At 46.4% G+C, this 141,742-nt stretch overlaps 5 protein-coding genes, 2 long non-coding RNA genes and 1 other non-coding gene across 10 annotated transcripts; 5 read left to right on the forward strand and 3 right to left on the reverse strand.

The window, feature by feature from the left end:
- The first annotated feature begins 3,220 nt into the window (after positions 1 to 3,220).
- LOC121133387 lies at positions 3,221 to 4,507 on the forward strand. The gene is made up of 3 exons (XR_005870218.1): positions 3,221 to 3,384; positions 3,521 to 3,795; positions 3,954 to 4,507. It is a non-coding gene; the product is annotated as an uncharacterized LOC121133387 (long non-coding RNA).
- Positions 4,508 to 28,368: 23,861 nt separating this feature from the next.
- Positions 28,369 to 28,440, reverse strand: Trnae-uuc. Its single transcript has one exon. It is a non-coding gene; the product is annotated as a tRNA-Glu (tRNA).
- Positions 28,441 to 29,543: 1,103 nt separating this feature from the next.
- Positions 29,544 to 33,080, reverse strand: Ccdc115 (coiled-coil domain containing 115). The gene is made up of 5 exons (XM_005075415.4): positions 32,829 to 33,080; positions 32,643 to 32,746; positions 32,482 to 32,564; positions 31,700 to 31,831; positions 29,544 to 30,642 (listed from the first exon to the last, which is right to left on the reverse strand). Exons 1-5 carry the CDS (start codon positions 32,937 to 32,939, stop codon positions 30,530 to 30,532), a joined length of 543 nt encoding a protein of 180 aa, XP_005075472.1. The 5' UTR covers positions 32,940 to 33,080; the 3' UTR covers positions 29,544 to 30,529.
- A 302-nt stretch (positions 33,081 to 33,382) lies between these two features.
- On the forward strand, positions 33,383 to 39,523 carry Imp4 (IMP U3 small nucleolar ribonucleoprotein 4). The gene is made up of 9 exons (XM_040729296.1): positions 33,383 to 33,541; positions 33,664 to 33,772; positions 36,632 to 36,715; positions 37,241 to 37,350; positions 37,426 to 37,558; positions 37,632 to 37,786; positions 37,872 to 37,966; positions 38,070 to 38,143; positions 38,231 to 39,523. Exons 1-9 carry the CDS (start codon positions 33,539 to 33,541, stop codon positions 38,341 to 38,343), a joined length of 876 nt encoding a protein of 291 aa, XP_040585230.1. The 5' UTR covers positions 33,383 to 33,538; the 3' UTR covers positions 38,344 to 39,523.
- A 9,245-nt stretch (positions 39,524 to 48,768) lies between these two features.
- On the forward strand, positions 48,769 to 75,539 carry Ptpn18 (protein tyrosine phosphatase non-receptor type 18). Of its 3 annotated transcripts, none has more exons than XM_040729403.1 (16): positions 48,769 to 48,892; positions 52,031 to 52,139; positions 52,356 to 52,432; positions 52,521 to 52,616; positions 52,716 to 52,754; positions 58,493 to 58,561; positions 60,156 to 60,218; positions 60,501 to 60,643; positions 61,492 to 61,558; positions 61,643 to 61,720; positions 61,818 to 61,907; positions 62,077 to 62,165; positions 63,021 to 63,226; positions 63,604 to 63,678; positions 63,843 to 63,922; positions 75,166 to 75,539. In XM_040729403.1, exons 1-15 carry the CDS (start codon positions 48,800 to 48,802, stop codon positions 63,908 to 63,910), a joined length of 1,362 nt encoding a protein of 453 aa, XP_040585337.1. In that variant the 5' UTR covers positions 48,769 to 48,799; the 3' UTR covers positions 63,911 to 63,922; positions 75,166 to 75,539. The 3 variants fall into 3 exon arrangements, with proteins under 3 accessions (XP_040585337.1, XP_040585336.1, XP_040585338.1); XM_040729402.1 differs by lacking the exon at positions 75,166 to 75,539 and adding an exon at positions 66,426 to 66,677; XM_040729404.1 differs by lacking the exons at positions 52,716 to 52,754; positions 75,166 to 75,539 and having other exon boundaries at positions 63,843 to 64,041.
- A 17,638-nt stretch (positions 75,540 to 93,177) lies between these two features.
- On the forward strand, positions 93,178 to 97,718 carry LOC121133350 (serine protease 40-like). Its single transcript, XM_040729626.1, is given in 6 exon segments — positions 93,178 to 93,461; positions 93,992 to 94,154; positions 94,768 to 95,042; positions 96,677 to 96,846; positions 97,267 to 97,417; positions 97,420 to 97,718. Coding segments are annotated over 6 exon segments (1,110 nt in total). The 5' UTR covers positions 93,178 to 93,280; the 3' UTR covers positions 97,590 to 97,718.
- Positions 97,719 to 105,218: 7,500 nt separating this feature from the next.
- LOC121133359 lies at positions 105,219 to 105,513 on the reverse strand. The gene is made up of 2 exons (XR_005870208.1): positions 105,454 to 105,513; positions 105,219 to 105,378 (listed from the first exon to the last, which is right to left on the reverse strand). It is a non-coding gene; the product is annotated as an uncharacterized LOC121133359 (long non-coding RNA).
- Positions 105,514 to 133,850: 28,337 nt separating this feature from the next.
- Positions 133,851 to 140,088, forward strand: LOC101827682 (cryptic protein). Its single transcript, XM_040729560.1, has 6 exons — positions 133,851 to 133,921; positions 134,147 to 134,196; positions 134,287 to 134,454; positions 135,036 to 135,150; positions 135,242 to 135,351; positions 139,792 to 140,088. The coding sequence occupies exons 1-6, from the start codon at positions 133,866 to 133,868 to the stop codon at positions 139,902 to 139,904; spliced, it is 612 nt and encodes a 203-aa protein (XP_040585494.1). The 5' UTR covers positions 133,851 to 133,865; the 3' UTR covers positions 139,905 to 140,088.
- Positions 140,089 to 141,742: the final 1,654 nt, after the last annotated feature.

The following is a 141,742-nucleotide window of genomic DNA, read 5'->3' on the forward strand; positions in this document are numbered from 1 at the left end:
GGCATGGCCAGCCAGATCCTAGCTTTTCTGTATGTGTGTCTTTCATTTCTTCATTCCCTGTTGCTCCATAGGTCAGTCCCTAAGCCATGTAAATCAAGGCACCTTATCCCTGTTGAAATCATAACACATGTGTGTTCTGATATCTCCACTTCCTGTCAAGCTTCTTCTATCTGCCATTGCTCCTGCCTTACTTTTGAGTCTCTGCAGATATTCCAAGTTAAATAATCAAAGTTGTAAGTGGGACGCTATGATCCTCATTTGAGAAGGAATATACGGTGTTTGACTTAGTGAAGCTGGTGTCTTACCCAGTATAGTATTTTCCTGTTCATGCAAACTTCATTTTCTCTAGCTGAACAAAATTCCATTGTGTAAATATAGCACACTTTTATTATCCTTTCTTCAATCAATGTGCACCTAGGCTGATTGCATTTCCTAGCTTTGTGGACAGAGCAGCAGTGAACATGGGTGTGCAAGTATCCCTGTCACAGGACACATGGTTTTCTGAATATTTGCCCATGAGTGACATAGCTGAACCATACAATACATGTATTTCTAGTTTTTCTGAGAAACTTCTAAACTGATTCTCACAGTGGCTGTACTAGTTTACACCCCACCAACAGTCTATAAGGGATCCCTTTTTTCATATCTATTTATTGACATTTGTGTGCTTGATGGCGGCCATTGAAACTGGGTAAGATGAAATCTCAATGAAATTTTAACCTGTGTTTCCCTGATGGCTAAGGATGTTGAACAGTTATTTAAGTGTTTACTAGCCATTTATATTTCTTCTTGTGAGAACTCTCTGTTCATGACCCACTTTTTAATTGGGGTGTTTATTTTCTTGATATTTACTTTTTACGTTCTTACATTTTTGGTTGTGAGCCTAGCCTTTAGTAGTGTTCTTTATATATTCTAGACATGAATCCTCTGTTAGATGTACTGCAAAGATTTTTCTCCCATTCTGTGTACTGTCTCTATCAGGTTGGCAGTTCCTCTGCTTCATAGAAGTCTTGTAGTTTCATGAGACTCTGTTAGACAAGGGGATTTGTAAAAATAGAAGTTACACATAATGAGTATTTGTTGTATATAATTTGTAAACGCAGTACAAAAGGCCAATAGAAAAATAGAAAGGTGCTGGGTGGTGGTGGCGCACGCCTTTAGTCCCAGCACTCGAGAGGCAGAGGCAGGCAGATCTCTGTGAGTTCGAGACCAGTCTGGTATACAAGAGCTAGTTCCACGACAATCTCCAAAGCCACAGAGAAACCCTGTCTTGAAAAAAAAAGAAAGAAAGAAGAAGAAAAATAGAAAGGCAAATAATAGATAGATTTCAAAACAGGGAGAAAAATATCTCCTAAGAGGAGATGTTCAGACTCTCTCATTAGAACAACACATTTAAATTTAAAATTACTGCAGTGACATTTAAAAGCTACCAGAGAAATTTTCATGGTACTGAACCATGCCCTCTGAATGTGAAAATTATGTGACTTGATATGTTGTGGGAGCCCCTGGCAGTGGGACCAGGACTTATCCTGGGTGCATGAATTGGCTTTTTAGAGCCCATTCCCTATTGTGGGATCCAATGCTAAGCCTTGATGCAGGGGAGAGAGGCTTGATCCTGCCTCGACTTGGTATGCCAGGCGTTGTTGACTTTCCAAGGGAGGTTTTACCCCCTCTGAGGAGTGGATGTGGGGGGGGGGGGGGAGTAGGTGGGAAGTGGGAAGGTGGGGAAGGGGAAGGAGGGAGAACTAGAGTTGGTATATAAAATGAAAAAAATAAATAAAAGCCACCAGATAAGCAAAGGTAAAGTTTCCAAAATTATAGTGGTGGGAAGGAAAATTGTAGGTGTCAACAGTAAACCATGTTCACTTTCTGCCCAACCACTCCGAGTACAGGTGTTGCAGCTATAGATCTAGTCCCAGCCATGTAAAGTGGCATGTGTACAACACTTCTCACTTCATCAGGGAACAGACAAGAGTCTTTGAAAAGAACCTAAATGGTTATCTCTTTTGTTCAGTTGGGGTTTTTTTTCTTTGAGGCAAGGCCTTGTTTTGTAGACCAGATAGGTTGTAACTATCTCCTCAAATGTTATAGCCAAATGACTGAATTTCAGTCTTTATCTTAAGAGACCTGTTTTTGGTTCATGCCCATAACCAGGAAGTGCATTTGTTCTTTCTTTCCTCCTTTCTTTCTCTCTTTTTTTCTTTTGGTGGTGGCAGAAGTTTGGGAGTAAAATGAAGTTACCCTATGTAGCGCAGGCTAGCCTCAGACTTGCGATTCTCTTTTTTCTGCATTCAGTGCTAGAGTGACTTTGTGACTCTCGGTGTGTGATCCTAACCCCCATCTCTACAGATGAGCCTTGCTCCCTAGTCATACACTCAGCATCTTCCTGTGGGAGCCGCATGGGGCACATTTGAGCAGAGAAAGGTACGTGTCTGTCCTCACTTCATTCTACCGTCTTTCTTCCTGCCTTTGAAGCCACCATTTGTTTCTTTCTGTGTCTACCCCAAGTCACGTGTGATCATTCAGGACAGTATTCAGAGAATGTTGTGATTCTGCATGTGTCATGGTCCCAGCAGGAACTTGATGGCATGCTCACATGATATGAATAAGAAATATGAAAACCACAGTGTATGGGCTGGAGAGGCAGCTCAGCAGTTAAGAAAAGAGTACTTGTTGCTTTTTTTTTTTGAGACAGGGTTTGTCTGTGCAGCTTTGTAGACCAGGCTGGGCTCAAGCCTCCCTAGTGCTGGAATTAAAAGTGTGTGCCACCACTGCCCTGCTGCACTTGTTGCTTTTACAGAGGACCTTGGTCCCCACATGGTCCAACCATCCATAACTATAGTTCCAGACCTGACAAATGCACATGGTACTCTTATGTGCATGCAGGCAGAACATTCATATACATTCATAAAATTTTAAAATAAAAATTAAAAACCCCACCCCAATGTAAGGGACTAGTTATAATGTGTGGGTGGGGGTTAGAAACCAGAGAGCAATGAAAACATTGCCTCTTGGAGAGCAGAGAGCCTAAAGAATGTGCCCGGAGAGAGAAGACGGCTTGATAGCAGACTGTAGCCAGCTGTTGGTGGTTACTCTGTTATGGGGCTACAACACTTCACAACCATCGGAGGGAAGGGCTAAGGATGTAAATGAAGACAAAGACAGTGACTCATCCTTACAAGGAGAATGGTGTTTAATTTTACAAGAGTGGAGCCTTAAATACCGGTCAGACATGGTGGAAAACCACCAAGGTCCAAAGCCTACTTTCCCTGGGCCCTCCGGCAAAGGATGGGCCAATAACAGGAATTAGCATTTAGACAATAAGGATGGACAGAAAACAGGAACTTGCAGTAAGCAGGCCTTACTGGCAGGAGGGGACAAGAGGTATTTTGCTAGAAACTCCTAGTCACAAGCTGGTCAGCAGACCCCCATGGGGGAAGGGTGGAACAGCAGACATCTTCTGGCTGGGAGGGAGGCAGGGGAGGTAAATCTCAGACTCATTTCCCTCCCACCCTTTTAGCATCCACCGTTTCCTTTGCTTGGCTGAACTCCACTGGACGCAAGAAGACAGGGTGCTGACTGATGCTGTTCATGCCCTTGGAGAGCTGGCCGCAGAAGGATGGGGAGAGGACCTGGGAGACCACATGGAAGCTCTCCATGTGTGACGGCTGTTCTCGTTGTCAACATCTGGAATTAACTCAAACCCACACAGCTGAGCTCACCTGTGAGGGATTTTTTTTTCCTTAATTAAATCATTTGAAATAGGAAGAACTACTTCTAATCCGGTGCTCTGAGGTGAGAAGACACACCTGCAGCCTGGGACACCTTTCCAAAAAGGGCATGGAAGAAGGAAGTTTGCTCTCTGTCTGTCTGTCTGTCTGTCTGTCTGTCTGTCTGTCTGTCTGTCTGTCTCTCTCTCTCTCTCTGACTGCTTGCTCTCACTCTTATTCCAGTGCCATTCCTTACATTAGAGCCCATTTCTTGGGATTCCAGAGTACACTGAAGACCTGTGGAGACATCCATACTCATGGACTGAACAACTATTGGATTCTTGGAACTTTCATTGGTAAACAGCCATTATTGGAGAAGCTGGACCACAGTTTTGTAAGCCATCCTAATAAATCCCCTTTATCTATCACACCTATCTATCTGTCTGTCTGTCTGTCTGTCCATCTATCATTTGTTTTTTGGTTTTTTTCCCCTTTGGTCAGTTTAGTGGCTACACCTGAATCTGCTGCTATTTTAACTACTGTCTGTGGCTCCATGATCAGCATCCCACTGCTCAGGCCACAGCCTGGTCAAATTTCAGGTCCTGTTGGCCCCAGCTCTGCCATTGCCACCAAATGTAATTTTTAACTAAGTCTCTATTGTTGTATTTATCAAAAAAGACGCAGGAGTCAGATGTTGGGTTGAAAACTTGCTAGCTCAGAAAAGTTGAGAAGCAACTAGCTGACTTTCCTTTTTGGTTGATCACCCAGCAAGACAGTGTCCCTTTAGCTATCCCACACGAAAAATACCACAGAAAAACTCCAAGTCCCTCCCTACTCCTTCCTGTGTGTCTCTCTGTCTCCCTGGCTACTCCATACTCTCTATGGCTAATTCCTGTTGCTGGCTCCCCCTCTGATCCAAGGTTGATTTTATTAACACAGTCTCAGGTTTCACAGTGCAATTAAATATCCCACAATAATAATAATAGTAATAATAATAATGATAGATAGATAGACAGATTAATTCTATAAATGTGTTCCTTTAGAGAACCCACACTAATACACCATGACAGATTCCTTCTGCTAGCACTACACATACAGCTGAGGTTGTCTGCCCTTGACATAAGTTTATATGTGTTCCAGCTCTTGACCCCTAGTGTTCTTTCTGTCTCCCTCCCTTTGAAGCTGGCTTTATCTTCCTTTCTAACTGTCTTTCTGCTTCTGGTTAAGCTTGTAGGTACCCACGTTTTTGGCATCATGAAGGACTATGGGGCATTTAGTGGGCTTCCTCCTGTCTGGGGCCAAGCAACACTAAGCAGTAGAAACTGGTTTCTTGGCAAATTTCCAACAGGAGACTCAGCTCCCAATAGGATTTAGATGCCTCAGTAGGCCTGGAAATGGGACACTCATTGGAAGAAAGAGAGAGGCTTCTTTTACCTAGAAGCAAAGGTTTAATAATATCTGAGTTTTATTGAAAATCTTTTCTATGAACTTTCCAAAACGTAGAGACAAGAAAACAATATCTTTTTATTTTGCTTTCAGAGTGAGATCCCTTCTATTCATCACATGTCATTGTCTCCTTGCTCTAAGATCTCTTGTTTTGTTTGGGACAGGCAGTTACCACTTATTCTTTGAAGCTTTTGTAGTTTGGTATCCATGGGTTTCAAAGGAACTGGTGACTAAACAGGGACATTTTTATACGGAATGAAAGTGGTTGTCAGGTGTCCCTCTCCTTATTTTGGGATGCTCTGCCCCTTCTTTTCCATAAGAGGGTCTCTGGAATTGTCTTACATGAGCTCCACTCTCTTTAGTCACAGAAAGGGACATTTCACACAGGTTAGACTGAAAAGAGAGCCTCACTCCTTGAATGTCAAATCTGGGATGGAAGAGGCCATACACTCCGCCCCCAGGTGACCCTCAAAACATCAGCAAGAATCGTTGACCGAAGCAAGGAACAAGGGAGCATAATTCCTGCTAACCAAGAGGCTGAGGTGAAACAGTGTTGACATCAATGCCAGCTGAGGCAACAGAGCAAGACCCTCCTCTCAAAACAAACAAGTAACAACAATAAAAGGAATTAGAGCCAACCCCAAGCCATCCCTGCTTGGATTCTGGATCGGCCGGCACATCGGAAAATGAAGCTTCTAGTCGAACGGGGTTGCTGAATGGGAGTCATGTGAATCTAAGCAGCTGCTTGCACTTCACTAGAAAGTAAACTCATGAAAGGGGGATTTAGCAGCATATGGAATCCCTAAGGTAACTGCCATTGCCACCCGAGGAATGTGAGCTCACCAGGGCAGGATCGGAGTGTCTGCTTTTGTGTTTGTCCTGAGTCTGCTTGGTATCTCAGGCAGCTGATGTGCAGCCTCTGTCCTGGGAGGGCAAGTGTTCCAGAAACTTTGGAGGTGACATTTTTCTTAAGTGCAGAGAGGAGTTCCAGATGCCACAGAACAAAAAAAATGACCAAAGCCCTTATGACAGCCAATGCCTTGGTGTCTGGGAGAACTGGCCTGCAGAAGCAAGCCTACAGAGAAAAAAAAAGCCAAAATGTAGCCCAAGTCATATTATAGGACCTCTGAATCAGCATGTCCCTGGGCCTTGGTTTGAACCCTAGCCTGTTTATAGAAGCTGATCTGGGTTTTTTTTAATTTTTTTACTTTTTTGGCACACAGTCCACACTCCCCTTTGAGCTGACTGCCTGTCACTTGTCAACAAGAGAGTCCTGCCTTGTTTGGAGCTGCAACACTCCTATGGAGACCTTCTTGCTACTTGTGTGGGGAATTTTTCCAAAATTTTCTCTGCCAGGGCCTTCTGAGTACTCTTGATGCACCGGTACATAGACAAGCCTGGGTGAGCGCGAGAAGGAGGGAACCACTGTGTCCATCAGCCAGCCTTGCTGGTCAGCAGCTTCTGCCTTGGCCTGTGTAGATCCCCAGATTGTCTCCACCGTTGGCCATTTGGCAGGCATTTCAAAGGACATCGCTGTCAACCGACACAGCGCATACACAGGACATCCTCCATGCCAACTGCAATGCCAAGATAGCCACTTTGTCTCTAAAATGTACAGAGATCCACTGGTCAGCATGTGGTTTAGGGAGCTGGTATGTGAGGTCAGATTAACCCATTAGTTTTCTGCTATAAGATGCATCTGGATAGTTTATTATTTTCAGGAATAAACATTTTTGGAGCTGTCCTGTCATTAAAACTTGCCAGCCTCCACCCAGACACTGATGTCCTCCCCATTTCTTAGGTCATCCAGTTCTGTGGAGTAGGAGCTAGGCATGGGTGCTATGTATTTCTGCCCATCTGCCTCTCATTCTATGATGACCCAGGGAACTGCACCCTTTGGGAAAATAAATGAGACCAGGGGACCTAAGCAAGGGATGAATGGGAAATCAAATTTCTTAGAATCTAAAACTTACTTGTTTCTCAAGAGTGGCTACGGACCTCCTAGAGACAATGTTCTCTCATTTGATGTCACTGGTTGAGAAACATAGTCTGGAAGTCTCTGGTACTTCTTGGGTTTGGGAAAATGGCCCCTTAGCCTATACTCCCCTTTCCTAGGGAACTCCAAGATATTCCCGGTTTCCTAGAGCTGGCAAAGGGCAAAAAGGGCAAGACCTGGGGCAGCCACGTGAATGAAGAACCAAGTTTGGAGGTTGACCTTGGCTCACCTGGCAGCCCCCGAAGGGGGTGGATACTAACTTACCTGCAATACACTGGTCATCACACCATTGGGGTACAAGAATGTGCTGCGCCATGATCGCTGGTCTTCAGATGAATTGAGGCTCAACAACTTATGTACTAGTTGTGTTGTCTACTTGACACAAGTTAGAGTCATCAGAGAGGAAGGAGCCTCCGTTGAGGAAATGCCTCCATGAGATCCAGCTGTAAGGTGTTTTCTTAGTTAGTGGTGGGTGGTGCTGCTGTCCCTGGGCTGGTGGTCCTGGGATCTATCAGAAAGCAGGCTGAGGGGAACTGGGAAGAAGGCTCAGTGGTTGAGAGTGCTGGCTGCTCTTCCGGAGGACCCAGTTCAATTCCCAGCACCCATGTGGCAGTTCATAGTTCCAGTTCCAGGGGATCTGACGCTTTCATAGACATACAAGGAGGCAAAACATGAATGCATATGAAATAAAAATAAAATGAATTATTTAAAAAAAAAAAGTAGGCTGAGCAAGTCATAGAGAACAAGCCAGTAAGCAGCACCCCTCCATGGCCTCTGCATCAGCTCCTGCCTCCAGGTTCCTGCTCTGCTTGAGTTGCTGTCCTGACTTCCTTTGGTGGTGAACGGCAATGTTGAAGTATAAGCCAAATAAACCCTTTCCTCCCCAACTTACATTTTGGTTAAGGTGTTTCATCGCAGCCATAGAAACCCTAAACAACTCACAAGCCATCTGGTATAAGTACACATTTAGACTGACTCTAGTCATTTTGCGTTAGGATTTGGAGAGGAGCGACTGAGTAAATAGTAGGGACAATAGCGCTTTAACTTTTCAAATGATGTGGATGGCATTTAATTTCTCCTGGAGCTTCTGGACTCTGGGTTTTATTACACTCACTGATGGGATTTCCCTCTGAGCCTAGAGACACAAGAGGCTGTAGGTCAGTGCTGATGAGCTCTCGGTACAGGATGTGAAAGCAAGCTTTAGAATGACCGTGCATTTAAAGGCCTTTTCTTTCCCATAAACAGATTATGCGTTAGCTGGATAGGAATATGTAAATAAGTTGTTTCCTTCCTCTTATTTCCAACTCTTGCTCTGCAAAATCCATTTTTTTCCCCCTCTGACGGTGGAAGGAACTGATGTAATTGTTCTGTGTGGAAGACAATGAAGGGGTTTGGGTCCTTGCCAAGTGCATTTCTTGCCAGGGCCCATTCCCTCTACTCAGTTTAATTATGAGTAATTGTTTGGGTTGTGATGTGGAAGAAATATTAGAGAATGGAAAGAAAGAACAGAGTTCAGACTATTATGCTGCAACTGATTCATGCTTTGGCAAGAGCCCTTAACTAGATTTTATGCTTCGGCCTTGCGACAGTAAACAGGGGAGCTTTGCCATATAAGCATATAAAGCTCAACTCAACAGCCTATTTTGAAAAAATAGAAGGATTTGAAAAATGCGGCACTAGCACTAGCTGTTGGGTAAATTCCATGTCAATCATGCGCAGAGGCCTCCACCGAGAACCAGAGTTATTTTAAACTGGATGCTAGCTAGCACCACTTATATTTAGCTGGTGTGTCCATTTTTTATGGCTTGGTTTTCATAAGTTAGATAACTCTTGCATTTTATAGAAAAGCTCTGATAAGTTGTTTGTTTAGTTTTTTTTTTCTATATTATGTTCAGAGGAGGACGCAAAGCCAAAAGCTGTGAATCATTGAGAAAGCTGGGGAAACATGTAGTTTTCAGATAGAGGCCTGAGCTGTGTAGACCAGGAGGCTGAATGTCCTCAAGTGACCGCTACTAAAAGAGTGAACACAGGCAGGCGAGTCAGAAAGCCGGCTCCCCATGCAGTGTTGACTTGGGGACTTGCTTTTAGTTATTTTAATTTACTTAGTTACTTACTTATTTGGCCAAAGAATTAAGCCTAGGGCCTTGTAAATGTTAAAAGTGAGCACTCTACCCTTGAACTATGTCTTCAGCCCTTCTGATTTGTTTCTCAGAGTGGCTTCCCTGAACCACCACAGCTGGCCTTGGACTTGCTCTCTCAGGATCTCAGGTAGGGCTTGCATTCAAAACCCTCCTTTCTCAGCCTCTGGAGAAGCTGGGCTTAGAGGCCTGTACCATAGAGCCTGACTCTGTTTTTATTTTCTAGTTAATAAAGTAAAAGACACATACAACCTTAACGGGGCTGGAGAGATGACTCAGCAGTTAAGAGCACTGATGCTCTTCCAGAGAACCGAGGTTCAATTTCCAGGACCAATGAAGCATCTTACATTTGTCTGTAAACTCCAGTTCCAGAGGATCCAGCACCCTCTTCTGGCCTCTGTGAGCACCAGACATGTAAGTGGTACCTAGACATACGTGTAAGCAAAACACTCATACACATAAAAGTTTAAAATTTTTAAACCCTAAAATGACCTACTATGTCACTATCTGGATAATTCCTGTAAGCTTTTAAGTTTTCCTAAATTTTTACACATAAGGCATTTATTTCTGTATTATAAACACTACAAATTGCTTTGCAATGTACTCTTGCAATTAAAAATAAATCCCAACTATTTCCATTGCTTTTAACTCCAGTGGAAGAGGTGTTAGTGGCTGACATGATTACATTTAACAGTTGTATGTTTATGTAAATGTATATAATGGTTAATTTGTGTTTGTTTGGGTATCATTAAAGTAGACCATCTTTTTTCATCATTGGCAAACCACCTGGTGGGGAAACTCTCTGGTAGGGATGGGTAGGGTTAGGGACTTCAAATTTGAATGGCATCTCTGTATTGTAAATATACCAACTCCATCTATCATACCTTGGGAAAGGCTTTAGGGTTGTTTGTATTCATATTCGGTTGAGGATCTTTTTTATTTTATTCTGTTTGCAGGTACTGACAAAGCACAGGCTGACCTAGAACTTGATGTATAGCCAAGGATGACTTTGAACCTCTGGTACTCCTACCTCCACCTCCCAAGTGCTGGGATTTCAGACATCTATCACACCTGGTGTAGGTGGTACTGGGGATTGAACCTATGACTTGGTGCACTCTAAGAAAGTACTCTATCAACTAAGCTACATTCCCAGCTTAGTATTTTTTAATAGAAAAATTTGTAATCATATGCAATCACATACATTGTTTTTTTCTTTATATTTTTATAAGCTTTGGGCCCTGTTTTAGTTAGTATTTCTGTGAAGAGACACCATGACCATGGCAAACTCTTATAAAGAAAACATTTAATTGGGGTGGTTTACAGTTTCAGAGGTTCAATCCATTATCATCATGATGAGGATCATGGCAGCGTGCAGGCAGATGTGGTGTTGGCTACATCTTGACCAGAAGGCAGCAGAAAGTAGACTGAGACACTGGACTGTGTCCTGAGCATAGGAAACCTCAAAGCCCGCCCCCACAGAGACACACTTCCTCCAACAAGGCCACACCCACTCCAACAAAGTCACACCTCCTAATAGTGCCACTCCCTATGAGATTATGGGAGAGGGGGTAATTACACTCAAACTACCACAGGCCTCAACATCAGACACTGATTTCCCATGTTTCCTTCTTATTTGTCTTTGGACATGACATTAGATTTAACACCCTGCTATGGCTTGGTTTCTTTGTCTGTGGAATGTGTAGGTGGCTTTTGACTGCTTCTGAATTGTACCTAGTACTTGCTTATGTTTTAAATCGTTTTAACTTCCCCCATCGTCAGATTGTTTGAACTAAGACAGACAACATCATACCACACTGCAGTTATCTGATAGGGTAGATCTGTTTTCTTGTTCATTATCATTTCAGAACGTGCTTGGCTGTTTGTCCAAGTTTAGTTTTTCTGATTAATTTAAGATTCATTTGATCAAATATAGTTTGGAGAATTTTCTTCTCAGAAGTATCCTGTTTATCTCCATTCTTCTAAATAGCTCTTAAAATATTTACATTTGTAGTTTTCCTAATAGAAATCTTCAAGTAGATATACTATGGAAATAGACTGACAATGTTGTTAAGAAATTATCAATGATTCCAGGTGCTGGCACACATTTTTAATCCCAGCACTCGGGAGGCAAAGGCAGATGGATCTCTGAGTTCAAGGCCAGCTTGGTCTACAGAGAGAATTGCAGGACACCCAGGAGGGCTACACAGAAAAACACTGTCTCAAAAAAAACCAAAAGGCAAACAAACAAACAAAAATCAGCTATAATGAAATAAAACACAATAACTAATAGTAGTTTGTGATCTCTTGAGGTAGTCTAAACGTTTATTGAAAAGAATGGAATTATTTTTATTAAGCAATATCAAAGTAAAAACATAAAAATTTCTTTTTCAGGGGATACAAAGGAGGTGGGGGAGATGGAGGAGAGGAGGGAAGAGAAACTGTGGTATGTAAAATAAATAAAAACAAAACAAAAAAGAAATCTGACAAACATAAATTTTTAAAAAATTAAATAAAAAAATAAAATTGGTATATGAAAAAATTCTTTTTCTCAGCTGTATTACCCATAATTGACACTTTAAGCTTTCCATAATTTATGTTTGAAATTTTTCAATTACATTATCAGTTTTGATCTTGACAAATCCAGTCAGAAATTGAAAATAATCATTCTGTTATTACATTTCTTCTTTATAAGACCACCAACGATTAAGCATTGTTTAATTGAATCAAAGCACCTACTGGCTTCCACTCATAGAGAGGGCAACACAGTTGTTTCTTGATATCCTGCTATGGTAGACAGTACTTAGTTATATTGATAACCGAGCAGTTCTTACTGAGACAGTGTCATTGGAAATCACATTGGATTTATTCTGGGGAAACCCGCAGTGAGCCATCTCTATCAAAGTGCCACATATGAAAACCATTCTGGAGAATCAAACATCAGCACCCTTCCAAAACCTCACACTCAGCACTGCTGAGACTAGGAACAGGACATGTCCTCAAACACTTGCTAACAGGAAATTAACAGCAGGAAGTGACCTTGGAGCTTAGCCCCCAAAAAACACAAACAACTTTTCCTTGCAGCTGAAGATAGATAATTCTGAAACAAAGGAAGTCTAAATGAATTTTAATGGGGTCAGGAAGAGAAAATGTGTGTGTCTTTTGGGAGGAGTTGGGGAGAGACTTGGTTTCCAGTCATACCAGTTGGAATTTTAATCAAATAGCAGTGTTTACTGCTCTGCATATCCAGAACTCCTGTCTTAACCAGTTCTCTTGTGGCTATAGGTTAGTCTAGCTAGTTAGCACTTACGTTTTTTCCTCCAGCAGTGAATGGCTCCGTATATTTCATCATCCATTAAAAAACATTGTACAAACACATCATTTAAGCCGGCCGTTGGTGGCGCACGCCTTTAACCCCAGCACTGAGGAGGCAGAGGCATGCAGATTTCTCTGAGTTCGAAACCAGTCTGGTCTACAAGAGCTAGTTCCAGGACAGCATCCAAAGCCACAGAGAAACCCTGTCTCGAAAAAACAAAAACAAAACAAAAAACCCACACCATTTTAATCATTCATTCCTCCACATTCAATTTTGATGTGTAAATATATGGAGATACTTAAAATTTGTCTAACCCATGAAGCATATGCTATAAGTCAACAAATGAAGGAATGATTCAAAAGGAAGTTTCTTCTAGAATAATTTATCTTAAATTTTAGAATCATTTATAAAATACAAACACCACCTCTCTCTCTCCCTCTCTCTGAAGCAAAGGAGAGATTGTTGAGTAATTTCTGATTAAAGTGTTGAGACTAACATGAATTAGAAATTTTGGCTTCATTGCATAGTTATTTAATAAAAGCAGTGATACCCAAAATATCTGTGGGCATTTGTGATAAGCCCTTAAACCTCACTTCTTCTTCTTCTTCTTCTTCTTCTTCTTCTTCTTCTTCTTCTTCTTCTTCTTCTTCTTCTTCTTCTTCTTCTTCTTTTGGTTTTTCAAGACAGGGTTTCTCTGTATTGTTTTGGAGGCTGTACTGGAACTCGCTCTGTAGACCAGGCTGGCCTTGAACTCACAGAGATCCACCTGCCTCTGCCTCCCCAGTGTTGGGATTAAAGGTGTACGCCACCAAGCCACCAACGCCCGGGCAAACCTTACTTCTAAGTCATGGTAAACTGTGGATATTTACTGTCCTTGTTGTTTGTCATATGGCTCAGAGGTGATCCACAGCATATTAATTCGTTGACTAGATCAGTGAGCTCCTCAGGGTCGTGCTCTCAGAATCTTGGAAAAGTCTCGTCATAGTCATCTAATGTCACTGTCTCAAAGAATCCTTGGGAGACACCATAGTATAAGGTAGGTTAAGGAAATGTCTCTTTATAAACTGCGGACATGGCCACTCCATGGTGTGTGAAGGTTTAATTGTGGATATGAGAGAACAACTAGAGGCATCTGAAAGAGTCCAGAGCAGAGAGAGAAAGAAGTAAATGGAACATGGCCAGAAGACTGGACATGGCCCGGGCTGTCTGTGAGAGAGGGGAGAATAGCAGGGGACAGAGAGAGACAGCACACTGAGAATAGCAAAGCCAGAGCAGTGAATAATGAGAATATCTGGGTTATAAGAAGGGCGAGTAGCTGTGGGGAGGGAACCCCAATGAGCTGGAGGGACTTTTGGGTGGAAGAGGAAGTCAGAAGGGCTAGGATGCTAATTGGAGAGTCATATGTTCCTTTTGCTGGAGATAAGGAAAATGACTTCTTTTGGTAGACAGGAACCAGCTTCCCAAGTCCCTGGGAATGATGGCTTTTATCTGACCGCTGGCTTATATCTAATCCTCCTACAGTCCAGGTTGAGCTCATTTCTGGACATTTGGACTGCCTTTTGGAGTTTGGGGAATTGGAGTTTCCTGACAATCTCTCCCATTTGAGAGGAAGCAAGAACACCCATAGACTCCCTCTCGTGCCTCACTGACCCGATCTGGACCATGAGTCCTAAACTAATGCTCCAGCAAGATAATAACAACTGTGGACACTTCAACTAATCGGGGCTCACTTTTGGAGCCACATGGGGAAAGTGTAAGCATGCAAAACATATGGGAGTTCTACCAGCAATGAAGAAAGGGTTGTAATGGTGCAAGCCTGCGCCTCAGACTCCGTAGTGCTAGAGAAGGATGAAGCGAGGAGGGGCTCAAGACTGGCTTGGAAAGTAGGAGACCCCAACTTGGCCTCAAAGGGAGAAAAAAATACACCAGGCATGGTAAAACATGACTTTAATCCTAGCGCTTGGAAGTCAGAGGCAGGCAGATTTCTGTGAATTTGAGGCCAGCCTGGTCTACATACAGAATTCCAGGGCTTCATAGTGAGGCTCTGATAAAGAAAAAAAAGTGTGGAGCCAATACATGCTTAATTTGAAAAGATTGTATTTCTTTAGCTGGGCAGTGGCGCTGGTGGTGGTGATGCACGCCTTTAATCCTGGCAGAGGCAGGCAGATCTCAATGAGTTTGAGGTCCCCTGGTCTACAGGACAAGAGCTACACAAGAAACTGTCTCAAACAACCCCCCTTCCAAAAAAATTAGTATTTCTTTGTTAAAGAAATTAATTATATACATGTTTTTTTACTGTCACAAAGAACAACTAAAATAGAATTTTTCTTTTACAGCTGACCTGTTCTCCAAATATGTATGCTGGTCTACTGGGACTGAGTTCAACTTAGAAGCTATTTCTTCCAATGGTGTTGGAAGTGTTTCACTGTTTTCTCACCATGGAACAATTTTCCACTCACAGAATGGTGGAAACCACTGTCTGGGAAGAAAACAAAAAATAAAAATAAAAAACCCACCTCTGTCCTTTTAAGAGGTGTTAGCACTGAGTTCTGAACAAATGCCATCACTGGGATTGCTCCTGCCACATGCTCAAAAGCGGAGAACTGTCCCTTTGTTTTCATTCTGAGACAGGAGTGGGGGTGGGTTCCCCAAGGGAAGAGAACTATGACTTTACATGACATCTTCCTTCTGTCTGCTTGCCCCCTCTTGGTTGTACCCAGGGATGTTTCTGTAATCTCATTCCTTGTTCTCAGATTCTGAGAACTGACATGAGCTCAGACAGACACTGGTCAGATTTTCCTGATGTAGGATTTGGCCTTCAAAGCTGACAGTCAGCTATATGTAGGTCCCACGGTCTCTGCAGCTGACAGGGCTGGGAGTCACATGAAGAATGTGAACACCACACAGGCTCTGCCTTGGCAATCCAAGGGTTTGTGTGTTGAGTCAGATTATCTCACCGTCTGGTCTTTTGCATTTGCACCCCCCCTACTGCTGTGTTTTTCCTTTCTGCCCCCTCCCTTCGATCAAAGGTAGGCTTAGAAGAGGAACGTAACAAACTCACCAACATGCTGTGTGTGTATGTGTTGTGTGGGTGCACACACATAAGCACATGGGACTGCATGCTTGGTCTATTAGTCCTTCCTTTGAAGTCTAAATTTAACAAATCTAATTCAAACGGTATGCATTTAACTGTGATGTTTCAGTTACCAATAGACGCCAATAAATTTTGCTGTTGTTGAATTTAAAGTTTGGTTTGTTTGTTGTTTGTTTGTTTTGCAGGGGATTAGAATTCATCCTGAGAGTATTAACATTCTTCTTTCTGGCTTTCTACTCTGTGATAGGGAACTACTGAAAAATGAAAAATGAGGCTAGAAGAAGTGACTGTTAATCCCAAAGATGGGAGAAGAGAGACCACTGACCTAAGCAATCAACACCAAATTAATGAAAGCAAGCAATTAATTAAAGCAAACTTTTTTTTATTTGTGTACATAGGCTGCTTCTTCCTGAGGCAGGGTTTGAGAGGTCAGCAATGGACATGGGCAAGATATAGCTCAGGGACAGGGGTTTCCAGATGTGAGATTTGGTGGACAAATAGGTGGGGTTATAGAAGTGTCATGGTCTGGTCTATATTAATTAGCCCCACGTTTCAGGGGCCATTTACCACCGACTGATGTCTTTGGGGCTGCGACTGGGACCAGCCGAACAACACTGGGTCCGACCCTGAGTGGGGAAATGTGGATGAGGGAAGGCCTAGCTATCCAATGGCGATAAGGACAAGACAGAGACACCTACCTGGTCATAAAAGGATGACTCCCAGTAACTTCGAAAGCAGCTTCGAGTAGCCCTGTTCACCAGGGTCTGTGTTCTGCAGATGGCTGTCTAAGGATGGAGATAAGTAGGATTTATGAGAGGGGAATCTCCCCAAAGGGTCCGGCACACAGTCCTCTTTCTCCTCTCTCTAGGCAAACAGAAAAGCATTTATCTGTTAGCAGCATCCAGGAGAAAATGGTCCTTGAAGGCGCTATCTGTGGAAAGCCATTGTGTGCTGTAACAGAAGCTGTTTGTTTCTATGGAGGTGAAGGAGCCGTTGTGACTTTGAATTCTCAGCCTTTGCTGAAAAGTTGCTGCCTAGGAGTTCTCACTTACAGCACCTGACACTGCTGTGCCTGCCAGGGCCCATTAGTTCCGTCTGGGTGGCTGCCTCTGCCAATTAGAAAGAATTTGGCATTAATGAGGGTCTGGACAACCAAATTGCTCCCCTTCGCTAGCTGGAGGGACAACTGGGAGAGAAACACACTCCCTCAAAGATGTAGACATTTGTTTTTCCATTGTAGCATAAGCACGGCACGTTCATTATGCTCATAATGCATTTACCTTGGCAGCCAACCTATTTACTGTTACGGATTACGTCAGTGCTCAGATCTGCTGCCTGGTTCAAACCTTGAGTCAGTCCCGGACAGTCCAGTCCAAATTATCACCCCTGCCCCAATAATTGCCTTCCAATTGATCTAGTTGTCCTTCTGAGTTGTCACCCATTAGTGACATAAGCATTTTTGTGTTCAAAACAGAGGTTCTCAGGGTCCTGAAGTCACTGTTCCAGGATGGGCGGGAGACATTTATGAGAGAGAATGTTGGATTGTCTTAATTGGATGTTCAGTAGGCAAGAATCAGGCTTTCTAAGCTTCTAGAAACACATTAGGATTGCTCTGTTCCATAAAACATTGCTCCACCCAAAATGTCCCAAGGGAGTCCAAGCCTGGAAACGTTTCCAAATCTCTAACTCGCAGGCCTGATTGGCCCCTCCTAAGAGTTCCACATATTCCCGTCTGACAGCACACCTCCTGAGGCAGTCACACATTCAGTGTGACCATGCCACAAAGCAGCAGACATCAAGGCGGGTCCCACAGCAAATTATCGTACAAGTTAGAGATACCTGTCTGAGAGGGGGAACAGTAAAGAAACCACCAAAATGGCTGCCCCATCAGAGAGAACTTTACAGTGAATGGGGGAGAGGGGGCAGCCAGAGGCAGCTGCCAGAGTCTGGAGCAGACTGAGAGAGAAACAGACTGGACATGGCCAGGGCCGGCAAAGCAGAGAAGAGAGAAATCACAAGAGAGAGGAGGGTGGAGAATAGCAGGTTTCAGGGAGGGAAACCCATGAGCTGGAGCAGGCCTGGGAGTTTGAGGTAGAGGCAGGGGGTGAGAAGGGCCAGGATGCTAGTGTGGGGACTTTGAAATATGTAACACATACTTGCAAGTAGGGACTGAGGGAGCCTGGAAGTCGGCATGAGCTGTGGTATGCAACCACAGGTATAAGTCAGTGGACAGTCATATGTCCCTTCTGCCAGAGGCAAGGGAAACGACTCCTTTCGGCAAATGGAAATTCCTGCAGCATCCTGGCTTTTACCTAACCAGACAGATATCTTTCTACAGTCCAGCTTGAATTGGGCCAAGACCGTCATTTCTGGATCTACGCACTACCCTTTGGGGTTTGGGGAACTGGAGTTTCATTTGGACCTGACATCGCCTGCCTGAGTTAAAAAGCCTGGATTTAAGAGTCATTCTCCTGTTTCCTAGTGGTGTGGCCTTTGCTGATGGTTTAAGCTTAGTCATCCCAGTTTCCACGTCAGCAAAAGGAAGCTGGCATCTTAGCCGATGTTCCATTGCTGTGGAGAGACACCATGACCGACAGCTCTTACAACATTTAATTGGGCTGGCTTACAGTTTCAGAGGGTTAGTTCATTATCAGCACAGCGGGGAGCATGGCAGCGTGCAGACAGACATGGTGTTGGAGTGATAGCTGAGAGTTCTACAGCCATATCCACAGCAGCAGGAAGAGAGAGAGACCTACTGGGCCCCGTTTGGGTTTCTGAAACCCCAAAGCCCACTCCTAGTGACACCCTTCTTCCAGTAAGTCCACACCTACTCCAACAAGGACACACCCCCTAGTAATGCCATTCTCTGATGACCAAGCATTCAAACCTGTGTGCCTATGGGGGACATTCTTATTCAGAAAGCCTAGCTCATTCTGACTGCAGTGGTATACATTTGTCATTGACATACAGGATGCAAGATATCTTCCTACCAGTGCAAGGCCAGCCTGTGCTGCATAGCCAGACCCTGCCTCAAGAAACTAAAGCCAAACCAGCCTACCTCTAACAGAGGGGGCATCCGGTGAGCTGTGTGCCAGATCACTTCGCAAATAAGAAAGCCCTGCACACACAATGCCTGTCAGGTCAACATGGGGGCACACAACACCTGTCAAGCAACATGGCCTTCTGCTCCTACTGTTGGGGACACTAGGGAAGTGGAGGGGGGGTACCCAAAAACCAGTCTCCAGAGAGTGAAGGAGCTAAGCTTTGGTCTTCAAGTCACGCTCATGGAGTTGATTTGGAGATGGTACTTGTCTCTCATGTCATGGCTGTGGAATGGTGGCAGGAAGACAGGGACTGGAGAGTGAAACATTGAGATTCACGAATGAGGCGCTGGAGAGATGGCTCAGAGGTGAAGAGCACTGACTGCTTTCCAGAGGTCCTGAGTTTGATTCCCAGCAACCACATGGCGGCTCACAACCATCTGTGATGAGACCTGTGCCCTCTTCTGGCCCGTGGGCATACATGCAGACAGAACACTGTATGCGTAAAGAATAAATAAATCTAAAAAAAAAAAAGATTCCCATATGAAAGTAGCCACTTTTCAGAGGAAGACTGGATGCCATCTGGGCTTCACCTAAGGAACAGAGCATTCATGAAAACAAGCCCAAGAAACGTACAAAGGAGGAAGAGTAGACCATGAAAATCTAGGGAACCCACATGGCCCAATTTTATTGGGTCTTTTCCCCGTTCATTAGCGCACTCTCATTCTCAAGGATTTTCTTTCTTCCTTTCTTCCTTTTTTTTTTTTTTTTTTTTTTTTTGAGACAGGGTTTCTCTGTGGCTTTGGAGGCTGTCCTGGAACTAGCTCTTGTATACCAGGTTGGTCTCGAACTCACAGAGATCCGCCTGCCTCTGCCTCCCTAGTGCTGGGATTAAAGGCATGCGCCCAGCAGAAGTTAGCAATCTTTAAGTCTTTTTTTTTTTTTTCTTTTGGCTTTTTGTTGTGCTGGGTTCTGGGCAGAGAACTTTCCCAGAAGTTGGGAGAAAGATCCAACTGTATTGGCCCTGGGAACAGCAGGACGCTTCTCTGTGGCACTCTGTCACGTGGGCCAATCACAAAGCCCGTGAATGTGTCTGACCTGTGATCTTTGCCCAACCTTACAGATAACCAGGGATGCATACAGCAAGCTAAGATACTGAGCTGCTTTGCTGTGGGGAGGGGTGCTTGGGGAACGGGGAGGTGAGGAGGCCTAACCCCTGCAAGTTAAGCATAAAACTCAGCAGGAATGGGAGAGGCTGTGTCCGACATGGAAGGCAGAGAAAGGTGATTCCTGGGTAGGAGGACTGGAGAAGCTACACAAATCCCAGATGACATGGTGTGGGTACACTGGTTTCCACTAAACATCAGAGTACTATTGAGTAAATGTATTTAAACAAGTACGGTGAAGTCTAGGTAATGTAATTCATTCAGTTTTGTTTGTTTGCTTTCTGAGACAGGGTTTCTCTGTGTAGCCCTGGCTATCCTGGAACTCACTTTATAGACCAGGCTGGCCTTGAACTCACAAAGATCTGACAAGTGCTGGGACTAACGGTGTGCACCACCACACCTAGCTCTCATTCAGACTTTTAGCTATAGTAGTACGCTTAATACTAAATGCACTAAATTCACAAATGAACTTATTTTATTTCAAATTATGAGAGCAAAGTTAGCTGGGCGTTGGTGACGCACACCTTTAATCCCAGCACTCAGGAGGCAGAGGCAGGTGGATCTCTGTGAGTTTGAGACCAGCCTGGTCTACAAGAGCTAGTTCCAGGACAGCCTCCAAAGCCACAGAGAAACCCTGCCTTGAAAAAACAAAGAGAGAGAGAGAGAGAGAGTGAGTGAGAGAGAGTGTGTGTAAAGTTATTGTAGAAAATTTAGAAGACAGATAAGCAAAAATAAGCAAACTTTATAGTTCTATCACACAGAGAAAAAAATCATGATTAACCCTTCCAGGAATATCCTTCATACATTACTACTATTTTGTTATTATACATTTAAGAAATATGAAACAGAGCTGGAGAGATGGCTCAGCAGTTAAGATCACTGATGTTCTTCCAGAGGTCCAGAGTTCAATTCCCCACAACCACATGGTGGCTCACAACCACCTTGAATGAGATCTGGTGCCCTCTTCTGACATGCAGGTAGAAGATTGTATACCTAATAAATAAATAAAATATTTTTTTTAAAAAGAAAGAGATATGAAATAACCAAGTTGTGTTGGTGCATGTCTTTGATCTCAACACTTAGGAGGCAGAAGCAGTTGTATTATCTCTGTAAGTTCTCAAGGTCAGCTCGTCTATAGAGAGAGTTCCAGGAAAGCCATGGCTACACAGAGAAACCCTGTCTCAAAAACAAAACACCAAACACAAACACAAAAACAAACAAAATAGAAATACTGAATGAGAGTTGGGAATTGTAATTTATTTCTGTAATCTCAATATTCTTCATTTGTCTATAGAAGCATATCACCTTCATATAGCAGTTATACTATTGGGGCCTCTCAAGCTTGGCTGGGTTTCCATCCGGTCGTTCACCAGGGACTCCAGAAGAGGTGATGGTCAGAGCTCCAGGAGTAAGAGCCCTTTGTGTTTTACTGACCCGGAGACCTGATTCATATCCACTTAGGGACCAGGAAGGTGGGGTGGGCTCTTGGTGGGAGGACAAACAGCCAGAGAGACAAAGAAAAAGCTTACATCTGTTAGAAAACAATGCTCGGTTCGCTCGCTCGCTCGCTCATGGGTGGAAACGGAGCTCTGCTTCCTAGCAGGCTTCAGTAACCTCAGGGCAAAACACGGCTCTCACCTCAGAAGGGTGGTTCTGGAGCCAAATATGAGTGACTGCAGCCCAGGAACACACTTGTAGGCTACCCAAATTCCATGTTCCAATGTGGTAACAGTCTGATGGGAGTTTGGCTTTGTTTTTATGAGGTGGGATAATATTTCTAATTAAAAAGATATTAACGTCATTTCCCCGCTCCGTGACCATTCCTTGACCTTCCTCCAACACCACCCAATCGCTTCCCCCTCACTCACTTTCAAATGCATGGTCCCTTTTTTTATTATATGAGCATGAGTGCACACGCCCATTTAGTGTGGCTTGTGTGTATATGATTTCAGGGCTGACCACTTTCTATTAAATGATCAATTAGGGGGTTCATCCCTGGAATGATTAGTATGACAAGATATCCCTAAAAGGGCAATAATGACACTCTTATCACAGCTACCTACTTAGACTTAAAGCTTACCCTTAAGAGGGAAATTCATGCCTGATACTAGAGACCTAGCCAGCTATCCAGGCAGGACTGCGGAGGTCATGGATCTCAGAAGAGAACCTACTACCACCACTTTAAATGTATCCTTGTACCCACAGATAAGTGTAGGTCTCACCGGTGCATTAGAGAAGCCTGTCTCTACAGCAAATGGAGACCATCGCAGAAAACCACTACTAGATATAATGCAGAGACCAGCTGATTGTGGGGATCCCAGCCCCAATGGATACATCTACAACACAAGTCCTGCACCTAAGTTTCAGAAAACACCTTGGAAGAGGGAGCAGGTAAACTACAAGAGACAGAGGACCAGAAAGTGAGATTGCATCTCCTAGAAATGACAAGGAAGCGACATCCACGGTACCTCAACAGTATGGCTGCCTAAACAAGACCTGAACAGCCTCAGAAGTGACCTGAGCATTCTTAGCCCTTTGCTCGGTTATGAACGAGTGTTCTGGACATTCTAAAGGATTTGCCTAATGTTGGCAAAGACGTTAGATAAGGTATAGAAGAGGGCAATGAATGACTATTAAAGGGGATAAAGGTGTCCCAAGGCAATGTAGCTGGACACTTGCAAAATCCAAACTCTCCTGTTATTTTAATTTTTGTGAACTCTTGCTGTCATTTATTGATATGAATTCTTGGGTTTGCAAGTCTTATTGTGGCATAGCTTATGTTTGTATTTAATAAGAGGCTTGCTCATGTTTGTTGACAGGATGGAAGTTGTCTTAGTATGATGAACCCTCTGGATCTATAGCATCGCTTCTGTTTGCTGGTTCAGCCCTGATGCCCATGATTGTAACCTTGAAACTGGTCCAGATCACACCGGCATCAAATTAAAACAGATGCTGTGATACCAGTCAACAAGTTTTTCCAAGTTTTGAGTTTTTTTCCCTTTGTGTGTGTGCGCTCAAACTACTATTATATAAGCATAACATATTCTTCTATCCTTCTGTTGGTACTTTTATTAGCTTCTGCTTTATGTATTCTCATTATCAATAAGGACTTTCAATCCTAGGAAAAAGTTTAAATCCCATGAAAAAAGAATCAGAGCTGCTATAACATCATGTCCACCACCACTCTTTTGGGCAGTCAGCATACATTCTCTCCTATATGAAGCTATTGGCTATGCAAATAAAATGATCATTTAGTGATGCCAGCAGTCTCATCCTCTCTGTGCAATGACGTCACGCTGGAAGACTTCATAAATCAAGCGAAGGAGTGTCTCCCGCTTCCTCTCATTAGGATTTCAGAGGCCGCTTCCCGGGCTCCAAGAACGAAACATCAGTCTTGCAAAACCATCCAGGTTAATTTAATAGGCAACTTGGTTAATTTGGAAGTCTTTTATCGTCCACTCTTGATGTTAATATATTAATCCTAAACGTGACTAACAAATGAGATCGTTATTTTGTAGGCATCTGGGATGTGCTCACAGATACCTCCTTCAGAAAAGCCAGAAACCAACACTGTGTGTCTGGGGCCTTAAATGACACCACCCCGTCATGCAATCACACAAAATATAAACACAAAACCAAACCCATGACACTATCATTTTAGAGAATGGTACTGGAGAAAAGTGTTGTGTGGCTTTGCTGCCCTCTAGTGGTTAAATTCCTCAACAACAGTAGAAGCGTCTTAAAACCCAACTGTTCCAGGGTTTGACTGGAGTACAAGGGAAATGTAACATTCAGAGGGCTGATTTGGTTTTTCGAGACAGGGTTTCTCTGTATTGTTTTGGAGGCTGTCCTGGAACTCACTCTGTAGACCAGGCTGGCCTCGAACTCACAGAGATCCGCCTGCCTCTGCCTCCGGAGTGCTGGGATTAAAGGCGTGCACCACCAACGCCCGGCTGATTTTAAGCATTCTTGATAAGGCTACTTGGCAAGTATATATTCATATATTTGAAGTCATTTTGTCAAAATACTATGAGAATTCTCCCATAGAGTAGTTTTGATGTAAAATAATTGATGTGCTCTACAATAACCTTTAGACCAAATGTTACATTTTAGAGATGAGTTAATATTAAAGATTATCTCTGGGACCCTCTTGAAGGACAGAGCTGACTCCTGTGCCATCCACACATGCACTGTGGCCCATGTACCTTCATGCACACACACATATGCACATAATAAATGTAAATTAAAGAATTTAACCGTTAGCCAAGCAAGGCGGTCACACTCACCCCTCTATTGTCTTCTTCTGGCCCCCATGGAACCCCCTCCTCCTCCCACTAAGCCCTCCGCCCCCTTCCAGGTCTTACTGTTTGTTTTGTCCTAACTGTGTACCACTGACTCCCTATGTGCCCCTGGTGCCCCTACCCTGTCTCTCTCCATCTTCATGTCCCTTTCTGTTTTTCATTGTTATTAGTAACCCTAAGACCGATTAATGCTTCCCATACGCACATGGGTATGGGCCCAGACACTGGGGCACGGGCAAGGGTGACCTACCACTGGCCATGTGCCAAGGGAGAGTGACTCTCCCTCCCTCAATAGCTAATAGCTCCTCCATGAGGATGGGACCTTGGGGACCCCACCCTCATCCACACAGTCACTCATTTTTAATCACCTAGCTTGTTTTCCTAATGTTTATTCTTTTTTGGGGGGGGTTTGGTTTGGTTGGTTTTTTTGAGACAGGGTGTCTCTGGCTTTGGAGGATGTACTGAAACTAGTTCTTGTAGACCAGGCTGTTCTCGAACTCACAGAGATCCGTCTGCCTCTGCCTCCTGAGTGCTGGGATTAAAGGCGTGCACCACCACCACCCGGCCTGATGTTTAGGTTTTGTTTGTTTGTTTTAGAGTTTTGTTTTAGTTTTTTTATCTTATATCACTAAATCCCTGTCAAATGGATACTTCACAAAAATAAAAATTATCTCATTTTGTGGACTGCCTCTGCATTCATTTAACAGTTTCCTTTGTTGTATAGAAGTGTTTTGGTCTCCTGGAGTCCCATTTGTTGATTCTTGGGTCTTATTTCCCGGGCTCCTGGAATCCTATTAGGAAATCTGTACCAATCTTTACATGGAAATGCACTCTCTACTTTCCTACATGGCTTCTTATTATTTAGAGTAGAGTTTTGATATTTAGAGTAGAGTTTTGAGCCGGGTGAGAAATAAAGATCTAGTCTCATTCTTTGTGTTGAATTTCAGTTTTCCCAGCACCATTTGTTAAAGATGCTGTCTTTTCTCCAATGTGTATTCTTAGCATCTTTGTTAAAAATCAAGTGACTGTAGAATTATATGGACTTAGGCTTGGGCCCTCAATCCTAGTCCCTCTAATTCTGTGCCAGCGCCAGGCTGGTTTTATGACGATGGCTCGGTGATATAATCTGAAATCAGGTATGATGATACCCCCTGCAGTATTCTTTTTGTTCAGGGTTGTTTTGGATATTCTGGGTCTTTTGTTCTAGAGGCAGAGGCAGGAGGATATCTCTGAGTTCAAAGCCAGCCTGGTTTATGAATCAAGTCTGTGGCTAACCAAAGTTACACAGGTAAACTGTCTTAAAACAAAAAACAAAAAACAAAATTAGAATTGATTGAAATGCCTTGTGTCTCTCCCCCACTCTCTGGCGCCAAAAAAAAAAAAAAAGTAAACCAGGCTAGCCTGAACTCATAGACATTCACCTGCCTCTGCCTCCTCAGTGCTGGGATTAAAGGTATGAGTCACCATCTGGCTAAAAATGGCTAAAGGGCTTTATTGTATGTTCAAGAGTTAGAAACTGACCTCATCACCCAATGGAGCCACAGGCACAGGCTCTCCATGAATTTCATCATGAAGAGATGTTGAATTTTGTAAAAGGCCTTTTCTGTGTCTATAAAAGTGGTTATGTGATTTCTGTCTTTGAATATATATATCTTATTGACTTAAGATGCTAATCATTGGGCATGTTTGCAATGAAGCCAGATCAGGATAAAGAATCTTTTGATGTTGTTTGAATTCCAAGTATCTTGGGGGTGAGATTTTATATCTCTAGTCATCAGGAAAGATGGGATGTAATTTTATTTATATTTGTCCTTATCTGGTTTTGGTATCAGGGCAATGCTGGCTCCATACAGAAGACTGGGAGAGATCCTTCCTTTTCTGTTTTATAGACTAAAATTAGGCACTATTGGTGTTGGTTCTTCTTTGAAGGTCAGTGAATCTCTCTGACCCCCTTTGTGTGTGGGACGGAGGCATATTTTTAAAAATTATTGCTTTAAATACATTGTTCTATATTTGTTTAAAGTGTTTATTTAATCTTGGTTTAATTGTCAAAGGTCATATGCATGTAGAAATTCATCCAGACTTAAAAGCAGTAGATAAGGCAAAATAATTCATTCAGGGAAAGCATTAATGAGGTGGGAATGAAACAAGAAAACCACAAGACACAAATAATCAATGGAACAAACAGTTCTTTGCCAAAATAACCATAAGAAAGAGGAAGACTCAAATCAACAAAATTGGAAATGAAAAGGGAGACATTACAACACTTGTCAAGAAAACTCAGAAAATCGTAGGTGTGTAAACATCTATATTCCACTAAATTGGAAAATCTAAAATAATAGATCAATTTCTATATGCATATCACAAAACAGAAAAGAGCACATTAGTTGGGAGGGAAATACGTTGGGGAAGACCCTGGGGGCAGTAGAGGGATGAGGGGGCGGTTATTATTAAGATGTATTTTATACATGTATGAAAATTTCAGAGAACGATAAATAAATAGGGAAATAAAAGATTTTTTAAAAGATTTATTATGTATAGTGTTATGTTTGCATATATGTCTGCAGACCAGAAGAGGGCGCCAGATATCACTACAGATGGTTGTGAGCCACCATGTGGTTGATGGGACATGAACTCAGGAAGAACAGAAAGTGCTCCTAACCACCGAGCCATCTCTTCAGTCCCAGAAACAAAAGACTTTTTAAGGAAAGAGAATATGTTCATTTTGGAAATAAGGGTAATCTACAGCAAGTAACTTCAGTGGATTCGACAAGAAAACACTAATCTGGCTCCAAACAAGCCTATCATCCAGTAGATACTGCAGTAGGAATTGCTATGCAGGGTTGGGTGGTGGTGCCTTTAATCCCAGCTCTCGTGAGACAGAGGCAGGCGGATCTCTGTGAGTTCCAGGACAGCCTGCTCTACAGAGTGAGTTCCAGGCCAGCCCGCTCTACAGAGTGAGTTCCAGGCCAGCCCACTCTACAGAGTGAGTTCCAGGACAGCCTCCAAAGCCATGCAGAGAAACCCTGTCTCGAAAAACAACAACAACAACAAAAAAGAATTGCTATGCAGGGATGCCCAGATGCTCAGTGGTTAGGAGCATGTTCGAGCATGTACTGACCTTCCAGAGGACCTTCATTCACACCAGTACCCTCCTCAGATGGATTATTACTCCTGCCCCAGGGGATCTGCACACACACACACACACACACACACACACACACACACACACACGCACGCACGCACGCACGCACGCACGCACGCACGCACACACGCACGCACGCACGCACACACGCACACACGATGTAAATATCCATAATTAGAGAAGGATTGTCTGTGAGGGGCGGACTGGGGAGATGATGTCAGAGGGGATAGTGGGAACCCAAGAAGAAGGAACACAGTGACAGCCCTGGTGGTTGCGGTGGAAAGAGGCAGAACTCACAGACCACCTCAAGCCCACATTAAACTTTCTTGGATTAACAAAGGAAAACGGGAGGAACTTGAGGTTTGGAGGTTTGGCCCTCCGTGTGTGCCTGCGTAGACCCAGAGCAAGACAGAAGGACATACAGGGAACCTGTCTCGGAGGACAGTTCCACACTGGAGGCAGGAAGCAATGAAGCCGGGCAAACCCCGGTGAGGAGGCAGGAACCCTGGCGGACACATGGGTCAGACGCTAGCTTGCAGTGGCCGCTCACAGCCCGGCGCACTTCTTGCTACAGGATGTGGCATCGCCACCCCCCCACCCCACCCCGTCCCCTCTCTCCTCAGTCCCCAGATCTCCGCATTACTCTTTCTACACCGCATTTTCCTTCTACTCAAGGCCAGGAAATCCGGGAAGGGGCCAGCAAAAGGATCCTCGATACCCATAATCCGCAACGTTATTTTGAAAAAGTAAAGATTACTTTTTACTCCAATATCTATAGTTTTGCACCTGGAACTGATAGTAGCTGGATGCAAGCAGTTACCGCTGGGCAAAATAACTGGTTAGTGCTATGATGAAGGCTGAATTCTGTTCGCAGACTGATGATCCCACGACGAAAAGTTTTCTGAGCCTTCGGGACGCAATTGGAGTCCATTGCTTTGTGTGAGGCGTTAGGAGTAGCAAGGAGACAAGTATAGCATCGAATTACTTCTCAAAGTAAAGAAAAAAAAGAGATATGCTGTTCCCATACCGGGAGTCGAACCCGGGCCGCCTGGGTGAAAACCAGGAATCCTAACCGCTAGACCATATGGGAGCTGCCGGTAGGTGTCTCTGCTCTGTATACTATGTCACCTACGTCAGCAGAGATGCTTGCCCAAACCCAACCCCTTAGATCTTCCAGCATCTTCACTTTCTGGGGTTCCTGCGGCTGCCTCAGTCGGGGGAGCGGAAGGATGGAACCTCCTCGGTGAGTGGAAATGGGGCGAAGTCAGCAGACAACAGCGCTTTGCACTGTCCTCACCCAAGCCCAGCAGCAGTGTCGCGCTTACCGGAGCCCGGCACACCGGAAGCGCAGTCGCGCAGTAAACGCCTTTGTGGGCTCCACTTAGACTCAATCCCGTGGACAGTGGCTTGATCGGCGTTCCACCAGAGGTCCTCCCGCAGTTAGAACTTGCGGTCATTACGACTGCGTTCCGTCCTCTCTGCACGCAGAGATGCCGCTTTAGTGACACTAGGATGTTAAGACACTGCCGCCTGGCGTGGTGGTGAATGCCTTTAACGTTTCCAAAACTCAGAAGGCAAAAACTGGTGAGTTCCTGTACGATCACGCTACTCAAGGTTTACACACTGTGGCCTTCTCAAACTAAAAACAAAACGAAGGCCATTTTCTCTTTGGTCACCATAGCCCCAAGCATACGGGCACCAGAGAATCTAGAAGGGGAGGAAGTGCTCCCTATCCCACACAGGCTTGTAATCTGATGTTAACCTTTTTTTGTTATTTATCATTTAAAAATTTACAGCCTGAACTTTGATAGAAGAGCCGGGCTCACGACTCACTGAGCAACCCAACTGAAACCACAGTAAATTAAGTTTATTATTATTGCATTAATACAATCCCAAATCTGAGAAAGAAAATTAAGAAATTCAACTTTCTTTAGAAAAAAAAATGACTTAAGAGTCTGGAGTGATTGATGGCTCAGTGGTAAAGAGAACTCCCTGGCTGCTCTTCAAGAGGACCCAGGGATTCCCAGCCCCCATGTGGCCGCCCACGACCATCTGTAACTCAAGTTTCCGGAGCTCCATCACCCTTTGCTGGCCTCCGAGGGCTTTCGGCCACCACATGGTGCACGGACCTGCATGCTGGCAAGACACACATACACACAGCAAAATAGATTTAAGAAATGAAAGCTTGGCGAGTTACTGTAACCTTTACTTTATTCAGTTTTTCTGTACAAGTTTTACATATCTTTACAGTTAAGAACTAGAAAAGCCAATATAAGCAAAATTAACAAACTTGGAAGAAATATTTACACCCACAAACGGTTAATTTCTCTCCCCAAACACAAGTCTCCAGACAAAAGTCAGCTCAGTAGAAAAGTTCAGCATGGTACAGTTCCCAGACACAGGATGGCAAGTTCAGCAGGCAAAGAGGCTGACTGCTAAAAATTAAGTGGGAGGTCCCTTCCATTCCATTGAAAGAACGTCAGGTGCCCCCCCCCCCCCGTTTTAATACTCCCTCCTACCCGACAGTCTACTCTGGTGTTTGCCTGTGTGTTGTCTTATGTAATTTTAAAGAAAAGGTCTGTTGCCCAGGGTAGTCTGTAACTCCAGGGCTTAAGCAATCCTCCTGCCTCAGCCTCTAGAGTTGCTGGGACTATAGGCATGCAGTACCATGCCCTGCCAGAGGTATTTTTATTGACTGGAATTGTCCCGAGCTGGCCTAAGTTTCCAGACTCCTTTTCTTCCAGGTCACCATGCACGCAGGGTCTCATCATCCCAAGCTGGCTGACTGGAGGTTATCCGATTGTTGTCTAACTCACCCAAAGGGAGGGAGGCCCCGTGAGAACATGGACCTAGAAGAGCTTTCACACAAGCTGCTTTCAACACTGCTCAGCTTGCCTCATCAAACTTGCTAACTCACCAAGCTGGAAACAATGCAGACTAAGGACATTTCTACGAGGAGCACTGGCTGAGACAATGCAGACTAAGGACATTTCTACGAGGGGCACTGGCTGAGACAATGCAGACTAAGGACATTTCTACGAGGGGCACTGGCTGAGACAATGCAGACTAAGGACATTTCTACGAGGGGCACTGGCTGAGACAGGGACTATTATGAAGACGGTCTGAGTAGGGCAGTGGCATCAAGATGGCTGTTCAGTGCCTTCTGAGGCAGCTTCAGGTCAGGCAGGCCCGGGATCCAACTCCTTCAGCTTTTTCTGGAGGCCCCGGAGCTGACTCCGACCCCAGTTGATTCGAGTCTGGAGGCTGGCTATATCCGCAGCCAGCTGAAGGCCTGGGGAGAGAAGAAGAAATCACTTAACCCACACCCTCACCTTCCCAGCACCTCACCTGTGCTAAACCATCATCCCCTCAAGCAAAAAAGCCTCCCTGACTCACTGTGCTCGCCACAATGAGTTCCAGTCCAGTCACAGGTGTCAAACCACAAGAACCCACACACAGTCGCCATTCAACTTTCCCTCAGCTGCTGCCTGCTGCCTGCTGCCACCACAGGTGAAACAGCTCCAGCCTCCCAGAGTTCCGGGCTCTTCTTTTTCCTTTACTCCTGCATCTAAAGCTGTTAGCAAACATGGGGGCGTCTGCTCTCAAAACAAGTGCAAGCTGCCACTTTTTACCTCACTTCCAATGCCTCTACCTACATACCATGGCTGGCCAATCCTGGCACCTGCTTCCTCTCTCCGTTCTCCAGTCTGACCCCACCCAACATCCCAAGGATTCTTGCTACTCTGTTGGTCCTACTGATTCCTCCTGATTCTGGACCAGCCCATGGACGCACTAGGGCCTGGCTCCTGGCTCTGCTGTGCTGGACCCCAGCCCTCTGGCCTCTTTGCTTTTCCCCCAGTTCCCATACCCCCTTATCCAGGGCTTCTACCCTGGAAACTAGACCAGCTGGGGTCTAGTTGATCTCCTGAGCTAGAACCCAGTTCCTCCATCCAGACCACTCACAAAGCTTCATCTTCTCGGGGAGGCCTTTCCTGTCCCATCTTCATAAACCAGCCCCCAGCCCACTCCCCCCCCCCCATGTTACTTTTTTCGTGGCTTCCAGAGCCTGGAACTACAACAAAAGCCTATTTGTTTGCCTATCTATTATACATTGTCTTTCTCCTATACAGAACAAACCTTCCATTGTATCCCTGCTACTATTATACCCTTAGCAGTTACCAAACATGAACCTAAAATGCTGGGAACAGCCTGCGAACACTTTGGGAAAAACCCCAGCAGACTTCAACACAGTCTGCTGATGTCAACCTGCAGAGTCCTCACATGCTCCCTATGGATAGCAGGCTGGAATTCGGTCCATGGCTACAAAGTCAACAACAGGGTCCACTCACCATCCCGGAAGCTGGCCTGAGCCTGCCGCAGACTGTGAGGGACCAGGATTCCAAACCAGTTCAAGGGATCTTGAGGGACCACAGGGGACCCTGACTCTTGGGTCTTGGTAGGGCCCTTGCGCCTTCGTAGAGCTGGAGAAAGAAAGGTTAAAGGCCATGCAGTCCTTGTGCCCACAACGATCTTATTAATCTAAGTTTGTGATCCTGTAAAACACCTAAGGTTAGAAATTTCCCCCAACAAGCCGAGTGTGGTGGCGCATGCCTTTAACCCCAGTATTCAGGGGGCAGAGGCTAGCCGATCTCTGTGAGTTCGAGGCCAGCCTGGTCTTCAGAGGGAATTCCAGGACAGAGAAACTCTATCTTGAAAAAAACAAAAAAAGAAAGAAATTTTCCCCAAACTCTTTTGGGTGTCTGGAAATAGTACTACTCTTCCCTTTGTAATCCAGACGACTCTGTGCCTATTGACTTCCAGAACATCTGATTCTGTCTGCCGGCAACAAGATCAGACTGACTTGTCCGTTTTCCCCGAAGTTCCCCATTAGGAATGACTAACTAGGATTAGAGGTTTATTTCCAGGAAGCGCCCAGATACAGAGATGCATATTTTCTGTTCGGCTGATGAGACTTCCTTTGACTGCAAAACCTATCCCACTATAAACGGCCCACCTCTAGCTTCCTATCAAAGTATAAGGGAAAGCCGCCCTCCTAGGACATTCCCATCTCCAGTGTAGACGCGCTCCATTAACCAGTGAGTTTGAGCTGACAGGAGGAAAGGGGACTTACATGCCTCGCGGGGCCCCACTTCCTCGGGGGTCTGGGCATCAGCTTTGATCACCCTGAAGGTCTGGGGTCCATCCTGGGCGTCGCTGAAGGAAAGGGGACGATGGATCTCTGGCCACGCCGGCCGACGTTCTCCCACCCACTCTACATCGAGGGCCTCTCACCTGGCGCGCACGCAGACCTGAGGCTCCATACGCGAGGCATACTGCAGGGGCCCTACCGACTTGGCACCCATGGCATAGCGAGCCTTGGCAAGCGAGAGCCATCCCTGGGGAGACAGGAGACCCTTCAGGCTCGCCTTCCCTCCCTGGGCTCGCCATCTGCCCCTCCCTCCATTCCCCGTGGTCCACCTCCTCCACCCGGGCGTTCAACGCCGCCCGCTTCGCCTCTAGTTCCTCCAGGTCGCTGAGTAGCTGCAGGAACCTCGAGTCTAACTCCTCCCGCAGGGCCGAGACCGCCATGGCCCAGCCGCTGTTAGGACGCGGATGAGCTAAGCCCCTCCTTCCAAGCCGCTTAATCACCGCCCATTTGCACGACAGCCAATCGGCGCCTGAGACCCGCCCCTAGGGAGCGTTTCTAGTCGTGGCCCGGAAGTCAAAGGCTACGACCTCCGGGTGACCCGTATCAACTGCCAGGGCGCTCCGGGAACCAGGACTCGGGCTAGCGCCCGAAGTGGAGCAGTTCCCGAATCAGATGGCTATGAAAAGTCCGGCCTTAAACTTAATTCCAGGGAGCCACCCATCCAGTTTCCCGCTTCCGCTCTTCGCAAGCCGGCGGCGTGGACAACTCAGGTCTCAGTGAAGCCGTGGGCAAGCTCGTTTATCCGGGGGCTGTCGTAAAGCACGTGACATTCCGAGTCCAGGTATTTGATTGGCTGCCCGACTGACCAATAACCTTGCGACGCCCGCCCTCTCCGCCATCTTAACATGGGGCACTCTGGACGGCCGTCGACTCGAGTGAAGCCTTTTTTGAGGCCTTCTTGGTTGAGGGCGGAAGGGAGCGCTGCGTGGTGCGGGCGGGCGCTTGAAGAGCACACGCTCGTGTCGGAGCGGCGCTCAACATGGTAGGATGTTTGAGTTCGTGTTTTGGCTTGATGGGGGCGGGGGAGGGGGACTAATGGAAGGCCGGGTTGCGGTCCTCGGAGGTCGGGACCCTGTCCGTTCTGTGACCCTGACTATTCGCTAGCTCCGTCGGGAGGCTCGCCTGCGCCGCGAGTACCTGTACCGCAAGGCCCGGGAGGATGCGCAGCGATCCATTCAGGAGAAGAAGGAGCGAGTCAAGCGTGCCCTAGAAGGTAAGGCCTCCCTATCCTGGTGGGGTACTTGTCCTTTCTAGAGCATACTTAGGCAGTCATTCATTGCCTGTTAGGTAGGACCGCTCAGCTGCATTGGAAATGCCATATTTAGCCGTGGTTGGTTGGTTCTGTATCCAGTGAGCTTTATGTCTCTTATCTGATTGTATATCACCCCTGGTACCTCTGACTAAATCTTCATTTTGCTCTTCCTAGGTTTTAGGACTGTAAATGTGTTGTGTAAAGTTTGTCTGAGTTAAGAAGCATAGTGTTGCCGGGCGTTGGTGGCGCACACCTTTAATCCCAGCACTCGGGAGGCAGAGAGGGGCAGGTGGATCCCTGTGTATCCGAGGCCAGCCTGGTCTACAGAGCGAGTTCCAGGACAGCCTCCAAAACAATACAGAGAAACCCTGTGTCTAAAAACCAAAAAAAAAAAAAAAAAAAAAGAAGCATAGTGTTAGGAATAGGATTGTACCTCAGTTGTTAAACTGCTTGCCTAGCACGAAGGAGGCTCTGGATTCTGACTCCAGCATGATTAAACTGGGCCTAGTAGCCTGTGCCTGTAATCCTGAGCTGGGGAGATAGAGGCAGGAGGACCAAGGCTTGCTCCGGCTGCATCAGTTTGGGCTATATAAGCATAGTGTTAAGCATCTGTGACCCGTCTTCATAGCTAAAAAAAAAAAAAGAGCCCATCAGTGGTGGTACACGCCTTTAATCCCAGCATTCGGGAAACTGTGAATTCAAGGCCAGCCTGGTGTACAGAGCTACACAAAGAACCCCTGTTTTGAGAAGAAAAAAAAATCCCAAGTGCTGGGATTAAAGACCAATATTGCCCGGCTGCACTTACTGAGAATCCAAATTCATTTCCCAGTACCTACATGGAGTGGCTCACAACCCCACTTCCAGGGTGTCCAGTGTCCCCTGGCCTCAGCAGCCACCCTCATACGTGTGCATGTAAACTCAGGCCAGCACACACATACACAGAAATAGCAAAGAAAAAATGATCAATATATTAGCATTTATAATGATCACTATATTAAATATTGCATTAAAAGGAACCCATTTTTTTGTTGTTTTGTTTTTACTGGGCATTGGTGGTACATGCCTTTAATTCCAGCACTAGGAAGGCAGAAGCAGGTGGAGTTCAAGGCCAGCCTGGTCTACAGAGCAAGTTCAGGGACAGTCAGGGCTACACAAAGAAACCTTGACTCGGAAGGAAGGAAGAAGCCGGGCATTGGTGGTGCACGCCTTTAATCCCAGCTCTTGTGAGACAGAGGCAGGCGGATCTCTGAGCTTGAGGCCAGCCTGGTCTACCAAGCAAGTTCCAGGACAGCCTCCAAAACAATACAGAGAAACCCTGTCTCAAAAAACCAAAAAAAAAGAAAAAAAAAAAAAGAAAAAAAATTTATTTATTTATTTATTTATTTATTTATTTGTGTATGCAGTGTTCTGCCTGCAAGTATGCTTGCAGGCTAGAAGAGGGCACCAGATCTCATTACAGATGGTTGTGAGCCACCATGTGGTTGCTGGGAATTGAACTCAGGACATCTAGAAGACCAGCCAGTGCTCTTAACCGCTGAGCTATCTCTCCAACCCCAGACAGAAAGAAGCCATTTTTAAGCTATTATTTTTGCTTATATTATACCTATTTAGAGTTTTTTGTTTTTGTTTTTTGGTATTTACGAGACAGGGTTTCCGAGGCTGTTAGTCCAGCCTGGCCTCGAACTCACAGAGATCCGCCTGCCTCTGCCTCACGAGTGCTGGGATTAAAGGCGTGAGCCACCACCACCCCACTCCTATTTAGAATTTTAAGTCTAAAGATATTAGAGTATATGTGTTTGACTGCTGTATTTGTTTGGGTGTGGATACTCTATTTCTAATTGTTTCTAAAATCCCAGGTATGGCTAGACATTCCTTTTTGTGAGTATCCCTGGGGATAATCCTTTTCTATGGCACATAGGAAATTATTCTCAATTGGTAACTAGATGGAATGCTGCTGCCATGACCCTCCCCTCTATCCCTACATGCTGGAGAGCAGAACTGGGCCTATGGATGGGGTATGAAATGTGCTTTATTTTCCAGAGTGGACACACTACAGCTTAGCCACTGACTGCCCACATTAGTCCACAGAAGTTGGACCCACAACCAGCTGAGGCTACGCACCTTGAAGTGTTCTATGCATCAAGACTAGCAATGTTCTTTTTATATAGTTTTGCTTTGTTGTTTTTGAGTCAGGGTTTTACTTGGTAGCCTTGACTGGCCTGGAATTCACTATGTAGACCAGGCCAGCCTCAAATTCATAGAGATCCATCTGCCTCTACCTCTGAAGCCCAGGCATGGACCACCACATCTGGCTTAGGTTCCTGGTGAGAAGACTTCGGGGTTACTGGTCTGCCTTCCTATATGAGGAGCAGTCTGTTTCTTTTAAAAAAGCAACTTTTGTTTTTGTAGCGTGCCTTAGCACCAGGGTCTTAGACTTGCAAGCAAACTGCCCACCATTGAGTTACCAAAACTTAAAGTTTTGTCTGGTTATAAAAATAATACATACTGATAATGATAAAGTGCTTTGGAAAATGAGCTCCCCTGGGTGCCATAAGTTGACAGTTAGGTGAAAGAGATTGGTAACTGGGTGTCATGCCATACCCTGTAATCGCAGCAGTTAGAAGCTAAGGCCATGCACATCTCAAGACCATGTCTCCACAACGAAATAAGTAGCTACTTCTCTGTCTCCTGGATTTCTGTACTGGCTGTTAAGGAGTACAGTGCTTTCCCGTCAAATCTGTGCAGACTAGTAAACCACAGTGTCATAAATTGATGGGACCCTGCTTGTGTCACACTCAGCCCCCTGTCTTTTCCTTACAGAAAACCAACTGATTCCCACTGAGCTACGCCGGGAGGCTCTAGCCTTACAGGGGTCCCTGGAGTTTGATGATGCTGGCGGGGAAGGTAAAACTGTTGTGCAGCCCTCTCCCACACTGAACCAACTTCTCTGCTCACTGGGCTTCCTGTCCTCTTCAGCCACCCTGGGCAGTTTCCCACCTGATGGAAGTGTCCAGGTGAGCTGTTTCTGTGCCCGCCCCAGCTTCCCTCCTGTTTGCCTGTGTGGCGTCTCAGGGCTTCTCCCTCAATGAATGCTTTCAGTTCCTTTTACACAATGATGAACACAGGAGCTTTCCCCCTTTGCTCACTAGAATATCTGCAGGAGCAGAACACTGTCCTTAGCACTGGTACCCAAATGTCTCCTTCATTGCATTGTGTAATAAACAGGAAAGGAACCCGAGACTATAGATACTGTTGTGAGGAAAGGGAGCCGCCCGCTTGTTTTAGCAGTTCAGAGTTTTGCCCAGTTCGTGTTCTCAGTTGTGCTTGGTAACCAATGGTGGCCGCCCCCCTGGCCACTAGAGGTGCATTCCATCAGTGAGGGTTCTCTTGAGCAGACTCAGCATTTTTCTTGTCTCGTTCTCTCGACAGGTGTGACCAGCCATGTAGATGATGAGTACCGATGGGCTGGGGTTGAGGATCCTAAGATCATGATCACTACCTCTCGAGACCCCAGTTCTCGTCTGAAGATGTTTGCAAAGGTACTAGGGGACGGGGAGTAGGGGATGCCCATGGCCGGTGGCACCAGTTCTAATGTGACATTGGTCCATGGGCAGGAATTGAAGCTGGTGTTCCCGGGTGCCCAGCGCATGAACCGAGGTCGGCATGAGGTTGGAGCACTGGTGCGAGCATGCAAAGCCAATGGGGTCACTGACCTTTTGGTTGTTCATGAGCATCGAGGCACACCTGGTAAGGCCTGCTGGAGGGGAAGGGAGCTAGGGCTGTTGTCATGGCAGAATGTCTGACAGCCTGTACCCTACAGTGGGGCTCATTGTCAGCCATCTGCCCTTCGGTCCCACCGCCTACTTCACACTGTGCAATGTGGTCATGCGGCACGACATCCCTGACCTGGGCACCATGTCAGAGGCTAAGCCTCACCTCATCACTCACGGCTTTACCTCCCGGCTGGGCAAGCGGGTAGGTAAGGGAGCCTTGGGGGGGAGTCGGAGTGGGGAGCAGGGAGCAGGCCCGCCACTTGCCACTCTCCTTTCCTGTGCCCCAGGTGTCTGACATCCTTCGTTACCTGTTCCCTGTGCCAAAAGACGACAGCCACCGGGTCATCACCTTTGCAAACCAGGACGACTACATTTCATTCCGGTGGGCCTATAGCGCTGAATATGGGGCATCGTGACCTTTGTGGACTTTTGACTGACCCAAAGCCCTACTGACTTACATACCTATCTCTGCTCCTTTCTTCCAGGCACCATGTCTACAAGAAGACAGACCACCGCAATGTTGAGCTGACTGAGGTTGGGCCTCGATTTGAGCTGAAGTGTGAGTTTGGCTTTGTTTATGGTAGGGGACGGGGTAAAATGAGGGGCTTGTTGCACATGGGATGACGCGTCTTTCTCCCGACCCCAGTGTACATGATTCGCCTGGGCACACTGGAGCAGGAGGCCACAGCGGACGTGGAATGGCGCTGGCACCCCTATACCAACACTGCCCGCAAGAGGGTCTTCCTGAGCACCGAGTGAGCTGCCCGCCCGCCCACCAGTCAGGCAGGAATTGCTCACAGACGTTTTTTTTTGTTTTTTTGGGGTTTTTTTTTTTTTTTGGTTTTTCGAGACAGGGTTTCTCTGTGGCTTTGGAGGCTGTCCTGGAACTAGCTCTTGTACACCAGGCTGGCCTCGAACTCACAGAGATCCGCCTGCCTCTACCTCCCAAGTGCTGGGATTAAAGGCGTGGGCCACCAACGCCCAGCTCTCACAGACATTTATAATCCCAAGTGGGGACTGGAAAGATCTAAATAAATCCTCTGTCATCATGCTACCCAACTGCCTCTAACTGGTCACAGTGGACCTACTCTCTGTCAGGCCAAACGTGAAAGATGAAGCCCATGGAGTGTCCATGGGTTGAAGACCTTCTGACTGTGGAGTGTCCTCAGGCCTAGTTTTATGTGGAGTATAAACAGTCCCTCTCAGGCTGGGGATGGTGGTACAGACTCCCCACTGGAAAATGCGTGGTGTCTCTGAGAGTTGGGCCCTGTGAGCACTTATTTAGATGGTTTAAGGGTGAGTCTTTTTCACCAGCAGCAAGTTGACCCCATTCAAGTGCCGGCCTAACTTAGCAGTTCAGTGGGGTCCCTGTGCCAAGTAGATGCATCCTCCCTCTTTTATAGGAGGCATGGTGACACTTGTGCATGGGCCTATCCAACAGCGCACAGGGAGGTGCCTCAAGGTTCTAAGTCTGTGCCCCAGCCCCTCCCAACCCCTTCCCTGTACCCACAACCTGTGCATCTCCAGGGATCCTGGGTTTGTGTAGAGTGGTTGTCAAGACCCTGCATTGCCCGAGAGTTTACAGAGAGAATTGGCGATGAGATCCATCGTGCAGGTAGAAGGAGGCCTCTGAGGAAGCATGTCATGACAGGATAAGGCAGATGTCTGCATGGAATCATGAAAGCCCAGTGATGGTGTGAGATAGCAGAAGCCATCTGGATGGCTTGTGCAAGGGCCTTGAGGCCCACTAAGAAGAGCTGAAAGGGAGACGTAGGACCCACGGAGGCCAGTGTTCTGGAAAGTCTGGGATGAGGTGACCATTACAACTCATGAATCCTGTTCCTCTGCAAGGCCTCTGGGATCCTACATGGCTTTGCTCCATCCTTGAAGAATGGACCTATGTGTGTGTGTTTGTTAAATTTTAAAACAAGTAAAACCATGTCATGTTCTGTGTTGTTTTCTTATAGCTGCCATAAGAAATTACTGTGGACCAGGTAATTCAACAGAAATTTGTTAGTTTTAGAGGTCATGGTACAAGGTCAGGGTTCACTCCCTCCTAAGGCTGAGTGTTGGGGTGGGGATCTGTTTGCTCTTTGGCATGCGATGGTTGCCAGCAACCCTTGACATTCCTTATTGTTGACAATAGCACCCTAGTGCCAGCCTTTGTCTTCCACGCTTCTGTCTACCAAACGTCTTGAATGCTTCTCTTACGAGGACCTGTGTCATTGTGTTTACGGCCTGTGGTCTGGGAGGGTCTCCTTATTTACACAGTTCTGAACTTCATTATATCTGCAGAGAGCCTTCTTTCAAATGCATTTGTAGTTAGTCTAAGAATAGGATGTCTCTATGTCTGTACTTTTACTTTATGTGTAAGAGTGTTTGCCTGCACATGCGCCCGTGTACCACTTGAATGCCTGGTGCCCGAGGAGAGCAGAAGAGGGTGAAGGATCCCTTGGTCTGGAGTTAGACAGTTGTGAGTCACCATGTGAATGCTGAACCTCAGTTTTCTGAAAGAGAATCTAAGTTGTTTTGTTTTTCAAGACATGGTTTCTCTGTGTAGCCCTGACTGACATGGAACTAACTCTGTAGACCAAGGCTGGTCCTGCCTCTGCCTCCTGAGTGCTGGGATTAAAGGTGTGCGCCACCACTGGGAAGATGTCATTTTCAAAGCTGGGAACGGCATTAATCTCATGGTCCTGGTATCTCCAGTATCCTGAGGTCTCCGTTGCAGTTTAGGCTTTACCATCACAGCTTCATGCAGTAACCTCTTGTACCAACCCTGCCACATTGCCCGGCTTTGTCTGCTCTTTGAAACCTGCAATACAACTCCTTGAACCCTTCAGTCTTGCATCTTTCATGGCTGAAAAACCAGGACCCACATAGATATGGTGCTGCCAAGTTCTGCTGCTAAGATGTGATGTAGCCTGGTATCCTTGGACCACAGCTGTATTAACTTTGGTGCTCACCTGGGAGGTGGGCTGACGACACTTTACTAAGCAGTTCCTTTCCAGGAACAGGGAACCCTCTGAACTGTTGGTTCAGGCTCTTTATAATACATTTGCACTTTCACAAGTTGGAGCTTTAGGTGGGTGGGTGGGATTTTCCCTGCAGGCATTCTGTAATTCAAGTGCCTTGACAAATGCTTTCCCTCAGTGGTACTGATTGCTTTAACGGTTATAGTTGCATCCTCATCACTAGCCTGGCTGCTCCCTGTCTTTGTCCATTAACTTTAAATTCAGTTTCACTCCAGCTCTCAGGACATGGCAGAATGAAGCCATACTCTTCGAGTGTGACACAGTTTTAAGCCCTTTACGCTCTGCTGGCAGTTCTCAGTTGCTTTTCCAGCCCAAAGTTCTAAACTCTCATTCCTCCAATCAGACAGGCTCCCCTGAGTCTACAAAGCACACGGTGAGGCAACCCCACTTCTCAGCTGCAACTTCTGTCAAAACACCCTGAGAAGTCACTTACGGAAAGACTGGTTTTGGCTCGAAGTTCCAAGACAGTTCCTTGGGACAGGGAAGTCATGGCAGTAAGAGTTTGAAGTAACATAGGAAACAGAGTAGGGCACACTGCTACTCAGCTAGCTTCTGTTCAGTCCAGGATTTAAGCCCAGGGAATGGTGCCACCAATTTTTAAGGTGGTTTTAGACTCAGCCTAACACAGTATCTCACATGTTTGTCTAGAGCAGTGCTTTTCAACCTTCCTAAGGCTGATTGACCCTTTAATACAGTTGTAGTGACCCCCTCAACCATAAAATTAGTTAGTTAGTTTTGTTTTTCGAGACAGGGTTTCTCTGTGGCTTTGGAGGCTGTCCTAGAACTAGCTCTTGTAGACCAGGTTGGCCTTGAACTCACAAGAGATCTGCCTGCCTCTGCCTCCTGAGTGCTGGGATTAAAGGCATGTGCCACCACGGCCCGGCCATGAAATTATTGTCATTGCTACTTTATGTATATTGATATATGGCTGTAATTTTTCTACTTTTTGAACATAGTGTAAATATTGTTGGAGACAAGAAGTTTGATGGGGTTGCCACCCACAGGTTGAATCACTGGCCTAGAGGCTAAGTAATCTCTTACAGGTGTGCCTCCTAGGTAATAGTAGATCCTGTTGACAGTCACACTATCACCATTCAGCCTCCAGAGGGCACTGAAGTGCAGGGTGGCTTTCTCCTTGGCTGTGTGTGTACCTGTAGCCCTGAGAGACTGATCTTGTTCCAAGGAAGGAATCATCGATTCAGAATACCGAAATCCGAGGAGACTGGGGAGCCCCAGAGGAGCTCTGCGGGAAACTGAGCTCCTGGGCACTGCTGAGCTCAAACTCCCGGTTTGCACATGGGGAGGGGTGTGCCTTCTGTTTGTGAAATGTCAAGCTTGTAGATGGCCAGGGGGACAGCTTTCAAAGACTGAGTGTTTCTTAACAGCGAAGCAGTGAAATGTATGTGTCGGGGAGGGTGTTTGACGTCTTCTTTCTCCACACCATTCGTTGAACTTTTTTGGTCCAATGGAAAAGGAAGCCAGAGAGCAATTGTGTATTAGGGGCTATCGGTAGCATCAAAGAATCTCCCCACTGCCCCTAGTTAAAGCACTGTCTCCCAGGTTTTCCCCCTTTGAAACAGCCGTTCAGACTGGGTCCTCACAGCACTCAGTCTTCAGTCTTGAGTGGCCTGTGGGGCAAACCCTGAGCATTGTTTTCTCTGTAGTGCCTCAGAGTCAAACATTCCTGCCCTCTCTTTTGCCAGCAGTCAGTCTGACCGGTTTTACCTGGACCCATTTCTGCTCCAGTTTGCTTTTGGTTGCTGTGATCAGCAAGCACCCTGACCAAAAGCCTGAGGAGGAAAGGGTTTCTTTGACTTACAAGTTACTGTGGTTATAATGGAGAGTGCCTGCTGCAAACTTCCTTATTCCACGAGGGATCAACCCCGGAACAGTTATAGTCAGATCAAAGCAAAACCCAAGTCCAGCGGTGCTGCACAATGTTTGCAGCTCAGTGTTTGACATCAGGTGCTCACTCCTCTGAGCCCCAAAGGATGGGCATCTGTGGTAGTTTGGAGGAGAATGGCACCCATGGCCTCAGATATGTTTGATTCCCAGCTGGTGGACTGCTTAAGAAGTGTTAGGTGTGGCCTTGGAGGAGGCGTGTCACAGGGTGGGCTTTGAGGTTTAGAAAGCCCAGTCTTCCCGTCTGTTTGCTGCGCGGGGATGTGTGAGCTCTCAGCTACTGCTCCGGCACCATGCCTGCTGCCACGCTCCCCACCACGGTGGTCGTGGATTCATTCCCCGAAACGGTAAGCAATCCCTGAATTAAATACTGAATTTTATAAGCTGCCTCGGGCACGGTGTCTCTTCACAGCAATAGAACAGTAAGACAGTCCCATTTCTCTGCCTCTGCTATCTGCAGCACACACAGATTGTCTAGGAAGCGCCGGCTGGCTCCTCTCTGTTAACTGTCCTTGGCTGACATCCCATAGTCTCCAATATGCTGGGGTCTCCACTGCAGCTAGGAAGCCACCTTCACCAATGGCTTCTCTTGGCCTCCTCCTGGACCCTGAGCCTTTCATGGTGCCAAATTTCAGCTTCGTGACCCCTTCAGTGCTGGCTTCCACTGAACCTGAGACTGCACCTCTACCAATAGCGTCTCTGCGGAGAGACTGCCCCCTGACTAGTCTTCCTTGCTCTTGATGATGCCCCTTTATGCCTACAGACCAATTCCCTGTGGGAGGCTTTTACGCATGACCAAGTTCAGCTACCAGCTTGAGATGCAGCCTTGCCCCCAGCCCAGACGACCCCTTCTATATATTGACCCAGGGGAAATAGTTTCCAGATTTCACCTCAATCATTCTGGCCTCTTTCTAACTGCAACTCCTTTTCCAGCATCCATTGTCCCAGTAGAGCAAAGAAGGTTTTGCTTCCAGGTTCTGGATTCAGATCTACCACACAAATGGAACTGAGAAAGATTCTCTGACGTCCCTCAGAAACACTGTAAGCCGGTCCCCCTCATCTTCTCTTCCAAGGTCCTACAGAACAGTTCATTAATACTCGATGACTTTTCCAGTCCAAAGAGCCAAAATCCTCTACAGTCCTCCCACAAATCAACACTGTCAGGTTCAGCACAGCAAAAACCCACGCCTAGTACCAATTTCTGATCAAGTTGTTTTGAGTAGCAGTTACAAACATCGTGACCAAAGACAACTTGGAGAGTGTCCTGGCAAGTTGTATATCAGCCTGACACAAACCATAGTATTTGGGAAAAGGAAATCTCAACTGATAACATGCCCCCAGCAGACTTGCCTGCGGTCTATTTTCTTGACTGATGGTTGATGTAAGAGGACCCAAGCTCACTATGGGCAGTCCCACCCTTGGGCTGCTGTTCCTAAGAAAGCAGTTGAGCAAGCCAGTAAGAACACTCCGTGGTGTCTGGCTCAGTTCCTGCCTACCAGGCTCCTGTCTTGAGTTCCTGCTTTGACTTCATTTGAAGATAGACTGTGATTTGGAAGTGTAAGTGAATACATCCTTTCCTCCCCTAGTTGTTTTTGGTCATAGTGATCACAGTAATAGAAACCCTATCTAAGGGAAGAAAAAGTTTATTTGACTTACAGGTCATGGTCCATCACTGAGAGAAGCCACGGAAGGAACTCCTCAGAACCGGGAGGCGGGACTGAAGCAGAGCCCTCTGAGGAATGCTGCCGTACTGGCTCACTTCCTCCTATTTGGGCCCAGTCACCTTTCTTCAAATTACACTTTTTTTCCCCTGCCAGCTTTCTTATACAGCCAAGGGCCACCTACCTGCCTGGGGTAGTACTACCCACCATGGGCTGGACCCACCACATCCAGTAGCAGTTTAGAAACATACACCCCCATTCATGTCTACAAGCCAAGCTGATGGAACAGAGACAGTTCTCCAACTGAGGTCCCCTCTCCTCAGATGTGTCAAGTTGACAATCAAGATTAACCCTTAAGAGAGACAGAATCCCAAGAAAACAGACTCCCATCTGGGTGGCCAGACAGACTTTTAGACAGATGAGAAGGTAGACATTTATACAGATCAGTGGTCCCAGAGAAATAGAGCCGCTCTTTCCTTGCCGACTAAGATTAATCCCAGCCGAGCAGAAGACAAAATATCTCCATAGAGCAATACCCCAGTGGAGACCTACCTCATCTTCCCAGTCAGCATTCAGATGGGCAGACCTACTTACTAGCCAAACTTGAGCCTATGGGAAAAAGATACCCCTTTTCTCCAGAAAGGATACCTCCTTCTGGAGAAATAGACTGCACTGGGCCTCCAGGTTGGATTCTCAGGATCTCCAGCTAGCAAAGCAGAGATTCCCCAGGCACTGGTCAGCTTTCCCGCCCCCTGCTTATTACCATAGCTGCTCCACTGACCTCTCAGTAGCCACTGCTCCTGGGTACCACCAGTATCCAATGACCACAGCCCGCCAGTCATATCTACTGCTGCTCCATAGAGACCTTCCACAATACCGCAGTGACACGCCTCCATTTGTTCTGGAATGACCAGGCTTAGAATGACTGTCATTAGTCATCTCGGACCTGGCTTCAGTGACCCCTACCTTCACCGAGGTCATAGACATATGTACGCCTCCCTGAGTCACCCAACCCAAATCCATGCTCCAGGCACCAGCAATCCCAGTGGCATTTACTGGTCACCTTCTGCTTCCTTGGGAACCAATACTGCAAGTCTCTGTGACCTCTCAGTTAATTCATTGACCTGCACCCTGCCCAAGATGACACCAATTTTCCGATCATTGTTAGTAACATTCACTGACCTCCAATGAACCCACAATTACTGACCATCCTCAGTCATCCCTGCTGACCCCCTTAGAACACACAAGTATGATCAGTGGCTCCTCAGTAGCTCACAATAGTCTAAATGCCTGCCTTTAAAGGCTTGAAACAGTATTCCTCCATAGTTCCATACACATGTAATGTACTTTGATCATATTCTTCTCATGTCCTCTATAATCCCCTTCCTCTTCCTGCAGATCCCCTTCTTCTCAAGTCCCCTTCCTACTTTCTTGTCCTTGGTGTGTGTGTACCCCACAGCAGTGAAGTGGGGTTGCCTGACTAGGCATGGGTAAGAGGGGTCACTCACTTGAGTAAGGGAAACTTAACAGTTGCTGCACCACTGAGGAATATGACCCCCCTTCCATACTGTTAACACCCACAGCTTCTCAGGGAGGGATGAGGCCTCCTGTCTCAACCATGATGGCTCTTTGATCGGCCCACCCAGAGTTATGAGTTCATGGGTGCAACTGCTGTGTCATATCCAGAAGACGATGTTTCATGGCACCTCTCATCTGGCTCTTAGATTCTTTCTGGCCCCATCACCACTATGCAATGTTCCCTGAGCCTTGTAGAGGTGGCACAGATGTCCCTTATAAAGCTGAATACTCAACAGTTACTTACCCTCAGTATTTGGGGGGAGGAGTTGAGATACGGTTTTTCTGTGGCTTTGGAGGCTGTCCTGGAACTCACTCTATAGACCAGCCTGCCTCTGCCTCCCAAGTGCTGGGATTAAAGGTGTGTGCCACCACCACCCGGCTACCCTCAGTATTTTAACCAGTCTGATTTTACTCTCATCTCACTATTTAAGCTAGGTCCAGCAAACTAGAGTGTACAAACCACAAATTTTAAAAATTTGTAACGAAATTCAAGGATTGGTGTCAATGCAGTTTCTAAAACATTAAAAAAATTTATTTGGCCAGGCAGTAGTGATGCATTGGGGGGGGGCAGAGGCATCCGATCTCTGTGAGTTCCAAGCCAGCCTGGTCTAAAGAGCGAGTTCAGGACAGCCAGGGTTACACAGAGAGACCCCAAAATGAATTTCATTTTATGCATATGAGTATTTTACTTACCTGTGTATCTGTGCCATGTGCATGCCTAGTGCTTGTAAAGGCCAGAAGGGGGCGACAGAGTCAGAACTGGAGTTTCTGATCATTGTGAGCCAACATGTAGGTGACAGAAACTAAACTCAGGTCCTCTGGAAGAGCAGCCACTGCTCTTAGCTGTTGAGCCATTGCTCCGGCCCCCTAAGCGTCTTTTAATTACATTTACTTGTGTGTTTATGCACAGGCTGTGCATGAGGAGATCAGAGGATAGCTCTTGGAAGTGGTTTTCTCCTTCTACTATGTGTGTCCCGGGGATGGAACTCATAATTGACAGGCTTGGCAGCGAGGTCATTACCTAGTGAACCATCTTACTGCCCTCTTCCCCCTTTCAATGAAAACAAATTTTGGGTACAGCCACACATACCCTAATACACCATCTGGCTGTTTTTGTGCTGGCAAAGTGAAGTATGAAGGACAGAGATCAAATACTGAAGCCCAAACCAGTTCTTGTCTGGTTTTTCAAGGTGCTGCCCATTCCTTCACTTAAACACTGTGACGACCATTAAATTGACAGCCTGTTACCAATGGCCCCACTGCTCTTTCAGTACCTAAAGCACTTTCAGTCCTAGCCCTACCCTTCCACAGGCAACCCCAAACTGATTTCCCCCAGCCCTCCTCAGCAGAGGGTTGGCAGCCCTTAACATGCTTTGGCTACCCTGCAGGCGGTGCTAGCCCATAAACTAAGCCTGTGTTCTGGCAGCCCCCCTGTTTATTTTATGTTGTGTGTGGCGGGGATGTGCCCTCACCAAGAATCTGTGTCGTTGTCAAAATTGACTTTCGGGAGTCAATTTTCTCCTTCCGCCACGTGGGTACTAGGTATCAAATCCAGGTCGTTATGCATGGTGGCAAGTGTGCCTGTACCCACTGAACTATCTCACCAGTCCCTCATCGTTTAAAAACAAAACACTCCCTTTTTGTGGGGACACCAGACCTTGAACAGAGACCCACTTCCCCTTCGGCCTGGGAGTAGGCAGCTGTAAGACAATGTTCACTGAAAACATGTTTACTGAAAACAATTCAGTGCCATAAAGCTCTTGGTAGGGCTCCTATAAGGGCTCGCTCACTGAAACACCATGACTTTGATCCCCCCTACGGCTAGATGCTTCTTCCTGCTCCCTGTTGTTTCTCCCCGATTCTGGTGCCGGAGAATTAACTACCAGCCAGGAGGGTGAGAAGTCTGTGAGAGCTCGGTTGGAGAATTGTGTGTGTATGGATGGCAGAAGTCCTTAAATAGGGAAGCGTTTTTTCTTGGGGAGTTCTCCTAAGCCGACTTGTGGAGCATAAAGTTTTCTTAATGCAACCTACCGGTCTCTGTGTCATCTATCCCGACCACCTCGCTACATTCTCGGATGCAGGCTGCGCAGGCAGGTGCGACACCTTTTCTCCCCTTATGAGACAGGGTTTCATATATCATAACCTCTTTTTGAACTCACTGTGTAAGCGAGGGTGACCTTGAATTTCTGCTTCCCTTGCCTCCACCTCTTGAATTCTGGGACCTATGGGGCGCTGGAAATGAAACCCAGAGCTTCCTTCATGCTAGGCAGGCACTCTGCCAATTCAGCTACAACCTTAAAGCAGCTCCCTTTCCAGGACCCCAGGGGCTTTAGCAACGACTGTTCTTCAAACTCCTGAAGACAGAGGATGTGGGTGGGGGAGAGGGTGTTGTCTCCAAATGCTGACACCCGTTTTCCCGTGAACTCTTTTCCAGTTCTCTCCTCTTCTTCCTAGAAGGGTGTGGGATAAGAGCTTCATGTTGGGACTAGATCCCGGTGTCCCCGCTTTGCCAGCAGGTCCCAGAAAGAGAAAGACCCTCAGGTGCAGCTGTGGACGTCTGCGAGCTACAGGCTGAGTGGCCTCACTACTCATTTGCAGCAGGGAGGTGCTGGATTCACCCTCACTACTCCATTGCAGCCTTGGGAACCTGGCGTGCGACCTTAAGAGCGCAGCCATACACCGGGAAAGGGACGCGGAGGTGAGCCCGGTCTAGGAACTGGTTCAAGCGGGTCCGAGCGTTCCGGGAGGCTGCATGGCAACTCACCCGAGGCTGTATGGCAACGTAGGCACCTGAGGCGCCATCGGGGCGCCATCGGGGAATTGCGGGTGGGACAGCCACAGGACGTCCAGTTCTACAGCAGCCTCAGCCGCAGCCTGTGGGCGTGACAAAGCGGAGGGAGCGCCGAATGCAATTGACAGAGGGGCGTGGCTTTCCGCCAATACCGGTCTTCATTGGCTGCTGGAACCGAGGCCCCGCAGTGTCTAAACTCCTGGGGGGTCAGCTCGCCCCGTGCACACACCTCGCTGGCGGGTCGCAGCATGAGTCGCCACTTGGACCTGGTGAGGAGCTTCCTGGAGCAGCTGGAGGCCCGGGACCACCGGGAGGGAGCAATCCTTGCCCGCGAGTTCAGCGTGAGTGACACTCCAGCGATCAAGCTTCGCAGCCAGGCCGTACCCACCGCCGTCCACCTGTGCAATGGGAAAGCTCTGCCTGCTTCTCTCGGTTCCTGGGACGGTCTCCTGTCTCCGCCTCTCTGGTTTCCTCTCCCAGCACCTCTGTCGGGCTCTCACTCTCTTTCAGCCTTTCTCACTCTGCCCGCAGGTGCCCGGAGGGTGAAGTACACCGCTGTCGGGGAGGAGCGGGACACACTGGCGTCCGCGTCGCGCTCCCGGAGTGACCCTTCTCCCTAGCAGGGCGGTGGCTGCTGCTGGGAAGGGAGGCGGCACACCTGCGCTGGACTCCACTCCCCGACCCGGGCCACTCCTGGGTCACCTTGTAATCCCTGGGAGGAAGTGGTTTGGGACAGCAGAAAGGGGAACAGGGAAGCTTTGTCGTTTAGCCTTTGAACTCCGGAGTTTCCAGTTTCAAGTCTATGCCCAGGGCCTTTCAGAACTGTGACCCTGGGAGATCTGGTCTCAAGTTTCAACTGTTTTGAAACTATGAATGTTAAAAGCCAAGTTGGTCTAAGAAATTAGGTGGTTTTGGTAGAAACACTTAGCACATATTGGGTGCTCATTGGTTGGGTGCCTTTAACGTGGCTCACAAAACTTCTACATCAGGTAGTGCCAATCAAACTTGTGAGAGGGACTACCACTCAGTAGGCATGGCACGCACCAGGTAGTGAAGTATTGTAAATGTGTAAACATGCTGTATCAAACTTAGGAATATGCATTATAAATGTATAAAAACAAATGCGACATTAAATGACCACTTACAGCCCAGCATAGTGAGTGGTACATGCCTATAATTCCAGCAACTGGTAGCCTAAAACAGGAGGATCACCGTGAATCCAAGGCCAGTCTGAGCTCCATAATTTGAGGTCCCTCTGAAATACAGTGTGAGCTTGTCTCAAAGAAAGAAAAAGATAGTTTACACAAAGACCATTATGTAACCCGATGACAATTCAACATGTGGTGGTGCATGCCTTTAATCCCAGTACTCAGGAGGCAGAGGCAGGCAGATCTTTGTAAATTTGAGATCAACCTGGCTTTTTAGAGAGCTCCAGGATAGCCAGGCCTATGTTTTAAAAAAACCTTGTCTAAAAAAATCAAAATGAAAACTAACCAAATTAACAACAACAATAAAAAACAATGACAATACCATAATACATACAACAAACATCAATAGCTGAATTTATTAAGTTCATTTATAAAATACAGAACAAACAGATATAAATTAAATGTGAATATAAATAATTTACACATGTAATATGCTATAACATAAGAAATGTAAGTATTACACATAATACTTATGTATTTATAATGCTACATATACTATATACACACATATATATATGTTTCTCTATGTAGCCTTGGCTGTCCTGGAACTCTATAGACCAGGCTGGCCTCAAACTCACAGAGATCCACCTGCTTCTGCCTCCTGAGCTGGGAATAAAAGTGTGTGCCATCACCAATGGGCCTAAAATATATAATTTATAAACAAGCAAACGTGCATAAATATGCATGTGGTGTAACTTCCAGGTTGACGAAGAAAGCAGTTCTGAGGGCTCCATGCAGAATCTTGCACACACTCAAGCAACGACTCACTCACGCACTCACTCACTCATGCACTCACTCACTCATGCACTCACTCACTCATGCACTCACTCACTCATGCACTCACTCACCCATACACTCACTCACTCATGCACTCACTCACTCATGCACTCACTCACTCATGCATACACTCACCCATACACTCACTCACTCATGCACTCACTCACTCATGCATACACTCACCCATACACTCACTCACTCATGCACTCACTCATGCATACACTCACCCATACACTCACTCACTCATGCACTCACTCACTCATGCACTCTCTCACTCATGCACACACTCACACATATACTCACTCACACATACACTCACTCACACATATACTCACTCACACATACACTCACTCACACATATACTCACTCACACATACACTCACTCACTCATGTACTCACTCACTCATGTACTCTCTCACTCATGCACTCACTCACTTATGCATTCACTCACATACTCACGCACTCACGCACTCACTCATGTGCTCAGTTACTCATGACTTCACTCCAGGGCTTTGATTTTTCCACTCTGTGATTGAAATTCCAACAGTGACATCCACTATAGAAAAGTAGGGCTGGAATAACCTGATCAACATAAGTAAAGCACTTTGGAATGGAGGCCCAACTCAATGGCAACTTGATGTGGTTTATTACCATTGCAATTATGAATATCTGCTAATAAGAGTAGTCTTCACTAATTATAAAGTACCTATAGCATCTTCTTATAAGTTATATATTATAATTCATACATATGACATATTGTCATGTTGTACCTTGTATAAAGCATTTATTTTAAAATCTTGTGTATGAGTGTGTGTGTGTGTGTGTGTGTGTGTGTGTGTGTGTGCAACTATGAGAGTTGATTCTCTCTACCTTACGAATCCTGGTGGTCAAACTCAGGTCATCAGGCTTGGTAGCAAGTACCTCTACCCACTGAGTCATCTCCCTCACCCCAGTTTCATTTGTTTGGGGTGGGGGTCTTTTGCATACCACAGCACCTATGTAGAGGTCAGAGAACAAGTTTCTTGTGTTGCTTCTCACTTCTTATTATGATGTGGGTTCTAGGGATTGAGTGCAATTCTTCAGGCCGGAACACCAAGTGCTTTTACCCACTGAGCAAACTTTTAGGTCTAGATAATGCACTTTTTATTATTTATAGTACAGTATAATGCGGATTGAGTGTGTAGGTCTGAGAGGTCAAGATCCTTGTGGGACCTTTGGCAAGTTGCTACCACTTCCTACATCAGTTTTCATCTGCCCAATGGGTACAGTGGTGAGTTTCCACTTAGGAAGACAGAATTGCCCAGCTCTGGGCACATTTTTCCACTTGCTGTTGCTGGGTATTATTACACAGATCCTTATGCCAATGGGCGTGCACTAGTCTTTCCTAGTCTGTCGAACTCTTTGGATGTTTCAGCATCCCAACACTCTGACCTGGCTTCTTTCTTCTTCTCTCTCTCCTCTTCTCTTCTTTTGGCACGTGGTGTCTTCTACCAGGATATTAAGGCCCGCTCGGTGGCCTGGAAGACTGGAGGTGTGTGCTCCACTAAGGTTGGCAGTCGGCCTGGGAACATGAAGAAGAACCGCTACAAAGACGTGGTGCCATGTGAGTCAGCGCTGCTTTCAGGAACGCTAGGTGGCAGAGCCCCAGTGGCAGCAGCTACCCACTGCTGTCCCCAAGAGCTCCCCAAAGCATTCTACCTCCCACACTTGGGGCAGCTGCATTATTCCCTGAAGCCACAAGGGACAGTGTTCTGCTACCCTGCTTGCTTCTCGCCTGGGATACTTGGCACACGCCTCTCCATGTGTCTCACCCTGGCAGATGATGAGACACGCGTTATCCTTTCCCTGCTCCAGGAGGAGGGACATGGAGATTACATCAATGCCAACTTCATCCGGGTCAGGCTAGTAACTCGGGAAGAGGTGGCTTGGGTGGGGGTGGGGAGGGTGGGCTTCAGGACCTTGTTAATGAATGGGCCTTTCCCAGGGCACAGATGGAAGCCCGGCCTACATTGCGACACAAGGACCCCTGCCTCAGACTCTGTTGGACTTCTGGCGCCTGGTTTGGGAGTTTGGGGTCAAGGTGAGCTTTCAGGGACAGAGGGGCAATGCTCTGAGTCTCCCTCCTTCCTGTTTCTCCTTACCAACGCCCCCCCCCCTCTGTCTTTCCCCTCTTGTCTAGGTGATCCTGATGGCCTGTCAAGAGACAGAGAATGGATGGGTATGCATCCTCAACCTCCCAGAATGCAAGGAAGGCGTGTGTAGGGAGGAGGGAGAAGGAATCTTGGGGTTTACTTCTTTTTTTCTTTTTTGTTTTTCGAGACAGGGTTTCTCTGTATTGTTTTGGAGACTGTCCTGGAACTAGCTCTGTATACCAGGCTGGCCTCGAACTCACAGAGATCCGCCTGCCTCTGCCTCCCAAGTGCTGGGATTAAAGGTGTGCGCCACCAATGCCCGGCTAGGGTTTACTTCTTGTAAAGGACCCTGGGCCCAGTCCTTGGCTGACTCCACTATAGCTCTATAAAAGCCGCTAGTCATAGTTTTGCCTTGAGCTTTTGTGGTGGTTTTTGTTTTGTTATTCTGAACCCATATTGTAGACTAGGCTGGCCTGGAACTCACAGAGATCCTCCTGCCTCTGTCTCCTGAGTGCTGGGATTAAAGGTGTGCTCACCCACCACCTGGCTGCCTTGATCGTTTTGCTTTTGATCATGGGGCTGTCCCCTCAGTGCTGTCAATCTGGGCTTTCCACCAGCCCATGACATGGTGGAGGACCTGTACTGAACAGTTTCACCTCTGCTCCTTCTGGACCCCTCCTGCTTTTCTTACACTGGCCTTGGCTATTCCTCAGATGAGCCCGAGAGGGTTCTGCCTTAGACATTGCTCACTCAGTTACCTGGATCGTGGCATGGCTTCCTGCTCCCCAGCATGCCCACCTGTAACTCTTCCCTGTATTTTTCCATATCTTCTCTACCTCAACAGCTCTCATACACCTCAGTGCGTTGGATAATTCTAAATGTGAAATGCACATCACAATGGTGTGATGACACTACGCAAGCTATTGTTTGGCCTTTGAATGTCCTTTTACTGGAGTACAGATCACCCGTCTAGCCAGGCATTGCAGCTCCCCCTCTACTTGGAGCACTTAGGAGGCCAACGTGAGAGGGTGGGAAGTTGAGGTCAGCTTGGGCAACTTAGGAGACCATCAACATTTTCACCACCCCGTTAGCAGTCACACCCCATGTTTAGAGGCACAGGCAACCCCCAGTTTATTTCTGATCACTGCAGGTTTGCCTACTCTGCATGCTTCACATACAGCGGAATTGGGCAGTGTGTGTGCCTTTTGTTCCTGGCTTCTTTCTCTTTGTGTTTTTGGTTCTTGCATGTAGAAGTGTGTTCATAGTTTGCTCCTTTTTGTTGCTGGCTAGTACCCCAGTGAATGTTTCTGCATTTCACTCCTCTAAGCAGTTTGTAGATGCTGGTTTATTCATTCATATGCAAGCCTTCGAGTGGATGTGAACTTTCGTTTCTCGAGTATATATGGGGTGGAATTGCTGGGTCACGGAGGAACTCTATTTTTAACTCCATTTTAAGGAAGTGACAAACTGTTTTCCATAGTAGCTGCATCAGGTTGCATTTCCAGCCACCAATGCATTACAGCCCTGGCTTTGTTAGATCCTCACCAGCATTAGTTATTCTCTTTTTAAATACATTTCACTTATTGGGTGCGGGGGCATGTGCATGCATATGCTGTGGAATGAGGGTGGAGGCTAGGGAAAGCTTTGGGAATTGGTTCTCTTTTTCCACCATGTGGGCTCCTGCACCTGAACACAAGGTCAGCAGTCCTGGCTGCAGGTGCCTTTTCCTGATGAGCCATCTTGCCTGTCCCTGCTTCTCTCTCTGTATAGCCGTTGTTGGGAATATGAAGGAGTCTCTAACTGGGTCTTTTAAAACTTTTAACACATATACAAAATATATATAAACATAAAATTTGCCTTTTAAGATCTGAAAAGATGTTTGAAAGTTAAGAGTACTTGTTGCTCTTATAGAGGACCTTCTAGAACTCAGCTTACAACTGCCTGTATTTCCAGTCCCAGCAAGATCTGATGCCCTCTTCTGGCCTCATTGGGCACCTGAACACATTTAACATTCATTCAGACAGATACACAGACACAGACACAGGCACACACCGACACACACACACACACACACACACACACACACACTCACTCACTCACACACGCACGCACAAAGTCCCCCTTTCCCCTGGTCCTGGTCATCTGTCTTCAGTCTCCATTGAATTGCCTGTTCTTGTTGCATCATGTAAACAGGATTATAAAGTAAATGTCCTTCTGTTTCTGGTTTATTTCATTGCTGTTTTCAAGGTGTGTTCATGTTGTCACATCAGACTTTCACTCCTTTTAAGACTGACTATGCCATTGCTTTGTCATATTTCCTTTGCCCATTCTTGTGTTGATAGACGTTTGGGCCACTTCTACCTTTTAGACTACTTTGGATAATGCTGTTTGCACATACTGGTAAAGTTATCTGTCTGACTCTGGTTTTTGTTTTACTTCATTTATGTGTGCCGGTGTGTATGTACTTGTGTCTGTGTGTCAGTGTACGCATGTGTGTGGTTATGGGTATGGTTATGGGCGTGGCACCTGTAGGCATACATCTCACTATGTCGCCCCTGCTGGTCTGGAACTCAATGTGTAGACAAGGTTGGTCTTGAACTCACAGAGATCCACCTGTCCCGGCCCCCTGCTCCTGCCACATTGCTAGGTTTAAAGGCTTATGACACTTTGTCTGACTCTCTTATTCCTTTTGAAGCAGAATCTGTCTCTGAACTCAGTGCTTGAATTTTCTCAGCTAGCTTAGAAGCCAGCAAGGCCCAGAGATCTTCTGTCTCTGCCCACCTCTGAGCCGGGGCTGCAGGTATACGAGGGATGCCTGGCTTGTTAAATGGGTTCAGGGATCTGAATTCCAGCGCTCATGGTTGTACAGCAAGCACTCATAACTGCTGAGCTATCTCTCTAGCACCCTCTACTTTTCAAATCTTTTCATGTAAATCCGCAGTAGAATTGCTGTTTAACTTCTTTTCCACAGAGGCTGTACCTTTTACAATTCCACCAGCTAGGGCTTTGAGTTTCTCCAAATGTTCACTAACACTTGCTATTGTGTGTGTGTGTGGTGTGTGCTCTTGCACACATATATGGAGACCAGAGGAGGTTCTCAGGTATCCCGTTTTATCAACTTCCTGCCTTTTCCCCTAGAGACAGGGTCTTCCACTTAGCCTGGAGCTAGGCTGACAACCAAGCCCCAGTGCTCTTCCTGCCTCTGCCCGTACAGAGCAGGGGTTACAGGTGCAACCCAGTCTTTCCATGTAGGTGCTGGGTATTTGAATTCAGATCCTCATTCTTGTTCAGCAGTTGCACTTACCCATGAACCATCTCCCCAGCTCAACAGTCATTATTTTCTGCTTCCCACTCACTAGGAAACCACTCACAGGGATACAGAGATGGCTCGGTGGTTAAGAGTGCACTCTGCTATTGCAGAGGACCTGGATTTGGTTCTTAGCACCAACGCCAAGTGCCTCACAGTCACTTGTAACTCCAGCTCCAGGGGATCCAACAGTCCTGGCCTCTGCAGGCACCCCCATTCACATGCACGTGACCTTTCCAAATAAACATAACAAAAACAATTTTTTAAAGACGTTTTCTCTGCATAGCCCTGACTGTCCTGGAACTCACTCTGTAAACCAGGCTGGCCTTGAACTCAGAGATCCACCTGCCCCTGCTTCCTTATTGCTGGGATTGAAGGAATGTTTTTATCCTGAAGCTATGTTGGTTTGTCAAGTGTTTTCCCTCTCCTTCTACTCATATGACCCAGTGTTTTTGCTATGTAGTCTATTAATATGAATCTGACACGAATTGGTTGTTTTTAATTGCCTTTTCTTTTTCCCCAGAGAGGGTTTCTTTGTACTGTTTTGGAAGCTGTCCTGGAGCTCACTCTATAGACCAGGCTGGCCTCAAATGGCCTCGAACTCACAGAGATCCGCCTGCCTCTGCCTCCCGAGTGCTGGGATTATAGGCGTGCGCCACCAACGCCCGGCTCAAGGTTTCTTTTTTAATTCCAATATTCTTAGGCTATCACATGGTTACCTTCTGGCTTACATATTTCTGAAAGAAATTATCATCCTTTTTTTTTCTTAAAACGGGTTTCTCTGTGTAGCTTTGGAGCCTGTCCTGGCACTCGCTCTGTAGACCAGGCTGGCTTCGAACTCACAGAGATCCACCTGCCTCTGCCTCCCGAGTGCTGGGTTAAAGGCGTGCGCCACCAATGCCCGGCTGCTTTCTTTCTTTTTTATTATTATCATTTTCCTTCCTTTTTTTGTCAGTTGGGTCATGGTGTGCTTCGACGTTGTTCTGTATGTATTTCCTCCCACGGTGCAGATTATCTACTTTATTAGTCTCTAGTTTATCAGCTTTGGGAAACTTTCAGCTTTTATTTCTTTAAGTATGATTTCTGTTCTCTCTGGGACTAGAGAGATGGCTCGGTGGTTAAGAGCACTGACTGTTCTTCCAGAGGACCTGAGTTCAATTCCCAGAATCCACATAGGGGCTCACAACCATCTGTAGCTCCAGTTCCAAGAGATCCAATACCCTCTTCTAGCCTCAGGCACCAGGCATGTTCCTAGTGTCCACACATGCATGTAAGCAAAACACCCAAACACATACAATAATGGACTAATTTTTTAAATTAAATTTTTCTCCTGTTCTCTCCATTTCTCCTCTTCTGGACTCCAGGTACCACCTGGTGTGTCCCACAAAGGACTGATTCCCTTGTTTTTCTATCATCTTTCTTTGCTTTGCTTCTGTTGTAAAATCTTCCTGTTCATTACTTTTCTTTCTTAACCTGCTATTAGTGAATTTCAAGTGTTGTAGAATTCCATTTAGGAGTGGTTTTGCATTTTTTTTTTTTGGTTTTTATGAGACAGGGTTTCTCTGTATTGTTTTGGAGGCTGTCGGTCCAGCCCAGCCTCGAACTCACAGAGATCCACCTGTCTCTGCCTCCCGAGTGCTGGGATTAAAGGCGTGCGCCACCACCGCCCAGCTGTGGTTTTGCATCTTACACTTGTTCTTTGTTGTATTCATCTTTCCATTTTGACTATTTATACTGCTACTTTAAGGTCTTTGCCTCTTTCCTCTGTTGCTTCTGTTTTTTTTTTCTGCTCCCTGATTATTTCCCTGGTAACAAATCACATGTTATTATACCTTTGTTTGTCAAGGACATTTTTATTGGATGCTGGGTGTCTTAAGGGTTGCATGGTTCAGTGTCAGATTGTGTTGATTTTCATTAAAGAGTGTTTCAAGTGCTTTACTTTTCTAGGAAGGTGACCAAATCTCTTGGATATTTTATCATCTGGCCCTTTCTGTTTCCCTAGTTTCTGTTTGCATTACTTTCTCTTTCCAGAAAATTCTGTGTTGCCCTCTCTGAGACACTATCTGTGCTTCTTGAGTTCCTACAGCTTAGTAACAGTGGACCAGTTAGTCCACTTAGTGACCACTGCATGTATCTGTGCTGAGAAGCAGTGATTCATGACTTACTTCTAGCTCCAGATGGTAGGAAGATGTCCTGAACCATCTGCTCCCAGCATGATCAAAAGCTTGTCCCTCTGTGAGTTTTAGGCCAACCAGGTCTACAGAGTGAGTTCCAGGACAGCCAGAGAGCTGTTACATAGAGAAACCCTGTCTCGAAAAACCAAAATAAATAAATCGATCCAAACACAAAAGCTTGACCCTATGGAGTGTGTATGTGTTTAATGTCCTACTCTGCAGCTGGCCTCTATCACGAGCACAGCAGCTGGCCCTCCCCATGCTGCACTTGGGGTGTCTTGTCACTCTTGTCACTCTGAAATGCCCTCCCGTTCACGCTTGCCTTTCCTCCCTCCCTCTGCAGAAGAAGTGTGAGCGATACTGGGCCCAGGAGCGGAAGCCACTGCAGACTGGGCCTTTCTGCATCACCCTGGTGAGCTTGGGCAGGTGTGGGTGGGAACGAGGCAGGCTCTGCAGGCCTTGGATAGTGTGGGAGATCTCAAGGAAGATGTACAGAATGCGAAGCCTGGGGCTGGACCGGCAAGGGGGAGCCATTTTTTCACAGCTCTCTTACACCGTGGAAAGCCCAGAATACTCTGGGCTTGTCATGCATGCCCTCTGGACACAACTTAAAGCTTTTTAGATTTGCTTTCACTTTTATTATGTTATTACTATCATGATTGTGTGTGTGTGTGTGTGTGTGTGCGTGTGTGTGTGTGTGTGTGTTTGTGTGTTTTGCTGGAGAGAGAATCAAGGGCTTCACACGTGCTGGGTAAGAGCTCTTCCCAGGCTCTAGAACTGTTGACAATGTCTACTGTTCCCTCTATAACCAAATCTACCCGTTCAGGTTTCTGCAATTCCTATTTCTTGACCACATGCAGAGAACTGGAAGAAGTTTCTCCTCATAGAGGAAGTTAGCCATTAACAGACGCAATGAGGTCATTGTATTTCAGAACAATAGAACTCTCTTGTGTTCCATGTAGAAGGGTTATAATTTGGTTTGTATAGTCAGTCCTATTTCCCTTTCTGACAAAAGTTTCCTTGAAAGCTTTGGGAGAAGTTTGGGCCAAAGGAAAATTTATAAATATTATCAGTATATTTGTTTGAATTAAAAATATAAGGCTATATTGGGGGCTGGAGAGATGGCTCAGAGGTTAAAAGCACTGACTACTCTTTCAGAGGTCCTGAGTTCAATTCCCAGCAACCACATGGTGGCTCACAACCATCTGTAATGAGATCTGGTGCCCTCTTCTGGCATGCAGACATACATGGAGGCCGGATGTTGTGTTCATAATAAATAAATAAATCTTTTAAAAAATATATAAGGCTATATTTACAATAATATAATACCTAAGGGAAATATCATCACTAGCTGTGAAACCTTTTTTTTTTTTTTTGGCTTTTTGAGACAAGGTTTCTCTATGTAGCCCTAGCTGTCCTGAAACTTGCTCTGTAGACCAGGCTGTCCTCAGACTCACAGAGGTCTGCCTGACTCTTTCTCCCGAGTGCTGGGATTAAAGGCACATGCAACCACCACCCAACTGACTGGGAAGTCATTTAAAATACTCTTTTGAAATTAAAAAAAATGTGTAGTGAGAATGTGCAAGGAAACAAAAGCCATAAGTCCACTGAGGATTGGGAATTGTAACAAGGACACACCAAGTGAGCTAGCCCAATAGGGTCTGGATTGTAAGCCATGCCCAGCAAGCTCTCCTGTCTCTCACCCACATGGGAAGTAAATCTGTGATCCCAGGAATGTAAGAACAGCACCACAGGCCAGAGATGTTTTAAATGTCTTTAGTACTTAACTTTTCTTCCATCAGGCCTGGTAGTACACACCTATCATCCCAGCACATGGGAAGCTGAGGCAGGAGGATCTCATGTTGGTGGCCAGTCTGTACTCTTCAGCAAGACCTGTCTCAAAAACAAAAACAAAACACAAACCCTTGCTTTCTAGGAATATGGAATACATCACTGAAGGTCTCTGCTTCTCATTTATTTTCTCTTCCCTCTTCTCACGTGCTCAGACAAAGGAGACACCGGTGAATGCAGATGTCATTCTCAGGACCCTTCAGGTTACATTCCAGAAGGTACTGAAAGGGCAAAGGTGAAGGGGCTTTTGCATGGGAGGAGCTGTTTCCACCGCTGTAAAATGGGCACTCAGGATAGTAATCAGTTTTCATCACCCTCGGTTATAACACACTGGGTTTGTTTGTCTTTGTGGTGCTGGGGATGGAGCTCACAGCCTTGTGCATGTTATGCTAGTGCTCTTCAGCTGAGCCTTATCTGCTGGATTTAGATGGGATATGCTTAGAACTGTAGTAGGTGCTCAATAGATGTATGTTTTCCTGTTCTCTGTTCCCCTGTCTCAGGAATCCCGCACTGTGCACCAGCTACAGTATATGTCCTGGCCTGACCACGGGGTTCCCAGCAATCCTGATCACATTCTCACCATGGTGGAGGAGGCCCATCGCCTCCAAGGAGCTGGTCCTGGACCCCTCTGTGTCCACTGCAGGTTCAGGGAACAGTCTTTCTGCGGGTGTGGGGAGGCAGAGGGGAGACGGAAAAGCAAGGAAGAAAGGCTGTGGCTTGGAACCAGCCCTCCCCTTTCAGTTACCTCTTTGGAGAACCTTTTAGGAATGTGTTCACGATACGAGCTGGAATTAGCTTTTGTTGGGCATAGGCTGCCTGCTGGGGAGTACGCATATAGCTGATACTTCACACGCCTAAGTGAATAAAAAGGGTTTTCTTTCGTTGAAGAAATAGCTTAGGGGGTAAGGTACTTGCTGTACATGGACTTGAGTTCAGATCTCTAGCACCCAGGAACAGCCAGGACAGGTGGCTTGTCCCTGTAACTCTAGGTCTGGGTGAAGGGTAGACGCACGAATCCATGGGGCTTGTAGCCAGCCAATCAGTTCACTTTGTGAGTATCCAGTTTAGTAAGAGACCCTGTCTCAAATATAATGCTGATCTCCGGTCTCTGGTCCACACTCTCACACACACACACACACACACACACACACACACACACACACCATATGAGTGCATGCTAGTGTACATAAAAGGTCTTATTTGAAATTATAATCTAGGGATCCTTCAATTTAAGAGGTGCTGCAGGGGACCTCCCTCAGCTCAGCCCCAAATTCTCCATGTAGAAGGGGCTGTGCTGTGCGTTAGCCAGGCCTGCCTTTCCAGCACTTAGGAAACTGAGGTCAGCAGATAAAGTCGTCCAGGCCAGCCTGGGCAACACAGCAAGACCTATGGAAAGGGGAGGAGAGCCAGAACGGAAGCCGGTGGGGGAGGAGGAGGGGGACTCGCTGTGGGCAAGCCATGATGGAGCCTGCTCTGATTCTTTCTCCTCAGTGCCGGCTGCGGACGAACAGGTGTCCTGTGTGCGGTTGATTACGTGAGGCAGTTGCTGGTGACCCAGGTATGATGCTGCCGTCTTCTCTGTGTGCCGTGTGTCCCACACCTGCCTACCGGGGCCTGTTCACACTCCCCCTCTCTGTCCCAGACAATCCCACCCAATTTCAGCCTCTTTGATGTGGTCCTTGAGATGCGGAGACAGCGGCCTGCTGCCGTGCAGACAGAGGTGTGTGCCTGCCCTGCCTTCCCCATTCCCTGGGACACAGGGAGGCTTCTGCATTCCCCGTTTTCCCTTCTCAGTGACCGACCACTCACCCCAACAGGAGCAGTACAAGTTCCTGTACCACACAGTGGCCCAGCTATTCTCCCGTACTCTCCAGAAAACCAGTCCCCACGACCAGAATCTCAAGGAGGTACCGAGGCCCCCGGTTCCACTGAGAACAGCCAGACTCACTGTGAAAGGCGCCTTTGCCTCCTCGGGGCTCCTTCCTCAGGCTCTCCCCTCATGAGCTTACCTCAGCACCCACAGTGACCAGCATAAGGGGTGTGGTCTCACCACCGTCCCCGCCCGATTTCCTGCAGAACTGTGCCCCCACCTGCAAGGATGCCTCGTCCCTCAGGACCTCCCCAGCCCTGACTGCCACATCCCGGCCGCCAGGAGGGGTTCTCAGGTACTGGCTGACCCACTCACAGCCCACTCTTTCTCTGGGCCACCAACCCCCGCGGTCCGAGTTAGCCTTTCCCTTGCTCCTCCAGACCTTAATTAGTTAGGCAAATACGTTTCTCTCTCTCTCTCTCTCTCTCTCTCTCTCTCTCTCTCTCTCTCTCTCTCTCTCTCTCTCTCTCTCTCTCTCTCTCTCTCTCTCTCTCTCTCGTGTGTATGCACTACTGCTGGGAGGTAAGAGGACAACCTTGGGCATGGGACCTCGCCTTCCACATGTTTTGAGACAGTCTAGTCTCATTGCATACGGGACTCACCTGTATCTGTCTCACATCTCATGCAGGAGTTCTGGGGTCTCTCTGTCTCTGTCTCTGTCTCTGTCTCTGTCTCTCTCTCTCTCTCTCTCTCTCTCTCTCTCTCACACACACACACACACACACACGACCAAGGTCTGGGGTCTCTCTCTCTCTCTCTCTCTCTCTCTCTCTCTCTCTCTCTCTCTCTCTCTCTCTCTGTCTCTCTCTCTCTCTCTCTCTTTCTCTCTCTCTCTCTCTCTGTGTCTCTCTCTGTCTCTCTCTCTCTCTCTCTCTCACACACACACACACACACACGACCAAGCTTGCTCTTACACGGGCCTTCACTAGTTCCACTTGCCGATCTGTCCCTGTCCCTCCTGCTGTAGGGGTACCAGGGAGACGGAACCCCGCTTTCAGCCCTCGGGTGGCCCGCCCCTTCCCTCCTTTCCTGCTCTGGGGACTGGGGCAGGCAGGCAGGAAGGAAGCCGGCAGCCTGGGGTGAGCTTGCTCCCTCCCCTGCTCTCCCTGTACTCTGCGCTTTCACTTCCTCTGCTTGCTGCCCGCTGCAGGAGCATCTCGGTGCCCGGGCCCCCGACCCTTCCCATGGCCGACACCTACGCCGTGGTGCAGAAGCGTGGCGCCCCCGCGGGCACAGGGCAGGGGACGCGGGTGCCTAGCAGCGCGGATGCCCCGATCTACAGCCAGGTGGCTCCGCGTTCCCAGCGGCCGGTGGCACACAGCGAGGACGCGAGGGGGACGACGCCACCGGGCCATGGTGAGTCGGGGCCCGCCCGGGATGCGGGGCTGAGGGCGGCCCGCGCGCACCTGCTCCCGCGTTCCCCACCTGCTCGGGGTGGGGATGGAGGGTCTAAGCGGCCACACAGAGGTCAGTTCCAGACCTATTCTGGCACACCCCCGGGCTCTTGACTGTCGGGGTTCAAACCCGAAAATGAACCCCAGGCCAGGCAGGTTTCAGTTGAGAGGTTGGGTCTAGCGGGGCCCCAAAGACAGACCTCCGGACTTGGCCACGCCCATGGCTCCGCCTCCAACCGGCTACCTCGGGAAGGGAAGTCTGTGGCTGAGCTCTAGGTGGAGTCCCTGGGACTCCAGAATGCTGCTTGAGCTGACCCGTAGGGCTTCTCCTGCCCGCAGTTCCTGCGGATCAAGACCCTCCCGGGCCTGATGCCTATGAAGAAGTAACGAATGGAGCGCAGACGGGTGGCCTAGGTAAGTGAGTTAGAGCCTAGGGTGCAGCTTTGGGAAGCCCCAGGAGTTTGGGAGTGCGGGACTTCAGGCGGTCCTTCATATACCAGGATCTGGGGACGCGCGAATGGGGTTTGGGAGAGTTTACTCTTTCACGCCTCAACTTCTGCATGGCGCCTTTCTCCTAGGCTTCAACCTGCGCATCGGAAGACCCAAAGGGCCACGGGATCCTCCGGCGGAGTGGACACGGGTGTGAGTGCTGTACCAGGTACGGCCTCTGGCTCAATAGGGGCTGGACTTCGGCAGCCACCAAGCTGCTGTGCACTGTGTGAGGAACAGGACTTGTGGATCTGCATCAAAATAAAAAGTTTCTCAGGGCGCAAAAAATAAGGGTTTTGCCCAATGATTATAGTAATCAAAGCCCGAGGCTTGGAGAGGTAAGTGGGAGATCACTGTTTGTGAGTCTACTCTGAGAAAATTTAAGAAAGAACATGAGGAGTGGGCGTTGCAAACCCCCTCCCACATACCCAACAGGATATAATAATCTATTGGTAAGCTTCCAGAGATGGTTCCCTCCCCACAGAATGAGAGGTATATCCTCAGTACTTGGGTCTCCTTTGCCCAACAATCAGGTGACCACAGGGGGGATGAGGCAGATGGTTCCTGAGGATGGGTGGATGGACCTCTCGCTATTCAGACAGATCCAGGTCAAGCCCAGCTATAGCCAAGTGAACTGACCCTCAGACAGATAGAAAGAAAGAAAAGAGAGAGAGAGAGAGAGAGAGAGAGAGAGAGAGAGAGAGAGAGAGAGAGAGAAAGAGAGAGAGAGAAAGAAAGGATCTGGACATAGAGGTAGATGCCTAAATACCCACACCTTCAGAGGGTTTGTCTATGGCAAGACAGGTGGACCTCACACTCAGTTAGAGAGAAATCAATCAATCAATAGCCTTTAAGACCAGTCGTAGCCAGTGATCACCAGTCTCCCAAAGTCAGACCCTCATCCTGCCAGCTAGACAGAACTCCATACATAAACAGATTCCAGATGAGCTGATACACAGACATCCCAGCTAAACTATGCAGACAGACTGACCTTCCAGTCATACACAGAATGGGACTGAATAAACATCACAGGTAATCTGCTAAACTCCCAGATAGATGGAGCTTCTCCTACATAGAACTCCTATTTGGGTGGACACACTGGTACTGCTCCTCTTTGTCAGACAGCTGCCAGATAGTTGAGTCAACTGGCCAGATAGGCAGATACTCATCTCTAGTTGGGCATGCATGGTCTGGATACATCCCACTATTCAGATCACGAGCAGCTAGACTGACATGACATAGTCTCAGGCAGAATTCCAGCTAGCAGATTGATGGATTTCCAACCTTAATCTAGATAGGGACTCCATATAATGGATGGACCGTTGGGTGACAAACTACCTTCAGATAGAGATAGATGGATCCCAAGTCAAGATTTGCCCATCAAATTCCAAGCTAGATATATAGACACAAGCTAGCCAGATTGCCAGTGGACCCTAACCAGTCAGACATGATCCTCTAGATGAGCAGACAAGCCTCCCAGATGAGTATAAATACATCTCCACAGCTATCCAGGTGGGGGCCCAACAAATTAGAATCTGTCTAGACAGACCCTGGGGAGGCAGAAAGACCTGTCCAAGATACTGAACACAATTGTTCACACAGTCTGTAGTTAGTCAGCTTTGAGCAGAACAGACAGATATACATAGGCTGCCACTTGGCAGACATGCCTGCAGCCAGCAACATAGACCTCTAGCCTAATAAGACAAGTGAACCAAACCCAGAGTGACACACCGGTCACCAGCTGGATAGGCTAGTGAGATAGACAACTTCACTGGAAACTGAACCCCAGACAGAGTCCTAACTCAACAAAGCCCTCAGACAGATGCCTGCCTGAACTGACATGCAGACCTCAAGCTAGAGAGACGTATAGCTAGACTCTCACGTAAACTCCCAATGAGCCAGAAAGATCTCCAGGTGGTCAGAGAAATGGATCACCCAGCCAGATAAATAGTACGCCATCTCCAGAAAAACAGAACTTCAAACCTTCTCTCTTGAGATGCAAGAAAGTAGATTCTCCTGAGATGGAGAGATAAGAATAAAATACATGCACAATGCTCTAACCCTGCCCCTCCCACGACCATGATGTCCACAAACAAGTCAGCATCCGTATGACAGATGGTTGTGTAGTCACTTCTGGCTATGCCATAGTGCCTTCTCCAGGGTGTCGTGTGGCACATAGACCGATCTCCAAGCCAGAACTATTGAATTAGTTAGTCTCAAAGACCAACAGGAAAACAGTAAATTCCTGGAAACAGGGAGCTATTGCCGAAAGAGGAAGAACAAACAGTTCATCCTGACAGAAGAGAAACTGAAGTTCTCTCCTGGAGGCCAGAAGCCAGGCTGGTTTGCGGTTGATAGCATCAGTTCTGAGCTCAGTGAAGGGCTGTGCAGGTCTTAGCTGCCCTGTCTGAATAGAAAGAGTGGCCGTGCTGAGTCCAAGAGAGCATGTGTCTGGGATCAGCTGCATGGGGAGACTCCCGGGTAATCCATTGGCAGGTCCTGTTGGGTCTACCTTGGAATCTACCCCGAGCCTGCCTCCTGCTCACTCCCATCTGGACTCTGCAGCCACCTTACTCACCATCCTCTTATTCCCCTTTTGTCCAGGATAAAACCCTCTAGGTTTGCTGCTTTCTAATCCTGTATGATAGTTATATTGAATGTCAATTTGACAGAGTCTAGAATCACCTAGGAGACACACATCTTTGTGAGAGTCTATGGATCGGGTTAGTAGAAGTGGGAGGACAGTGCATGCACTGGGGTCCTGGACTGAATAAGAAGAAAGCGAGCTGAGTACCTGGGTTCATCGCTGCTCTCCGACTGCAGATGTAATGCCACCAGCTGCCTCATGCTCCTGCCATGGCTTCCTCACCGTCATGGTCTAAACTCTGGAACTGTGATCCCCAAATAAAGCCTTCCTTCCTCAAGCTGCTTGTGTCAGGAATTTTGTCACAATATTAGAAAAGCCACTAATACAGGTCTTAGCAAAGTCTTAGGCATTCTTTGATCTTGTTCCAAAGAAATTGGAGGTCTTGTTATTGTTGCTTTGTGTTAGTTTTGTTATACTACACATTAAAGCCTCATGCATGGTAATCTGGTCCCTTGCCACTGAGTTTTATCCCCAGCCATCTTTTAACTACTTATTTTTAAAGTTGAAAGCAATTTATATGTATTAGTGTTTTGCCTGCTTGTATGTCTGCACCATATGCCGAAACCAGAAGAGAGCATCAGATCCCCTAGATAGTTGTTTCCAACTGGGTGCTGGGATTCAAACCCAAGTCCTCTAGAAAAGCAGCCAGTGCCTTTACCCACTGAGCTATCTCTCTAGTTCCTGTCTGTCTGTCTGTCTGTCTATCCATCTTAGTAGTTTGAAAGAAAAATGGCCCCCAAAGGGAGTGGCACTATTAGGAGGCGTGGCCTTGTTGGAAGAAGTGTGTCACTGTGGAGGTGGGCTTTGAGGTCTCATATATGCTCAAAAAACCTCCCAGTGTCTCAGACTACTTACTGTTGCCTGAACAAGATGTACAACTCTCAGCTCCTTCTCCAGCACGGTGTCTGCCTGCAAGCCACCATGCCCCATCATGATGATAATGGAGTGAATCTCTGAAACTATTAGCTGCCACCCCAATTAAATGCCTTCCTTTTTAAGAATTGCTGTGGCCGTGGTGTCTCTTCACAGCAATAGAAACTCTAAGACAGTTAGGTTAGTCGTTTTGAAACTTGTAGTTTGGATTGATCTTGAAATCATTCTATGGCCAATGCTGACCTTCAGCTCCCAATTCTCCAAGTTCTGAGATTATTTACACCTGTAATCACTTTTTTGCTTTTTTTTTTTTTTTTTTTTTGGTTTTTCCAGACAGGGTTTCTCTGTATTGTCTTGGAGGCTGTCCTGGAACTCGCTTTGTAGACCAGGCTGGCCTCGAACTCACAGAGATCCACCTGCCTCTGCCTCCGGAGTACTGGGATTAAAGGCGTGTGCACCAACGTTCGGCCATTTTTTTGCTTTTTATTTTGAGACATCTTCTCAGTAAATTTCCCTAAGCCAGCCTTGAACTCACTCTTTAACCCATGCATATTCTGAGGTCCTTTTATTTGTTTGTTTGTTTGATTGGTTTCCCAGACCTGGTTTCTCTGTGTAGCCATGGCTGTCTTGGAAACTCCCTTTGTAGATCAGGCTGGCCTTGAGCTACAGATCCACCTGCCTCTACTTCCTGAGTGCGGGGGAGTGTAGCTGCATAAATTATGGTTCACAGGATTGGGATGAAGTAAATTAATTTTATTGAAGAGAAAAATCACTTACATGAGAAACCGATATCCCAGGGTCAGCGCTCGGAGCATGCAATATCAGCTCTCTCTGAGACCGGTCCGGACCCCAAGAGAGGGCAGCCAGCCTTTCCTCAAGTCTATATCCCACCCCTTGTAAGCACCTGTGGCCATGCCCAAATGGGCGTGGTTAGTGCCACAGGTACCTAGTAAGATCTCTCCCTACATGGGAGTAAAGGTGTGCGCCACCACTTCTATCTTCAGTTTATAATCCTTCTGCCTCAACTAATTACAAGTCCATGCACAGCTGTTTCTTCTTCTTCTTCTTCTTCTTCTTCTTCTTCTTTTTTTTTTTTTTTTTTTTTTTTTTTTGGTTTTTACGAGACAGGGTTTCTCTGTATTGTTTTGGAGGCTGTCGGTCCAGCTCGGCCTCGAACTCACAGAGATCCGCCTGCCTCTGCCTCCCGAGTGCTGGGATTAAAGGCGTGCGCCACCACCGCCCGGCTTTTCTTCTTCTTCTTCTTTGGAAATAGGCACATTCTTCCTTTCCTTGGTAACATAAGGGCAACCATGTTTGCTTCGTTAGGCAACTATTAATTTACCTTTTGAGACCTGATGGAAGAGTGTATTTGTTGGTTTCGTGACAAGTCAGGTATATAGGAGGGGAGTTTTTATGAAAATCAAGATGAAAGTTAAATGTAATGGTGGAATCTGAATCTAAGATAATGTGATGGTGGTGATACATTATTTATGACTTAATAAAGCTTGCCTGAGAGTTCAAGATACAAAGGCCAGACACACTAGTTAACCATAGACACCAGGCAGTAGTGGCACATCCTTTAATCCCAGGACTCAGTAGACAAAGGCAGACAGATTCTGAGTTCAAGTCTACGCAGACCTATACATGAGTGAACCAGTCTAAAGGAGAATTAAAGCTCATGCCTTTAACCCCTGCCCTAGAGATGTAAAAGACAGAAGCCCAGTGTTTCAGGCTGCATCCTGAGGCAGTCTGAGGCTTAGAGGAGGGCTCCTGGAGATAACTGGATCAACCCTTCCAACCTGAGGTAGAGGTAAGAGCAAGTGGTCTGGCTGCTTTGCTTATCTGACCCTCAGCTTGATCCCCAATATCTGTCTCTGAGTCTTTCGTTTTCGTGTTACACATGACTGCTAGTAAGGATGGCTCTCAAATGGAGGCCCTCAGAACACCTCCGGGTGGTGAAGGAAGATGGCCAAAGACATCAGTGCATTTCTTGGTTGGCAACGGCAGGTCTTCAGTTGATGATATGATGTCACCAGCCACACCCTGGTTACTTCTTGGAGCTGAGGTTGGACACACACCTGTTTACATATACGTGTTTTACAGAACTTCCTTTGGAGTTCTGACGGGAACCAGGAAAGGAGGGTTTTAGTCTCCAATTCTCAGTGACCCCAAGTCAAGAAAGTATGAGAAAAAATGGAAGTTAGTTTGGAGATGTATAAGTAAATATCAGGAGAAAGCAAAGGGGTTGAGAATTTGGCAAGGACTGGTTTACAGAGAGGCAAAAAACAGAACCAAGACCATAAATAGGTCTCAGGTGGGACCAGCGAATAGGCTGCGTTTTTCTGTTGGGACATCAGATTTGCCAGTACACCTCCTGGGTGAAACCTGCTTAGAACATTTGTCAGACACATTACATTTGCTTTGACTCTTTATATATATTTTCAGCAAGCAGTACTTGCATTTTTGATCCTTTTGGTCTTCTTTGCTGGGGTTTTTCTGCAAGGAATCTTAATAGATTTCTAAGTAGTGTTGGTTGGAAAGTCAAGTTGTTACACACTTTCCACTAGGGGCATTAGCCAAGAAATTTAAATACAGTGTTTATATGGAGCAAAGAGAGGTCCCATGAGAGTGCTGGGGGAATAATCAGGCAGATTCTCTCAATATAGGTGCTGCCTGCTTCCTCCCATCCCTCAGCTTGCAGTGTACCTGGTCCTTGTCATCTCATACAGGGGACAGGGCAACACCTGCTTGTGTCTCATCTTTCCTCATCTCCAGCAAGCATGGCTGTTTTCCTATGACAGTGAAGGAAAGGTCATTTCTGCCAAGGGTTTCTTTTGTGCCACCGCTCTAGTCTTTTGCCTTTCGGAACCAGTGACTGACACACGCTGGTCCAGTGGTTCCCATCTGGGAAACTGTTCTTCCAAGCCCTGTCCCCTACGTGTTTATCCCTGTGCCCTTCTCACAAGGACAACACAAGAGCTCACCTTCGGTTCCTACACTGCCTACTGGACTTCCATTGTCCTCGTCCCTCGAAATTGTCACGGACTCCTGCCTTGAGCAAGGGGTTAATTCCCATTGTCATCCTGAGGCTTGAGATGGGGTACACCAGGTCCCACTATGGGCCCTCAGCTCTGCTCAGAAAAGTAGCATATTAGGTACTTTTCTGTTGCTTTGATAAAATGGCCTGACAAAGAGAGAAAGAGGCTTTTGGCTAACAGTGTGAGTGTACATAATGACTGGGATGTCCTGGCAGCGGGAGCCTGCAGCAGCTGGTCACATTGCATCATCAGTCAGGAAACCGGGAACAATGGATGCTGGTGTTCAGCATCCTTTCTCATTTTTATTTACTTCAGGACTCCAGACTATAGAATGGCGCTACCTACTAGTGGGGCTTCTCATTTTAACTAACCTCCCTCACAGATATATCCAGAGGCTACCTTAGTCTAGATAATCCCTCATAGGCATGCCCCAGCCCATGGCTGGTCTTCTAAATATTCTGGACATTGTCATATTGATAATCAATATTAACTATCACAACATCATTCTCAGCCAAGAACTTTCAGCCAAAGTCTAAACACCATAACCAGTGTTTCCCATGATGTCTTTTAAAAAGGGGAAAGGAATATAGTGGAACTTATGCAAACCATAAACCATACTGGAATTAAGAATACTCTCTAAGTCTTTCTACATTCTGGAGGGGAATGTAGGGAGAAAAGATTAAACGTTTCAACTCTGTTTACAGCAGCGTCCTTTACCAAACTGTTAGTCTTTCAAGACGGTTCACAGACAAAGGCAAGATACTTTTCTTCTAATGGAAGCTGAAACGTGAAAGAATCAGTGATGTACCAGGTACCATCATAAAAATGTTTGTATCACTTCATTCAATGCATTCATTCATCTTTCCCTAGAAATTGCATTAGGAATTAGGAGCAAGGCCAGTGGTAAGCATGCCTTTAATTCCAGCACTTGGGAGACAGAGGCAGGAGGATCTCTGAGTTCGAGGCCAGGCTGGTCTATAGGTGAGTTCCAGGACAGTCAGGGTTATACAGAGAAACCCTGTCTTGGGAAAAAATTGCATTAGGAGACTCATATTCTGTTAGCCTTAACATTTAACTTTGGGAATTTCTGAGTTACTCCAGTCGTATGGTATCTATCTATCTATCTATCTATCTATCTATCTATCTATCTATCTATCTATCTATCTATCTATGTAAGTGTGCATGTGCCATGCACCCATGTGGAATTCAGAGGGCATTTTATGGGAGTTGGTTCTCTCCTTCCATTATGTGACTCCTAGGGATTGAACTAAGGTTGTAGGCTTTAAAGCAATCACTTTTACCTGTTCATCCATCTCAACAGACATTTTTTAAAATGTGTGTTGATAATATTTACCTCTATGAGCATATAACCATGGGAGGCTCTGTATTTCTTATGTGACCATGTGTATCATGCTTTAAACAAATTAAGGAGAAATACAAATAGCCAAAATAGTACTTGAAGAGGTGTCCAGCATCTTTAGCTACAATGGAAATGCAAACTGAAACTACTTTGAGAGTTTATCTTGTCTCAGTCAGAATGTCCAGTATCAAGGAAACAAATGACAATTACCCAGGAGGATGTGGCAAAAAGGAACTCTTTGTCCCCTGTGGGTGGGAATGTAAACTTGTGTGGTCACTATGGAAATTAGTGTAGAGGCAAGTTAGAAATAGAACTACCAAGTGACCCAGCTATACCACTCTTGGGTGTATACCTGAAGGACTCTTAGTCAACATACTTCAGACACTTGAACATCCAGGTTTATAGCCATACTGTGTACTCTGGAGCAGTTGAGATGACCATCAACAGAATGTATTTTAAAAATGTGTTACCCAAGCACAACAGAATTCAATGTGGTCATATGGAAAAATGACGAATGAAGGTATGACATTTGCAGGGTGTGATTGTGACTGGAATTTATTAAGGTTCCTAAAATGATGCTAGACTCAGAAAGACAGTAACTACATGTATCTCATATGTGGGACCTACATTTAAAATGGTGTGTGTGTGTGTGTGTGTGTGTGTGTTTGTGTTTAGGTCATGAAACCAAAATGGTGATCCTGAGGGAGCGAGCTCAAAGGAGATAAAATACATGGCTCCCTCATTCTTCTCCCCCCTTCAGTCCCCTACTTTCCCAACATCAAATATGTCTGCACGTCCCCTCTAGTAATAATTCCATTAACACGTGCTGTTTTGCAAAGAACTCCATGTCGTTGTTCTACTGAGCAACTGAACTCTTGGGTATTAGATGAACAGATAACTTTAGTTCTAATCTGGACTTGAGGACGTGGTATTTGGGTTAGTGGAAAGTTTTAAAAATTATGGGTTTTTGCATTTATGCATGTGTGTGTGTGTGTGTGTGTGTGTGTGTGTCTGTGTGCGCACGCATGTGTGTGTGGTTTTGGCTTCAAGACATGGTCTCACTATGTAACCTTGGCTGGCCTGGAACTCACTATGTACAGAACAACCTAGCTTTGATCCACCTGCCTGTGTCTCCCAGTGCTGGGTTTTATAAGGCGTGTGCCACCACACCCAGCACAATAAATTGGTTTTTAAAACTTGAAAAACACCATGTTTTCTAGACAAGAGAACAGGAAGGGGAAGCTATAAGTGGTTACTGAAGAGTTCAAGTGCAAAAGGGTAGGAAGAAAGCCAAGGACTTGCTCAGGACCGACCAGTAGCAAGGAGAGGTATGGGAGAGGAGCTTCTTCTGTGGTCTGTACCGTAGCAGGCTAGACCTTAGCACGACTGACTCCATGATGGAAATACCATCCAGGACACACAATTCAGCACACACACACCACCACCTGCCAAAACTAAAACAAACGACTAATCCATCAAAGTCCATATAGTTCTGGGAAAGTCTCAACATATATCAACCGTGGTTTTTTTTGGCTTCTGTAGTTCCTCTTCTGGCTAACTGTTCTTGTTAACTGAAGTATGTCAACCTAGTTTTTATACTTAGTGATTTTGGGAGGGGGGGAGGATTTCAAGATAGGGTTTCTCTGTGGCTTTGGAGGCTGTCCTGGAACTGGCTCTTGTAGACCAGGCTGGTCTTGAACTCACAGAGATCCACCTGTCTCTGCCTGAAAGTGCTGGGATTAAAGGTGTGCGTCACTACTGAGGAGCGTACTTAACAGTTTTTGCGCTTAAAAGCTCATCCTGAGAAAGGCTCAGGGCTACACTGGAATCCTGAGCACCTGGTGTAGTTACCTGCCAGCCAGTAAAGACTTATTGACTTAAACCGATGTTGGAGGAGTACTGAGTACCAGCACTAAGCAGGAGCCTTACCACAGACCACCTGTTCCTCAGGGCCACAGTTCTGAGCTGGTGGGTCTAGGCAGGTGTACTAGATGTTGCAGTCAAATTGATGTCAGGGAGAAATTTAAGGGAACAAGGGTTTATAAACGTTGGCTCACATGTTCGGGGCGCATAGTCCATCATGGAGGGAAAGGCATGGCAGCAGGAGCATCGAGGCAGGTGGCCTCATGATGTCCACAGTCAAGAAGCCGAAAGAGATGGATGCCGGTGCTCAGCTCTGTTGTTTAAGTCTAAGACTCCAGCCCATGCGATCGTGTTGCCCACATTCAGGATGGGTCTTTCCGGAAATCCCCCCACACCCCCAGAAGTATTTTCCATGGTGATTCTAAATCAAGTCATGTTGACGGCAAGGGCTTCGTCAATTTGAGCACTTAGATAGCCCTGCCCTGTGCAGATTCACACAATGCACATTCAGATATATGTCCACATTTATGCGGTGACTTCTCTTTTAGCCCAGAACTATCCAATCGTGGTTTTGTTGCATAACCAAGTGCAAGGTATAGCCTGGGATTGATCTGGTGTGTGTGTGTGTGTGTGTGTGTGTGTGTGTGTGTGTGTGTGTGTTGTTGTTGTTGTTGTTGTTGTTGTTGTTTATTATAGTTGGAAGGAGCAGATAAATGGTTTGCTTCTGACAGGATTGACTACTGTAGCGGCCCTGAAGGCAGGCATAAAAACGACCTAGTGTGCATCTCAGTGCAACTTCACGAAAGCCTAGGTACTGTCCGTGATGTCCTGCAAACACTTTAGGCTCTGCTTGGTTTTTCTTTTCTTTTTCTTTTGGTCAGACTTCAAAAACCAGACTCCTCTGGCTTTCCGAGTCAAGGCTTTGCTGTGCAGCCCAGGCTGCCCTTGCATTTCCAAGCCTCCCACCTCCGCCACCAATCGCCAGGGCTTGCTGTTGTATGCCCCCATGTTCCTTGTTTTGTGTGGCTCTCGCAGTTCTCCAACAGGTGGTTTGCTACAGCATCATCCACCACAGCGTCTGCCAGAGATGTCAGGAGCCTCCTCCCCATCATAGGCTACTTTATGTCCAGTATCTACAGAGTTTGCTTTCCAAGATGGGAGCCACCATGGTCGTATGGGTATCTGAATTGGTTAGAATGAAATACAATTAAAAGAATCCAGTCTCTCAGTTGCACCAGCCACTCTCCCGGGTGCTCAGTCGGTACACGTGGTTTGGGAAGCTGTGGTGAACATGAGTCCAGGACCTTCCATAGTGGTGAAAATGTTGCTAGATGCTGCTGTGCAGGCCAGCCAAGCTTGGCAGGCACTGATCTGGGGTGTCATTCATGTGGCTTGGAACACACAGGGTTTACAGATTCGCTCAGGCTACAATCTGAACTCTTGTGATAACCCTCAGATCTGTGGCAGATGCACGATTGCCCCTTAGGTGGACGGACAGACACATGGGTCTTCATCCTGAAGCAGGCAGCAGAGGTGGAGGAGACATCTTGGCACCTCTGTGTCCTTGCTTAAGTTCCTTGGGCTTCAATTGTTTTCTTTCCTAAATGCTATGATTTTGCCCTCTCACCCAGGTCCTGGCACAGAAAGGAGATGCTTGGCTGCTTGGCGAGAATTCAGTGAGAGAACAAACGTGGTCACCAGCAAAGTTTGATAAGAAAGAAACCACCATGATCCCTTTGCTTGTCATGTGACGACTTCTTTATGCCCTTGAAAACATGTTAATAATTGCTTCTGCTATTGGGCTCTCTCTCTCCCTCCTCCCTCTCTCTCCCCCTCCATCCCTCCCTCTCCATCTCTCTCTGCTTTTTTTTTTTTTGAGGCAGGGTTTCTCTGTGTAGCCCTGGCTCTTGTAGAACTCACTCTGATGATAAGGCTGGCCTTGAACTCACAGAGATCTTCCTGCCTCTGCCTCCACCAGTGAGGATAATAAAGGCATGCGCCGCCATCATCTGCTTAGCTCTCTTCTTTAGTATTTAAAACATAAGATAAAATTTTAGCCCCAATTTCAAATCCTATGACATAAAATGAAGAGCCATGGATGCCTCCACTTATCATTTAAACACAAGAAGACCCACTGTTCCTCTTCAATACAGAGTTCAACACAGTAGTTCCCTTGTCTTCACTTATTTTCATAAGGAAATCTGGGGAACGAAGTCGTGGGTGTGGAATGCCCGGTCAAGGCATGTACAGGACTGAGGTTACTCAGTGATGACTCAGTGCTAAAAGCACTTGCCGCGCAGTCATGAGGACTGAAGTCAGCGTCTCCAGAGCCCATGGGAAAGCTGAGTCTGTGTGGTGGCACCCCTGTAATTCCATCACTTGGAAGGTGGAGATGGAGGATCCCTAGAGCAAGCGGGCTAGACAGAGTGCTATGATAATTCCCGTGGGGGACCTTGGTGGATTCCATGTCCGGCGTGAGGGTGACCGAGGTGGGGACAAACATGCCAGGCAGACAGAGCTTAAGTGAGAAGTTTTATTACGCAGGGGAGGGAAGGAGAAGGAAAGAGAAAAGAGGTAAAGAAACGGGGTTAGGGGGAGAAGAAGAGAAAAGGGAGACAGGGAAAGTCCTGTCCACCCCAGGGTAACAGCGAACAGTTGGGGGGCCATGACACACACATAAGTGGGCGGGGTTAAAGACTACTACTCATGGAAACCTGGGCTGACCAGGGTACTGCCTGAATGCATCCTGCCAGGTGACAGGGGCAGGCCAGCATAATGCCTGAGTCCTTACACAGACAATCCACATCGACAAAAAGGATTCCACCAAGGAAACCGTCTCAGTGAATGAGGTGGACCATAAAGAGACACTGGATGTCAACCTCTTGGCATCCACCGCGGTACCTGCTCACATGAGCACACACCACATATACACACATGTGAAAGAAAAAGAGGCTTGTGCCCACAGGGTATGGTGGTGCACAGTTATAACTGAAGCCCAGGATGCTGAGGCAGTAGGATCTAGAGTCTGGGCTGTGCAGAAAGATTTTTGAGTGCAGAAACAAAATAAAGGCGTGTAATATTTTTTTTTTTTTGAGACAGGGGTTTCTCTGTGTAGCCTGGGTTGTCCTGGAACTGTATACCAGACTGGCCTCAATCTCAGAGATCCGTCTGTCTCTGCTTTGGATGCGATGTAACTTTTTTTTTTTTTTTTTTTTTTTTTTTAGGTTTTTGAGACAGGGTTTCTCTGTATTGTTTTGGAGGCTGTCCTGGAACTAGCTCTGTAGACAAGGCTGGCTTCGAACTCACAGAGATTCGCCTGCCTCTGCCTCCCGAGTGCTGGGATTAAAGGCTTGTGCCACCAACGCCAGGCCCAATGTAACTTTTTAAGTTGGGCATTTAACCCAGAGTCTCTCACATGATAAGCAAGGTCATCTACCAAAGAATAACACTCCCCAAACACATAACAAGCATGCACAGTTTAAAATTTGACATCCATTTCTAAGTTACCCTCCCCTAATTCTTGATAATCTCACTCCAAAGAGTACCAGATGTTTCTCCACCTTTGATTTATATGAGTCGTGTGCTAAACTTGTGATCCTCAATTTTAAGATGGGGTTTCCAAGCTTCTAATTCTAGGAAAGGTTGATCAGGCTTCAATATTTATGATGACACTTGTATTCCTTCTTATTCTCCACTGGGTTTTTCACCTTTTTTTCTTTGCATATTAAGAACAAAGGTCACCATCGTCTTTATGGGTGGTCAGGGTCTTGGACAGGGCAGGCAGTTGGCAAGGTGAACGTCTGTATGCTCTGATCCACTATCCCACTTCCAAGAATTTACTCTCCGCAAAGAACTAAGTCTTTAACAGAAGGGGACAGCTATAAACCCAGTAGTGTTCTTTTAAAAACCAAACCAAACCAAACCAAACGGGAAACAGCGTTGAAAGTGAAACCGTTCTGAGACTGTGAGCAATGTGGAATGCTTCTGGATGCAGCAAGCCATGCGCAAAGCAGCTCCATGGCAACAATGACTAAAGAAAACTATGCTAATAGCCTCATGCAAATGACCCGTTCCTGGAAGGGAATGTGGAAAACAGAAAACAGTGATGGGTGTGAGATGCAGGAGACACTTCTAATGAGGAACTGTAAAGCAATCGGGAGACGAGAGGGATACAGGCAAGAGGAGAAAAGAAGTGATTGTTCTAGAAATCCACTGTCCCCTGGGCTGGCGTGTGCAACACATCAAGCTTCGAAGGTCCCCTCACACCTGCCACTTCCCCAGCCCCAGCCCCGGCCGCACGACCTTGTGATTTGTGTCTTGATTCTCTTCTTCTGTTTTCTGTTCCTATAATTGAATAGCGTAGAGTAAACCTTGAACAAGCCCTGTCCGGTCCTGACCAAGGCCCTGTGTTGAAACTCTAGCTCCTTCCCCTTCACTACCATGGCCTAGCCTACTCTCTGGCTGTCACCTGCATTGTGATAACACCAGGCAAGGCAGTTCCTAAAGATAAGACAGTCCTGTCTTGACAAACGACTCCAGGAAGGAGAAACTGCAGGCTTTCTCTTGGCCCCAGCAGTCGGGTTTAGTCTCCCTTTCCCCGGTGCTCTTCTATTAACCCCAAGCATGCCTTCAGCTTTAGCAGACACCCCTTTTCTCGTGTCTGGCTCTCACTCTTCGAAATAAACACTCCTGTCTGCTGACATCAGATTCATCTTCTTTCTGCCTCCTGTCTCTTTAAGCACCCTTGAGAAATCTGACAAATACCACAGCTGGGAATTTCTTGAGACTAAAGGCTTAGTTTTTGGAGGCAGAAAAGGGCCAAGGTCCAGGGGTAGCATTTGGTAAGGGCTTTTCTGCTTGTGGGGTCTCTGGAGAGCCTTGGGGTGAGGCAAGACAGCATGGTGAATGGGACACAAATGAGAGACCAGAGTCAAACTGGCTTTTCAGCTATTCATTTTTTTGTTTAGTTTTGTTTAAGGCAGGGTTTCTCTGTGTAGCCTTGGCTGTCCTGGAACTCGCTCTGTAGACCAGGACCTCGGACTCACAGAGATCTGCCTGCCTCTGCCTTCTGAGTGCTGGGATTAAAGGGGTGTGCCACCTCACCAGGCTCCGTTCTTGAGAGAATATGTTAGTTCATTAGTCAATGAATGAGTAAAGTCCCACCTGGGAATCAGGGGAGTTGACTCAGATGTCAAGAGCATTTGCTGTTCTTGCAGAGGACTCAAGTTTGGTTTCCGGTACCTGAATGGTGGTTAACAACCATCTCTGGCTCCACTTTCAGGGGATCTGATGCCCTCTTCTGGCCTCTGAAGGCACCAGGCACTCATGTGGTACACAGTTGAAACGTTTGCACATAAAACAAATAAATAAACCGGGCGGTGGTGGTGCATGCCTTTTAATCCCAGCACTTGGGAGGCAGAAGCAGGCGGATCTCTGTGAGTTTGAGGCCAGCCTGGTCAGAGCAAGTTCTGAGACAACCTCCAAAGCATTACAGAGAAACCCTGTCTCAAAAACCAACCAACCAACCAACCAACCAACCAACCAACCAAAGCAAAACAACAACAACAAAAAAAAAAAGCCAGGGGGTGATAACACAAAATTGTAATGCCAGCACTGGGGAGGCAGGAGCAGGATCCCTGGAGCTCATTGGCCTAAAAGTCTTGTTAGTAGGGAAAGTGAGGTTCTCTTTGCAGGTTCTTGGTCTATTCATGGAAGCATTTAGAAGGAGACTCAAAAGGAAGTTACAGGACAATTTTGTTAGGGTTTAAGAGAAAAACAGAACAGGTTAGGTGAAAAATCCCAGCGGCCACCGGGGAGCAAATGGTGAAAGGCCACGCCTTTTAAGTTTGGCGTAAAATCGAAGCAGCAGATGGAGAGAAGAAAACAGTGGAAGCAGGCTGCTGAGCCAAGGACAGAGCCCATGTGGCACCCAGCCATGCTGTGCGTGTCCCTTTACGTCCCCTCTTGTCATCTCTCGTTTGTCCTGTTTGGTGATACCAAGGCAAGAAAGGGTTTCCATGCCTTCTCTGTAACCTGGCTTCTTTCACGCGAGAGTCTCCATTCTGCTTTTTGAGGTCCTGCTCTCCTATCACAGCCTCGCCAAATCTCCAGGTTCAGTGAGAGACTGAGCCTCAAAATATGAGGTGGCGCATGACTGAAGAAACAGGAATGTATCAACCCCTAGTGTACATACATGCGCACACACACACACACACACACACACACACACACACACACACACACACACACGCGCGCCGCGCGCGCGCATACCCTTGGAGATGTGCACACCAGAGAAAATAAAGAACAGGACTCTTGAGTATCTGTGCTTTGAGGTTTTTATCAAGGTAATCACATAAAACTGCATTCTGTCCAAGATGGCATGGACACTGGGTGAGAGAGCTGTACCTCACTTTCTCAAACCAGCCATAAGTGGTGGTGTGAATAAGAATGGCCCCCATAGGCTCACATAGTTGAATACTTCGACCAGGGAGTTGAAGGATTTGGAGTGTGGCCTTGTTGGAGGAAGTGTGTCACTGGGAGTAGGCCTTGAGGTTTCAAAAGCCCACGCCAAGCCCTGTGTCTTTCTACCTATGGGTCAGGTTGTAGCTTTCAGCCAAGGCTCCAGTGCTGCCACGCTCTGGGCAATGGCAGTCGTGGACTAAATCTCTGAAACTGTAAGCCAGCCCCCAATTAAACACTCTCTTTCCTAAGAGTTGTCTTGGTCATGGAGTCTCTTCATAGTGATAGAATAGTAACCAAGGACACCATGGGGAAAAATAATTCGTCATATTTTATTACCGGTGTTTTTTAACTTTAGGCCAGTTAAAGACTAGTCTGTGGGACCCACAACTTAGGGTGGGTTTTGAGATAGGAGAAAGGTAACTGAACTAATAGGCCAAATGTATCTCTTATCTGTTGTTGTCTTTGGTCCAGGAGTGGTTGGTCAATTGTGTTTGTGGGGATCGGTTAAGCAGCCAGGGGTCGTTTTGGCTCATTTTAGCAAAACAGCAATGAGCAGTTTGAGGACTACTTGACGAAATGCAGTCATCTAAAAGTTTTGAGTCATCTTTTTGAGAATCTGCCACCTCTCCCAATTCCCTAACTCATTGCTTACCCTCAAAATAACTATTAAAAACCCAGCAGCGGCACTGTGCACCTTTAATCCCAGAACTCAGGAGGCAGAGGCAGGCGGATCTCTCTGAGTTCAAGGCCAGCCTGGTCTACAGTGTAAGTTCCAGGACAAGCCCAAGTTACAGAGAGAAACCCTGTCTCGAAAAACAAACAAGCAAAAACTATTCTGAAAGCACCACTGCCTTAATTTTGTATGTTTCCTTTGCCTCGGGTCAGACTCTTTAACTATGCACAGGCAAACTTATCCATCTAAAAACTCATCCCCTCAAAGCTGAGAGCACAAGGAAGCCATCACTGCCTTCCATTCTCACAGAGACAGAGGCATAACTCTGCCCCTCCAAGCTGTCACTTGCAGCAGCCGAATTTTCAGAGACCTCCAGTCAGGCAAGACTGGGGGTCAAGACTTTGATGTGCAGAAGGATTTCCAAATGAACCAGAAATAAGCAAGATGAAGGTTTATTCAAAATAAAGAGCTAGTTAGGAAAGACACTTAGGGATCGAGAGAGAGAGAGAGAGAGAGAGAGAGAGAGAGAGAGAGAGAGGGAGGGAGGGAGGGAGGGAGGGAGGGAGGGAGGGAGGGAGGGAGAGGGAGAGGGAGAGGGAGAGGGAGAGGGAGGGGGAGAGGGAGGCAGGGAGGGAGAGGGAGAGAGAGAGACAGAGGGAGGGAGAGAGAGGGAGGGAGGGAGGGACAGGGGGCGGAGGGGAGAGAGAGAGAGACAGAGACAGAGAGAGACAGAGACAGAGAGACAGAGAGACAGAGAGACAGAGAGAGCACATGTGTGGGCTTACAGAGGCAATCTGTTCTCTCCTGCCACCATGTGGATTCTGGGGGTAAAACTCCTGCCATCAGGCTTGGCGGTGTTAAACACGTTCTGCACCCTTAGGACCAATCCAACAGCCTGAATTAAGCCACGCCTCTCTCGGTTTTCTCTGAGGCAGAGAATTAAGAAGCAATCTGTTCTGAATTGATAGTTCTGTTGTTGTTCTGGGGAATTCGTCCAAGACTCCTGAGGAGACTGCTTGGGGATTATTTGTTCTGGAATGAAGGCTACTCTCTGAAAAGGTTCCTTTGGCTTCCATCTCCCGCACCCCTTTCATTTCAGTCTCTTTCCTTTAAGTCCCCCGCCATGTTTTAATGTCCACTGTTCTGTCGAATGCTCATCCCCTTTAAGGCACCTGCCATGCTCAAATCTCCACACACTGCATATTTCTGTCTATAGCTCTGCTTCCACCTTGAGTCCCAATCATGGCGTTGTGGCCTTTTCGTTTTTAATAAATCACATCCCTGAAGGGGATTTGTGTCAGTGTCCTTCTTGGACTCCCTGGTGCTGTTTTACTGCCGCCGTGTTTAACAGTGTGGCGTGCCTTTACCTGCGGAGGTATGGACATATAGACCAGGTTTTCTGAACTTCTAACCTTTGCTAGAAGTTTAAGTCAAACTTCCTAACGCATCAGTGCAAATATGTAGCTAACTGGTTTCTTCTTGTGGCTTATAGCACAAGGAGAGTAAATGAGGGGGAAACTGTTCTACATGAAAGAGCTGAGGTGGGGTAATTGTGAAAATAGAAGTTTCTCCGGGTGGCAAAGACCACAACTTACATTTACAGCCGCAGAATGACTAAGACATGGGGTGTTAAAACAGTGACTATGAACAGTTTTGCAGTTGAAGCCCTGGATCTGGCACCCTACTGGGGTCACAATGTTCCAATTAAAGGGAGGAACAGCGGTGAAAAGCAGGGAAAGGAGGCTTAATCAATATGCAGTTGGAAAATGAACTGATAAAGTGGTCCACTGGCCCTCAGGCTCATCTTCTCATAGTACCGTGAGCCTTCAGTGTAAACGGAAGAAGAGCAGGGTCAAGGGGTCAAGGGGTGTGGCCAGTCATGCAGCAGTATGTGGTCAACTTGTGGTCTGGTTGGTTGATGGCCACTTCAGCTCTGGTTATGCAAGGCGGCCCTAGGAAGTCCTTGTCAATGCTTGAGGGGACGAACTGGTTCATGGGAAATGAATATTGCTGCTCAGAGTGCAGCCGTGCCATCAAGGATAACTGACTTCATAGGGAGGGCGGCCTGCCCTTGGATGATTTGCTATTTCTGGGGTCTAAAGTGACCGCAGGTTTAGGATAATGATGGAGCATCTTAGTTGCACTTTGGAAGTCTGGAACCGAGCATGGTAAGACTTTGATGGAAAAACAATCATTATCTTGCCTTTGAACGTTCAGCCTTGGAGGGGTATGAGACAGGTTAGGTCTTACCAGTCCCTAAGGAGAGGCTCCTGAGACATGGACATGCCTGTGCACACAGGTGAGCAGGAGGCCCTGGTGCTGAGTAGAAAGACAGGCGAAAGTATGGGCTGATTTCTGACCACTCAGAGAAAGGCTGCCTTGAATTAGGAATTAAGAGCCAGCCAGGTCCCGTCTGGTACTGATTGTCTGATTGTTTGATTAGGCATGGCGATATATCCTTCTTTTTTAGTCTTCTCTCATACATTACTTGCTTACCATAGCCTCCTCCCCCTCCATTCCTCCCAGTACTCACCATCTCCCCTCTCTCCCAGATCCACTGCTCCTTTGTTTCGCTTAAAAAGGAAAAGAAAGAGCAGGACTCCCAGGGATAGCAACCAAACACGGCATACCAAGCTACAAGAAGACTAGGCACAGACTCTCATGGCAAGGCTGGACAAGGCAACCCAATAGGAGAAAAAGGGTTCCAAGAGCAGGCCAAAGAGTCAGAGATAACCCCCACTCCCACTGTCAGGAGACCCACAGGAACACCAACCTACATAGCCATAACATATATGCAGAGGAGCTAGCGCTGGCCCATACAGGGCCTGTGACTGTCACTTCAGTCTCTGTGAGGCCCTATGATCCCTGCTTGATTTTGTGTGCCATGTTCTCCTGGTGTCCTTGACCCCTCTGGCTCCTACAGTCCTCCTTTCTCTCTTCTGTGGGGTTTCCCTGGCTCTGCCTTATGCTTGGCTGTGGGTCTCTGTATCTGCTCTCATCAGTTGCTGGATGACACCTTTCTGATGATGATTGGTTAGTCACTGATCTGTGAGTATAGCAGAATGTCAGTAGGAGTCATTTCACTGATTTTTTCTCTCCCAGTTATATTCGGGGTCTATCCTGGGAGACTGGGCTGCCAGCCTCCGGTTCCTGGCCATCCAGGCAGTGTCAGGCATTGGCTCCATCTCAAGGCATGGGCCTCAATTGGACCAGTCATTGGTCAGCCACTCCCACAAGTCCCGCACCACCATTACCCCAGCACATCTTGCGGGCAGGACAGATTGCAGGCCAAAGGTTTTGTGGCTGGACTGGTATCCCAGTCCGACTGCTATAAGCCTTGCCTGGTTATAGAAGATGGTGGGTTCAGGCCCCGTATCCCCCTTTACCAGGGTCTTTGTTAGGGTCACCTCATAGATTCCATGGAGTTTCTACTGCACTAAGTTTCCATATTGCCCCCACCTGGGTCCTGTTGTTAAAATGTCTAGGTTTTATCCAGTAAGGAGACACAAACCGTGACTCAACGATCCCACGTGGAGTTTATTGGTGGACAGGGAAGGAAAGGGGGGTGAGAGGTAACCAACCCGTGCAGAGCTGAGAGAGAGAGAGAGAGAGAGAGAGAGAGAGAGAGAGAGAGAGAGAGAGAGAGAGAAAGAGAGAGAGAGAAGAAGAAGAAGAGGATGAGATGATGAGGGTAAGAGAGAGTAAAAGAGAGCGTAAACGGGCAGGGGTCAGTCCTTTAAAGGGCTCCTCTGCACCTGTGTGGTTCTCACAGAACTCTGGTGTGCCCAGAGTGTTGCCTGAGTGCATCCTGCCAGGTAACAGGGCAGGCCAGCGTAATCCTCTCAATTCCAGTCATCTATCCCTCCACCCCCTACCTGCTAACAATATATTCACAAAATCTATTTTATTTCCTCTTCCCAGGGAGATCCCTATGTGTCCCTCCCTCCTTGAACCCTCCTTGTTATGTATCCTCTCTGCATCTGTGGACTGTAGCATGATTTTCCTTTACTTTTTTTAAAAGTTTTTTTTTTAAAGATTTTATTATGTATGCACATAGTGTTCTATGCTTGGACACCAGAAGAGGGCACCAGATCTCATTATGGATGGTTGTGAGCCACCATGTGGTTGCTAGGAATTGAACTCAGGACCTCTGGAAGAGCAGACAGTGCTCTTAACCTCTGAGCCATCTCTCCAGCCCCCAATTTTCCTTTACTTAACAGCTAATGTCCTGTTACAAGTGAGTAAATATCATGTTTGTCTTTCTGGGTCTGGGTTACCTCACTCGGGATGATTTTTTTTCTCTAGTTCCATCCATTTGCCTGCAAACGTCCTGATGTCATTGTTTTTAACAGCTGAGTGATACTTCATTCTGTAATTGTACCACATTCTCTTTTGTCGCACCTGCTGTGCAGCCTGCATCCGAGAATGTAGCAAGGTGGTCGGGATAGATGACACAGAGACCAGTCCGTTGCTTTAAGAAAACTTTATGCTTCCCAAGTCAATTTAGGAGGAGCCCCCCAAGAAAAAACGCTTCCCTTTTTAAGGACTTCTGCCATCCATCTACATACAATTCTTCCCAGACTTCTCACCCTCCTGGCTGGTGGTTTAATCTCTGGCCCCAGAATCAGGGAGAAACCGCAGGGAGCAGGAAGAAGCATCTAGCCTTAGGGGGGATCAAAGTCATGGTGTTTCAGTGAGAGAGACCTTATCTGAGCCCTATCAAGAGCTTTATAGCACTGAATTGTTTTCAGTAAACATTATCTCACAGTTGCCTGCTCCCAGGCCTAAGGGGAAGTGGGTCTCTGTTCATGGTCTGGTGTCCCCACAATTCACGCCTTTTTATTTTTAAATGAGGCACTCCTGGCTTAGGTCAAGTAGGGTCACCCTCCCTTGCCCGTCCTCGGGGGACCTTGAACCCCTGTCTTAGGTGGGAGGGGTCTTCCCCACAGGTTGCCCGTCGACGAAGTGGCCTCAACCTTAGAATCATCTGTAATAAGGCTTTATGGCTATCGGGATTGCCATGGGCTAAGGCACTTTGAACTCAGCATGAAGCCAGAATGCCTACTGCCACTGTTACCATTCCTAGGACCCCCACTGACATAGCACCTCTCTGTCATCTGCCCATCCCCTGATCTGGGCCGTAGCATTCTACCACCAGCCTTTCTTTGCTACAAGGGTGATTTATAGTTACAATTTGACGGTCAAAACAGTGATAAAGTTTACAATCATTTCAAGATCTACTTAGGAAAGCATTTAGAGGGTGCACTTGCACAGATACATTAGGTACAATCATTGATGTTACACATGTATCATTATAAAAAATATGAACAAGAGGCTTGTTGCACTATTTACAGAGTACCAATTTGTTCCTGTGGTGATGTAGTTTGTTGATTTAATGTTAGTAGTATCAGCTGAATATGTAACTCGAGTCAAAGTCTTTTTGTCGCATTAGGACAAATTACATTTCTCCAGAAAAATATCGCATAGGTGTGATTCCAGAAACAGGAACCATCAAGTTTGATATTTCAAGTGACCATGTCCTGTTCAAATATTGAAAAGAGGCTTTTGCCACTCATCACAGTCCATACCAATGTCCAAATGTTTTAAATGGGTCCTTTTTTTTCCCCCAAAGGGAAAAACTGGCAAAATGAATTCTGTTGTTTTAAGGTGTGTCAAAGGCAAACTGCTAATCTTCCAGTTTTGTTGGCTTCGGGATGAAAATTCACGGGTCCAGGAGGTTGATGTAGCAGGCTTGATGAGAAACTGGAAATCTCGAACTGACTGTTTTATTTCTTTCTCGGGCTGTAGATTTGATGACATCAAGGGTCAGGAACACCGATTTAGCAGATCTCAAACTGGTTTGGGCAGGCTCCCACGGTCTCAGGTCCAGTTTTCTCTGCTCCATGCATCTCACCAAATGTTGTGACAGCTACTGAAGTTTTATTCTTTTCCTGTAAGAAAACACAAACATGCCCTCGACCCCAAATAAGGGTCTTCTCCACTGTCTAGTGTATGGATGTCTCCATTTGACCTGAGCAATAGTTGCTCAAGTTCCATTATGCCAGAATCTGTCTGAAGTAGATTGCTCACTGGCATTTACATTAAAAAAATTTTTTTAAATGAGGAGTGGATTAGTCAATGAATCATGTGGGGGCTGGGGACATTACTCCCCTTTTTTATTTTTAAATTTTGTATGAACTGTTGAAGTTGGACCATAACAGTAGAAGGATTTGTCTACCCTCCTTAGTCAACTATCAAGGTGAATTGGGATCACTATTTAATAAAATTATTAGTAGATGTCCTTTAAAAGGGACATAACCATTAAGTACCTTTAAGAATTATTTAAGGATTGTAAACTATACTATGTCCCAAATAGTCCCTTTTTTTTCCCTAACCTGTAGCTCTCACTAGCTGACAAGGCCTCGTTTGCATCTGAGCTGACAAGGCCTAATTTGCATCTACACAGACACCTTTGGGGGTGGGGGCCTGCCAAAGCTGCAGGACAGTTCCGTGAAGAAACCTCTCTCTCTCTCTCTCTCTCTCTCTCTCTCTCTCTCTCTCTCTCTCTCTCTCTCTCTCTCTCTCTTTTTAATTGACTGGCTCTAAGGGCTTAACTTGAATTTTTTTTAAAAATATTAACTGGCTGATTGGATGTTTCTTTTGGCTATATCTAAATCGATTTAAGTATCCCTTTAATCATATCCAAGGCAATTAGAACAGTTGCTTTTGTCAACATTCACGCATTTACATTTCACACTTCATACATACTGACTTGGCCACTTCCATACACACAGACCATGCATACATATCTCTCCTTTTGCCTAGGTTATGATTAGTTTGTTGAACTGAAACTTCTTTAACAGAACAACTCCAGTTAACCTTTGAATTAAAACAAAAGGTTGAAAAAGTCCTCATCATTTCTTCATTAGAGAAGTTTTGAGCTACACTCAGGGGCTACAGCCATACCCACTCCTTGTAATTCTGTAGATGCAAAGTGGAAAGGCCAGGCTTTTGCCAAAAGTTTTTAGAGATGACTCACAAAATTGACCTTAAATTTGTATCAATAACCTACCCCATATAAATGTAACCAAACATTTTTATTTTATATATCTTTGTCTTTTTCTTTACTGAATACTAATATCTCATTTATTAACTGTTACCAATTTTTTTTAAAATTTACCCATCTTAATCCATTCTCCCATTGAGGATGATCCTCCAATCCACCCTCCAACTGAGGGCAACTTCTTAGGTTCCCCTTTTCTTTCTTGACCTTGTGTTAGGCACAGACCTAGACATTTAATCCAATCCACCCTTCAACTGAGGGTGATCTCTTAGGTTCCCTTTCTTTCCTGACCTTTGCCAGGCAAGGGCCTAGACATTTAGTCCAATCCACCCTTCAACTGAGGGTGATCTCTTAGATTCCCTGTGGGGACACCAGACCTTGAGTAGAGACCCACTTCCTCTTAGGCCTGGGAGCAGGCAGCTGTGAGATAATGTTTACTGAAAACAATTCAGTGCTATAAAGCTCTTGATAGGGCTCAGATAAGGGCTCACTCACTGAAACACCATGACTTTGATCCCCCCTAAGGCTAGATGCTTCTTCCTGCTCTCTGTGGTTTCTCCCCGATTCTGGGGCCAGAGATTAAACCACCAGCCAGGAGGGTGAGAAGTCTGGGAAGAATTGTATGTAGATGGATGGCAGAAGTCCTCAGTTTTTTCTTGGGGGGCTCCTCCTAAGTTGACTTGGGAAGCATAAAGTTTTCTTAAAGCAACGGACCGGTCTCTGTGTCATCTATCCCGACCACCTTGCTACATTCTCGGATGCAGGCTGCACAGCAGGTGCGACAGTTCCCTTTTTTTCCTGACCTTTGTCAGGCAAGGGCCTAGACATTTAATCTGGTACACCTAGCTTGGTACCCCCTTTTTAATACATACTTATAGCCTTACTTGTTGGCTATCCTTTTAGATCTCTGAGTTTTCCTTTACTTTCCTGACCTCAGTGGATCAGGTGAAAGACTGGAGATTTTTTATTTTATTTCTTATTTTACCCTTTTTTTTTTTTTTGGACTGGGTTTCTCTCTATCCTTTTGGAGGCTGTCCTGGAACTCGCTCTATAGACAAGGATGGCCTCCATCCTACCTACCTCTGTCTCTCGAGTGTTGGCATTAAAGGCATATGCCACCAACACCTGACTCTAAAGATCATAGCGAACATCCTTCCAATCTGGGACATTTAAGCCTCCCCCAGTAATGAACCATGGACTCGCACGTTCAATCCATTTTAAAAAACCTTCTAAGGTTTTAGGCTTTACTGTAGTCCCATGTCCTTCAAGTAACTTTTTAACTTGATACTGTAATTTAAGCTTCCCGGAATTATTCCCCATGGTTTCTTTTCTTTTTTCCCCAATCTGTCCCTGGCCAGAAAAAGAGACGAACCCGCTCACTTACCTCGCTTTCATGATCTCGGTGGGATCCTCCAATTGTCGCACCTGCTGTGCGGCCTGCATCCGAGAATGTAGCAAGGTGGTCGGGATAGATGACACAGAGACGGTCGGTTGCTTTAAGAAAACTTTATGCTCCCCAAGTCGGCTTAGGAGTGCTCCCCAAGAAAAAAATGCTTCCCTTTTTAAAGACTTCTGCCATCCATCTACATACAATTCTCCAACCGAACTCTCACACACCTCTCAGCTCTCCCAGACTTCTCACCCTCCTGGCTGGTGGTTTAATCTCTGGCCCCAGAATCGGGGAGAAACCACAGAGAGCAGGAAGAAGCATCTAGCCTTAGGGGGGATCAAAGTCATGGTGTTTCAGTGAGAGAGACCTTATCTGAGCCCTATCAAGAGCTTTATAGCACTGAATTGTTTTCAGTAAACATTATCTCACAGCTGCCTGCTCCCAGGCCTAAGGGGAAGTGGGTCTCTGTTCAAGGTCTGGTGTCCCCACACTCTTTATCCACTCTTCAGTTGAGGGACATCTAGGTTGTTTCCAATTTTGTGCTATTATGAATAAAGCTGCCTGAGCATGGCTGAGCAGGTGTCCTTGTGGTAGGATGGAGCATCCTATGGGTACATGCTCAAGAGTGTTATAGCTGGATCATGAGGTAGATTGATTCCCGACTTTCTGAGAAACCTCCCTATTGATTTCCATAGTGACTCCCAAAGCAACAGAGGAGCATTTCCCTTCATCCACATCCTCTCCAGCATGAGGTGTCACTTGTGTTTCTGATCTTAGCCATCTGACAGGTGTAAGTTGGTATCTCAGAGTCATTTTGATTTGCTTTTCCATGATGGCTAAGGATTTTGAATATTTCTTCAATTGTTTCTGTGCCATTTGAGATTCATTTGTTGAGAATTCCCTGTTTACATCTGTACCTCATTTTTTGATTGGGCTTTTGATTTCTTGATGTCTAGTTTCTTGAGTTCTTTATATATTTGAATATTAGCCCTCTGTCAGATGTGGAGTTGGTAAAGGTCTTTTCCCATTTTAAGGGCTGCTGTTTTGTCCTATTGACAGTTGTCCTTTGCCTTATATAAGCTTTTCAGTTTCATGAGGCCCTATTTATTGATTGTTGATCTTAGCTCCTGCGCTATTGGTGTTCTGTTCAAGAAGTTGTCTCTTGTGCCAATGCATTTGAGGCTATTTTCCCCACTTTCTCTTCTATGATGTTCACTGTATCTGATTTTACGTTAAGGTCTTTGATTCATTTGGATTTGAGTTTTATACAGGATGACTGATTTGGATCTATTTGCATTTTTTCTACATGTTGAAATCCAGCTAGAGCAGCACCATTTGTTGAAGATGCTTTCTTTTCTCCAGTGGGTTTTGTGTGTGTGTGTGTGTGTGTGTGTGTGTGTGTGTGTGTGTGTGTGTGTATGTATCCCTTTTCTGACCTCTTTGTAAAAAAAAAAAACAGGTGTCCATAGGTGTATAGATTTACATTTACATTCAATTCTGTTGGTCAACATGTTTGTTTTTATGTCAATACTGTGTCAATATGCCAATACAATTTTTTTTACTGTAGCTTTATAGCATAGCTTGAAATCAGGGATGGTGATACCTCTGGAAGTTCTTTTGTTGTTCATGACTGTTTTAGCCATCTTGGTTTTTTTGTTTTTCCACATGAAATTGAGTATTGTCCTTTCAAGGTCTGTAAAGAATTGTGTTGCAATTTTGATGGGGATTGCATTGAATCTATAGATTGCTTTTGGTAAAAAGCCCATTTTTACTGTATTAATCCTACTGATCCATGAGCATGACAGATCTTTGCATCTTCTGATATCTTCTTCAATTTCTTTCTTCAAAGACTTGAAATTTTTGTGTTACTAGTCTTTCACTTGCTTGGTTAGAGTTGCTCTAACATATTTTATATTATTTGTGGCTACTGTAAAGGGTGTTGTTTCCCTGATTTTTTTTCTCAGACCTTTTGTCATTTGTGTAGGGTGTGTTTGTGTAGGGTGTGTTTGTGTACAGTGTGGTAGTTTGAATGTGATTGGCCGCCATAATCTCATAAGGAGTGGCACTATTAAGAGGTATCGTTTTGTTGGAGTGGGTATGGCCTTCCTGGAGGAAGTGTGTCACTGTGGGGATGGGCTTTGAGGTTTCCTATGTCCAGGATACTGCCCAGTGAGTCAGTTCACTTCCTGTTGCCTATAAGATGTAGGACTCAGCTATTTCTTCAAGGCCACATCTGCTGTGCTCCCCACCATGATATAAAGGATGGAACCTCTGAGACTGTAAGCAAGCTACCTCAACTAAAAGTTTTCCTTTATAAACGTTGCCAGGGCTGGAGAAATGGCTCAGAGGTTAGGAACACTGGCTGCTCTTCCAGAGGTCTTGAGTTCAATTCCCAGCAACTGCATGGTGCTCACAACCATCTATAACAAAATCTGCTGCCCTCTTCTGGCCTGCGGGCATATATGCAGGCAGAACACTGCACAATAAATTAAATCGTAAAAACAAAAACCAACAAACAAAAAATAAGAGTTGCTATGGTCGTGGTTAATAGGTTTTCAACCTCCCACCCCCCTAATGTTCCTCTGCCAACACAGTAAATCAAAGCAAGCCAAACTGAAAAAGTATAACAGGTTTATTTGAGCAAAGCAGCTCTGGGTAAATTCTCCAGTCCCAGAGATCATGGCTAGAAAAGTCACACCCACAAACAAAAGCAGGGAAACTTTATAGATTGTAGGTTAGGGGTGATGACATGTCTGCCACAAAGTGGCAGTGTTTTCAAAAGCTGAGCACTTTAAGTAGGGACTTCGGCAGCTGGCAACGTTGGGGGAGGGGGAGTTGCATTAGCTGCCAAGAATTTGGAATTTTTGGCACCTTTCTTTTGTTTGGAGACTTTCTAAGTGGCTGGGGTTTGGATAGAGGTGAAGAGGGAGGGAGAGAGAGGGAGAGGGAGGAAAGGGAGACAGAAGTAGAGCTGGAGGTTCCAACCAAACAATGGTGTCTCTTCACAGCAGTAAAAACCCTAACTAAGGCAGAAGTTGGTGCCAGGGACTGGGGCATTGCTGTGATAGGCCTGACCATGTATTTGGAGGAATTTGGACATTGGTACTTTGGGTTATGAAGGCAGTAGGATGCTTTAAGGGCTGCTTAATGGGCCAGACTACTAGGAGCATGGAAAACAGTGGTACTAAGAGTTATTTGACCTATTGGGGGATAACAAAGAGGTTTCAGAGGAGAAATATTTAAGTATGTTACATAGAGATCATTCTTGTGATATTTTGGTGAAGGTGACTGCCTTTTGTCTTTGTCCAAAGTGAAGAATTCTGGGTTAATTCCATTGGGAGAATATGTCTCAAAATAGTCTAGTATAGACACTGTTATGTGGTTACTAGTGCTTTTGCTTATAAAGATTTATAACGGAGCGGCTGGTGAGATGGCTCAGAGGTTAAGAGCACCCGCTGTTTTTCAAAGGTTTAGACTTCAATTATCAGCAACTGCATGTTGGTTCACAACCGTCTATAATGAGATCTGGTGCCCTCTTCTGGCCTGCAAGGATACATGCAGACAGAACACTGTATACATAATAAATAAATACGTCTTAAACAACAAAACAAAAAAATCCCAAAGCGGACAGTGAGTCCCAGAGAATGCTTTCCCCAGGCCTTGAACTCTAATGAGTTTGCCCAGTAGAGCATAAAACCTACTCTAAACCAGCACCTCCCTTGTATTTTCTTCATTGACCTACCTACCTTTTGCATATGAACGTAGCTTATCCAATGCGAGTCCCAGCAGGCACGTTGGGAACGTTTAGTTTGTAGAACTGGGGGGGGGCGACTCTCATCCACACATAGCCCTCAGAGGAGGTAGCTGATGACTCTGGGAACTTTGATGAGCCAGTGAGGTGGTTCCGGTCTGGATCTGGGATGCAGTGAATTCTTTTGTCCCCAAGGAGGCGCACAGGTCTGTGAAAGCCAGAGAAGAGATCCTGAGGCTAAAACTTGCTCTAATGCCGACTGCCTCCCGTGGATCCAGGTTTTTAGTGCACTTGCTCAGTTCAGGTCGTGATGGGTGACACATGCTCCCTAGAGTCGGTTTGCCGGCGTCAGCGGTTGTCTGCACGCGCTTCCGGTCCTGTCTGGGACCCAGAGGCAGGGCGGCCAGATGCGGGGCACCAGGGCCCAGCAATCGGGCCAGGGTGGGAGAAGAGCCTGCCTGGGGGCTGCCTTACTACTCTGTTTCAGCCTCTTGCCAATACATGCCCAGGATTACACGGCCCCGCTAAGAAACCCACCCACGTTGGACGCCTGGCCCATACCAAAAGGCCCAAATTCCCTGTCAAAAGGTGAGTGCTCTAGCCCGAAGAGGGTGCAGGTTTCAGGTGGGCATGTGCCTTCCCTTTCCCTCCGTACGTAGACAGTTTGGAGGGTTTACAGGATACCCACATCCTCCGCTGACTCTTTCCCATCCACCACTAGACCACTCACTTCAGGGTCAAGGTCATGCTCTTCATTGGGTTGAGATGGGAGGCCACACTCATCCAAAGGACCATGACCCTGAGCGATAACGGTCTCTGTCAGCCCCGCTTTCTGCCTCCTCAGCTGTGCTTCTCAAGTTAATAAGGACTGAGGAGAGCCCGGCAGCATCCTCCCCTTGGCCCTGCACCTCTGGTTCTGTGGGCCTTGCTTGCGTGGCTCTCAGCCTGACACACCCTACACCTGCCATCCAAGAGGCTCTTTGTCACATGAGCTATTCCACTCTTGACCTTGGCTAAGCTGCCTGAAAAGGGAGAAAAGAGGCCATTGCGTCCCCCGGGTCCTGCTGATGCTGACATTTGGGGCACCAAGCACGTGCATCCTGGGATTGTCTCCACAGTATGTGGCAGGACCAAATTCCAAGGGAAGATCTTTGGCGGTCAGATGGCAGCCCCTGAGCGGTGGCCATGGCAGGCCAGTCTGCTCTTTCGGAACGCTCATATCTGCGGAGCAGTTCTCATCGACAAAAACTGGGTAGCAAGCGCTGCCCACTGCTTCCAAAGGTGCGTGCTCTGCTCCCCGACCCCCCCCGGGCCCCCGGCCCCCGGGCCCTTCTGCTGGGAAGGGAGAGAGTCACTAGGAGGGAAGGAAGAGAGGCGAAGGGTACACAGCAGCCATTTCCTTGTGGGCTGTGTTCTGGGATACCTTGCTGCCAGCGGGAGTCCTCTGTGCTGTTGCCCTGCCCTGGACTGGTGCCTTGCACCCAGATTGTCATCCCTCAAACAAAGGAACAAGAAGATGGCCCAGTGTTGGGAGACATATTTCCCCTTCTAGGTATTCCTAGGAGCTCTGAGAAAAGCAATTCTCACACAGCCCTAAGAGGGATCTGGTCAGGGCTGGTCAGTCTTTCTGCCTCCAAGATGAAGCAGAGCAGTTGGATGTACCTCAAATAGCTTTTAATGAAATCCGCAGCTCCTTGGATACTAGGGTATGCTGGAGACGTGATTGGAAGCCTTCAAAGGACCAAAGTCCTCAGGCTGTTGGAGGTCATCCTGCCCTTCAGAAGGGCGAGGGGAGGATTAAAAGGATGAGACCTGTGGTGTGGTTGCTGCAGGGTGGGCGGGTAATCAGGGTGATGGTGCCGGCTCCACCCTCAAAGGGGCTGCCCTCCAATAGGTCGAAGAAACCATCTGACTACCGGATCCTGCTAGGGTACAACGAGCTGAGCAGTCCCACCAATTACAGCCGGCAGATGACAGTGAATAAGCTCATCTTCCACGAGAAATATAAGAAGTTCTACACACGGGGGAATGACATTGTCCTGATTCAGCTTCACAGGCCTGTGGTGTTCAGTTCCCACATCTTCCCCGCCTGCGTACCAGACAGCACCACGAAGGTGCCCCTTGATAGGTTCTGCTGGATAAGTGGCTGGGGGAATCTCAGAGAGAATGGTGAGTACACAGTGCAGGCGAAGAGAGGGAGGGGCAAGACACTGTGGAGACCTTTCCTGTGGTTGGGAAGCTCAGTTCCCGGTTCAAATGCAAGTCTCTATCATTCAGAACACAGGTGTGGGCTCTCTGACTCCAGAGCTCTCAGCATGCTTGACCCTGGGCACTGCAGGGCACTCAGCAAACAGTGGTTGCTCTGCCCTGGCCAGGAAAGACACAGGGTGTCCTTGAGAAGATGAGAGTGACCTGGCACGGGGCAGGTTGGGTGTGTAACTGGGGACCATTCACCTCTGAGAACTCCACTGCCAACCCTTAAGGGAAAACTGCCTGGTCCACCAGCTTGTGCAACCTGTATACATGTGGATCCAGTCACCTGTGGACCAAAAGCCTGAGTGTTGGGAGTGACGTTCTCCTTGTCCTGATTCCTTAAACAACACAGCATTGTGACTATCTGTATCACATTTGCCTTGTGTCAGCTATTGTGTCATCTAGAGATGATCTCAGGTGTGCAGGGAGACATGCACAGGTTCTCCTATGCAGAGGGAATTCGGTGTCTTTGGACTCTGGCATCCTGGGCCACAGGAAGAGCCTGCTGACAGCAAGGGACAGCTGTAGATGTTTAGATTGGGAGTAGAATTCCTTGGCAAGGATTTGACACGAGATGCTTTTGGTTTAGGACAACATAATGGCAAGTTAAATAAAGCAAATAAAAATTTGGTGTGAAATTTAGGGTCACAGTCTGGCAAAACAGCCCTGAGGAGGCTTACAGGTACTTTCCCTGAGGTCAGAGTTAGGGTCCCCATCCCTGCTCCTAGTCGCTAAGTGTCAGTCCCACAGGCTGGTCACCAGAACACCAGCATTGGAAGGGATGGACTTTCACTCTCTAAGAGCCTATGTCAGGGCAGGTAGAGTCTTCAGGTCCGGCCAGGCGATGAGAGTGGGGCACAGAGGGAAGGTGTGGCTGGGGCAGCTCTCAGAGCAGAGGACCTGGCCTCCCTAAGAGACTGGACCTTCAGCCATCTTCTGCCATGCCCTCATGGTTGCGGGGCCTGGGGCCAGGCTCCGGTTTGCTGCACATAGGCAGTCCCTGACCAGCCTTGTGGGATGTGCACTGTGGCCCCCGCATGAAGCGAGCCATGCTGTTGTCAGTCTGCTCCCAGGAGATGACCCCGCCTGGATCTGGGAGAGCCCTTGCAAACAGACCAGCTGACCCTTGTGATTGGTCAATGTTGCCAGGCTCGCCAACATTTCTGGGGAGCTGTGTCACTGCTGCATTCAGGCTCCAGAGTCCCTGCATGCAGTTTGGTCCCCACAGGGCAGCCAGAGCTGTTTGACAGCTGGCTTGCCCCTTCCTTGGCTTCTCTGACCTCAGGGTACAGTTTCAGTCCCCTAGACTGGTGAGGCGGCTCTGTTTGAGGTCCCCACACTGGGACCTGTGCAGTCATTCCCAGCCTGCCCCTGCCTTCCATGGCCCTCTGCTTGCTCTTGAATGCCATTTCCCCTGGTCACTTTGTGCCCGTCGTGAGCCCTTCCCTGCCACTGTGGTCTAGAGTGGCTGCCCCTGCCCCAGCCATCACCCTGGGAGGTGAGTGTAGTCTTCACTCAGCTGTGTCTCACAACGGAATCCCTTCCCACAGTGTTCCTGCAGTCACCTTTCCCTCTGCAGGAGGCAAAGGTCTTCCTTATGGATAACACGAAATGTGAAGCCTTTTTCCAGACTCCCGAAACCAGCATCATTAAATATAAAGTTATGAAAGATGATATGCTATGTGCCGGCGACATCAGCCAAGGAAAGTCCATCTGCCGAGTAAGTTAGGATGGCTCCAACACTGCTGTTGTGCTCAGTCGCCTCTCTAATCCTGGCCAGCAGGCCCCCCTGTGTGTCCTTAGAGGCTTCCTCTCCCGTGTGGGTGGTGGGACAGATGTTCAGCTGTTATGGTTTCCATCCACATACTAAAAATTTGTGAGTGCCCAGGAAGGTACTGTAGGGGATCCCTTTGCCGCTTTATTAAGTAAAACTCTATGATCCTGTCCTGAGGATACTGACCAGAGAGGTCTCCTCTGTTTTAATTAAAAAACAAACAAACAAAAAGACAAGCCTCTGGGGACCCAATGGGTACCACTCAAGATATCTGGAGAGATCTCTGGTCCCCAGTGAGTCCTTTCTGCCCTGGGCAATGTGTGTTCCTTCCTTCCTGGGCCTCCTAGCTGTTTCCTCTCTGTTCAGGGAGACTCGGGAGGTCCCCTTGTCTGCTCAGTGAATGACTACTGGTATGTGGTCGGGCTGGCCAGCTGGAAGGGGGCATGTCTCCAGCCAATTTCCAGGCCCAACATTTTCACCAATGTCTCCTACTTTTCCGACTGGATCAAGAAGAAAAAGAAGAAACGCCTGACGCCGACCCCTCCTCCGCGCCCCCTGAGGAGAGTGCCCCCAGTATGGTAGGCTGGAGGAATTATGGCAATGGTTCTACCAACAAACCCAGGATCTGCATAACTCTGCTGTTTTCTCAAGTCCTCTTTCTGCAGTTGATTTGGCTCCAGATTCTGTGATGGCCCTACAGAGGTATGCCAGCTGTCATGGTCTCATCAACCTTGTCACCGAGCACCACCTTGAATGCTCATCTGTCTATCTGAGGTTACCCCTGCTCCAGGCCTGACAGAATAAAACAACTGAACAAACTTCTGGATCCTTTTTCTTTTGTCCAAGCCCCTATATCCCACCAGGCTTCCCATTCTACAGTATCAGAAGGCCACCTCCTCCCCAGGCAGGGACAGTGGTTGAGACAGCCAGGGAGCTGGCCTACCAGTATAGGAGCTGACTCTCTCCCAGCTGGCTTCCAGAGACTGTAGTCCACCCCCGCCCCCTGAGGCTGTGTGTTCTTTCAGAAGAATGAGCCACTGGATTGGGCCAAGTCCTCATCTGTGGCTGCAGCTTGTGTTCCTGGAGCAAGCCCCCATTTAGGGATGGGGACCTCTTGCAAGCTCAAGGTCACAAAAGTGCTTCTGAGAGTTTGACAGTGAGCTGTGAGGGTCTCAGAGGTCTGTCACCTCTAAGCTCTTCAGCAAGGGACAGCAATCATCCTAATATTATACCTCCATACCCCAACCCCCCTTGTCTGACACGCCCAGCCCACAGTCCTTGTGTCCTTGCTTCGGCCTGCACTGGCTGAGGCCTGGCAGACCTGGGAATGACTGGTTTAGCGTTAATCACCCAAAATCCTATTCAGCCTACATAGGAGTTCACTGGGGCTCCACACCGCAGTCTCCCCCTTCCACATGAACTGTAGATGGGGAGCTCCTGGGTTCTCTGTGGACCAATGATGCCCTTGGAGAAATCCAGGTATTTTGAGCAATCCTTTGCCAGCCTGTTTGAATATCCCAGGCCCTTCTCAGCAGGTGGGAACAAAATAACTCTTGTATACATAGTCAGCTTGCTGTGCAGGTTCAAAGCCCTCTGCTGCTAATGTGAAGATTCCCAGTGTGCATCCTGCTCCTTCCTCCCTCTCTGCAGGTTCCCCTCTGTCCCTCCCTCCCTCCCTCCCTCCCTTGCTCCTCCCGTCTCTCCTTTCTTTTCTTCCTGTGCCTAGAATGGGTCCTGGCTCTAGTACTAAGTTTCCATCACTGTGACAAATCCCTGGAGGAATCTATGTGAAAAGTGACAAGCTTGTTAATTTGGCTCACGGTTTCAAACCTTTAAGCCCTTGGTGATGCATCTTGCAGTGATTGGAGGGCCAAGGAATGCCACAAGATCACACCACACAATAGACCTCTCAGGGGGATTTACTGCAGGAGAGGAGTGTACAAAAGGCTGCCCCTGAGCAGGGGTGGAAAAGCTAGAGAGTATGCTGTGAAGGCAGGTGCAGGCTGTAGGAGGGATAAGGAGCATTCACATACAGAAAACATCACTAGTGACAGGCAGCTAGTGAGGATGGGACGGCTGGAGCTCTGTCACTGAAGGTACGGTGGGGGACTGGGGTCACCTGGTTCTGGCATGTGGGTAGTTTTCCGTTTACCAACATTACTCCTTCTTGTTTATTACAAAAGGCAAGGAAATAGCAAGGGGTGACTGGTGTGGCGGGAATGGGGTTGCTGTGCTCTTTCGAGGGTTCCCCGTTGACTAGGGGCATCCACATCTCTGGAGTACTGTTGGTCCTCACCGTCAGGACATAACTCTCCTGCTCTGTGGATAATGATACCCTGTAACAATAGCTGATTAGAGATTTTCTTTTAATTTCGTCATTGGAGAAACGTATAGAGGAAACTGATAAGGCAGGGTGGGAGTAGTAAAAGCAGGAAAACGAAAAGGGGGGGCAGCAAGAAGGGGAGTATCCAATTCCTTACGGAGTTCTCAAAGGCCCAGAGACCGGAGGCATCTAGTTGTTCCTGACATTTTTAGAGGTCTGTTGGAAGTTGCTGGATGCTGTTTTATACTGCACCAGATTGATTGACATAGAAGCAGCATTCTGGCAGTGGTGACGCACTCCTTTGATCCCAGCACTTAGGAGGCAGAGGCAGGCTGAGTTTGAGGCCAGTGTAGTCTAAAGAATGATTTCAGGACAGCCAGGGCTACACACAGGGAAACCCTGCCTTGAAAAACGAAAACAAAAACAAAAGAAGAAGAAGAAGAAGAAGAAGAAGAAGAAGAAGAAGAAGAAGAAGAAGAAGAAGAAGAAGAAGAAGAAGAAGAAGAACCCTTCCCGGAGGAAGAGGCAATGGGGCACTTTCTTTCAGTTCTGGTCCCTATTATTCTGGAGTATCACCACTGCCATGGAACCAATTTGTCCTTGAAGGGTGAGTATGGCATGGGTTGCATGTTGGAGGTCCTGGATGAACTGGCAAGAAAACTGGTGATACCTGCTCAGAGAGGTGATCAGTCCCACTGGCAACACCCACAGTTGTTCCTGCAATGGCCTGAGGGGCGGCATTTGAACTGCTCTTCTATTATGTGGGGTAGCTATTGAGTCCACAACCAGAATCAGCAGGGGTTCTTTCCCATGCATCACCTTTCAACTTGGGGAAGAGTAATACTAGCTTGCAAACTCCTGACCATTTAGAAGGTAGGCAATGGTAGACTTGAGTGAAAAGTATCCATACCCCGATATTATGTTTCTCCACCAGCCAACATAGAAAGCCAGCGCAAGCAGAATTAAAAGCAAAAGATCAGGCCTGTAGGGCAAAGCACTCCAAGGCGACCTTTCCAGTCCCCAGAGATGACGTTTGGCCGTTTTTCTGTGAGCTTGGGGTTTGCAGAGAGAGTAATGGGGCAGAGTTGGAGGTTTCAGTCAAACATTGAATAATGGAGGGAGTCAAAGCATTATGATGTTGGGGCTTTGGGGCTGAGGGCAGACATCAAGGCTTAGGGTTTATTTCAGTCTAAGGAATTGAACAGCCCTACAAAGTGTGTCCTAGATGACTTAAAGCATGCCAAAGAGGGCGTGGTGGAAAATACTGGACTTGGGACAGCTAGTGAGTGGGGAGGTGAGGTTATTTGATGAAGTTACAGAAGAGGCTGTAAGAGGCAGTTTTGAGCAAGTCCTGCGGGGAACAGGCAGCCAGCAATCCCCAAAGCAGCCATGTAGGGTGACATTTAGGAGCTGGTAAGCTGAGGTCAAAGTCTGAAGCAGGAGACAAAATGACAGGTCTGTGTTATTTTAGGAGATGGAACCTTAGAGAGGGTATGGCCTTGGAGGAGTGTTGAATCACCTCTTCTATCTCTCCTATCTTCAGAGGTCCAGTAATTGGGACATATTTTCTCTGCATCTTAATCTTGTCCACTGGGTGCTAGGGGCTGAAAGAATGGTAGAACCATCGATTCCCACCTGGGATCCCATGGGTCTAGGATGTAGGTGTGAAGCACCCCATTTCATGGATACAGGAGGGACTCAAGAGAGAATATACACATGGTAGAAGATATTGGGAAGACCAGTATGGGCAGCCTCCATATATGTCTGGCTGTTCTTTACAGTAGCCATCTGTGTTGCCGAAGTATGTGCAGAGCTCTCTACGGATAGTGTTCATCCTTGCTGAGAGCAAAACCACAGGCCAGGATTAGCTTTTCCAAAAGGCATGACCAGGATGTGTAACTACCCACAAATGGGAAGAAAACACCCTAAATCAGAACCAGAAACCCTATTGGTACATATTGGTAATCCCAGCACTGTGTAGATTAATGAAGGAAGACGGAAGTTCAAGGTCAGCCTGGCCTATAGAGTAAAACTTTGTCTTACAAACAAAGCTGGTGGCACTCAACTTGAGGCACACTCGTAGACCTAAATTGATCTGCTGTGCCATATACTACATTCAGTACTAGAATGTACTGGAAGATGTTAGCATAAGCCACCTCTACAAGGTTGCATGGATCATATTTTATTTGAAGGGTCTCATGAGGGTGTAAAAGCTCTTGTTTTGGGGCCAGAGAGGTGGCTCAGCAGTTAAGAGCACTAGCTGCTCTTCCTGGGTTCAATTCCCAGCACCCATACAGCAGTTTCTAACTGTCTGTATCTATACTTCCAGGGGAACTGACACCATCATACCAATGCACACAAAATAAAGTTAAATTTAAAAAAAGCTCTGGTTTTGATAGGAGAGTTGCTGTATAGGGGGTGGTGGTGCATCTGTGAATGATTTTTGGTAGGAGAGTTGCTGTATAGGGGGTGGTGGTGCATCTGTGAATGATTTTTGGGAGGAGAGATGTTAATAGGGGGTTGGTGCATCTGTGAATGATTTTTGGTAGGAGAGATGCTGTATAGGGGGTGGTGATGCATCTGTGAATGATTTTGATAGGAGAGTTGCTGTATAGGAGGTTGTGGTACATCTGTGAATGATTTTGGTGGGAGAGTTGGATGTATAGGGGTGGTGGTGCATCTGTGAATGATTTTTGGTAGGAGAGATGTTGATAGGGGGTTGGTGGTGCATCTGTGAATGATTTTTGGTGGGAGAGTTGCTGTATAGGGGTTGGTGGTGCAACTGTGAATGATTTCCAACTCTGCTACCAAGTGGGTGGAGCAGGAGCAACAGGATGCTCCAGGAAGCTGGGAGGGCAACTCTGAAATTTGGTAGTGTGAGCCTTTTCATTTGGAGGAGTCAACATTTGTGGGTTTTGGACCACATTATAATCCTTGGGTATGTTTTCAAGGGTCTCAGTAAGAAGAGCCACAGAGTATAAAGGGATAAAGGATAAAGGGGAAATTAGAACAGGAGGATTAAGTCGGGGTAGGGGATGGGAGTGCAGTGTAGAGGAGAGAATATGGAGAGGGATAACACTAAAGGCCTTTTGAGAAGCCATATGGAAACCCACTGCTGTAGTAGAAGCTCGTGTGTGCGTGCGTGTGTGTGTGTGTGTGTGTGTGTGAGTGTGGTGTGTGTATGTAGTGTGTGTGTGTGTGTGAGGTGTGTGTGTTTGTGTGTGGTGTGTGTATGTAGGTGTGTATGTGTGTATATGTATGTGTGTGTGTGGTATGTGTGTGTGTGGTGTGTATGGTGTGTGGTATGGTATGTGTGTGGTGTGTATGGTGTGTGGTATGGTATGTGTGTGGTGTGTATGGTGTGTGGTATGATATGTATGTGGTATGGTGTGTGTGTGTGGTATATATGTGTAATGTGTGTGTGTGTTTTAAGAGAGAGAAAATAGTTGAGTAGGTAAGGAGATGGAGGGGGATCTTGAGGAGTTGGAGAGGGGAAAGAATATGATCATGAAATATTATATAAAATTCTCAAAGAATAAATAAAACCAGAAGAACAGGAACAAAAAGAAGAGGAACTCATGTATACTATGGTTGACCTGTTTTACAAGCACATCAATTTTTTACAAAATGCTGAAACTTTTTCAGAGTTCTGTCTACCTCAAATAGTGGCATTGCATGCAGCCTGGACAAATCTTTACTGACCATACATGAGTTCCTGTGACATAAGCAGGGATGCACTCAGGGCCAGGTGTCTGGGCCTGGTTATGGAAAGAGCCGTTTGCTGATGGCTACATAGAATTCTGGGTCTCGGTGAATGGGAGGAGGAAGAACCAGAAACACGAATCCACCAGCCTGGCTTGTGGGGAGCACTTCCTGGGTGCTTGGTGGGTTTGGTCCATGGTGCGGAACACTCCACAGTGCAAGCCTTTAAAACTGAAACTGGGGGCTGGAGAGATGGCTTAGAGGTTAAGAGCATCGATTGCTTTATCAGGGGTCCTGAGTTCAATTCCCAGCAACCACATGGTGGCTCACAACCATCTACAATTCAATCTGGTGCCCTTTTCTGGCATGTAGACAGAGCACTGTATATGTAATGAATCTTAAAAAAAAGAAAAGAAACTGAAACTGAGCTGCCTCCATCCCACCATGCCTCTGCAAAGCAGTCGAAGAATTAAGGGAGCAACTCTAAAGTCAGACGGCCTAAATGGGAATAACAAAATCAAAGATAATCCCCGTGGAAATAAACAATGAGAAACTAAAATGATTCTCAGTGTAAGTACTCAAAAGTGAGCTGGGCAGTGGTGCCACAGGCCTTTAATCCCAGCTGTCAGGAGGAACAGGCAGGCAGATCTCTGAGGTCGAGGCCAGTCTGGTCTACAAAGTGAGTTCCAGGACAGCCAACTGTTACACAGAGAAACCCTGTCTTGAAAAACAAAAACAAAACAAAGGAACACTATTAATAAAAAGTAAATGAAATCAAAGTAATAAAAGAGATAATTTAAAATGTGCATAGTTGAATAAAACTTGATTTTAATTAAATTGATGTATTTGTGTTGGAGCAATGCAATAGCACCCACGTGGAGGTCAGGAAGACATCCCCTGGACCCGGTCTTCTCCTTCCACTCTGGGGTTCCTAGGGAGCGAACTCAGGCCTCCAGACTGGACAGCCAGCACCTTTACCCACGGAGCCATCTCAGCAGCTCAGGTAATGTTACAACCAGCTGAACGTGAACACATAAGTTACTTGCAGGGCATGACTATAGACTGTAGAGGGTGGTAGTTGTGCTCTCTGAACTGATTTACTGTTCTCCCTCTACTGAGAAACAGACTCAACCCCAGCACAGTCTCAGCCCTGGCTGTGAGAGATGAGGACCCCATGGAGAGAGAAAGGCAGGGCCAGATGTCCCAGGAGCAAGGCCATGATCTCTGGCCTTTCACAGCCACACCAGCACAGAGCCAGGTCAGGCTGGGAGGGCTATTCAAACCATGTGCTTCCTACAAACTCAAGAAAACCAATTTCTTCCCTTTCTCTTCATTCTTTTTCTCTTCTTATCTGTGCGTTTATTTTATTCTTTTCACAGTTTCATACATCCGTGTAATAAATGTAATCTTTCTCATCCCCATCCTCCTCTTTTAGCCCCTCTCTAGTTTCCTGAAGTTTCCTTTTCCTAACAAGACCCCTTCCTCTGTTCAGGGTTTCCATAGGTGAGTGACAGGGAGTTTAATAAGGTGCTTGTATGCCTGTGGGTGGGGCTTATTTCCTGGAGCATGGAAGGCTTGCCTTGACTCAGGAAGGCTCTTATTTCCTGGGAAGTCTTTCTTGGTGTTGTTTATGGACACCTGGTGTACCATGCACAAGGGAAATGCTTTGTATTCTCAAATTCTCCAAGCACCACAGAAGCAGGGGCTGATGTGGAACAGTTCGTGCACGAGATTTTGCATCCTCTTCAGAGCTGAGCTTCTAGAGGTTTCCCAGTTAGGCAGTAGATAACGAGCAGGTACATGGATGGATGGATGGGTGGACGGGACTTTGGGTTTCTTTCTTAAAATCACAGACTGTGGAGTGAGGTACGGCTGAGAAGCAGAGTGTTTACTTAGCAGGGAGGCTCTGGGTTCTGCCCCAGAGTTGAGAACACACACACACTTACAGTGGGAAAAGGATGGTTACAGTGGTGTGTAAGTGGGGGAGGAGGGATTCTACTAGAAACACCCATACTTCGGTTTCTTAGTTTTCTAGTTCAAGGTAAGAGCTTTAAACCTAATTACTCACACTAATGAGGAGTGACTTTCTGTCACATTTGTAGCCACTGCCTCTGATGTAAAATTAGCTTAGCCCAGTTTCTGAATGAAGCTATTAAAATTGAGACAGTGTGTCTTTTCATCTCCTAATGCACTTTTGTCATTTTAGCATGCTTTCAACTTGTGTCCGTGCATAGAAACCTTGTAAATATGAACTTTACACATAGTAGAAAGGTATTCACAATGGTTCTTAATATAAATTAGCAGGTGTCCCTTCTTTATTTCTGATGCTATACTAAGCATCACAACCAAAACCATTTGGGGAGGAAAGGGTTTATTTGGCTTACATTTCCCAATCATAGTCCACCACTGAGGGAAGTCAAGGCAGCTACTCAAGAATGGGCAGAAACAGGATCCTAGGAGAAAGATGCTGGTTGGCTTTCTGTCTCTGTCTCATGTACGGTTAGCTTTCTTACATAGCCCAGACTCACCTGCCCAGAGGTGGCTTCACCACCGGCAGATGGATGCTCTTACATCAATTAGCAATCAAGAAAACACCTGACAAACATGCCACAGGCCAATTGAAGGAGACAGTTCCTCAGCTGAGGTTCCCTGCTCCTAAGGTGTCAAGTTGACAGCAAAGGTGAATGATCACAACTCCACTCATTAATGCGACACATAAACTTATCACTGTCAAACCCTAACCTTTCCTTTCTTGTTTGTCCCCAAGATCTCAGGTTAATATAATAATATATAATATAATACTATGAAATATAGCACAACCTTAAAGTCTCACAGTCTTTAAAAAACATCAGTGCTTTAATAGTCCAGACTCTCTCTCTCTCTCTTTTAAAAGTAGCATTTTTTCTCTATTTTTTACTTTATGTGTATTGGTATTTTGTCTATATGTGTGAGGATGCCAGATCTCTGGGAACTGGAGTTACAGAGAGTTATAAGTTGCATGTGGGTACTGGGAATTGAACCCTGGTCCTCTGGAAGAACAGTCAATGTTCTTAACCGCTGAGTCATCTCATCAACTCTAGCCTAGAATCTCTTTAAAATACCTAGAGACCCAAGGCATGGTGGTACATACCTTTCATCCCAGCACTTGGGAGAGGCAGAGGCAGATCTCTGTGAGTTCAATGCCTGCCTGGGCTATAAAGGAAGTTCCAGGACAGCCATGGCTACACAGAGAGATCCTGTTTTTAAAAATAATGATAATAATACTATGTTTAAAATATCCAATACCTCTCAACTGTGGGCTGCTGTGTAGTTGGTTGTTTTTACTTTTTCTCTTTTCTCTTTGGGGGCCTGCCACACAGATCCCAAATAATTACACAGAGATTTATTATTACTTGTACATTCCCAGTCTTAACTTGGCTTATTTCTAGCTACATTTTCTTTTAAATTATCCTGTCTACCTTTTTCCTCTGGGCTATTACCTGTCTCTATTTTTATATGTCTTTTCTTTTGTTCTTACTCCGTATGTGACTGAGTGGCTCGGTGGCTGGTCCTGGCGTCCTCTTCCCCTTCTTTTCTTAGTCCTCCTCTTCTCTTTTCCTCCCTCTATTTATTCTCTCAGCCTGCCAGCCCTGCCTGTCCCTCTCCTGCCTAGCTGTGGGTCGTTCAGCTCTTTATTAGACAAATCAGGTGTTATAGACAGTGTCATATCTGTGAGTATAGCAATAGGTCCTTATGAGCTGTATCTTTATGGTTTTATTGCTATGTCATCTAGAAGAATAATAATAGTAAGTTCTCCCTTAGGGCTTATGACCTATCTAGTCTCAGGTTATTGCCCTTATTGACAGTGTCAGATATGGGTTCCAACTCATAGAGTGGTTCTTAAACCCAGTTTCAGAAAAGAGTTGGTTACTTCCGTGACATTTTTCCACAATTGCACCACAGGAGAGTATTTCTTGGTAGGCAGTCATTATTACTGTTTGAGGGCTCACAATCGGTGAGATTAATAACTTTTCTCCTCCAGTAGCCTGAATAGCACCTTACAACCCTGTGAACACTAGCCAGTAGGGGTGAAGCTCCCGGTTGGGTACCAGCTAAATGTCTCCATGTTCTATGGCATAAGAATGTGGTGTCTCCAGCAATAGGGCCTTACCTCAAGCTGTGGATAGAAACCAATAGCATTGGCAATTGTCTGTACGTTTGGGATGTTTATGCGATCCCATTTACCAACAGTTCCAAAGATGTAACCTGTTCCTGGTACTGGGGATTTTATTTGTAATCATATAATATCTAGAGGTGGTATCCCTTGAGATAACATGTTAGCACCATTTAAACTCCTCATTTTATATATGCATATATTTTAGAGAGATGATGTGAACCCCCCAAAATGGACTGATTACTGCTAATGAAGAGGCAGGTGCCAGGATGCTTGCTTCCAGCCCATTCTGTCTTCCTTTGAATACACACACAGCATATTGGCTGTTGGCTTTTGTAAAACCCAGAGCAGTGTTCAGGACCCGCCATCCCTCTCCCATGGGCTCAGAGGTCCTTCTGGAGAGACTGACAGTGACCTGTGGGTGACAGGGAGACTCAGCAGTGAGACATACAAGTGAGGGTCCAGGCTGTTCAGAGTGGCTGTCACCTGGGAGGGGCCGTTTGTTTGGGGGTCTCATTCAATCCTGCTCAGTCTCTACTCTGAAACCTTCAGAAAGGGAGTCCGGGTGGAACATACTAGGCTCTCACAATGAAGTTTGCCTCTACTGGAGATCTTGAAAAGAGGCTCAACAAGCAAGGAGGGCTCACTGTTGAACATGTTTATTGCTCAGCACAAGGATCCATCATCCTTCAGGGACTCTGTTATTTCCAGCACACAACATCCATGCAGATGCCCACTGCCCAGCTTTCCTGCTGGCATGCTGGGGCGCCCCATGCAATCAGGGGCGACTCCCTGCAGCCCCATAGACTCTGTCACTGCGCTTAGGAGCCTCAGCCTTCACCAGCCATAGCCTGCAGGAGGACGCAGAGCAGCAGGAAGGGAAGACTCAGAGCACTGGTTGCACTTGACTCTCTGGCCCTTGAAGAGAGGAAGCCTTTTATGTCTGAAAAAGAACAGAGAATGCATTAAGTGCAGCTGCAGGCTTGGCTAAATGAACATAGACTTGTCTGCACTCATTCTCACTAAAGCTCTCTTCTGCCTGGCTGTGAGCCAGCCATTTTTATGGTTGGGACCTGCCCCACCCCGCATGTGTGTGTGTATGTACACTATTATGTGTATATACACGTATATATCTATATATATATATATAAATTTTAATATAGGGTCACAGTATTCAACCCTTAACTAGAGTGGAACTCAGTAGTTAGACCAGGCTGCCTTTTGGATCACAAAGAACTTCTCACCTCTCCCTCCTGAATTCTGGAACAAAAAGTATGTACCACTATCTTCATTCTTTTTCAGGACTGAGTGACAGAGCTCTTGCCTAGCGTGTGTTCAAAACAAACAAATGAATTATTTTCTCTGCATCCAGAGACACTGAATTTTTGTGGGACATTAAAAGCTGACAGGAAAATCCTCCATTGTTTTTACAGGTGAACAAGCCAACAGTCCTTTCTTTACCATAGCTCATTTACCTCATGAGAAGAAGAGGGAAACCTATGAGAGAATTGTATGTGATTCAATCAGGGCAAACAGAACCGATTTAAAGCAACTTGAAGCTACCTGGAATACAGAAGGCTCAACTCTGCCCATATGAGCTCCTAGTCTCTTTGTCCATGTGCAGGTGTGTGTTCACGTGTGTGTACAAGGTATCTGTGTGTTTGTGGAGGCCAGAGGTAAACCTTGGATGTCATTCCTCAGACACTTTCCAGAGGTTTTTTTTTTTTTTTTGAGAGAATGTCTCTCTTTTGGACCTGGGACTCACAGATTAGGGAAAGCTAGCTGGCCAGAGGACCCCAGGGATTGCATCATAAAAATAAAACAAAAACAAAAGTAAAAGACCCTAAAACACACAAGCAAAAATTCACACGATTTAATGATGTTGATGTTGGGTGTGGTGGTACACCTCTTTGATCCTAGCTATTAGGGTGCAAAGGCAGATGGGTTCCAGTCTAGCCAAAGATACAGTGATGCCCTACCCTGTATGTCTCAAATAAGACGGAAGATGGGGAGGAAGGACAAGGAGGAGAAGGAAGGGGAGAAGGAGGAAGAGGAGGATAGCGATGGATGAAAATTAGATCTTGGCCACACACAGGTAAATGCACAGGGCATCAGGTGAGGACAGGGTCAATCTTACAGGGCTACCTTCTCTGGAGGAATGGAGGCCACAGTGGAAGATTCAGGGCCCTTAGGCATTTGGTTCTAGAATACAAACTATAAGTTCAAATACACAGTTTCAGTAGGCTTTGTGAAATAGGAAACCTGGGTTCCCTAACTGGACTTGGGACCAATGTGGTGCGTCCTTCCTAAGGAGATTCCTTGAGAGTAGAAAGAAAAAAAATAGAATACCACTATTCATTTAGATAAAACAAAACTGTTTTATTAATAATTTATGTTTATTAAAAAATATACATTTCTTATTCTGTGAACTCCCACTATTCTGAGTCACACTATGGAAGAAAAAGATAGTGTTAGTAGTGGATGGTTTATTACTGGAAGCTAATGTGGGGACACCAGACCTTGAGCAGAAACCCACTTCCCCTTTGGCCTGGGAGCAGGCATCTATGTATTGTTTACTGAAAACAATTCAGTGCTTTAAAGCTTGATAGGGCTCAGATAGGGCTGGCTCACTGAAATACCATGCCTTCCACACCTCCTATGGCTAGATGCCTCTTCCTGCCCCCTGTGGTGTCTCCCCGATTCTGGGGCCGGAGATTAAACCACCAGCCAGGAGGGTGAGAAGTGGAAAGAAATGGTATGTAAATGGATGGCAAAAGTCCTTAAAAAGGCAAGCTCCTTTTTCTTAGGGAGACTTCTCCAGAGATTTCGCCAGAGACTTCTCCTGAGATTTCTCCTGAGAGCTCTCCTAAACTGACTTGGGAAGATAAAGTTTTCTTAAAGCAACCGACCGGTCTCTGTGTCATCTATCCCTCGCTACCACCTCTGTACCACCTCGCTACATTCTCGGATGCAGGCCGCACAGCAGGTGCGACAAGCTAAGACCTTATTATATATTTATCAAAAGCTCTTGCAGATTTTGGGACATGCCAGCGACCTTTGTCATGCCCATTACTTTTGGCATATGTGAAAAAAGAAAGAAACCAAATTTGACCACTTGATACTGCCAACATGCCTTTAGTAACAAACAGACAACAGGGTCAAGGTTTTAGAGACTTCTGTGATGAGGAAAACATCACACACATCTGTGTGAGAACCAGACTGTCTCCTGGAAGCCCCTCAGAGTTGGCTAGTTTGGGTTTTGTCATTGCCAGATGTGCTGTTTAAAGGAAAAACTGAGGGCTAGAAAGTGCTCAGTGGTCAGGAGTGCTTGCTGCTCTCGCAGAGGATCAGAGTTCAGTTCCCAGCAACCCTGTCTGGTGCCTGACAATGCCTGTAGCTCCAGTTTCCAAGCCCTCTTCCAGCCTTCATGGACACAGCACACATGTACACATAAATAAGAAATAAATGACTAAAGAGAAAACAAACTGTAGCACCTTGGCCTGGGTCCATCTCATGTTCAGATTACTTTATTTCATGTTTGTTATAGAGATTAAACCCAGGGTCTAGACCATTCTAAATACAAATGGTATCACTGTCCTACACAATGGTCAACTGACATTTTCCCCCTTGTTCTTCTGGAGATGGAGCTCAGGCCTGGCACATGCTAGCCAAGAGTCTAGGGATGAGTGCCACCTTCATTAGTGCTCAGGACACTGATTCTTCTTCCTTGGGGGCTGCTCCAATGGGAACAGCTGCACTCGCTCTACCCTGAGCTAGCTGGGAGCTTTGCATTCTTTCACTGGGAAGACCCAGTCAGAGCAAGGAGGCTCTTGGAGATCTTTCAACCCGAGGGATGATGGGGGCAAGAAGTATTTTATAGGATGGTTTCTGTTTGTGATCCTTCCCACCATAAGTATCATTTCAAAGTATTGCAATTATCTCAAAAGCAGATTTTTCATGTTTCCTTCAAAATCTTCATGCCATCTCATGAAGGAATCTCAATTTTTTTCTCATGGCCTTTCCCAGCAGGTGAGAACAATACAACTCTTGTATACATAATCAGCTTGCTGTGCAGGTTCAAAGCCCTCTGCTGCTAATGTGAAGATTCCCAGTGTGCATCCTGCCCCTTTCTCCCTCTCTGCAGGTTCCCCTCCCTCCCTGCCTCCCTGCCTACTCTGCCTCCCTCCCTCCCTCCCTCCCTCCCTCCTTCTCTCCTTCCCTCTCACCTTTCTTTTCTTCCTGTGCCTGGAATGGGTCCTGGCTCTACTACCAAGTTTCCATCACTGTGACAAAACACCCGAAGAATCCATGTAAAAATCAGCAAGGTTGTAATTTTGGCTCATGGATTCTAAAGTTTCCTCCCTTGGTGTGTTGGCCTGTTGCTCTGACTGTAGTGGGATCATATATCACAGGCAGTGTCAGAGCCAAAGCTACAATGTAAGCTTTAATTATGATGCCTTAGAGACACATAAGACAAAAATGCCTCAGGTCTGCAAGCCCCTTGCCCAAGGACAGATATTCCATGAAATGCTGGAGGCTGTTGTTTATGGGTGATAACAAGCCACATGTTTTCACTCCCCTAAACAAGTTTGTCTGATACATACGCACCGGATGTGCTTGATCACATGTGGGCAGGAGGAGGCTCAGAAGCAGGACCTAAGGATGTATGCTTGCCCCTGATTGGACCTAATAAGAAATGTGTATTGTGGGTTTTGCATTCTTAAGGCCCTGAAAAACTTGATTTGGGGTCATTTTTCTGGAAAAATGGAGATGGACCTGGCCACTATTTAATTCAAGCTTGCTTTAAATTTGGCTTTAGGTTGTAGTGGTCTTATTCTGGACCTGTAGTCAAGTGGCAGATGAGCCTATTCATTGCATGGTGGCTGAGAAGCAAGGGCGATGAGGAGGGAGATGGGATCCAAGGCTCCTAAGATCTCTTTGAGGGTTGACACTGCCCTCCCTCACAGTGACCCAGCCTTCTCCTACTGGGTCCCCTCTCCTAAGGTTCTTTGTCCTCTCTACAGAGCCACAGGCTGAGACCACTCCTTTTGCTTAGGGCCCTTTGTGGGGATACACCGGATGCAAGTGCCTGTCTTTATCTTATTGATACAGGGAATTTTCAACAGTCTGTCTTAGCTCATGAAAGGACTGGGGTCTACGAAAACTTTTTGTTTTTTGGTTTTTCAAGACAGAGTTTCTCTGTGGCTTTGGAGGCTGTCCTGGAACTAGCTCGTGTAGACCAGGCTGGTCTCTAATTGTGCTGGGATTAAAGGTGTGCACCACCAACGCCCGGCCCTGTCTAGGAAAACTTTTACGGTCACTAAAGCCACCCCAAGCTCTCCTGGCTCTTGGGTTCTTGTCTTGCATATTCAAAGACGACATTCATGACCACAGTGGGTGAGTTTAAGAGAGAAGTAGGTGGAGTCTTTAGAGGAAGGGAAGGAAGAAGGAGCGAGAAGGAAAATTCAAGTGTTCCTGTGTAACAGGAAACAGGTACAACTGATCCGTTTGTATGGGAGTAGGGTTTTGTTGTTTTTTTGTTTTGTTTTGTATGTGGTACTTATCTTGGAAATTGCTCATCTCCTTAAGGTTTTCCAATTTTGTGGAGTATAAGTTTTTGAAGTATGAACTGATGGTTTTCTGGATTTCTTCAGTGTCTATTGTTAAAGAGTTACTATGGTCATGGAGTCTCTTCATAGCAATACAGCAGTAACTGATACACATCCCAAGAAAACAGACAAGAACACCAAGACTAATAAAATCCAATCCAGACCAATCTAAAACTGTCATCCATGGTAGCACATGCCTGTAATCTCAGTACTAAGAAGGTAGAGGCAGGATGATCAGGAGTTTAAAATCATTCTTGGTTACAAAACAGGCTAAAGGCCATCTGAAAACAAACATCAGGAGAAATAAAGGAAAGCAGAAATGTAAGTCATTCAGGCGTTTTTAAATGGCAAGAACAAAATACACTCATTCTTCATTCAGGGTTTTTCCTAATCAACAAATAACCTCATTCGGGGCAGTGGTGGTGCACACCTTTAATCCCAGCACTTGGGAGACAGAGGCAGGTGGATCTTTTCGAGTTTGAGGCCAGCCTGGTCTACAGAGAGAGTTCCAGGACAGCCTCCAAAGCTACAGAGTTTTGTGCCCAAGTTGCAAAGTCCCCAGAGACCACCAGGAAGACAGACCCACTAAATGCAAAAGCAAGGTTTAATGATTGTTCATCCAACCATGACAGGAACCCCAGTCTGGCTAGCTGTTGCAGCAGCCCCCAGAGGGGCTGTCTACTGTTAGGTTTTATAGACAAAAGTTACAGGATTACATTATTAAGTATGGATTGGTTTCTGATTAGTCGACATTTGGGAACAATTAGGAGCATTTCTCAAAGTCACATTTTGGCATGAAGTTCCTGTGTACCAATTATATTTATTGGTCAGTGCTGAGAGGGAACATTTTGTGGTTTCTATGGCATTGTCCTGTTACTTACAGGTGGCCTATTGTACATAGATACCAATAGTTTTCAGAACTATATCCTGGAGACTACAGGGGAGGTTTTGGTCCCCCCTGGAGTTTCTTTTTGTGGCCAAACAGTTCCCAAGAACCAAGCATCTGGGAGGCTGGGGCGGGGGTGGGGAGGTCTGGAGTTTCTTTGTGTTCAGTTTTGGCCCTAGACTCCAGGAGGCCAGAGGATCTGGAGTTTCCTTGTGTCAGAAGCCTACGTATCTTTTCTGTAGCCTGTCATGGCTGCTAAAGCAGGGGGCTAAGTGAGGGTCTGGTCGCTTTATTTCTAAATTATTAGAAGTGAAGCCATTGAGTTAAGTTTACCCCTTTCAAGAAAAACCCTGTCTCGAAAACAAACAAAACAAAACAAAAAACAAATGAACAAAAACCCCCAAATAGCCACGAAGCTATTGGTGATGAGTGTCTCTTCCTGCACAGTTGGCTGGACCCACTGCCAGAGAAATGAAAGAAAAAAATTAAAATTCTAATTAAAGATTCCAAAATGGCTCTGAGAAAAACCTTTTAGTGGGTTGGTGATGCAGCTCCTGCCTGCTTGGTGCTCACCAGGTCCTGAGTTCTCTCCCCAGCACACAGGAAACAGACATGGAGGCAGGGTGGCCTTCACACTTTTTTTTTTTTTTTTTTTGGTTTTACGAGACAGGGTTTCTCTGTATTGTTTTGGAGGCTATCGGTCCAGCCCAGCCTCGAACTCACAGAGATCCGCCTGTCTCTGCCTCCCGAGTGCTGGGATTAAAGGCGTGCGCCACCACCGCTCGGCCGCCTTCACACCTCTTGACTGTGGGACAGAAACCTTGCATACTGCAGCAGTGGCTAGCCCCAAACATGTGTCTTGCAAAGTGTGAGCCTGTCGCTCCATGCCCCTGGCCTCCACCCTCAGTGACCTTTTCTGAGCACGCCTCTCTCCACCTGTGACGTTGCTGCTACATCCCGAGAGCAGAAGAGGCCTTCACCTACTTGCTCACCAGACCTGCGGGCCGGTAGCTGGAACTCAAATAAACTTCTGTTCTCTGTAAGCTTCCCCTGCTGCGGTTCCTGTGCTACAGCACTGTCACAGGCTAGTGGTTGGGGATGTAACTAAGGAGCTCTGACTGCACGGCGACTTGAGTTCTGTCTTGGTTCTGCCTTGAGGAGGAGGACAAGGGCTGGTGAGGAGGGAGTGGCGAGAGAGAGGGGGCCAGTGAACAGAGTGCGGAGAGCTCACGGGGTCCTGGCCTTCCCTGACCCGGTCAAACAGTAGGCGCTACCCTATGGGGCCGGGCCCCACAAACCAACTGGACAGACCACAGATGTCCATCAATCACCCAAGTACATTATTGATCAGCTCTGTTGGCAGTCTTAGGCAGCGGGGACTTGGTTCTACCATCTGACTTACTCTAACCCTTAACAGTCAGTCTCAGCCACCCTTAGAGAGGTATCAGAGCCCTTGTTGCCAGGTAACGGAAGACTTACTTTAGGAGAAAGCAGTAAGACTTTGTGGGGACTACTAATTCATCTTGGGTTAATAGAAGAGATCATACAGAGGAAAGTAAGGCTGTACTCAAATAGCTCAACTAATGGTATCTTTACGGAGTTTGTGACCCCTGGGAAAAGACTATTGACTCAATCCAATTATAATTAAAAGGTTTATTGATTAGCTGCTAGCATTTGGGATTGCCTTGAAGGAAGGGTATGGGGACAGATTTTTAAAGGGGAAAAACCACAAATAGACTTTCAATATCTATGCAAGCAAGCAAAAACTGTACTGTTCTGCCAAGTTAAGTGGTTAAGACAACTCAAAATGATCTTTGGGTATCTGTATAAGCAAGTTACAGAAACAAAAACAAACTAACCAAACAAACAAGAAATCAGTCATATAATAGCAAGTATTCACTGTTGTATGTTTTTTGGGTGGAGGTCATTGAGTTGGGGTTAGTGGAAACTTGTTATCCAGGTACTGGAGTCAGAGACAAACAGCTAGTGGGTACCAAGATGGATGCCTAGCATAAAATGGAATTTCTTCAGCTATCACAATATTCCCCAGTGTTAAAAGAGACAATGCCCATGAATTAGCCCCATGAAGACAGACTTTTCAGATCCTCAATTCCTGCCTACTGGGTACAAAGAGTGTGGTGGTGTGAATGTAACTGGCCCCCATAATCTCCTAGGGAGTGGCATTATTAGGAGGTGTGGCTTTGTTCACTGTGGACTTTGAGGCTTCCTATGTTCAGGATATGGCCCAGTGTCTCTGTTGACTTCCTGTTGGCTGTAAGATGTAGGACTCTCATTTATTCTTCCACACCACGACTGCCTGCATGCCACCATGCTCCTCATCATGACAATAAGGAACTGAACCCCTGAGGCTGTAAGCGAGGCCCCTCAATGGAATCTTTACTTTCTTTTTTTTTTAAGATTTATTTATTATGTATACAGCATATATGCCTGCAGGTCAGACAGAGCACCAGATCTCATTATAGATGGTTGTGAGCTGTGGGGACACCAGACCTTGAGCAGAAACCCACTTCCCCTTCAGCCTGGGAGCAGGCATCTATGTAATGTTTACTGAAAACAATTCAGTGCTTTAAAGCTTGATAGGGCTCAGATAAGGGCTGGCTCACTGAAATACCATGCCTTTCACACCTCCTATGGCTAGATGCCTCTTCCTGTTTCCCTGGGGTGTCTCCCCGATTCTGGGGCCGGAGATTAGACCATCAGCCAGGAGGAAAGAATGGTATGTAGATGAATGGCAGGAGTCCTTAAAAAAGGGAAGCTCCTTTTTCTTAGAGAGACTTCTCCTGAGAGCTCTCCTAAGCGGACTGGGGTCTCCTCCTAAGCTGACTTGGGAAGCATAAAGTTTTCTTAAAGCAACCGACTGGTCTCTGTGTCATCTATCCCGACCACCTCGCTACATTCTTGGATGCAGGCCGCACAGCAGGTGCGACAGTGAGCCACCATGTGGTTGCTGGGAATTGAACTCAGGACCTTTGGAAGAGCAGTCAGTGCTCTTAACCTCTGAGCCATCTTTCCAGCCCCGGAATCTTTATTTTCTAAGAGTTGCCGTGGTCATGGTGTCTCTTCACAGCAATAGAAATCCCAACTAAGACAAAGAGTACTGGAGGATTACCCAGAAATGAAACTGTGCTTAAACAGTGGACTTTCTTGGACTTCTTTACACCAGAGCTGATGTGTTGGTAACTGTGGGGTGTCACTGGCCCCCAGCATGGCCACTTCAGTGCTGTAGATTTACAGGAGAGGGCAGCACCCCCTGCCCTCGGCTCCCCAGGCCCTCGGAGGGGAAAGATGTCCTTTTTAAGACTCTAGGCAGTGCAGTGCAGGGCTCTAGGCTCAAAACAAACAAAAATTCCTTTCTCTGAAGCCAGGCACACCTAGATTTTTGTGGACTACTAGCAGCTGAAGGAGGATGGTTGCGTTGTCTTAAAGACTGGTGAAGGAAAGCCCTCAGTAACTCTCATTTAGCTGTGAGTGTTGTATGTGACTCAGTCAGGGCAAACAGAGATTTAAAGGAGAACAATAAAACATCTCTCCTCCAGAATAGTCTTTACACTGTTTGTGTGTGTGTGTATGTACTTGTGTATACACATGTCAGTGTGCATCTATGTATGCACCTGAACATGTGCTCATCTGTGTATATGCAATGTATGTGCATTTGTATTTGTGCCTGTGTGTATGTGTACATGTGTGTATGTACACATGTGTGCATGTATATATGTGTTATATATATATATGTATGTATATGTGTGTGTACTTGTTTGTGTGTTTATGTGTGTGTCTATACCGTGTTTGTTTTTCTATGTATGGACAGGTGTGTATATGTGTATGTGTGCATAAGTGTGCTGTGGAATCTGTTGCTCTCCTTGTTAATAAAAAGCTAATTGGTCGATAGCTAGGCAGGATTTTAGGGGCAGAGAGAATGTTGGGAAGCAGGGTGGAGTCTTGAGAGTCACAAGCAGATGCAGAGAGAAGCAAGATGAATGTGCTGTGTTGAAAGAAGGCAGCACATGTGGCAGAGGGCAGATAAGAAACATGGGTTAATTTAAAATATGAGAGTTAACTAGTAACAAGCCTGAGCTATCAACCGAATATTTATAATTCATAATAATTCTCTGGGTGGTTGTTTGGGAGTGACTGCCTGGGCACAGAGAAACTCCACCTACATATACATGTATGTGTGTATATGTATGTTGTCTGTGCATATATATACATATATATATGCATGTGTGTACATTTGTATATATGTGTGTAAACATATGTGTGCGTGTGTGTATGTTTGTGTTTCTGTGCATATGTATGCATGTGTGTATGAGTGTGTATATGTATGTATATTTGTGAGTGTGCATGTGTGTATACTTGTGTGTATGTGTGTGCATGTTTCTATATGTGTGTGTATTACAGGTATATGTATGTTTGTGCATGCATGTGTATATATGTATGTATGTGTGTAGACCATTCCTATTTTTTTTTCAAGACAAGGTTTCTCTGTGGCTTTGGAGACTGTCCTGGATTTAAGTGAAAAAACTAAGCTGCACAAGTATGATGTCCATCCACCCCAAGCCTTCTCACATCAGCTGGGTGTTGGGTCGTGGACCAGAAAGCAGAGGTGGGGCCCGACCATAGGGAGCTTCATTTACTGGCTTCTTCCAGAGGCTAGGATCACTCAGGCAAGGCTAGCCACTCCTACTCAGTCCTGACTGTTAACCTATAGTGATAGCACCTTTAGCACTGACCACGCCTTTTGGGCGTGGTCACAGGTGCGGGCATGACCGGTTAAAAGGGAAAAGATTGGGGCCCCCTGAAGCCCCTTCGGGTCTCAGAGAGCATCAGGGTGGTAGGGTCTGCATCCTTGGAGCTGGAGAGATGCGACAGTCACTTGTTTTCTGTGTAAGTTCTTTTTCTTTTTTCCTCCAAATAAACTCCACTTCATCTGTAGGGAGTCTAGTGAATCCTGATTTCCACGACGATATCTGGCGCTGTGGAAATGGCAGTTTGTCAGGGACATCCCACTCCTGTTCAAAGGGAGGCTGCAGTAGATGGGATCGGCTCCGTGTGGTGCTAAGGCAAGGCTCCCTCCAGGCCTGCGTGCTGCCTCGCTCTTAGCTCCCTAGGCAGAGTGGTACATTCTATCATGCCAGATGCCCAAATAGGGTCCTCACACCTGGACCTTGGGTGGCTCCAGAGAAGTTGATGGATGCTTAAGTCCATTAAGAATATATCCAGCAGGGCTGAGGTTAAGAGCACTGGCTGTTCTTCCGGAGGTCCTGAGTTCAATTCCCAGAAACCACATGGTGGTTTACAACCACCTGTAACAAGATGTGGTACTCTCTTCTGGCTTGTAGACAGAACACCATATAATTAATAATAAATAAAAAAATCTTTAAAAAAAAGAGCTGTTTTCAATATCCAGCAGGCTTGGATGTGTGTGTGTGTGTGTGTGTGTGTGTGTGTGTGTGTGTGTGTGTGTGTGTGTGTGTGTGTGTGTGTGTGTGTGTGTAATGATAGACTGAAAGGTTCAGGCATTCCGCTGGCCTGGCCTGTTAGGGTTCAGGCATTCCGCTGGCCTGCCCTGCTACCCAGCAGGATGCACTCAGGCAGCACTCTGGCCAGCCCAGAACCACTCAGGTGCAAAGACTGACCCCTGGATCCCTGCACTCTCTCTTACTCTCATCGTCTCTTCGTATCCCTGCAGGCCAGAAGAGGACATCGGATCTCATTATAGATGGTCGTGAGCCACCATGTGGTTGCTGAACTCAGGATCTGGGAGAGCAGCCAGTGCTCTCAACCTCTGAGCCATCTCTCCAGCCCAAACCTAGACATTTTAACAACGTAGACCACAGAAGAAAAGCACTCGCCATGCAAGCAAGCATCCACATAGATACCAGATGGGCTTGTTGACCAGCTCAGAATAAGGTAGAATGGGCTAGAGAAATGGCTCAGCAGTTAGGAGCGCTGGCTGTTCTTTCAGATGATCAGGGTTTGAGTCTGGGCACCTACACAGGAAAATCAAAACAGTCTGTAGCTCCAGGATATCTAATGCCCTCTTCTGACCTCCGTGGGGACGGCCCACTTGTGGAACACAAACATGCATGTAAGCAAGCTACCCACACACATAAATTTTTTTATTTGCAAAAATTAAAAATAAAAGAAGGTAGAAGAATGATTGAGGAAGATTCTTGACAATTAGAATTTTGAACACACCACAGACCTTTGTCTAATTCATTACTTTTACGCATGTGTGTAAAAGAAAGAAACAAATGGGGCTGGAGAGATGGCTCAGAGGTTAAGAGCACTGCCTGCTCTTCCAGGGGTCCTGAGTTCAATTCCCAGCAGCCACATGGTGGCTCACAACCATCTACAATTCAATCTGTCTGGTGCCCTCTTCTGGCGTGTAGGCAGAACACTGTATATGTAATAAATAAATAAGTCTAAAAAAAAAGAAACAAATGAAACCAAGTTTGTTCTCTTGCTACTTGTCTCTATTGCTGAAAAGACAACAGGCACAAATTACTTATTATTATTACTATTATTATTGCTACTACTGTTATTGTTGCTACTGTTGAAGGGTTTGGAGAGCATTGTGGGTGAGTACATCACCTTTCAATGTGAAGGACAGATCCAGTGTTTCTGAAATCTTCAATCTCCAGCCTGTTTGGGAAGCACCTATGAGTCAGATGGCTTAGACTTCTACCCTTCTGCCCTAAGAGGCCTGGACACCAAAAGGACACCTCCCACAGATAATGTCTGGGGATAGTTGGACACTGGGTATACACAGAGGTTCAGAGCTACTTGGAAGCAGGTACCTCCAGGCCCAGAGGCTGTGTCTATGCACAAGTGTTTATTCATTTATTTATTGGCTGGCTTGGTTTTTGTCATTGCCAGATGTGCTGTTTTGTTGGGAGCGATCATTGTTATTTAGAACCTCTTATAAATATTGCCAGCCTTTTTAAAGAATAATCCATCCCCTCCCCAGCCCCCTATGAGTAAAACCTGGGCTCACAGGAAGAGCTGAGAGCAATCTACTTAACTCTAGATAAGTTATTTAGCACCTAGCTACTAACACCTCTTATCTTCATTCCTGCTGCTCAGCCTCTGTGGTGGTCTGCAACCAAGAACATTCCTTGGCAAGGACCCCTCCCTTATTGTCCTGCAACCCCCTACCTCATTTCCCCTATTTAAGCCTGTACAAAACTCTCATTAAATGCAGCTTGATCAGCCATGCTATGCTGTCTTGCAGTCAACTTCTCTTGTCCCTTCATTCCAGGTTCCCGTGGGCTCGACCCCCCCCCCCCCCCCCCCGCTGGCCAGGGCACTGTTTAAAGGAAAAATTGAGGGCTAGAAAGTGCTCAGTGGTCAGGAGTGCTTGCTGCTCTAGCAGAGGACCAGAGTTCAGTTCCCAGCACCCCTGTCTGGTGCCTGACAATGCCTGTAGCTCCAGTTTCCAAGCTCTCTTCCAGCCTTCATGGACACAGCACACATGTACACATAAGTAAGAAATAAATGGCTGTAAAGAGAAAACTGAAACCGTAGCAGCTTGGCATGGGTTCATCTCAGGTTCAGATTACTTCACCAGCAGCCCCCCCACATATTCAAACACAAACACACACACACACACACCACACCCATGTTTGATGCTAGAGATTAAACCCAGGGTCTCAAACATTTTACGTACATATGCTATCACTGTGCTACACAATGGTCAATTGATTTTTTTCCCTTGCATTTCTGGAGATGAAGTTCAGGGCCGGGCATACACTAAGCAAGGGCTCTGCTGTAATCCCACCTCCAGCCCCTCATTAGTTGTTGACACTCATGAACTTTTATTCTTCATCCATGGGGACTAGTACAGGCTATAATAATACTGATAATACTAGTAGTGGCTGAAGCAGGGGTGGGGCCAGGCTGCCTGCCTTCCCAGTGCTATTTACAGGGATGACAATGGCAGGGTGGCCAGTCCTTGATGTAAACCACTGGGGACAGAGACAACAGGCCTCCTTAACCTCCCTAGAAAACAAACAAGAAATTGAAAATGTTGAGATCCCAACATGAACCAAAGAGATTTCTGGAAGATAAAACATGGAGGCTATTGGGCAGTCCTTGTACTGGGCTCAGCTGGAGTGGGGAGCTTGTCAGTGGGACACAGCTGCTGAGGAGTGCTCCCACATGCCCTATGTGCTGAACAAGAAAGCAAAGGGGAGCACTGCAGACTCTGTTACCTGGAGGGGGAGGGTTGTTTACTTCCAACATGGAACCTCTGCTCTCTGTTGTGCAGGCAGCACTCTATGGGGGAGAGGGGGAGACAATGTCCCTCTCTGATGTCACAGGTGAGGAAGCTGAACCCTGAGTGGATAAATCCTTTGACTAGTAGATCACTGAGAAAAAGAATATGGAGACATCATGATGAGCCCACGGCCCATCTGTGCAGAGATGCTGCAGGCTGCAGCCTGAATCACTGGAGTGGATTGCCCAGGGACTTCTTTGGGCTCAGGTTTTCTACCTCCTAAGATAGGCCCTGAGCTGTTTTACATCTTGACAACATACTGCAACTCCAGTGGTAAATTCTCCTGTGACTTAAAAGTGGAAACTAATTGCTGAAAATGTGTCCCCCATGGTTGCAACAGTGATTGGCACTGACTTTGTTCATCTTTCCTTTAACTGTGAGCTTCATTCAAGAGGCTGTTAACCTAGGGAGGAATTGACGAGCCTCCCCAGCCTGTGACCTCCCAGTGAAGGGCTCTGTGAGCTTCCAGGACTAGACAGGGACTGGCAAACACATCGGGCAAAACCCACAGAGAGGATGGAACCTCAGGACTTAGGGAGACACAAAAACTCACTTTTAAATGTAATGTTTATTGGTGTTAAAGAACACAGTTCAACTGTATGTGCAAAACATTTTATTGTTTCAAATCAATACAAACTTCTATATGAGCTGAATGATACACATGTATATAGATATACATACATATATATTTAAAGAAAATTATCATACACTAAGCAAGAGAGTGTATTTCTTTCAAAGAAACTTTAAAAATGGTTCATTGTTCTGAGTTCTGAATCCCAGCACTCAGGAGGCAAAGGCAGGCAGAGCTCTGAGTTGAAAGCTAGCCCGGGGCTCCAGGGTGAGTTCCAGGACAGCCAGGGCTCTACAGAGAAAGCATGTCTCAAAAAACAGACAAAAAACAAACAAATAAATTGTTCATTGTACAGAATGCCACAGGGACTTGCTGATAATACTCAAGTTTAAAGGCACTATCTCAGATCTAGTCTCTCCTCCACATAATTTCTTTTACTAAAATTTTCATAGAGTACATTTCAATGCATACATGAGAGCTGGGAAACTGACCCAGTAAATTCAGACTCCCTGTGTCAGTGTGAGCCTGGCCCATCTATTTCCTCCTGGGCTTAGTTTTCTGGCAGTTACAAAAAGCAGTTGCCAGACACAAGTCTGTCTTGCTGTTGTTTACCTGTGGTTGTTTCCTTGCTAGGCAGGAACTGACCCTCCTGAGGCACATGTCCAGCTGCTCAAACCAGGTTAGGGAAATCTGCACTTATGGATGGAAACTGGATGAAGGGAAGGGCAATGCCTTGCCTGCCAGACAGGAGTGAGAGACAGAGCAGCATGGCTGCCCCCCTCCAGTGTTTGCTGAGGCTCCAGGGGCCTGAGGGGCATCAGAGGGGAGGCCCTGGGTGACAGGACTGGTGATAAACTTTCTCACTCTACTGTCACTTGCTCTGCAGCAGGCCTTTGTGGTCCAGGCTGAGCCATTTAGTCCCCATCAAAGGAGTTTGGCATGTCACTGCAGACAGAGCTGCTGAATGTCTGCCACCAAGGAGAGCCAGCAGGCAGAACTGCCTGGAATGGCTGACTGGGAGAAGGGGAGAGGACTTGTGTCTGGTTATCAGTTGTAAAGAGATAAGATGGAGCCACCAATCCCACCTCCTGGGGAGGGGGGCATCCTAACTCACAGGGGGTGTGGGAACGGGGACCTGCCTGGCCCAGGACAGGATTGCATGCTGTCCCCTGTCCTCCTCATCACCTAAAAGTATCCCTGAGGAAATGACCTGATAGAGAATAGGTGTGAAGGATTCTCTGTGCTTAGAGCTCCTTGGGGTCAGAGGGTGGAGAAAACTTGGAATAAATATAACCAAGGACCTGAAAGACTTATACAATGGAAACTTTAGGATACTGAAAAAAAGAAATTGAAGGACACACCAGAAGGATGTCCCACAATCATGGATTGGTAGGATTAAAGCTGTGAAAAATGCTCATCCTACCAAAAGCAGTCCACAGATTCAGGACAATCTCCATCCAACTCGCAATGTTATTCTTCACAAAAAAAAAAAAAAAAATTATCTCAGAACTCATACAGAAACAAAAAGACCCTGGATAGTTGAAACAATCATGGAAAATCAAAACACTAATGGAGGAATTACCGTCCTTAATTTCGAGATATACTACAAGGCTATAGTAAAAGAAACAAAAGCCAGAACAACAACAACAAAAAGGGAACATGGTGCTGGCATAAAAACAGACATATTGATCAATGAAATACTATTGAGGCCCCAGATATAAGCCCACACTCCTACAGCCACCCGATTTTTTTAAACAAAGATAAAAAAATACACATTGGAGAAATCACTTCTTCTTTAACAAACCATTATGAATAGCTATCCAAATGTGGACAGATAACACACAGAAGAATGGAATTTGATACTTATCTCTCACTCTGCCAAAACTGAATCCCAGCTGGATCAAGGATCTCTACATAAGACCTGATGTCCTGAATCTGATAGAGGATAATGTAGGAAGTAGGTTTCAACTCAGGGGCACAAAAAGGATTTTCTGGAGAGGGCACAGGCATTAAGAACGGCAATGGGCTAATGAGACTTCATGAAACAAAAAGCTTCTACAGCAAAGTGCATCATTGTCATCGAGTGAAGAGGCAGCCTCCAGCCTCCAGAACAGGGTGGGGGTGGGGTCTTTACTAGCAATACAGCTGACAAGGCGTTTGTGTCTAGAATATACAAAGAGCTCAGGAAACTCATCATCTAGAAGATGAGCCACCCAGCTAAAAATTGGAGTGGGAAACTAAGAAAGAAGTTCTTAAGAAGAAATAAAAATGGCTGAGCAATCTTTTTAAGAGAATGTTCAATATCCTTAGCCATCATTGAAATTCATGTTAAAACTACTATGAGATTTCATCCTCTCTTGCTACATCAAGCAGACCCCTTAAATTTCCGGCCAGCTTGGTTCCCATGAGTTTCAGGTAAGCCAGAACTACAGTGAGATTCTGTCATAAAAACTAATAGACAAGTAAAGAAATATTCTTTTTTTAAATAATCAAGGCTAACAAAAAATAATAAGACATAAAAATGTTTTGTGTTGATCAAAACACCTCTAACTAATATGCAACCAAATCCTTTTATTACATTATTGCTGTGAGTTTCTTTTCCAAGCTTAGACATATATGCAACTAATAAGCATGAGATTTTCTTTTGGTTTTTCGAGACAGGGTTTCTCTGTGGCTTTGGAGGAAGCATGAGATTTTAATCAAGGTTGCTGTTGTTAAAATGTCTAGGTTTACCCAGCCAGTAATGAGACATAAACCGAGACTCAGCGATCCCACGTGGAGTTTTATTGGTGGACAGGAAAGGAAAGGGGGTGAGAGGTAACCAACCCGTTCAGAGCTGAGAGGAGGGGGTTGAGTGGTGGCTTATAAAGGGGACAGTGTACATATGCACTGAGTCCCCATGAAGAGTGACAGAGTGACATAGCCGCATCACTGTATGTACCTGATGGTCAAGGGGCGGAGTTAATAAAATGCCTGAGTCCCAACAGTTGCAATAGACATAAAATAATGTGTAATAAAGGGGTTTTCGGGGCTGGAGAGATGGCTCAGAGGTTAATAGCACTGATTGCCCTTTCAGGGGTCCTGAGTTCAATTCCCAGCAACCACATGGTGGCTCACAACCATCCATAATGAGATCTGGTGTCTCTTCTGGCTTGCAGACATACATGGAAGCAGGATGTTGTATTCAAAATAAATAAGTTGTTAAGATGTGTTCTGTTAAAACGCTCAGAAAAATATATAAACTGATTTTTGGCATGGCAAATTTAAAATGCAGGCCTGTGGCTGGGCGGCGCTCAGCACTGCGGCCACACCATCAAGTCTGGCAGCAGGAAGTTCAATGTGGACTCTCGTTAGGCGCCCACTGAGGTGCTCATCTGCCTCCTGCCCTGGAAAGGATATGCAGCTGATCCGGAACAAAGTCCATGGTCAAATCCTAGGAGGGTTCCCTGAAGCAGGCCATGCCATTGCTGGAGTCCCCTTCACAATCTGTAGTGACTTTCACAGCCGGCTTCATGAACTTCTGTGGCTGTTTGGTCTGGTGGCTTCCTTCCAGAGGGTAACTACTTCTTGGGGGACTTTGTGGAGATAGACTGTCTGCCTGCTGTTGACCTGTAAGACCAAATACCCCTGGAGAATTTCCTTCTGCATCACGAGAACCCTAGGAATGTGCCAGCAGCAACCATATCTACAGCTTTTACAAGAGTGTAAGAGGTGTTTACACCTCCACCCAGGGCAAGCCACTGTGGCTGTTGTAGGTGAGATTGTTTTGGAGCAGAGTCAGCAGTGATGTGACCTACAGATGTGCTTGACCACACCCACTGTGTGACCAGCTATGGCGTGACTCTGTCAGGGCTGAGTCAAGAGCGAAGTCTCCTCTGGGGCTGAGATGGAGGCCAAGTTCCTGCACAAACCTGACTTGGACCCTGGCTGCCATGCATGCCAGATGGTGGGGGATGCCTGTGTATTCCTTGCCAAGTGGCAGCTATGGGACATTGTCTCATTTCTGCCGCTGCTGTGGCTTTGCTGGTGCCAAGGTGAGTGAGGACAAGAGCCCCACATGTTCCTTTCACACTCACAGGCCCACTGACGGGAGACTGGGATACAGATGGTTCAGTGGCCTGACTCCTAGAGCTTTCTCTATTACTCCACCACGCAAACTTTACAAAGCCAAGTGACGGCCTTCCTGTGCCGGCTTTTCTGCCCCCACAGAATGGATGGATTGATGGTACAGATCTCATGCTGCCTCACAGCCCCCTCATGCTTGCACTTGACCAGGAACATGGGATGCTGCTGTCTTTTCCTCTTCTAATCAACCAACGATGGCATACACTCCTTCAAGGCTCCCTCCCACCTGTACCCGCAGTCGCCACTACAAGCAGGATCCTGGCACCTAAACTGTATTTCAGGACACTGACGGGACAGATTGCAGATCTGACGGTTGCATCACTTCGGGGATGACAGCCAGGTCCGGGGACAGCCCATCTGGTCTCTTGAATAAAGGTCAAAGCTGGATTCTAAAATAAATAAATAAATAGGTAAACAAATCCCGCAAATTTAAAATACAAATGACAAGATAGAGAACTGACACAAATGTAGACACTTTCTTTCTTTTACATGCTTTGCTCCATCTGAAACTCACGTTTTGTCTGCACTGAGATGGACTATTTTTGTTCTCGGATTGATGAAGGTGCTGTTCAGCATTAACAATTCATCTAATGTCACAGTGTAACACATAACAATTCTGTAGTGAAACAATGCTATGAGATTGTTACAGGAGCTCATTCTTCCCCAGTGAGAAATTCTAGAGCATTTGGAGGTAAAAGGACAAACTGTCACAGACACTGCCAAAGCCTGGGGCTCCAGCCTAGGAGGCTCCACTGTGACAGACACGCTGTAGCTTCCACAGGGCAGACAGCATTTCACAACCTTGTCTTCAGGGTTAGTGTGCTCTTTTCATCCCCACCCCAAAAGAGATTTTTCTCTGCAGCTGAGCAAAGCTCACCAAAGCCGAAACCACAGGTTTCCCGTTAAAAACAGTTTTGTCTTTAGCAAACAGAATTTGCTGCCTGTACACTTTTTCCAGAAAAAGAGGGAGGGGCAAGCGGGTTCACAGAAGCAGAAGTTAGCCGTGTAGTTTTAGCTCTGTGATCTCAAATCAAGAGTATATAGCTCCTTACTCTGTGTCCTTATTCTTATTTTGATTTTTAAAAAATATGTCAGTGATTTCTTCTCACCGTCAAGGTACTTTAATATCTAAAGCAGCATGCATGTACTTTACAGAGCTGTCAAGTTAAAACAAGTATTGTTCACAAAAAAGGCAATATTAAATTTAGAATCTCTATGTTCATTGAGCTCACTAGACTCAATATTTGTGTTTGTAACAGAAAGTGATGGTCTCAGCCAGTAAAGGCACTTCCATAAAAGCCGAGAACCTGAGAAGCTACATGAAGGAAGGAAAGAACTCTGCAAGTGTCACATACACACATGATTGTTCTTTGTCACTGTTCCTGCGGTGACATGAACAAATGTCTACCCACCCTAGATACAGAATTGACCACAGAGCAATGTAAGTCTATTGCCAATGTCCGATTTAGTGAACCCACGAGTGAACTGGTGTTACTTAAAGGAGTCCAGGTGAGAGGTCACTCATAGGAGCAGAAATGACTGCAAAACGGCCGCACTGCCCAAAGTCCATCCCAGCCCGGGTACAACTTGCCGGCAGCTGGACAGCTTGGAGAGTATCCTTTTCAAGCAGCTCAGCTGGTCTCGGAGGAGAGTTCCCAGCAGTCCTTGGGGAGGGAGGAACCTAATGCATCTGCTCAATTTCAGGGACTTCTGAGGCTTCTGAGTGTCTTATTTCCTGGGAGTCTTCCTTCAGAGCATCCCAATTCTGTTTATTTTTTAACTTTTATTTTATATATTCTTTGTGTCTTTCGCATCACACATCTCAATTACATTCATTTCCCTTCGTATCCACCCTCTGCCGTTGCAACCTCCCCACCTTCCCAAAATAAAATCAATAAAATTTAAGAGAAAGAAGGAAAAGGAAAACCAACCTCGTCAGGGAAGTTGTCCTGTGACTCTGTCAATCCTTTTGTCTACAGATCAACTGAACATCCTGGTCTTTAGGAGCTTCTGTGGTTAAAATGTTTAGGTTTATCCAGTATGGAGACACAAACCGTGACTCAGTGATCCCACGTGGAGTTTATTGGTGGACTGGGAGGGGGGTGAGAGGTAACCAACCCGTGCAGAGCAGAGAGAGAGAGAGAGAGAGAGAGAGAGAGACAGAGAGAGATGAGAGTAAGAGAGTAAGAGAGCAAGAGAGCCTAAGCGGGCAGGGGTCAGTCCTTTAAAGGGGTCCTTTGCACCTGCGTGGTTCTCACAGAACTCTGGGCTGGCCAGAGTGTTGCCTGAGTACATCCTGCCAGGTAACAGGGCAGGGCAGCGTAATGCCTGAACCTTTCAGCTTGCTTCTGAGATGTAATGATTTTTTAGCTCAGAGGAAAATGCTGAACAACAATAAATAAATAAATAAAATTTAAACAGAGATGTTTTTGTATTTATTTATTTGAAACAGTCTTACTATGCAGATCTGTACAGCCTAAAACTAGCCAGGTAAACAGGCTAGCCTTGAACTCATGAGTGATTCTCCTATTTCTGCTTCCTGAGGGCACGGTGTACCACCACACCTGGAAAAATGTTCTAACGGCATAGAAATATAATGTTATATAAAATAAGTCACTGGTGTATTTAACATGATAAAATTACATTAGGAACTGTGCTTAGTGTTGTGGTTTTCGGATATCTTTAATAAATACACAATGTCTATAAACGACAACCACCATCTGTCTGAGATATAAATATAATTTATCCGAGGCCTATAAAAATAAAGCTTATAGGAAAGTATATGTAATTAGGTTGGCCATAAACAAAATGATGTTTATAAGAGTTCTCTTAATGCTTTATAGTTAAAGTAATTGGACCTGCTAAGAATGTTGATCCACATGTAATAAAATTTGAAAAGTTATTACTTTAGAAAACAAGATTTCAATTTATATTAAGAAAATAATTTATGCCCTGGCACTTGACAAGCATGAGCAGGTGGACCTCTGAGTTCAAGGCCAGTCTAGTCTATAGAGTGAATTTCAGGACAGCCTAGGCTGTCTCAAAAAAAGAAGAAAAATAAAGAAGAAAGAAATTAACTTATGTGTCCTTAATCCCAGCATTCAGGAGGTAAAGAATGATGGATCTCCGATGTTCAAGACCAGCCTGGTCATGAAGAGGTCTGTAGCAGCCAGGGCTACACAGAGAAACCCTGTCTCAAAAACTCCAAATAACAACAAATCATTTATGATTTCTACTGAGTTTGTATGTTTTTGGCAGGATTGGGGTTCATTTAAAGTTTTGTTTAGGTTAAAGTCTGTTAATGGCCCTAAGACTGACAACCCTATTAAAAACATACTTTTATTCTCTGATGACTTCTCCACAAGCCCTTCTAAAATGTAAAAAGAAAAAAAAAGAAGTCTTGCAGACACTCTCTCCTTTAGTCTATTTGGCCATCAAGTCTTCTATTTACCCTCTGCAGGTTCAGAGCTGCGCACTCAGAGCTGTCTCGTTGTGTGTGTGTGTGGGGGCATTCTCTTTTTTCTCTTACCAACCTTACATTTCTTCCTGTTGGAGTCTAGTGGCCCTCGGGCTTTGCCCTACTGTCAGGGTTCTGATAATTCCTCTAGGATTTCTTGGGGGGTTTCAGTGGCACCTTCTTGACTTTGCCCTGCTGTTGGGAGTCTGATGGCCCCTGTGAGCTCTGGCCTCGCTGCCTGGGTTCTGAAGGCCCCCCTTTCCTTCCTGGCAACTCTCATTTACAAAATGGGCTGTTATTTCAGTGAACAGGATGGGTTTAACATTTATGTGCTGGGAGTTTGATCTCCAGCACTAAAAAGGAAATTTGAAATGTGAAACCGTATGACCCCAGTGTTAATATCTAGGGGTCTTGATGGGGTTCATTTTCTCTGCCCGCTAAAGAATTAAAAGTCAGGGAAAATCTTGAACTTCACAAGCAGCAGTGGAGAAATCTAACAGCAGACAGAATGGGCACTTGAAGAAAGGTATTTATTAGGGTGAGGAAACATGCACATACAGCATACACCAAGAAAGATCCTGCTCAAATCAGATAGGGGGTTTCAGGAAGACAACAATCCAGAGTCCGCTTGAGAGGTGGGTTTTTGAAGTCCCTGAAGGGTTTTCCTCCCCTAATTTAGGGGGGTTTGGATGTGCCCTCAGACCCTAAGGAGCGCTAAGCACAGAGAATCCTTCACACCTATTCTCTGTCAGGTCATTTCCTCAGGGATACTTTTAGGTGATGAGAGGAGGACAGGGGACAGCATGCAATCCTGTCCTGGGCCAGGCAGGTCCCCATTCCCACACCCCCTGTGAGTTAGGATGCCCCCCTCCCCAGGAGGTGGGATTGGTGGCTCCATCTTATCTCTTTACAACTGATAACCAGACACAAGTCCTCTCCCCTTCTCCCAGTCAGCCATTCCAGGCAGTTCTGCCTGCTGGCTCTCCTTGGTGGCAGACATTCAGCAGCTCTGTCTGCAGTGACATGCCAAACTCCTTTGATGGGGACTAAATGGCTCAGCCTGGACCACAAAGGCCTGCTGCAGAGCAAGTGACAGTAGAGTGAGAAAGTTTATCACCAGTCCTGTCACCCAGGGCCTCCCCTCTGATGCCCCTCAGGCCCCTGGAGCCTCAGCAAACACTGGAGGGGGGCAGCCATGCTGCTCTGTCTCTCACTCCTGTCTGGCAGGCAAGGCATTGCCCTTCCCTTCATCCAGTTTCCATCCATAAGTGCAGATTTCCCTAACCTGGTTTGAGCAGCTGGACATGTGCCTCAGGAGGGTCAGTTCCTGCCTAGCAAGGAAACAACCACAGGTAAACAACAGCAAGACAGACTTGTGTCTGGCAACTGCTTTTTGTAACTGCCAGAAAACTAAGCCCAGGAGGAAATAGATTGGCCAGGTTCACACTGACACAGGGAGTCTGAATTTACTGGGTCAGTTTCCCAGCTCTCATGTATGCATTGAAATTGTGTGGAAGAGATACTAGATCTGAGATAGTGCCTTTAAACTTGAGTATTATCCTTATATGTCATCCTAGAGCCTTCATCCATTAGCTGATGGAAGCAGAAGCAGACACACACAGCTAAACACTGAACTGAACTCCCGGAATCCAGTTGCGTTGCAGAGGGGGAGGAATGATGAGCAAAGGGGTCAAGACCAGACTGGAGAGACCCAGAGAAACAGCTGACCTGAACAAGGGGGAGCTCATGAACCCCAGACTGATAGCTGGGAAACCAGTATAGGACTGTTCCAGATCTCCTGGACGTGGATGTCAGGAGGCTGGGGCAATCTATGGGGCCTCTGGTAGTGGATCAGTATTTTTCCCTAGTGCATGAATGGACATCGGGGCCTCACTCCACATGGAGAGACAGTCTCTCCACCTAGACACATGGAGGAGGGTCTAGACCCTGCTCCAAATGATATGACAGACTTTGAAGATCCTCCATGGAAGACCTCACTGTCCCTGGGGAGCAGAAAGGGGATGGGATAAGGAGTTGATGGGGGGCTGGGGAGTAGGGGAGGAAGAGGGAACTGGGATTGACATGTAAAACAAGCTTGTTTCTAATTTAGATTAAAAGGAAAATATTTAAAAATAAATAAAATAAATATAAATGATAAAAAAGAAATAATAAAAATTAAAAAATACAAATAAACATACTAACAAAAACCAACCAAACATAAAACAGTTCTCAAAGAAAAAAGAAGTCCCTGTGGCATTCTGTACAATGGCCATTTAAAAGCTGGTTTATGCAAAGAAATGCACTCACTCCTTTAGCTTAAGGATGACTTTTTTTTTAACTTATTTTATTTTGTGTGTACAAATATTTTGCTCGCCCATATGTCTGTGCAGTACATATGTGCCTTTGGATTCCCTGGAACTGGAGTTATGGACGGCTGTGAACTGCCATTTGGGGCTGTTGCAAGGGCAACAGTGCTCTTTACCACTCAATCATTTCTCTGGCTCTACACTTTTACAATATACAACTGTTTAGCTCACGGGAAAGTTTGTATTGGTTTAAAGTTACAAAATGTATTTGTTTTGTACATGTGATTGAACTGAACAATTTACCAGTAACAAGCATTACATTCAAAAGTGAGTTTTTGGGTCTCCCTAAGTCCTGAGGCCACATCCTCCCTGTGGGTTTTCCCCACAGTGTTTGCCAGTCCCTGTCTGACCCTGGAAGCTCTCAGAGCCCTTCCCTGGGAGTTCACAGTCTGGGAAAACTCACCAGTTCCTTCCTGGATTAGCAGCCTCTTCATGAAGCTCAGATTTAAAGGAAAAAATGAATGAAGCCAGTGGCAATCACTATTGCAACTGTGGAGGACACAATATTTTTAAGAAGTGAGTTTCTACTTTAAAGTCACAGAAGAATTTACCACACCTATTACAAAGTGTCCTCTTTAATGATAACGATAGGGCTAAGGTCCCATCTTAGCAGCTAGAAAACCTGAGGAAAAGAAGCCCCAGGTCACCCACTCCAGTGATTCAGGCTGCAGCCTGCAGCATCTCTGCACAGATGGGCCGTGGGCTCATCATGATGTCTGCATATTCTTTTTCTCAGTGATCTACTAGTCAAAGGGTTTATCCACTCAGGGTTCAGCTTCCTCACCTGTGACATCAGGGAGGGACATTGTCTCCCCCATAGAGTGCTGCCTGCACAACAGAGAGCAGAGGCTCCATGTGTGGAAGCAAATAAGTCCCCCCCAACCAGGAAACAGAGCCTGCAGTGCTCCCCTTTGCCCTCCTGTTCAGCACATAGGGCATGTGGGAGCACTCAGCAGCTGTGTCCCTCTGACCAGCTCCCCACTCCAGCTGAGTCCAGTACAAGGACTGCCCAATAGTCTCCATGTTCTATCTTCCAGAAAGCTCTTTGATTCATGCTGGGATCTCAACCTTTTCAATTTCTTGTTTGTTTTCTAGGGAGGTTAAGGAGGCCTGTTGTCTCTGTCTCCAGTGGTTTACATTGGGGACTGGCCACCCTGCTGTTGTCATCACTGTAAATAGCATGGGGGTGGCGAAGCCTCGCCCCACCCCCGCTTCTGAGGGACTCTCTCTAAGGAACAGCCCTTCAAGCCTGGATGGCACAGCAGTCCTAGCCCGAGGGCTTCTGCATTTGCCTTTGCAGAACTTCCTTCAGCCCTGTTGTCTTCTGGTCCAGGCAGAAGGCAGGCGACATCCCTATCTTGCAACCTTGTGCCTTCTGTGACCTGCTATAGTGATTCCAAGACCTGGAGGAAGGACTCCTCCTGTACTAGGACATTGAATTTCAACTGCTGTGGTTATTGATCCCCAAGCACAGATGAGAGGGGACTCCCCAACCCTAGGCGTCGTCGTTTTGAAAAGGTACCAAGCCAGGTAAGGACACAAGTCACACAGGTACTAGAAAGCCAGGCTAGGGGGTTAAAATTCTCAGGCATTTTTCATCTCAAAATTTTTCTAAACTGTAAGTACATCTTCAAAATCTACAAGTGTGACAATGTTTATAATGCTTGTAATTTTTTTATATCATGACTGACACATGAATTGTGCTTTTATTGACTGTATACTTGAAACTTCAACAATTTCCTTTAAATATTCCAGACCTCTGTTCTTCATGACTGTAGCGTTGCAGCTTGTCCATCTGGTAAATAGTAAGTAATTTTTTTTTCTGAGTTTCAGTGCTAAGTCCTAAAATCCCCGCGTCTTGGTTATTCAGTCGCTTACTTTGTTGTTCTTCAAAGGCTATCAGAGGGAATCAGACGGTGCCAGAGAAGTCACCAAAATCCTGTCTCCAAAGCCCCCAGGGACGACACTGGATGGGACATTGAGTAATTCCAGTAGAGAGAATGGCAGCCAGGAGGGGTGGCGCCCAAGGGATTCCTCTCCCTACTCCGGGACTTTTGGAGAAAGTAAGTCTTAACTGTGTTCGGTCCGGTGTAGTGGATACTGAGTACCGGGGGTGGGGTGGGGGGGAGGGGGAAAGTGGGATAAACCAGAGCATCTTTTCACCTTCAAGTTAAAAAAAATAAAATAAAGAAAATTTAATTTTAATGACGCGTTTACTCCGACGTCTTGCGGTTTCCTTGGCAAAGCTATCAGCTTTCCTCTGTCGCCAAGGTAACAGGCTCGTCCCTAAACCTTCAGGCAACTCCAGGGTGCCTAGGGGCTCCAGGTGGCGTTAGCGGCATCACACCCATGGGTGGTCCTGCCTGGGAGGCCTGTGGTTAATCACTGTCCACAAAGTCCCAGGCTAACTTTAGCAGTGGAAGGGAGGGAGAAGCAGTAACCTGGAGGGTGTCAAGGGCTGTGCAGGCCCCGCCCACATTCCTGCTAGCTTGTTTTTCAGCCTTCAACTAAAGAGTGAGGTTTACCTAGCAAACACACTCAGCAGGCACGGACCCCTCCCAGCCTGTGGCGCCCTGCCCTCTGCGGGAGGGGACAAGGGGAGCTCCAGAGGCCACTACCGCCGCTGACCCAGGTCATCCTGCAGGTGTGGTCCCTGGATCCCGCTGCTGCCACAACGGAGGCACCTGCGTTCTGGGCAGCTTCTGCGTGTGCCCTGCGCACTTCACCGGCCGCTACTGCGAGCATGACCAGAGGCACAGGTGGGTGGAGCACAAGTGGGCTGGGAGGCGGCTGGCCCGGGAGAGAAGGGGGGTACACTGACACGAAGTTGACCTGTCCTGGCCTCTGCAGAGACTGTGGCGCCCTGGGGCATGGAGCCTGGACCCTGCACAGCTGCCGCCTATGCAGGTGCATCTTCTCAGCCCTGTACTGCCTCCCACGCCAAGCGTTCGGTCACTGTGGTAAGAGCACCCTATCCCTCGACAAGCACACGTCTTTGCTGTTAGTGGGTGGCGCACCGGCCCATAGAGCATCTGCTTGCGCACAAGATTTAGTAATGAGCGCATTAGATCCGTGTGTCGCTCAACAGAGTTCCAATCATTGTGAATCTGCCGTGAATTTATTATCGTTATTTACGTTTTCCTTGTGGGGATGGCTGGGTCTGCGGTGATTTGCGAGCGGTGTCTCAGAGCACTGGGGTTCCTTCCAGGAGCTTCAAGAGTTAACCTGGGAGCTGAGCTAGTTCAGCATCACCAATGGTGCCCAAACACTGGGGAAGTAAGAACCGCTCTGAGCATAAAGGGAGGGGTTGCCACACTGCAACCTGATGTCTTCTGCCCTAGCCTTCCTTCCTTTAACAGGAGCTGGCTTGGAAGCCCAATGGTAGACAAGTCAGCCGAGTCCCCCACTCCCCTTGCCTGGTCACTCCTGGGTGGTTTGGCTTCACTGTGTCGAAGGAACACTGCATGAGATAAACCCCTGAGCCATGTTTCTGCCCTTCCTCAGGCAGCCCTGAACCCCTCCAGCGGATGTGGTACTGACCAGTTTGTCCTCTACTCCTGCCTCAGGAAGTTCAGGAAGGGCAGCGCCAGAGCAGGGGAAGGTCCTCAGCCACAATGCTGGGCCCTACCCTCTGGCCATGGCATTGGGTTAGACCATTAGTGATTGTTTTAACTCCTGAGTCCCCTTCCCCCTTCCTGTGAAGTGCCAGGAGAGTCTCCAGGCCTGGCCACCAACACTCCTAGTGCCTGCCCTCTGCTTTACTGAGCATCCCCTATGCCCCTTCTCTCCCAAGCCTCTCCATTGGTTGGGCTTACATCTCTTGATTCACCAGAGGTTATTGGACATGAATTTTGGGAATCAGGGTAAATTTGCAAGGTAAATCTAGTGATCTCATAGGTGAGGTCAGTTCTTACCAGCAGTTCTTCCCAGGGAATGTAGGGAAGGGGGTTCTCTGGGGGTGCTAAGCAATCCCTAAGCAAGGTCTGCAGGGCAGCATCTCAGTGTCAGGATAGTCAATCACTGTTTCATCCTTGGAAACATTCAGGGCCGAGACTTCTGTCTATCTGCCTGGTCAATGACATGGGCTTCTGAAAATGCTTCTACTCATCAAAGTTGGATAAAGTAGCAAGGTCCTCCCCCAGGGTGACTGTCCTTGATCCACTGATCCTGCTGCAGGGTCCATTGTAAATGGTGAATGATGAAACAGGGAGTCCCTTGGTCAAGCTCTCTAGCTGACTGACGGTCACCGGGTTTAAGGAGAGCCACCCCTATGGCTGTGCCCACTGTATTCTCAATGTGCTCCGGCCACGTGGCTCATTGGATTCCACCACAGTTTATGGAGTAGGCATCCTTCACAATCCTCTATTTGAGGAGAATGAAACCCAGGGAGAGCTAGCAGAGTCACCCATGTGCCTTTTACGGTGAGAATAACTCCGAACGTGAAAAGAACGCCTTCATGTGTGATGGCGTGATTTAGAATGCTGAACAGTAGCCGTTTGAAATTCAGCTCCAAAGAAACAGGAGGAAAAAAAAATTGAGATCCCTTCATGAGATGTGGTAAAGGTTTTGGAAAGCAAAACAGAAAAAAAAAACCAAAAAAACACTTGAGATCATTAAAATACTTTGAAACTGTATCTATGTGTGGGAAGGATCACAAACAGATACCATCCTGCAAAGTTATGTCTTGCCCCCAGCAGCCCTCGGGTTGAAAGATCTCCAAGAGCCTCCTTGCTCTGACTGGGTCCTCCTAGTGAAAGAATGCAAAGCTCCCAGCTAGCTCAGATTAGAGCGAGTGCAGCTGTTCCCATTGGAGCAGCCCCCAAGGAAGAAGAATCAGTGTCCTGAGCACTAATGAAGGTGGCACTCATCCCTAGACCCTTGGCTAGCATGTGCCAGGCCTGAGCTCCATCTCCAGAAGAACAAGGGGGAAAATGTCAGTTGACCATTGTGTAGGACAGTGATACCATTTGTATTTAGAATGGTCTAGACCCTGGGTTTAATCTCTATAACAAACATGAAATAAAGTAATCTGAACATGAGATGGACCCAGGCCAAGGTGCTACAGTTTGTTTTCTCTTTACAGTCATTTATTTCTTATTTATGTGTACATGTGTGCTGTGTCCATGAAGGCTGGAAGAGAGCTTGGAAACTGGAGCTACAGGCATTGTCAGGCACCAGACAGGGGTGCTGGGAACTGAACTCTGATCCTCTGCGAGAGCAGCAAGCACTCCTGACCACTGAGCACTTTGCAGCCCTCATTTTTTCCCTTTAAACAGCACATCTGGCAATGACAAAACCCAAACCAGCTAACAAATATAAACACCTGTGTGTAGACCCAGCCTCTGGGCCTGGGGCACCGGCTTCCAAACTCTGAGCTTGTGAGTGTGCGCCCAGTGTTGTGTTCACTCATCCCCAGAATGCTCTATGGGAGGTTTTGTCTTGGTGGGCATGATTCCTGGGGCAGAAGGGGAAGTCATCTGACTCTGAGGGCCTTCCAGGAGAGCGTCTGGTTCTCACACTGAGATGAGTGTGATGTTTTCCTCATTACAGAAGTCTCTAAAACCTTGACCCTGGTGTCTGTTTAGTACTAAAGGCATGGTGACAGTAGCAAGTGGTCAAACTTGGTTTCTTTCTTTTTTCACATGTGCCAAAAGTAATGGGCATGACAAAGGTCCTTGGCATGTCCCAAAATCTGCAAGAGCTTTTGATAAATATATAATAAGGTCTTAGGTTCCAGTAATAAACCATCCACTAGTTTTTTTCTTCCATAGTGTGACTCAGAATAGTGGGAGTTCACAGAATAAGAAATGTAGACTTTTTTGTTTTTGAGACAGGGTTTCTCTTTGGCTTTGGAGGCTGTCCTGGACCTAGCTCTTGTAGACCAGGCTGGTCTCGAACTCACAGAGATCTGCCTGCCTCTGCCTCCCAAGTGTTTGGATTAAAGGTGTGCGCCACCATGCAGGAATGTAGATTCTTAATAAACAAAGTATTAATGAAACATTTTTTGTTTTTATCTAAATGGATAGTGGTGTTCTAATTGTTTTTCTTTCTAATATCAAGGAATCTCCTTGGGAACCACACGCCACAGTGGTCCCAGGTCCAGTTTATGATTCCGTGTTGCTTATTTCACAGAGCCTACTGAAACTGTATTTGAACTTGTAGTTCAACAGCCTAACGGCCCTGAATCTTCCCCTGTGACCTCCATTCCTTCAGAGAAGGTGGCCCTGTAAGACTGACCCTGTCCTCACCTGATGCCCTGTGCATTTACATGTGTGTGGCCAAGATGTAATTTTCATCCATCGCTATCCTCCTCTTCCTCCTTCTCCCCTTCCTTCTCCTCCTTGTCCTTCCTCCCCATCTTCCATCTTATTTGAGACATACAGGGTAGGGCATCACTGTATCTTTGGCTAGACTGGAACCCATCTGCCTTTGCACCCTAATAGCTAGGATCAAAGAGGTGTACCACCACACCTAAAATCGACACTTCTTGTTCATTTGTTTGTGTGTTTTAGTTTTTTTTTTGGTTTTGTTTTTATGATACAAACCCTGGGGTCCTCTGGCCAGCCAGTTTTCCCTAATCTGTGAGCCCCAGGTTCAAATGAGAGACTTTCTCTCAAAAAAAAAGTCTGGAAGGTGCCTAAGGAATGACATCTAAGGTTGATCTCTGGCCTCCACAAACACGCAGATGCCTTGTACACACACGTGAACACACACCTGCACATGGACAAAGACACGAGGAGCTCATATGGGCAGAGCTGGGCCATCTGTATACTAGGTAGCTGCAGGCTGCTTAAATCGGTTCTGTTTGCCTGGCTGAATCACGTACAATTCTCTCATAGGCTTTCCTCTTGTGCTCATGATGCTCATGAGGTAAATGAGCTAGGCTAAAGAAAGGATTGTTTGTTCGCCTGTAAAACAATGGAGGTTCTTTTCCTGTCAGCTTTTAATGTTCCACAAAAATTCAGTGTCTCTGGATGCAGAGAAAATAATTCATTTGTTTGTTTTGAACACATGCTAGGCAAGAGCTCTGACACTCAGTCCTGAAAAAGAATGAAGATGGCTGGACATAGTGATACATACTTTTTTTTCCAGCATTCAGGAGGGAGAGGTAGGAAGTACTTTGTGAGCCACAAGCCAGCCTGGTCTAGCTAGTGAGTTCCACTCTAGTTAAGGGTTGAATACTGTGACCCTATATTAAAATTTATATAGATATAGATATATGTATATACACATAATAGAGTACATATACACACACATGTGGGGTGGGGCAGGTCTGAAGCATAAAAGGGCTGGCTCACAGCCAGGCAGAAGAGGGCTTTAGTGAGAATGGGTGCAGACATATCTATGTTCATTTAGCCAAGCCTGCAGCTGCACTTAATGCATTCTCTGTTCTTTTTCAGACATAAAAGGCTTCCTCTCTTCAAGGGCCAGAGAGTCAAGTGCAAGCAGTGCTCTGAGCCTTCCCTTCCTGCTGCTCTGCCTCCTCCTGCAGGCTGTGGCTGGTGAAGGCTGAGGCTCCTAAGCCCAGTGACAGAGTCTATGGGGCTGCAGGGAGTCGCCCCTGATTGCATGGGGCGCCCCAGCATGCCAGCAGGAAAGCTGGGCAGTGGGCATCTGCATGGATGTTGTGTGCTGTAAATAACAGAGTCCCTGAAGTATGTATCCTTGTGCTGTGCAATAAACATGTTCAACAGTGAGCCCTCCTTGCTTGCTGAGCCTCGTTTCAAGGTCTCCAGTGGAGGCAAACCTCATTGTGAGAGCCTAGCATGTTCCACCCGGACTCCCTTTCTGAAGGTTTCAGAGTAGACACTGAGCAGGATTGAATGTGACTCCCACACAAACGGCCCCTCCCAGGTGACAGCCACTCTGAACAGCCTGGACCCTCACTTGTATGTCTCACTGCTGAGTCTCCCTGTCACCCACAGGTCACTGTCAGTCTCTCCAGCAGGACCTCTGAGTCCATGGGAGAGGGATGGCAGGTCCTGAACACTGCTCTGGGTTTTACAGAAGCCAACAGCCTTAAACATTCTGTGTGTGTATTCAAAGGAAGACAGAAGGGACTGGAAGCAAGCATCCTGGCACCTGCCTCTTCATTAGCAGTAACCAGACCATTTTGGGGGGGTTCAAATCATCTCCCTAAAATATACACATATATAAAATGAGGAGTTTAAATGAAGCTAACATGTTATCTCAGGGGATACCATGACTAGATATTATATGACTGCAAATAAAATCCTCAGTATCAGGAACAGGTTACATCTTTGGAACTGTTGGTCAATGGGATCCCATAAACATCCAAAATGATACAGACTATTGCCGATGCTGTTGGTTTCTATCAACAGCTTGATGGTAAGGCCCTATTGCTGAAGATACCACATTATTACATCATAGAACATGGAAACATTTAGCTGCTACCCAACCGGAAGCTTCACCCCTACTTACTAGTGTTCATAGTGCTAGAAGGTGCTATACAGGCCACTGGAGGAGAAAAGTAATTAATCTCACCAGTTATGAGCCCTCAAACAATAATGACGGCCTAGCAAGAAATACTCTCCTCTGGTACAATTGTGGAAAAAATGCCATGAAAGTAACCAACCTCTTTTTTGAAATTGAGTTTAAGAACCATTCTATGAGTTGGAACCCATTATCTGACACTGCGATAAGGGCAATAACCTGAGACTAGATAGGTCATAAGCCCTAAGGGAGAACTTACTATTATTATTCTTCTAGATGACATAGCAATAAAACCATAAAGATACAGCTCATAATGACCTATTGCTATACTCACAGATATGACACTGTCTATAACACCTGATTGGTCTAATAAAGAGCTGAACGACCCACAGTTAGGCAGGAGAGGGACAGGCAGGGCTGGCAGGCTGAGAGAATAAATAGAGGGAGGAAAAGAGAAGAGGAGGACTGAGAGAAGAAGGGGAAGAGGACACCATGACCAGCCACCCAGCCACTCAGTCACATACGGAGTAAGAACAAAAGAAAAGACATACAAAAATAGAGACAGGTAAAAGCCCAGAGGAAAAAGGTAGATGGATAATTTAAGGTAAGAAAATGTGGCTAGAAATAAGCCAAGCTAAGACTGGGAATGTACTAGTAATAATAAATATCTGTGTAATTATTTGGGATCTGTGTAAAAACAATCAACTACACAGCAGCCCACAGTTGAGAGGCATTGGATATTTTAAACATATTATTATTATGATTTTTAAAAACAGGATCTTACTGTGTATCCATGGCAGGCATTGAACTCACAGAGATCTGCCTCTGCCTCCCAAGTGCTGGGATGAAATGTATGCACTACCATGCCTTGGGTCTCTAGATATTTTAAAGAGATCC

Source organism: Mesocricetus auratus, unplaced genomic scaffold (assembly GCF_017639785.1).
Source record: "Mesocricetus auratus isolate SY011 unplaced genomic scaffold, BCM_Maur_2.0 Super-Scaffold_100021, whole genome shotgun sequence".
Taxonomy (NCBI): domain Eukaryota; kingdom Metazoa; phylum Chordata; class Mammalia; order Rodentia; family Cricetidae; genus Mesocricetus; species Mesocricetus auratus.

Bases quoted from the DNA above. Each gene is read 5' to 3' on its own strand.
- Ccdc115 (XM_005075415.4), bottom strand. From the start codon at position 32,939: ATGGCGGTCTCGGCCCTGCGGGAGGAGTTAGACTCGAGGTTCCTGCAG. The intron at 32,565-32,642 runs GTGAGAGGCCCT...CCTTTCCTTCAG, and splicing joins CAGGTCTGCGTGCGCGCCAG to CGACGCCCAGGATGGACCCC. The intron at 30,643-31,699 runs GTGAGTGGACCC...TTCTCTCCCCAG, and splicing joins TCAGGCCAGCTTCCGGGATG to GCCTTCAGCTGGCTGCGGAT.
- Imp4 (XM_040729296.1), top strand. The intron at 37,787-37,871 runs GTAGGTAAGGGA...CCTGTGCCCCAG, and splicing joins CCTCCCGGCTGGGCAAGCGG to GTGTCTGACATCCTTCGTTA. The intron at 38,144-38,230 runs GTGAGTTTGGCT...TCCCGACCCCAG, and splicing joins GCCTCGATTTGAGCTGAAGT to TGTACATGATTCGCCTGGGC.
- Ptpn18 (XM_040729403.1), top strand. From the start codon at position 48,800: ATGAGTCGCCACTTGGACCTGGTGAGGAGCTTCCTGGAGCAGCTGGAG. The intron at 52,755-58,492 runs GTATGCATCCTC...CTCCCTCTGCAG, and splicing joins AAGAGACAGAGAATGGATGG to AAGAAGTGTGAGCGATACTG. The intron at 58,562-60,155 runs GTGAGCTTGGGC...TCACGTGCTCAG, and splicing joins GGCCTTTCTGCATCACCCTG to ACAAAGGAGACACCGGTGAA.
- LOC101827682 (XM_040729560.1), top strand. From the start codon at position 133,866: ATGAGAGGGGACTCCCCAACCCTAGGCGTCGTCGTTTTGAAAAGGTAC. The intron at 133,922-134,146 runs GTAAGGACACAA...TAAATATTCCAG, and splicing joins TTGAAAAGGTACCAAGCCAG to ACCTCTGTTCTTCATGACTG. The intron at 134,197-134,286 runs GTAAGTAATTTT...TGTTCTTCAAAG, and splicing joins GCTTGTCCATCTGGTAAATA to GCTATCAGAGGGAATCAGAC.